The sequence below is a fragment of the Polypterus senegalus genome, chromosome 12 (assembly GCF_016835505.1).
Source record: "Polypterus senegalus isolate Bchr_013 chromosome 12, ASM1683550v1, whole genome shotgun sequence".
Taxonomy (NCBI): domain Eukaryota; kingdom Metazoa; phylum Chordata; class Cladistia; order Polypteriformes; family Polypteridae; genus Polypterus; species Polypterus senegalus.
Window position 1 is genome coordinate 38,999,380 of NC_053165.1, and position 144,179 is coordinate 39,143,558.

Here is a 144,179-nt window from a genome sequence, read left to right on the forward strand (position 1 = left end):
GATTTTGGAGGCAAAAGGTACAAAATTTATATATAGAAAAATAAAACCCAATTGCTGTCTATTAGGTAGGGCGGCTGATGCACTTGCCTGCCTGCTTGTATCTTTCTGAGTTGTCCTTCTGTTCTCACCTCCTCCTTTTACCTCCTTCATCCGGTCTGTCTTCCTCCCACCATTCAAGCCCTTGTCAACTGCAACTTTTACTCCAAGCACATTTAATGACTGAACAGAAGGAGCTTTTAAGCCATAGCAAGGAAGTATTTTGATTTATATCCTAATACTAATTTGTGGAGTCTGTAATGGCCTTAGAAATCACTGCTGTGGCCACAGGTGCCTTGAAAAGCTTGACAGATAATTTTAAGGGTCAGACAATCAGCAAGGGCCAGATTTATACAACCTGAATATGCACAAAAAGAGTCCTAAAATGTGCCTAGTCACTTTTCCACAGAAGCGTTGGAATTTATGAAAAGAAAACTTTATAGGAGAACTTACATATAATTATGACACCCTTGACCAAGTAGTGTAAAGCAGCCAATCCAACTGAATGACAACTGACATTCATAAAAATTCATATCACTGATCCATTATTATAATGTGCTTTAATGTGAGGAATACGATACACCTCAAAGTGATGAATTCGGTGTACAGACTCTGTTTTAGTTCTCTTTTAAGAGGGCCAATGCTGACTATTTGCCCTGAAGATTTTCTTTTGTTTTCTCATCAGTTTTTATAGGCTACCATTTGTAACTTCACGGGGGACTGTCTAAAAAGTCAGGAAGATCTCAGGCAAGCTTTAATTCTATCATGCCCGCTCTGCTGGAAGCCACTAACTGACCAATGAGGCACTTCATTCTTCTTGTGCATGTTGTGGGGTGTACATACATAAAACGTAACATGGTTTTGCTAGCAAAAAAATGCCTACATAAAAAGGCAATTTGCAGTAGTTTCTGGTTGCCCTAACATAATCAAATTGCAATATGTATCTAGAAAGAATGAAATTACTTTTGTTAACTGTAAACAGTCACATTCCATTAACACACAAGTCATCTGTAATACCAAGATGAGATTACCCTTGATGAATATATTTTTATGCAAATAAGTACTGGAAGATGAGTACATGATGACGGTCTTGCTGGTAAGGTAACTGTCTGAGCCAGTAGTTCTCAACTTGTGCGGCGGGCCCCCCAGGAGGGCGCAAAGTAACAAAAAGGGGGGCACGAAGATGTGAAAAAAGAAAACAAGAATCAAAAATATGAAAAAAAAACCTGTTGAAACCAAAAAAAAAATTAACATAAACTACATTCTGATACTAGAACAATAAATATAGAGTTAGATAAATGTTGATAAAAGTTAAGTAGGTACAATAAAATATGCATCTACATTTCAAACAAATGTTAGGGGGGGTGCGATTAAAACTGTTATGAAAACTCGGGTAGCAAAGGTTGAGAAACGCTGGTCTGAACCTTCAGAGTTTCAAATGGCTGGTTCTATTCTTTGTGACAGAAATCATATCAGTACATTATGTAGAAATGTGCATGCGCCAGTTTTTGTAAAGCAATTTTTTTTGGCTTATGGATTTTCATGTTTTTAGGATACACATGATTTAAAGCTTAAATCCACGCAAAGTTTAATAAATGAGATCCCAGATATTTTATTCACTCTAGAATGTGACAGAATGCAATATATAATATACTAGCAAAATACCCGCGCTTCGCAGCGGAGAAGTAGTGTGTTAAAGAAGTAATGAAAAAGAAAAGGAAACATTTTGAAAATAACATAACATGATTGTCAATGTAATTGTTTTGTCACTGTTATGAGTGTTTCTGTCATATATATATATACACGCACACACACACACATAAACATATACACATATATATACACACACACATATATACATATATATATATATACATACAAATATATACACATACATCTACATATATATATACATATATACATATACACACACACACACATATATATATATATATATATATATACACACATATATATACAGTCTTTGGGGTGCGAGCAGCTGTTGCTGGGGGTGCCAGAATCCATGAAGGAATAAAAATGAAAAACATTATTTGTACAAAATCTTAATTTATTTATCCATTCCTAAATAATTAAATGGGCAGGCTATTTCGTATCAGTGCAATACGCTGCTTGTTAAAACGGATGACTCCCGCTCTTACGTGCAAGTCTGCGTGGATATTATGAACTATCGTTTCTGTTCAAGTTCTATTTAAATTTTAAATAGAAGGAATTTTTATTTAGTCGACAGAATATTATTCCGGAATAAATCAACTCAAACCTTAAATAACTTATATTTTGCTCTCCATAAAAATATATCCTGTTTAAATTATACAAGTTAGAAATAAAGTAAACGTTAAAAGAACAAAGATTCAAATTTCTTTACTCTTATGTAATTTTATATAAAAAATAAACTTAGATTTTAAATATCCCAAAAGATTTTGCTCTCCATAAAAATATATCCTGTCAAAATTATACAAATTCAAATATGAACATGCTGCATAACAAAACCTGGAAATATAAATAAAATGTGTTCTTTTCAGCAATAACAAATCAAATCATTCAGTTGTCTTTGCTCATATGTCATTTTAGAGCTGGACGCCTGGCATCTTTTTTTGGCAACAAGTTCGTTTCTGTTTGCTGTGAGGTTCTGTGTTGTGGAGATTCTCAGGATGGACAGCAGGTGCTCATCAGTGAGGCGACTCCTGTGTGCTGTTTTGTTAGTCGTCATCACTGAGAAGAGCTTCTCACACAGCTGAAGTGCTGCATTATGGGATCTGTAGTTTATTGTGTTACCAGCGCTTCATATCTCTGGGCCATTAATAACAATAATATACAACTCTCGTTTATATCCTGTGTCCTCTCATTAAACTTGTATCCCGCATTACCCGTGGGCATGCATGCTAGCGGCAGCCTGTCTATGAACTTAATTTAAATTTTATGTTTACACCGTGCTTTGTTTCCGAAGTAGCAGCACTCATAAATATGGTAGTATATGTCATTCGCTCGCTTCTTATTGTTTCGCTGCCTTCTCAATTATATAATGCATGTTTTCTTCAGCGCGTTTTGGAGCTCTTCCTGGTTTTGTACGTACTGCTTTAAAAGTCAGTTCACGTGATTATGTGGGAGGCGTGATGATGTCACACGAAACTCCGCCCCCACGGCTTTCGCGCTCAACTCCATTGCAGTAAATGGAGAAATATCGCTTCCAGTTATGACCATTACACGTAGAATTTCGAAATGAAACCTGCCCAACTTTTGTAAGGAAGCTATAAGGAATGAGCCTGCCAAATTTCAGCCTTCTACCCACACGGGAAGTTGGAGAATTAGTGATGAGTCAGTGAGTGAGTCAGTGAGTGAGTGAGTCACTCAGTCAGTCAGTCAGTCAGTGAGGGCTTTGCCTTTTATTAGTATAGATAGAAACTGTCTACTGTCATCTATCTGACTGGAGAACACCTCACACACATTTTACTTTTCTCCTGTTTTTCATGATCCCCTATATCCCTAGGAGTGCCTAACTATGGTATTTCTAAATCTGCTTTCCACTGGAATCCTGAAGAAACATGTCACTTTTCCTCTAATTCACAGTCCCTCTGTAGTGGATGCAGCAGTAAGGAGCTGTGGTCATGTTGGCAACCACAAGACTTGTTAATGGGACTGAAAAGACTTTTCATTGAACTTTACCAGCAAGGTTTCCAGTTGTCATTGCAACAACACCATAAGAAGATAAGATATGGTGAGGGTGGGAGTGTTGGTTAGGTGAAGCCATAGTAATCAAACTTTGGGAAGCCATAAATATTTGACATAACAGGAATGATAAGTCTTCTAAAATTACTTTTACAGAAAATTTTGTTGACACTTGGAATGAACAACAATGAGAATTCCTGAACTTACGAGATGCACTGTTCTCTGGAAATACATCAGCAGAAGCATCAGGTGGAAATTGGTCAGTTTCTGAGCCTAAGTTTATTGCAGCTGTTGAGGTGCTCTGAAGTATCAAACTGGTAGAGTGGATGCTAAAAGCATATACATGTTCTTGGGGTGCATTAATCACTGTACTTCTTTAATGTGTGAAAAGTAAACACCGTACCTCTGTATTGGCATAGTGGATTTATTGTCCTGTTTTTCCATTTATGAGGCATCACACTTCCCTATTTCCCATGAAATGCCTATGTTATCGTTCTTTGTGCTTATATGAATACTCAAAGGGGTTTGTGCAGTTTGCTGTTCCTAAATAAATGTGCTTTGTAAACCTTGAGAAGGTTTGCTGTGCACTTTGAAAAAGGTGCTGTCAGAATGCAAGCATAAGTGGATGCTTTTGCATGCCATTGGGTGCTTGTGGAACCAGAAATGTCCCCTCATCTGTGGGATTAAGTTGAACCCATTTAAAGTGGACATAAGAGTCTGCCAAGAATGCATCTTATTTGCATTGCTATTGGTAATCCTGAAAATAGTGAGCCTGAAGTACAGATTATCATAATGATGGTATTTTAAAGATCCTTAAGATGGTGTTTGTTGTGAAAATCTACTATATAAAATCAGTTACTGTATTTTTCAGAATGAAAAGTGTGTACAACCCATTAGATATTTTCAAAAATGTCTTAAATGTTGTAAGTTGTTTTGGTAAAATAGGCTTCATGTTCAGTAAATTAGAACTATGTGTAAAATTAAGTTTGTTTGAATTTATTTTCTAATACTTTGTGTTTTTGGTCGCTTCAGTGCTCTAAGCCTTACAGTAATATGAAGAGTATAATACATCAGAACAGTTCTCCATGATGAAACACTAAGAAAAGCAAATCCTAGAAATTAATTTAAATTAAAAATAAAACGAGAATTAAAAATGTTTCACAAGGAATGAGTGAGTGATACAGTGTTACACTGTTTTGCGGAGCTTGTGTGTCATACTGTCAATCTAGCCTTTACTTGCACATCCTAAAGATAGGCAGACCTAATGGCTAATGACTCTAAATTGGCACAGTTTTATTATGAACACGCTTATGTAAGTATGAAATGGCCTTCCATACTGGACTGGTTCCCAGTACAACGGTATTGAGCTCTAGATCTCTGTTTAGTAATAAGTGGATCTGGAAAGTGGATTCATAGATGAATGAACCTAAGGCTTAGAAGAATCCAATGAAAATTTCAGATTAAACTACAAAAATAGAGACTGAAATGTAGGAGATACAGAAAAGAGTATACAGTATATGAGTGCAAAGGTAGAAGAAGTATATTAGCAGCAGTCAAGGTGTTGGGTAAGACAAGGTCACTTTGGTTCATGTGCATTCATATCTGTACGTTATGCATCTTTATTAGATTACCATATGAAAAGAAGATGTGGCTCTCATTATGTTTCAAAAATTCTTTATTGACATTTCCATAAAATGTGTGGCAAAGTGGAGGGAGGGCTGGAGGGAAGGAGAAACAGAGCAAGTTACTTTTTATTTATCTTTTTCACCTCAACAACTGTAAATGCCAATATAACATTAGGCTCGTTAGCCATAATACCTCACAATAAAATGAAACCAAGGTTACTGCTATGTTATGAAACAACACACTACTTTTACTTAAGATTACAAAATATAAACAAAAATTCAGAAGCAGTGTCTTTTTGACCAAACAATGATCTTTGTAAGCTGGAATGTCAAAGGTCTCAATCATAATCTAAAGAGAAAAAAGTATTATCTCACATAACAGGCCTAAATGCCAAAATAGTATGTTCACAGGAGACTCACTTAATAAGTAAGAACAAGTTTTGATTGCAAAGATAGTGGATTGACCAAACTTTCACTCCAGCTGTACAAACAAAACTAGAGATTTGGGAACCTTAATACATAAAACAGTATCACTTGTAGTATCAGAAGTAGTATCTGGTCCTGAGGGGCAACATATCACAGTGATGGGGAATTTATTTAAATCTAAAGTAATTTTGATAAATATCTATGCACCTAATCTGGTTGATTGAGATTTCATCCACAATGTATTTGCATCCATTTTCAATATGAACACTGATAAAATTATAATGGCAGGAGACTTTTATTGTGTTTTAAATCCAGACATGGAAAGATCATCACCTACAATGGCAATAACATCTAATCCTGCAAAAACAATCACACAGTTTGTAATGGATCATAAGTTGTCAGGTCCATTGAGATTTTTAAACCCAAAGTCAATAGTATTCCCTTCTTCCCACCAGTACATCATGGCTACTCAAGATTTGATTATCTCATTACTGATAATTATTTACTGCCCACTATTAAATCTTGTAAAAACAACACTATTGTAATCATTGATCATACCCCTCTGATCTTGGAGCTTGAATCACTATGCCCTACATACTCATTTCGTAGCTGGTGTGTCAACCCCCTATCATTAGCAGGTGAGGACTTTACAGAATTCACCTCCAAACAAATTGATTATTTTTTTAGAGATAATTGTTTCCTCAGAGGTATCTGTTGCAATATTCTGGGCAACTCTGAAGGTGTTTTTAAGAGGACAGATTATTTCATAGCTTTCCCATAAAAATAAATTGGAGACGGTGAAAGAAGGTGTCACACTTAATCAGTGAAATTACCAGAATAGATTAAGAATAGGTATCCAAATGAGGTACTTTATAAGAAAAGACAGGTTCTGCAATTAGAATTGAACCTCTTTACAACAAAAGAAACAGAATGGCTCATCTTCAAATTGTGACATCATTACTATAAACATGGAAAGAAGGCTAATTAACATCTTAGCTCAACAAATTCACAAGCAGGAAGTTCACAACACAATTACAAAAATTATCAAAACAGATGGAGACAAAATTATTGACCATAAAATTATAACACACATATTTAGAGAGTACTATAAGTCCTCATATTCTACTCAGTTTAAAGAAGATAAGACACAATCTGTTGTGTTTTTTGATGCACTACAAATACCACAGCTAGATACTCTGCAAAGGAACTGGAAAAAAAAACTATGACACTCTCAGAATTACTGGATGCTATGCACTCACTCTAAAGTAGGAAAGCAGCAGGCTCTGATACCTATCCAATAGAATTTTATAAAAAAAAAAATTCCAAAAACGGTTCCACTATTATTAGCAATGCTTTATAGAAGCTAGAGACTACAAAATTTTACCTCAAACTTTTCACCAAGTAGTAATTAACCCCTCTTCAAAGAAAAATAAGAACTTATTGCAATGTGCATCACACTGCATCTGAATAATGATGTTAAGATACTCTCCAAAGCTCTAGCTATAAGGATTAAGAAAGTGCTTCCTTCTGTGATATCACAGGACTAAACTCGATTTATTAAAGGCAATCACTTACTGTAGATTCTAACCTTCTGCATCTGTTTAATGTAATATATTTACCTATAAAGACTAATACACCAGAGATTTTATTTTCGTTAGACACAGAAAAAACATTTGACATGGTTGAATGGGAGTTCCTATTCACCACATTAATTTGGGTTTGGCCTAAACATATGTGAATGGAACCAAGATAAAGGGGATTACCAGAAAAGGACTTGACAAGAAAATATCACTATATGCAGATGATATAGTACCGTATATATCAGACCCAGAAGATTCCTCACCAATAGTCCTTAATGCACTAGCAGAAAGACATATGGACTCAAAATTAATATGAATAAAAGTGAACGATCTAGCACACAATACTTGACTTGACATCGACCTATGTGTTTTATCAAATCAGTTTAAATACATAGGGATAAACATTCCAAGCAAATATAAAGATTTTTTTCAACAACATTTTGGTATCAACATGGAAAAAAGTAAACAAGATGTGAATACATCCCCCATTAGCTGAGAAAATCAATACTGTCAAAGTTGAACATCCTTCCCAAGCTTCTTTTTTATTTCAGTGGGGAAAGGATGTTTCACTTACTATTAGTAAGTTAGTAATTAGTACAAGTCAGCCATGCATAGAATACACTTTAGCTCCATATGTATAAAATATTCAAGCATTCAGCATAAAATCTTTTATCTATCATATTCATCTCATTTAAAACTGTCCAAAATGTACCCAGGACAAGATTCAATCTGTGAATGTTGCAATCTAGGTCCAGCCTCACTGGGCCATATGTTTTGAAAATGCACTAAATTAACATAATTATGGACAAAAACCTTTGAATGCCTAATGGACAGCCTTGGTGTCACAATAACTCCTAATCCATTTAAAGTTGTGTTTAGTGTACTCCCAAATGGGCTTGAAGTGGAGAAGGACAAATTGATTGTAATTGCCTATACCACACTACTAGCATGTAGACTTATCTTGAATCCAAGCCTACCAGATATAAGTCAGTGGGTAAATGATGTTTTACACTATCTGAAATTGGAAGAAAATAAACTCTCACTTACAGGATCTGTTCAAAACTTTCTAAAAATATGGCAAGTTCTAATTAATAACATTTTAGAATAAGGCTTTCTATCAGGGAAAAGGACATTCTCCCTTCTTGGTTGTTTTTAAGGATTTGTTCTTACTGTTGACTCATCTGTCTTTCTTTCAGTTGGAGTTTGAAATTTTGTTTTGTTATGTTCAACTTGAGTATACGTAATGTTATCTTCTTCATTGTATAAATTAGACTTGATCAAATGGATTATTACTTTCTTCAAGTAAAATAAAATGATAAAAAAAGAAAAGAAAAAAACTGAAAAATAAGCCAAAATCGATAAATAACAGTATTATTAAAAAAATTGTGATGGACATGGGGCACCAGTTAACCCCAAACCCCAAAAATGACCACACGAACACAGTTCCAGGTTCAAATAAATGGGTGTTTATTACTAAAATACCTCAGTATAAGCACAAAAGCACAAGTTTTCTTTCGTCAATACCTCTCCTTTCACCACAGCACTGCCCTCCTCTAGTCGAGTGTTGCCTTCCTTCCTCGCATCTCCTCCGATGAACGGCGTTGTCTGGCATCTTGAGATTTTCCTGTTTTTTTTCTGGATTTTCTCCCCATCGCAATAGGTAAAATAGTCACGGGAAAAGATACCCACAATCGTGTAGGTGTTTCCTTTCACAATAAATTTATAAAAACAGGTTTTCTGCCACCCAGACAGCCAGAAAATTCTGCCAAATAGGCAAATTGTGATGGAGCTGGAGACCAGTGAGCCCCAAACCCCAAACCCCAAACATGATGACACAAAACAGTCCCGGGTTCAAATCTAAAGGTGTTTATTTAACACAATACCTCTCCAAAGTTACAAAGCATCAAGCACAAGGCACATGTGTTCTCTCTCTCTCTTCCCAATACTCTGTCCTGACACCACCGCACTACCTTCCTCCAGTCAAGTGTTTTCTTCCTTCCTCCCAGCTCTGACTCACCAGCACAAGGGAGTGCGGTTCCTTTTATTGAGGAACCAGGAGTACTTCCAGTGCCAGGGCTGTTCCCCATTGGAAATGCTTCAGGGTCATATGGAAGTCCAATATATTCGGGAGTGCATCTCCATGCAGCACCCACAGACCCAGCAGGGCTGCACTGTCAGACTACAACTCTCAGCAACCCTACTGGTTCCTTAATGGGCACTGATATGTAGGGCTGTTGCCATCTAGTACCTGGGGGAATAAACATCTGGAGTATTGTGGACAGTTCTGGGTACCATAGTACAAGAAAGGCATAGCAGCACTTGATGCAGTGCAGAGGAGAGCAATCAGAAGCATCCCAGGACTTAAAGCCCTGCCCTACTCTGACAGTCTCAGAGAATTAAACATGTTTAATCTTGAGCAGAAGAGAATATGTGAGGACCTAATCCAGGTATTTAAAATTCTCAAAGGTACTGACAAAATTGGTCCAGTAGAATTCTTTCAGCTTCAGGGTCAATCAAATACTCAAGGACATCTGTGGAAATTAAGGAGAGGTGCATTTAAAACTGAAGCCAAGAAGCACTTCTTTACTCAAGGAGTTGTGGGACTCTGGAACAAACTACAGAGGTATGGAGTTGAAACAGAAATCTTGACAACCTTCAAGAAAAATCAGAATGAGATACTGGGACAGCTTAGCTATTAGCTAAACAAATTAACTGAATGGTCTCCTTTCATTCATCAAATTTATTATGTTCTAGCCAACTGACTCCGTACAGAAACCTAAAGTACATCTAGAAAATTGTCAAATGGATTAGCCAACAACTGCAACTTCACACCAGTATAACCATATATACATCACTGTATTCCTCCTGGGGAGATGTCTTTTTTTATGGTAACCCATAACATGAGGCAGCATATACAAATATATGTCCTGTCTCTACAGTACTCATCTTCTGCTGGACAAAGTGACTACAACTGTTGTCATGGATTGGAGGGCTCCCTGTTAGCCTATATAAATTCAATTCTGCATTAATTTATTTTAAGTTAAATTCTGTACATTCATTTTCTAATCCCCATTCCCAATAGTAAAAAGCATACTCTTAAATCATTGTATGCATTATGGGAGCTCATTTGTATGCTTTAGATTGATGGCAGATGTTTGGATGGCAGCTTATTCACAAGAGCTTGTTTCAAATGTGACTCATTCAAATTGTGCATTACTGCTGCTAAGATATCCTGTCATTTCCCAGTCCCTGGAGTTCACTGAATCGTGCATGTAGGAGTAAATTACACATAGTGTTGAAGACCAATTTTGGTTAATAAGAGGTTAACAGCTTTAAGTACAGCCCCAGAGGTCGGTGATGCTGAGGCCTGCATCATTAATGAGTGCGTGGATCCATATTTGTGCTCCCCTTGCTTTCTCCCACTCGTTAAGAAAACAGGGCTGAAAGGGGGAGAAGCCAGCTGCTCCTGTTCACGGGAAAACCCTTTTGCAGGCTGTGAAATGGGAGGGTTGGGCAGAGGGAGGAGGTACGCATGCGTGTGTAAGAGGCAGACCAAGGCAGGGAGAGAGAGAGAGAGAGAGAGAGAGAGAGAGAGAGAGAGAGAGAGGCACTTGCAGGCATTAGGGCTCTCACAGCAGTGGTGAATGGCAGATTGCCTGCTGAGGCTGTGAAGAAGCGCAATTTCTGGTAAGGGGAGGAAAACAGACAAGAAGAAAAACAAGTAACAAATAGCATCCCTGTACTCAAGGCAGCACTGGCCTGTATTTTCACCGGAGACTGCATGGAGACCTAAAGATTTGGGAGTTGCCTTCATACCAGTTCCAACATCCTTGCAATTGGCTCAGCATCTCTTCCTCTTCCCACAGGTACTGTCTGCTTCTCTGTTTCAATTCCGTGCACGATAAATAATGAACTTTCTGCGGCGAAGGCTGTCTGACAGCAGTTTTATTGCTAACCTGCCTAACGGATACATGACAGACCTTCAGCGCCCAGAACCTCAGCAGCCCCCTCCCCCCGTGGCCTCTCCTGCACAGGAGAGGAAGCAGGCTGCACCGGCAACTGGAACAAGCTTCTTCAGCTCCATCTCAAATGCTGTAAAGCAGACAGCTGCCTCAGCTGGATTAGTAGAACAGACCCCAGCCACCACAAGCAAGAAGTTCAAAGTGCTTCTTGTCATCGATGATCCACAGACTGAATGGTAAGTACCCAATGTCTGTCTCCATATTAGTAATGTTCATATGGACGCTGTCCAAAAGAATTGGATGCAGTGTATGAAACAAGGATTAAAATTAAAACATGCAAGTGAAAGGCTGATTATAACTAGACTGCAGGTTTCTGGTAAATAGGAAGCTATAAGGTACATTAGAGAGAATTAACTGTGATGATTATCATCGTGCACTGCCGAGTATGCTGTACAGTGATGTCTAGAGTTGAGTGTAGCTATCAGCATTCTAGGGAACCAAATATGTCTATTAGCACATGAGGGCAAACTAGGGAATTGTGCTTGGTGTCCAGAATCCTGGAGAGTTTGGAAGGGTGTTTTGGACAGTTGGTTGCTACAATCAGTAGTATACAACCCTAAATAATGTACTCAGCATCCTGACAAGAAAGGATAAATTCTGTAAATCACAGGGTCTGAGAGAAGAACTGAAAATGATGAGGAACCTCCTGGAGAGTTTTGCATCATGTCAAAACATTTCCTAGGCTGGGTATGGCCTTTAGCTTCCTAGGGAGCTGATTATGAAATGCAGTGTTCTGGGCAGTTAGGTATGCCTTTCAGTACTCAGAAGAGAAAGCTGCTTATGCATTCAGCACCCTATGGTGTTTGTCACAGCTGGTATGCACTACGAAATTGCCACACTTGGGAAAGTATATGCATGACACACATAAACGCACTTTTAAATGTGAATTTAGCAGTATCAAGGTTAATTTAAAGCTAGTGAATTTACTGTTATCTGGAGTGCTGCGTTTTCTGGATTGAGGAGATCAGCAGATATCGTTTCCACATGCTGCAGCACTGGAAAAGGTACTCATCACCGTAGGGAGCTTGGTATCACATTCATTGTGTTTAAGAGTTATGCATCTCATTTATCACTATGAAGAATAGCAATGGTGGTTATCAATATAAGTGAGCTGAAAATGGCATTCAGCATAGTGTATGGCTGAGCATGGCCCTAAGCATTCAGAAGATTGGGCTTAACGTTTAACATTCCTGAAACATTGTTTTTCAAAATGGGTAGGGCATAACACATCCTGCACATCTTATTCTGACAATCATTGTTCTGGACAATATGGCACACACTTAGCAATCTGAAATGTGCTTGTTATCCATTTTACACTGTGGAGGGTTAGGTTTGGTGATCAGCAACCTGTAGAGCCTAGGTAAGGCAAATTTGGATACTTCACATCTGATTTTAAATGTTAATAATTATATGTTTGCTGACTGAAATCTATTGCAAAATTATCTAGGCTTTTGTAGTTAGTTTCTTTTCAGCAGCAGATTTCAGAAGAGATTGCTTCACTCCCCACATTCTGAAAAATAAAATGTATTATATTTCACAGCTCTAATGCTCGTTGTTGTTCTGAACGTGGCTCACCAGAAACCTCTTTAGAACTATCTGGTAAGCTATAATGAACCAGATGAAATCTACAGCATTTAGGTTTGTTCCTTCCCCTCTGGCTTCATGCAGTCATTAGGTCATTATCCTTTAATGATGAATCAATGTCCCCAGATTCTGTGACTTCAGGGGTCTCACAAAATTCTGTTCATGGACCTCTTCAATATGAGCTTCATTGTCTGCTATGACAGTCTTATTGGCCACTAATTCCCTGATGACATTCAACTGTATATGAAATTTAGCATATGTTCTGGGCAGGTTCTCTCCAGCAACAGTGACATCAGAGCCATGGCAAGCATAAGCATATATTATTTTATTGCTAATTTTTACAAGATGAAAAAGCTTCTTGTGAGATCTTACGCACAAATCAAGATACTTGATGTTGTCTTGTTGGACACTGGATCCTCTCCAGCAATTTTGTCATTATCTGTGAAAAGTCTCAATGATGTTCTTGACAGTAAACTAACCATTGAGTCACGCATCTTTGCTGATGTTGATTCAATTTTACTACTTACATTTTATCCCTAGCAGGAAGTCTATCTGTACTACTCCTTGTCTAACAATAAAAGCCTTTGTCAAGCCTTTGTCACATCATGTCTGGATTACTGCAGTTCTCTCCTCAACTGTCTTCCATTCACATAGTAACCAACAACAAGTAAAAATGCAGCTGCTAGAGTCCTGACAAATAAACACAGTGACCACATTTCACCACAGCTGGCTCAGCTACACTGGCTTCCTGTCACATACAGAGTAATCTATAAAGTTCAGCAAGCTAATTTACAAAACTGTTAATAACAACACCCAAGAATAGCTATGTGCAATGCTTGCCCTGCAAAATTCTATGAGACTACCAAGATATTTGACAAAATTTTTCTGCAAAACTAATGCTAAATGTTCTTTTATTTTTCTTAGTCCCACACTATAAAACATACATCAGTTTACAAGACTGTCAACCATAACATTTAAATCAAGATGAAAGACCCTCCTTTTCACTTTTTTCTAGAATTGTTCTTCAAACACTAACTCTTTAAAACCAACTCTTCCAAATCTGACTCTTTGCTACGCTACTGCTTCTGTTGGTCCTCTGATTACTCTTTTTCGATAGTTCAATATTCTCAATTATCACTGTCAGATTCTTTCCAAGGGCTTCCTCATATCTGTTGATGCTTAATCCATGTTTTGTCTAGTAGCTTTAATTGTTTTATTCCATTTGTGAGTTTTTTAAATTTGACACTGTATTGTAATCATACTCATTATATTATGTGTTTGAAATGACAAATGGAGAAATTTACAGTTTTGACTGATTGATTGACTTACTATAAATTGATATGGAATTTAGACTTCTCTATACAGGCGACATGAATCTTTTCAAAATTTTGATAATGAACCCTTTGTTTTAAAATTTTAATCTGACACCTCACAAGTTGCATATGTTAAGTTGTAGACCCACTTCTCCCTGGTTGCAACATGTGTGCAATGCTGTAGATTAGAACCTGATTACTAACTACAGATTTGTGAGTCATGTTACATGTCATCTCACCACAAGCCCATGCTGGTGAACAGTCTGTATTGTGTATCACTTTGTCTTCTTATAGGTTATTGCCTGAGAATACTGTTTTTTGTGTTACAAATTAACTTATGCCTAGACACCAGAATTTAGCCTCATATTTTGTGTCACATTTGAAATTAACAGAGTTTCTGGTATTGAATTAAAACATGAATATACTGTTTTAAAATGCTACACTGTTGTACAAATTTAACCAGTACCTGAATACAGCTGTCACACTTTGCCCAGAAATTATATATAATTGATGTGTGTTAACATTTGTCAACTATAGAACAGGTTTTACATTTTTTACATATAATGCAGGACAGGTAAATACCTAAATTTGGATTAGTAAGAATTTTTTTTAAAATCTACATTGGGTTAATAAAGCATTTCGAAAGATAATGCACAAAGAAAACAAAACAGCTGTATAAAGCATATAAGACTAATAGCTCCAATATGAATTTTAGGGCATATGAGAGCATGACGGTAACCACTAAGAAGGATATTAGGGAAGCTAAAAGGCAGTTAGAGAGGAATATAGCAGAGAAGGTGAAGGATGGCCCAATGAGATCCTTTAAGTATTTTAATAGTAGAAGAACCATCAAGGAAGAGGAATTGTAAAGGGGAATTAAAAAATACAAACAATGAAATAGCAGATGCTCTAAACTTGCATTTTTCTGGAGTCTTAACATATGAGGAAGCAGATAACCACCCAAAAGTAACAGGGGCTACTAAGGAAGTACTGAGCGTTTTGGAAATTGTTGATAAAGTCTGACTGTTCAGATTAAATAGGCTGAAATCAAACAAATCGCTAGGACCAGTTATTATTTATCCTTGAGCGCTTAAGCAGGTTAGTAGATACATATACAAATCCTTGCCATATTTGTTTAGGAAATCACTGTGCACTGGGGAAATTCCGAAGGACTGCAAAACGGCAAATATTATCCCATTATATAAAAAGGGTGATTGAGCAGATCTAAGTAACTATAGTACTGTAGTTAAAGCAGAGTTGGAACAGACTGTGTTTCTACACACTCTACACCCTAGAAAGTCGAACATTTAAATGATAATGGCAAGAAAACGACAAATGAAATTAGAGAGGGCATTATTAACCTTAGAAGTGTAGTCAAAGTCAAAGTCAACTTTATTGTCATCTCTGCTATACACTGTACAGGTACATAGAGAGACGAGACGACATGGCTCCAGGTTTTTTTTCAGTGCAGACAAACACAGAACAGCATAACAGAGAATATAGAATAAATAGGCATATGAAATAGACAATAAATAAGTGACACATTTTAAACTAGAGAATGTGCAATATGCATTTAAACTAGACAGAGTTTTAAATAAAGTTAGAAATAGAAAAAGACAAAGAGGTAGAGTGTAGGCCTTTAATTTAAAGAAATTGCTAAAAAAAATCAAAGTGTCAGTGAGTGTCAGTCTGCTTTAAGACAGACAGAAGGTTTTTTAAGTAATCAACAAAAGTTGGGGCACCTGTGCAAATTGTTTGCTTCGACATGCAAGGCTGGATTTACTTTAATTGCTGCTGAAAATCTGTATGTTGTAACCTACTAGTTGTTTGCTGAAGAAGGCCCATTTGTAATATTTTGATATTTCTTTTTTTCAGTTTTTGCTAACCTAAAGTTAAACCTCTGGCAGCTTATTGCTTATGTTTTCACCATTTTAGGTCAATAATTGCATTTCAACTGCTTTAATTTGAAGAAAAACTGGAGCAGCTGAGGTGTTCTAAAATGTTTGACCAGTAGAGCATATCCATTTTTTCATTTAATTAATCAACATTTAATAATACTTTCAGCATATCACCTATTACTCCATTCTGTAACTGATTAATGGCTTCATGGACAGAACCATAAAATATCTGAAGGTGGTTTGCCACTCCGTCATCAATTACTGCCCTGCTGAAGAGAATCAGCACAGGAACATATTGAACATTTCCATCATTGTGGATAAGTCTCCAAATGCTCTTTGACAGTGACATTTACAAGGCTGTTTTCAAACCATTCTCTGTCCACGGTGTTGTTTCAAAACATTGCCACTGTAGTGTACTGATAAGTCTTTGATAAATTTCTTTACCTCTTACCACACTGTAAATGGAAGCACACTATTCCTCTCTGATGAGTGCAGTAAATCTGTGTTGCCCTATGTGGAAGAAATGATGAGAGAATACCAAGCATTCCTATTAAAAATAATAATAGTGAAATGCTATGAAGACATGAACTTCAATTTTGCAAACATAGCCCCTGGTTTTCATGCCTCAGCTAAAGTCATTCAACAACAGGGTCTTCACATAGATCCATCAGGTAAAATAGAAATATTACACTTTGATCAATTTAACTATAAAATATGTCCTGCATTAGTAAAAGGTGAGCTTGCTTACAATGGTACAGGGTGTGTCTTAAAAAGGACAGTTAAATGATTTCATAAATAAAAACTGGTAATATTAAAGCTTGCCGATGTCAACATAGTTACAGAATCCAATAAAGCTTGCTTCTCAGACTGTGGATAGACTACCTGCCTCAAGTTTCATAACATTTTCTTCCAAACCTACAGCTCGTTAAAGACATCTAAACTAACACAACCATACAGTATGGGAAGGATTTGAGCTTACAGCCCTGTGAGTTCAGCAGCTTATTCATTCACATATATTGATATGCAAAAGTCATATTCCTCCAAGAAAATTATTTTACCCGTTAGCCATCTGAGTATTAAGTTTTTATTTGCTCTTGAAAACAGCATAATAAACACAAACAAACACTGATTCAATAAAATGTAACAGAAATGCCTTGTAATTTTTAAAACAAGTCGTATTTGGCATGGCGTCCCTAAGTTGTTCACTTTAACACACTGGTTTAATTTTTTTTTTCTCCTCAAAGTAGTCCTGCGATAAATTCCTCCATGAACTTCCATCTACAGTCATCCTCTCCAAGTGCATTTCAAGTAGGCTTTGACTGTATTTGCAGTGTATTCACGTTTATTATTGTACTGAAAGTTAACATTTTTGCCAGATGCATTTCTGTACCCGAGTCGTCTGCATCTTGTTGTATTTCGTCACGTTCTACTTCATGTCCTGCCGAGTCCAAACATGCACACAGTGGCCAGTGTCGAATTTCTACTGGCACGTGTTGAGTAGGCTGCAGCACCACTTACTGGATGGCATAGTACTTGACATTGTTAATGAAGCAAAATCTATGAAAAGAGGATTTTAAAAGATTGATAAGCAGCAGAATAAGAAGTTGCTTGTTATCTTATTAGATAACTCGTCGAAATTACAATTTTTTTTTTAAATAACAGTTTATCGAAACCCAGTGGCATTTATCAGACAACAAAAGCAGGGCTGCAAGACTTGCAGTAACAGTATTATTATCACAACCCTGTCCTAACCATCTGAGCTGTCTATGAGGTTGATTTGTACATTCTGACATATAACTCTATTTTTTTTATTCTTTTATTGATGTGTATAGTTTTCTGCATTTCTTATTTTTTTAAATTACTGTTTTTTATTCAAAGAAATATTGCATAATGGAAATCAATATTTTATCTTTCTCTTAATCATAAATCATAAAAGATTTCATTTTTTAAAATACATCAAGCACATTTTTCTGCTTGTACTTTATTTTTTATTTTACTTCCGCTACATCATAAAATTCTATTTCTTTTATTTCTAAAATGGCAGTCGTCGATTATCTTGTTTGTGCACTGTGTGTATTCAAACTATTCTAACGATGACCATCTATATATATATAATTCACTAAGGCAAGACAACCATGGAAAGCACGCTGGAAGGGGAGTGGATTCACTAAGCCGCCGACAAGTGAGACAGCTATGGCGCACGCAGGAAAGAGCCACGCCCACCAACTCCAAGACCACTGGATACGACAACAACTCACAGGGCCACGCCCACCAACTCGGACGCGACGACACAGAAAAAATGGCGTCATTTATATTTGTCTGTCGTAGAGGCCACATGCAGTGCAGGTCAGGTTAATGTCATGCACCTCCGAGCTACGTTGACTGTTCATAGAGTCATGTTTCTCGCGGAGGTGAATCACCATATGCAGCGTGTGAAACGGTTTGCGAGGAGTATCCCATGGGATCCTTAAAACAATCCTTTACAACTGAGGTTAAAACACACTGAATTAGGCAGTCTTTAAAAACCGAGTTTTCAGTTACGACGCACGCCCGCCCGCATGCACCATAGCAAACTGTTTTACATGCTACATGCAGCAATTCGCAAACATGCGTCTTCTTAGATGCCCCTGCACTTTGTTCACACCCCCCTTGCTACTACCGTGATCGGGTGTCTTGGTTGGATTATATATATATATATATATAAAGGCAGCCAAAACCGCACAGAGCAATGAAAAGTCTACACTTCCATCTTTTCATTCTCTTTCTGTTGTATCCTCAAACCCTCCCTTTTTAGACATTTGTGTCTTTCCAGAAGTGTTCAACCATCAATAAATAATTATGCAGCGTTTGTTATGCCGCGGGTTCACTAGTGTGTTGTATTTTGCTCTCTCCAGAGTTCCATCTTTTCATTCACTTACTGTTGTATTCTCACAGCAACCCGTTTTAGACAACCGTGTCTTTCCAGAAGTGTTTAGCATTCAATAAATAGTTATGCATGACATTGAGCGTGTGTCTACCCGGCATGGGTTTGCAGTTGAACCCCATTCGTCGGGCTGCAAACCGTGGAATTCCCACTAAGTGCGACTCATACGCTCCCACTGGTTGTGTCCCAAACCTTTGTACACACCCCCCTCCCACCTCGCTACTACCATGATCAGGTGTCTTGGTGGATTATACTGTATATAGAATAGCTGCCAAAACCGCACAGAGCAATGAAAAGTCTACGTCACTCACAGGTACATCTGGACTGTGCAAAGACGACGACTCAAGTGACGAGTTGGCGGTGGACACATGAGCGGGCAGTGCATACTGAACGAGAAATCAGCAGACTAGCATGACGGACGGAGCTGAATGGACGTCATTCTCCTTTCCTCCTGTTCCACACTCCGTGCCGTGCACCCCCATCCCTCCGTCTGGCAGGAGAAGGTGCGAGGACGGTGCGCCAGTTTTCAGTCACGGACGATTGTGTGTTGGTTCGTTCCGTGCATTGTTACAATGTTGCTTTTCTTGCTGATTTATTACATTACCGATTTTTCAAATGTTAATTTTATCCCTCTGCTTAAAAATCATTAAAAAACGGGCCTGATTATGCGGCGTATTGTACGCCGTGGGTTGGCTAATTCACAATATTCTAACACCCGCTCGATTCTGTTCAGGGTGGACAGGAGACCGAAGATTATCCGAAACACCGAGATGTCAAACTTGGGCAGGACCAAAGTTATCGCAAAACCCACAAGTTATATTTATTGCCAAAGGGGAAAAAATCACTCTGCAACACGGAATAAAAAAAAAAAATTTCCAGCTTCTTAGAAATTGTACTAACCAACCTTGCGTCATCAAATTTGGTAATCGGGGATAGCCCAACTCGTATCACTACTTTTGGATTGCCAACATCGCATTAAATAAGACTAGCCAACCAGCATAATCAGGCCAGTTTTTAAATATTTTTTAAGCACAGGGAGAAAATTTAACATTTGCAAAATTGGTAATGTAATAAATCAGCAAGAAAAGCAACATTATAACAATGCACGGAACGAACCAACACACATTCGTCCGTGCGGCGTAGCGAGGTGGGAGGGGGGTGTGTACAAAGTGCAGGAGCATCTAAGAAGACACATGTTTGTCACGGATGCGAATTGCTGTATGTAGCGTGTACAACACTTTGCTATGCTGCACGCGTCGCAAGGCGTCGTAACAAAACTCGTTTTTTAAAGACTGCTCACTTCATTGTGTTTTAACCTCAGTTGTAAAGGAATGTTTTAATGATCCCATGGGATACCCCTCACAAACAGTTTTACACGCTGCATACGGTGATTCACCTCCGCGAGAAACATTATTAACTATTAACAGTCAACGTGTGGGAGGGTGGTGTGTACAAAGGGTAGGGACGAAAACAGTGGGAGCGTATGAGTCGCACTTAGTGGCAATTCCACGGTTTGCAGCCCGAATGGGGTTCAACGGCTTACCCACACCTAGACACACGCTCAATCTCACGCATAGTTATTTATTGAATGGTAAACACTTCTGGAAAGACACGCTTGTCTAAAACAGGTTAGTGTGAGAATACAACAGTAAGTGAATAAAAAGATGGAACTCTGGAGAGAGCAAAATACAACATAATAGTGAACCCGCGGCATAACAAACGCCGCATAATTATTTATTGATGGTTGAACACTTCTGGAAAGACACAGGGACACCCCTCGCAAACTGTTCTACACGCCGCATACAGCGAATCACATCCGCGACATGATTTTTCTTAGATGGTCCTGTCGCGTCCACCCTTGCACTCGAAGCATACACACTGCCTGCTCATGTGTCCGCTCGCAAGAGAAACTCACGGAGAGCCGCCCACCAGCTGCCTGTGCGTGTGCCTCTGTCTGTCTCTGGCACGGCTTTCTCTTGCGCTGCCTCTGTGTGAACCGGTCAGGCACAGAGAAGGTCAGCTGCTGACAGAGCGTCTCGACTGTTGCAGGGCCTGCATTGGTGAAGCAGGTGAGACGGTAATGAAACAGAGGCACAGGGCTTATTGGTTTTTAAAGACTGATTCCTTCATTGTGCTTTAACCTCAGTTTTAAAGGATTGTTTTAAGGATCCCATGGGATACCCCTCGCAAACCGTTTCACACGCTGCATATGGCCATTCACCTCTGCGAGAAACATGCCTCTATGAACAGTCAACGTAACTCAGAGGTACATGACATTAACCTGACCTGCACTGTATGTGGCCTGTACGACAGACGAACATAAATGATGCCATTTTTTCTGTGTCGTCGTGTCCGAGTTGGTGGGCGTGGCCCTGCGAGTTGTCGTCGTATCCAATGGTCTTGGAGTTGGTGGCCGTGGCTCCTTCCTGTGTGCGCCATAGGTGTCTCACTTGTCGGCGACTTAGTGAATCCACGGCCCTTCCGGCGTGATTTTCATGGTTGTCTTGCCTTAGTGAATTATATATATATAGATATTGGCTTTGTTTTAAACTATCATTTAATATTATACGTCATCAGGAAAATCATGAGATAAAATCAGGAATGTGTTTTAATAATAATGAAGAGGAGTGCAAACTTTGTGAGACATTTTAAATCGTTCGTGAAATACCAGCTGCGTGCGAAATGTTTATTTAGGTACAGTCACCCGTTTAAGATGAGAAAGTATTCAGTCGCATGGAGAAATACTATGAAAATAATGCATACTGTTTGTCTGTTTATTGGGTACTTGATTTGCACAAGCTTACTACGGAGTTGCGCTATTTCGGTGAATTATCTGTCGAACATGTATGCAGAAAGATGCATGATACATAAGTAAGAAAACTCAAAAATTTTAAACCCGGTTTATCCAGTTCCTGGTCACGAAATACCGACGACTAACCTGGCAGTCCTGGTCACAAGACAAGACAGAAACAGGGCCCACTCGCGCGCGCTTACCAATTCAATATCACCTGCAAATTTTTGGGGGCGAGAAGATGAATCCGATGTAATCGAAGAACAACGCACGTAGTGGTGCTGATTTCATATGGCGCAAGATTCGAACCTAGGACACTGCATCTATAAGTCGTCCGTGCCGATTAATTTTTCTGATACAAATTACAAGTAAAAAAAAGTTATTAATTTACCGTTTGTTGCCACCACCTCCTCCTATAGCCTCCAGTATCTTTGCGTACTCCAGCAGCTCACCGCCGACGATATTAAAACCACCCCATGCTACGTTGTAGATCAACTCATCCAGGGTTCAGGTAGCTTAACATTGTATGTTAAAATGACTTAGGCATCTCAGGTTTCTGTAGAGCTGAAAACTAAGCATATAATGTTTAAGTTTTAGGCAGAGGCGGCCTTAGGGGTGTGCAGGGCCTAAGAATGACCAACCCCACGCGGGCCGGTTACGTCAAACGCTGTTACCTGTATGTGTGGACAGTATAAACTTACGCGCGAATTAAATAAAAGTAATGTTAACGTACACCAGATTTTCTCATTACTGTATTGGTACTCGTGTACTAAACGGACGGCATAGACGGCTAATACCTTTTCTACTATCATGACGCAAATCGGATTTTCGTTTTTAACATTAGGCACCCAAAGGGGACATTAGCATTAAGGACCTATAGGCAACTATGCTCCACCCCCACTAACTTTAAGGTTTGTATTTGTGGTTGGGGTAGGTCGGTCTACTAATTTAAACTCCAAAAATTAAGCAACCGGGGCGCCTCCACCACGGAGCCCAACACCAGAATGGGTACATAATTACACGAGGACTTTATAAAAATACAACTGGAGAATATAACTTGACAAATCCGCTCGAACGGAACACGCGGACCTCAAAAGCGGGGACCCTTTAGGCGCGGGGCCTGAGATGGTCGCCCTCTTGCCACCCCCAAACACCGCCCTTGGTGTTAGGTCCATGCTGAGCGACAGTTTGCGTTATAAGAGTGCTTACACACAAGAAGGATGCATACTAGAAGTGCAGCTCCGCTTCGTAGTCGAGCACAGTCGAATCCTATTTTGTGTCGTAATTCGCGTCTTGAAATGGTGTCCCTCATATCACTGGTAAGGCGCATAACTTCTGTTTTAGTTAATATACGAACAGCTACTGATAAATAAATGCTTTCCATTTGTAGAAGAATCCCCTGCAGACAAGACATCTGCTTGCAGCTGCACTGTCATTAGCGCATAGCCCTCTGCCGAGTTATTTTTAAACAATACAGGCTTAAAAACTAAATATTTACGCAGTTAAATCATTGAGAGCCATGAGCTTAGGAATTAAATTAAAGCTGTAGGATATAGCTATTTGCAGACATTACATAATAAGCTAGGCTTGTAAGGAAACTAATTAGCTGATGGGAAGAGAGCACCAAGCACAGAAGTCAATTTAATTATTTTGGAAATGTTTTTGTCCTTATTGTTATGATCTACATGTTTTTTCACAGATCACTAATGAAAGGTTAGTATTCTAACATATCATTTGTTATGGGAAGCATAAAACTGTATTTGAAAAACAACCATTTACTCAGCTGCAGTAAAATGAAGCAGACGTTCAGATTTCACAGCAATGGAGACTCAGAAAGCTGAAGTTATTGTTATCCTTTGAATTGCTTACTTGCAGAGGCTGGTGGAGATCTGTAGGCTGGTAGTTTGTGGGACCACCTACCTGGAGAATACTGTAGGTATCCTTCATTCTTAAAAATAATGGTTCTTTAATGGCACTATATGGTTCTTTATTGTGTTGTTTGGTTCCTCATAGAACCATTGCTTGAGAAATATTTATTTAATTCTGGAATTGGTTCTTTGTATTAGAAGTTGGTTCTTTCAGCTTGGTAAAACCTCATAGTATGTAGGAAAAAATGGAAATCTTTAATGTATGTGAGATTATAGAACACTAACTTAATAAGAAAACCTGATTTAGCTTGTAGCAAGAGTCCTTTTAAAACCATAAATCATTAGTATTTTACAAATCTGTTATCATCTAGTCATGGTTTTTCACTATGTGGAGCATGTTACAGATCTAAATAAGTAAACAATTCTTTCTGGAACCTTAATATGTGGGGTTTTTTTGGGAACCAAAAGTGGTTCCCCTATGGCATTACTTGGATGATCCACTCTGGCATAATTAATTTTAAGAGTGTAAGTACAGAAAATGTTTTTTCTGTGGCTACCAGGAAGGCAGCACAATGTGGTGACTGTGATATGGTGGGGTAACTGTTGACCCCAAGTCAAGCCTCACTATCTTGCCTAAAGGGACGGTGTAAAAAATGGGCTGTAGTTCAGCATTTAAATATGTGAAAGCACTGAATCAATTTGGGTCATTTGGGTACCTTAGAAATGCTTTGTCTTGATTGACTATTGTATGAAAGAAGAAGACAATGATGAAGTTCCCTTGCTGAGATCCTTAAATTAACCATTTTCTTGTGATTCAGCCACAAGCCTGCCTGTGCAGTTATCATTGTAGTACTATCTCTTCTCACCTTTCATTTCTATCCCTGCCTGTGACAACTGACCTCTCTAAAGTTAGCCCTCGCTCCATATCTCAAAATTCTATGATCAATAGGTCACTGGCTTGAGGTGTCTCACTTCCATGACAAGCCACAGAATTACTTCCTGCTTTAGCTACCAGGACGCAATACTAGAATGCCTGCCAAGATACCCCTGGTATACTTGCCAACCAGAGTCCTTATTAGACATCAAAGGGCTGGGTGTTCCAGGTACTTTCTTGATACAGAAATGTGCTGACATCTACTGGCCTGTAAGAGTAAAACAAGCCGCCTTCTAGTCCTTACAGACCTCATTCATAAAAGGGTAATATGGTGCCAACTTGGATTACATGCTGCCCTCTATCAGCTAGGTACCTTTCCTTCCTTTTCATCAACACAAGTATTGAGTCAGGCTTCCCTAGTCAACTCTGGTCACCTGTACTCAACTGTTCTACTCTCTCTTATTATGGTTCTTTCCTGCTATATAATGTCTGTGCTTGCAGAAACAACTATCCCTAGGGGGTTTCATATTTTCCATAATGGCATGCAGAGATGTACCCTCATTGCCAATGTAAATGTTTCTCACCTCTAGGGTTTAAGCCTGATTCTTCCAATGAAGGATGTAAAACTGCTGACACTTGAAATCTTCACCATCTGAGCAACACTTAACAACACATAGTAGGGGAATAGATGCTCCATTGTAGTTATCATGAAGTTCTACTCAATTGAGCTATAAAATATGATAGGGAACATCGTTAGGGTAATATCATTCTCAAAGATTTTTTGCAGACTCCAGCTCAACTAAATTTAGGAATGACCCTTGTCTGATAATTCCTGGATTTATCTTGGCTCCTGTTCACAGTTAGCTGGTAGACATGGGAACACTTGTTACAAATTCTAGTTTAAAATAAGAGAAAGAGACAGCATAAAAGATCACTTCTGAATGTTGCTTGACTGCCACAACCCAGTTATCATTTTGTTAACTGTTTGAGAAATCATCAAAAAGGAAAGCATTTGCCTTTTATGGGTGACTTCTGTAATTGCCAACCCCATCTTAGATGAAGTGCCAGTATGGTTTACCTTCACACCTTCCCTTGTCCTAGTAGTGGATGGGGCACAAGACACCAATTAGTGTTAGATCTAATTCACCAGCCTCACGTCCATACACACCACTGACTTTGCATTAACATTGATAGATGTCTGCAGAACGTATGACATCAATACCTGCTGGGGGGTACCTCCTACTCTGCATCATTTCAGAGGTAGACACCAACAAAGAATTAGAGGCATGATGGGGGGCCAGGGCATTACATCAGAATTAGACAGATATGTGGCATATAAAGCTAACTGTAAATAATAGCAAAAGCCTGCACAATGGATGGAGAGCATTAGAGATGACGCATTAGTGTCTGTCAGAGAGGGCTACTCACTGCTACAGTAAATAAATGTGTCCAATCACCCTCATTAGCATGCAAACTTGCATCTACTAATGGTGTGTTAGGATTAAAGGTTAATCAGGGTCTGACTTGGCTGGAAGATCTGCAAAAGGGGCGGAGAGGTGGCTTTGAGGCTAAGGATCTGCTGGTATCCAGAAGGTTGCCAGTTCGAATCCCCATAGCTGCCAAAAAGAGATCCTACTCTGCTGGGACCTTGAGTAAGACCCTTAACCTGTAATTGCTCCAGGGGCACTGTACAATGGTTTACCCTGTGCTCTGACCCCAAGGGGTATGCGAAAACTAACAAATTTCTAATACAAGAAAATTGCATAAGGTGAAATAAAGAAAAAGAAAAAAAAAAGAAAGAAGAAGTTAGTTTCACAGGAAAGGGTGGCTATAATTAGTGGTCTTCCTAGAGAGGCAAACCACACCACTAATATACTGTAGCCTATTTGTGTTCTATTTGTGGAAATATGTAAGGAATTGTTTTGTAAATCAACTTGGGAGAGAGAGTGGACTACTGTATATATGAGATAGGGTTTGTTTGGTCAAGCAGGTGACCCAATCATTAGATCAGGACTTTTTGCCCAGCTTAGACCCTGTATGTGTGACGTTAATACTTTCTCCTATGTTATGTGACTTTTCTCTCATATTTTGAAGGTGTGCCTATCTGGCTGATTGGTGACTCCAACTTAGCACTGAATGAGTGAATGTGGCCTGCAATTTACTGACAGCTGGGTTCTAAACTTTGGCTGATGTTTCTGTGATAACATCACTTTCTCCATGACAATGTAATGCAGTAAGTGGGTTCAGAAATTAAATGAATGAATAGAATGTAGTCACTAAAGGGTTATTAAAGGGCTTATGAGAGACAAAACATTTTTTGTGGTTTGATTGAAGACAAAAAATTAAGGATGTTGCCATTTCTTTATGCCCTTATCTCCTTTTTGATATGAAGTAGAAGAAACCCTGGCTCACCACCATCATAAAGTTAAAGAGATCTAAAGTACAGGTGATTCCCCGCCTATCGCGGAAGTTACGTTCCAGACCCATCAGCGATAGGTGAAAATCCATGATATAGAAGGACGCTTGGGAGCCATAGTAGGGCTTAAAATAAAACGAAAAGTTCACAAAAAGTTTGTTCGCAACAAGGTACACAATACACAGAGAACTGAGATGCGTCGGGGACCCATGCTCGCTGTTCTTGTGAGATTACACCACGTTAGCAGCAGCCAATCAGAGCCCAAGAGAATGAAAATCATGCTCTGATTGGTTGAGTCTCCTCTTTCAGCCAATAACAGGCCTTGTAAGAAATCATCTGGGTACTGTAGCGTGAAGCTCTTTGTCTACTGTAGTGTAAAAAGTACGTATATTTAATGATTTACTGTATTGCTTAAATGTTCATTATTTTATATATATACTGTATATATTGACTTTTTACTGCATTTTAGTCAATATTTAGTTATGGTATAGTTATTATAAATTATAATACGTATTGTTCTAACAAACTGTTGTCAGCCCACGTAGTGACAAATGAAAAGCGTATGTACATTTCGTTATGAATTGCGACTCTGTCTACATATTCCTGTACGTAGCAGTATGTTTTATGATTTGCTAGTGTATTGCTTAAATGTTACGTATACGTTAGTTATCATAAGTTATAATATTGTTCTAACGAGCTTTTGTCTAGCACATGTAGTGACTGCTGAAAACCATATGCTTTGTTATGAATTGGCTGCAAAGTACACTACAGGTAGGATATACTTATTGAATTTTTACTCCATTTTCATGTATATACAGTACATGTATATATATTTTATAATTACAGTAATATATTGTTGTTATTAATAGTTTAGCATAGAAAAATGCTTATTTCAACATAAAAAGTTGTCAAAAACCCATAAAAAACAATCACTATAAAAGCTCAGATTTCTGGAATAGAAAATTACATATGTTCCACAGAAAAATCTGCGATATACCGGGGGCGTGATAGCTGAGCTGCGATATAGCAGGGGATCACTGTACACCATTTGGAAAAAAACAGTGAATCTAATTGAACTCATCACTGTCTGCAAAGAGACAGATGATATTATTGGTTTATTCCATCATCAATCATAAGCTATCCCCCTTCAAAGTACAAAGTACAGCACACAGTCCTGGGGCCTCATACATAACGCCGTGCGTAGAACTCGCACTATAACATGACGTAAGCACAAAAGCCGAAATGTGCTTACACACATAAATATCCAGATGCCTAAATCTGTGCGTTCGGCAACTTCCGCGTTCTTCCGCTACATAAATCCCGGTCAGCAAGAAAAGTAACGCTCGTGCACGCGCCTGCTGTCCCGTCCCAACTCCTTCCAGAATTACGCCTCTTTGAATATGCAAATCAATATAAATAGCCCTTAAGCTCAGTGTTCTGTGAAAAGACAATGGGAAAATCAAGAGGGAAAATGGAAGAATTTAAGCGAATACCAAGTGGAGGCAAGGAAAAATGTACTATTTGTTGGTTTAAACAGTGGTATAAACAACAAAAGGAAGTTGATCGAGTGATATAGCTTGTCGGAGAAACTCGAAAGCTCAAGCTCACAAAGTCGCACAGTGCCCGAAATAAAAAAGAAGTTGTCACATATCAAAGTCACCGTGAAAAGGCGAGTCGTAGCCCACCATCTGAGCGTCATATGAAAGCTTATTAGGGTAAAAAAAAAATAGGCACACCGTGGGGAAAAACCATGAAATGTCAACTTCAATCTTGAAATTTCCACTTTAATCATGTAGTTTATTATTAAGTAGAACATCATAAACTTAATCTTAAAATCGTTTAATTAACCAGTTTCTCAAATCACATCGTAATTAAAGTAGCACGTTAAATGCTTCTTTATGTTCTTTTATGTGCTCTATGTGTGTGAATCACTACATGCTTCTCAAACTGGCTTTCTCTGAATAACTAAAATACTGAGATGTATACATGATATGATTTTCATGATGATATGAGTTAAAGCACATTATTAAACATGGGAACACGGTGGCGCAGTGATTGTGCGTGACCGATGAAATAATTTATTGCAGCAGTACTCGGGGCGACTGTAGGCTTGGTGTCCCCTTCGTCCGTCGATGTCAATATGGTATGTTATGCATGGCAGATGGCCACATCCGTTGCGGACACTGCATAGCCACCTCGTGCTCATGACACAAGAATTTAACTTTTGCTGAAATTTGCTGCTGCGTTTTTAGCTGTGTCATTATTTTCTCTTTCTGTTTTATATTCAATATATATTGGCTTGGCGGCCCTGTGCAGGTGCACAGTTTGCACATGCCTAATGCTGCCCCTGCTGTTCTGTCTCTTTTAAACGTACTAACCTCCAATTCCTGTCCTTCCTTTTCTTTCTCCAAGTAACCTATCGCCACACAATCAGCTCGGTAATTGACGTTAAGCCATCTGTAAGCTTATAACGCTGATTCTTCAAAACTTTTAAGAAACATTGAAATATCTTCGTAGTACATGTTTAATTATTCTGTCCTTCACGCCAGTCCCAGTGAAGCATACAGTGCGAGGCAGGAACAACCCGTGAGCGGAGCGCCAGATCCTTGCTAGCGTGGCAACACTGTGTCCTTTAATTATTAATAATATAGATTATTTAAATGAAGTTAAAGTTTTATCTGTATAATATAATAAATATATTTTGCTGCATTTCATCTTAAAAATGATATCGTCATCATATGTAAATACAGGCTTTATGAAGTGGCTCAGGTTGTGCAATATTATAACTGTAGTGCCAGTTTACAGTGAGGTGATTGTACTTATAAGTACAAACAGTTCTACAAGGAGCAGTTGATGGACTGATTGAGTGCATTTAGAGCTCTTGGGGTGGAACTTTTTCTGAACTGCAAGGTCTGTACAGGAAAGATTTGAAGCATTTGCCATGTGAGAAGCAGTTCAAATAGGAAGCATGGCTGAGGCAGAGTGTGCTTAATGCTGTATACTGATAATTCTCTTTCCGATCAACTGCTCTGAGTGGTGCAGTGAGAGTAATATGGAAAAAGATGATCTGCTGTGGCAACCCCTAACAGGAGCAGCTGAAAGAAGAAGAAGGTGCAGTGAGAGTAACAACGTTAAAGCAGTTATGGTATTTAGAATAGTTTGACCATTCCGTGGACCATTATATTGTTACTGGTTAATTACAATCAGATGCATTAAACTAATAAACAATATGCGGTTAATTTCAGTGTATTTATAAAGCCGCATCAGGGATGTGGATCTGAAAAAGAAAGATAAACCACACAGGAACAGTAGCACTGCTTTGACGGTGGGTGCCGCCAGTCTGCAAAACCCGAGCGGAGAACTTGCGTACGACAGGGTATGAGGTACCTTGGAAATGTGCGTGGCTTTACGCCAAGTTTAGGTTTTATACATCGTGATTTGAATGTGGAAACGTTCTTACGCAACATTTCTGTGCATACACAGACATGTGTTATACATGAGGCCCCTGGAGAGCAAAAGAAGCATCAAAATTGCTGAATATTCCTTGAATATTCATTTTTCTATATTATTTTGAGCCCAGTTGCACATACAGATAGGGTACTAGATTAAAAATCACAATAAGTGGGATTTACATAATCTGCTTACCCCGCTTGTTAAGGCCACATCGGAAATATTGTGTGTGATTTTAGTTTCTTCATATCAGGATGATCATAAGAATGACCAGACCCATTTGGGGACTATAGGGTTTGAGATATATGTAATAGAAGAAGAACGTCACAGGTACACTTTCATTGAATTCTGTCTTGTAAGAACACATAACTGGCAGCGGTTTGATTAAATGTAACATCTTGATGACTTTCATTTTTTTGCTTGACATTGTTTTACATAGACTTGGTCAACAGCAGATGACAAGCTCTGTTTAGTAGTGTTCTTATGTTGTAATGAAGACAGCTAACTGCTGATCTGGTTACACAATTAGTCCAGCAGTCTAAATTAAATAGATTTGCTCAATCAATCAATCAATCAACATTTATTTATATAGCACATATTCATACAAAAAAATGTAGCTCAAAGTGCTTTACAAAATGAATAGAGAAATAGAAGACACAATGAAAGATAAACATAAGTCAACATTAATTAACATAGAATAAGAGTAAGGTCCGATGGCCAGGGTGGACAGAAAAAACAAAAAAAACCTCCAAAGGCTGGAGAAAAAAATAAAATCTGTAGGGGTTCCAGACCAAGAGACCGCCCAGTCCCCTCTGTCAAAGTCTAAGATTCATCTCACTTTACTCATCTACTAATCTGTCTATGAGCTGAACCCTGAAAAGCCTTAGGATTTTTCACAAGGAATACCCTGCAACAATACATCTGTGAGAGAAAATAGTCTTAGGCCTGTTTTGAATTTAATGATGTACACCTTTATTACATCTATTAGCCTCCGTCTGTGTGTATGAAGATCTCGGGCCGTCACTTCGTTAAATTTTGTACAACTGCAATGTCAGAGGAAAGCTGATATGTCGTCCCACGCTATGTAGTATGTGGTGGTCTTACTGTAGTACCTTTAATGAAATCAGTATTTCAAAGCATTCTAAGTGTAAAAAGTGTGTAGAGGATCTAAGAAGACTAAAGGTTTATTTAATGTAGACTGGCAATTGCCCTTATAAAAATATCTGCAGCTAAGCCCAAAAAGTTAACATGTCTCATCTTGACTGTTACAGGTGGTAGGGCAGCTGAAGAACATTCACATGGACCAGTTTGTGTACGTCTGATACTGCTCACCAAATGAACCAACACTTGTCACCTTGTAGTTATACTTCTGCTTTACTTACTGTCATATTTATGTGTTTCCTTTGAAGGATTGCTCCCTGCAGGGAGTGCTAGCAGTATACATGCTCAGCATGCATAATTGTGTCCCCATCAGACTTTCTCTATGTCATTCTTATTTTAGCCTTTTGTCCAGTGTTGAGCCTCTTCTGTGGGGTGAATATAGAAGTGTTGAGGGGCATATCACAATGCTTGAGGAGAAACAGAAGGCACTCTTGACACATCTGTCAGATGGAGAAAGAAGACAGGAAAGCAGTAAGCTTCTACAAGTTGCAACATCATGTAACATTAGACAATACATTAGACAATGCATTCCAGCTCTGTATAATCTGAAAGAATGTTCTTTTTACTGTATGAAGGCTACTGCATTGTTTTGGTACTTCATACTTAGTCCTGCCCACTTGCACTACACATCTGGGAAATATTCTATGATTCCAGCAACTTGTGGTAGTTATAAGCTTCTTTGTTGACAGGCCAAACTAGTGCGAGTTTACTTTTACTCAGTGTTTGTCTTTGAGCCACACTCATGACTGAAGACAGATCAACTGTTTAGCAACTGTTGTTTTTAACCCCTCTTCTGTGCTTAATATATTCTTAAAATTTACATAGTGAAGAGACAAGACACAATGTGGAAGATGCCTTATATTCTAATGTTTGGTTGAGTGACTTGATCAGGGATTTTTCTGCCTTAAAGCATAAAGGGAAATTTGACACTGGAGTGTATGGAACTGGAGAGCATTGTGTCTTCTTGTAGTCCTTTCCATTGACCACCCACCCATCTCTGTAGTACTTTCTCTTCTGTTTGCAGATGTGTGCTTGCCTGTACTACTTGTTCAATGGCATTTTTTACTTGCAGACTGTAATTTATTCCTCCATCTGCCTGCCTACCATTGGTGCTGATACTCAAGTGCTCTGAATTGCTTTAAATGTCGGCAGATTCACAACAGTGTAATACTTGTCTTCAAATTTTAAATTTTTTATCTGACCAAGGAGCCCCATCAGACACTTTCACTTCCGTCTTTATTGTCTAATAGTTTCCAGGGCATTGATTTCTTTTTTATCTAGCTTCACTGCCTTATCCATTTATTCTGGCTCTTTCATCCAGAAGCCTGATAATAGAAACTGCCAAGAAGAAATCAGCCTGTGGCCTGCCTGCAAAAGAAAAACTCCCAGCTTGTCTTGTATCATTCCCCTGGAGAATTGCAGTTACACTATCATTTGTGACGGTTCTACCACCACTAATTACTACGGGTTAGTGAGAAAACGTCCAAGCAGTCACTGACTGATGTTGCCTTTAACTTGTTTTTCATTCAGGATTGGTTCAGTTGGCACACAGTGCATGAATTCTGCTCTCCTTGCTCATTTCTTGATGAGGGGTTTTAATCTGCTACATTCTGATGGTGTCATTTAGTTTTCACTTTGTCAGCTAAAATAAAGCATGTGTGTATGCAACCCTCTCCATGGTGGTCATAGAAAAAAACTATGGTGTGTGTTTACTCTTACTCCAAAGTAACTGCAAGAAGAAAACCATGCGTGTCAATGATAAAATAACTTCTTTATACTCAGCTTCCTACTGGTTATTTGTATCTTTGTGGACCAAAGGGAATTTATGAAGCACCTCATGCCCAGAATGAATGCTAAGAAGACCAAACATCTGTGCACAAAGTTTTTATTATCACAAAGAGAAAGGTGAAAATAGGAAATGCCCACAAATACATACAAATCCACCTCCCATCTCCATATTTTACAGTTTTGTCCTTTCACTTTGTGCCATTCAACTTCTCATCATGGATTATCCTCCTGAGGCTATGTCTTTATAATCCCTCCTGGTATTACTTCTAGTCCTGCCTGAAACTACTTTAACCTAAAAGCTCTACCTAGGGATCTCTGATGTCTATGCACTCTTAGTTGACTAAAGGGTTTTAAGGGATAGGAATACAAATCTACATGGCTGCCTGAACAATTAGTGCATGGTCCCCTATCACTTTGAAAACCGCATGCCCTCTGGAGGCCGTGTGACATAGCCGTTTCTGTTATTTCCTGCTGGGCTTCTTTCTCTCACTAGGAACAGGAACAGGCTACCAAGCTTTCTGTGGAAATTTTACATATCTCCACTCATATTGCTCTGTCCTTTTGACCAACATCATTATCATCTAGATTCTTTGGATACCATACCTTGATTCCAGATATACCACCCTCAACAAGTTATTACTCATTGCCCTAACATGATAAATGATGCATCTAATTTGTCCCTGTCTTGCATGTCAATAACTTCTCTGCCATCCTATGTCTTGCTGGGTCACATACCAAACTTTCCTTTAATATTTGTCCTTCTTCTAGAGCATTCTTTCCCCCAGATATATAAATTCCCTCACCTGGATAAGTATTTAAACATAGAAATACAATTACAACGTATTCCATTAAGTATAAGCATTAAGAAGTCAAAGTTGTCCTCAAATTAAGATTCAAGACGAAAAAGTGCGTACAAAATTTCACTATTCATATCCCTTTGTATTTCTCTGCATATTTACTTCCATCCATCCATTGTCCAACCCGCTATATCCTATCTATAGGGGTCTGCCGGAGCCAATCCCAGCCAACACAGGGCGCAAGGCAGGAAACAAACCCCGGGCAGGGCGCCAGCCCACCGCAGGGTGCACACACACACACACACCCACACACCAAGCACACACTAGGGACAGTTTAGGATCGCCACTGCACCTAACCTGCATGTCTTTGGACTGTGGGGGGAAACAGGAGTGCCCGGAGGAAACCCACACAACATGGGGCATATTTACTTTAATTCTATTAATTTCCAATTTGTGGTATATTCATGCTATATCATGTGAGGGTAAGCATTGGCTCATATTAATTTAAACAAGAATATTTTAAAATAAGCCTTATGTTTTTATGCTGTATGAACAAGTGTAATATTTACACTAAGACATAAATGTCTAACCCTTTTACATACTTAGATAGACAGATAATCCCTGGGGTGAACTTGGGGCTCAAACTGTTTGGTGACCTTAAAGCCAAACTTGTCAACGTTATGAAAACCATTTAGCACCATTAAACATTCTGCATTGGTCATTTACAGTTTTTCATCTTGCAGCTTAGCTGAGTGCAATAGTCTTGGTCACTGAGGCTGTAAACTTAATGACGGCAATGCCAGCAGGTTATATTTTCGTTTTGAAATCCCTTTTGTGCCTCAGTAACATCTTAATATTAACATCTTCCTGCAATAGTTCAAACTTCACCAGGAACGCCAATCCTTTCTTCCTCAAATTCATCAGTTTTGTGTATTCAGGATTCTTGTAAGTAGCCAGACCTTTCAGTTTCATTTTGAGGTTGTTCATGATTTTAGTATGTTATTAATGAGGAAATGTCATGTCTATCTTTTTCTTCATAGGAAGGTCTTTCTAACTGAAGTAAGAAGAGCAAAAATATGGTTAGTCCATCACTGCACAGTTGACAACACTAGCATGATTGAGATGAAAGCAGTGGCTTGTATATACTCACAGTAATTGATCAGTTATGAACTTTTTGTCTCTCTGTCCTATCTTGGACTACTTAAATTCTTGCCAAACCCTTCATTCTAACTTACCATTCAAATCCCCTCACACAAAGCCACATTGTCACTTACAGACAGTTCCTGGAATCATGTCTAGAGTCAGGAGATCCTCTATGCTTGCCCTGGGATAACAACCTTAAGTCCTAGAGAGTTCACCAGCTGCTCCTTCTGTCTTTAGTACACCTCTGTCTTATACAGCCCTTCCAGGTTTGGTGTGCCCTCAATATACTTTACTCGCTTTCAGACTGCAACTGTATATTATGGCTCCTGGCCAAGGTCTTTCTACGGGATCACAGTACATCTGATTTTTTTTTCTAGTAGAGAAACCAAGCATTGTTCCAGGTATTCATTTAATTAAAACAAGGCTTAACACAGAGTGCAGCATGATACCGGAAAACAAGAGAAAATAAAAATAAAATCCTTTACACACGTTTTACAACCCCAGTGCACATTTCTGAGCCATGACCCTATCTTATAAAACCATTTCCAGCCTATAGTTCCTTTGCTTAATGGACCACCTTTTTTACATAGAACTACATTAAAGCCTTAAGAGACATTAACTTTCTGGGAAATGCTGTACATTTATTTAAACACATCAGTGCAGAGGTCTGCACCAGAGGTTATCTGACTGTTTTGCTATTACATGGAGTTGGCAACACAGTAAAACAACTGTCACTTTAGGCCCTCAAATAAAATGCAGTACTGCACATACATTTCGATTAATTTGCTCTTTTAGGTAATCAAAACTGATCATATAGCCTCTAATTGAAAGAAAGAAACAAAAATGCTGGATTGCATTTGGAAGCCCATTTCTGGTTAAGCTTCTCTAAATTTATGCATGGCCAGTTCAGTGACTGTAAAGTGATGAAGGCCTCCTATTATTGTAACAAAACTGCTGTTTCAGTAATCTTTAAAAAGAAAATACTTTTACAAGGTGTTTACAGTCATAATTGTGGAAGAAATTAAAATTGGCCAGCAGGTCTTATTTGATTATGAAAAATGAATGAAATCGGGAACAAGATTTAAAGGCTAATGTGACTTAAATGTACTGGTGACATCTATTTCTTGACAAGATGATATCAAATCACCATTGCAGAGTCCTGATGTGGACTGTTGCTTCACAAAGGGCTGTCTCCTGCTTTACAATAAATTCAGCCTGGCTAGGCTGCAGTCCCCATGACCCAGAATTTGATTAAGCCAGTCTGAGAATGTTAGGTTGTAATATATACAAATACTTTCCATTCACCACTAGCAGTGTGTCACTGCCCCGATGGCATTGTGCGCCATTCTGTACTACCTTGTAAATAAGGTAGTATGTTGACTACACTTCTACATCTTTTCAAAATACAAGCAACAGATTCAATTGATTGGCCTGAGGCTGGAAAGGCTCATCTGCTCTAAATTACCAGAGAGGCACATACGCTGTCCAGTGCAAGTCAACAAATCATTCCGTTTGAATTTTAAATGTGAAATTTCACAGAAAATACAATGTCTGTTGCAGGAGAATAATAGTAACGCAGGAAACACAAGAGTCTGTGGTCATCATAAGTAGGTACAGAAAGTGAAAAAAGTAGAACATTACATATGAAAAGAAGGTACAAAAATGAGCACTTATGGCCAATTCAAGGGCATGTGGTATTAGTAATAGTAGTATAGTAACATGTGCAGAGCACAGTGGGATATCCATGTCATGGGTTAGAGGATTGTTGTAAAGGTGCTTCTGAAACATACCTGGTGCCAATTCAGTGAATTTAGATTGAGAAGAAAATACTTTGCACTATTACTTATTGTGTAGAGCTCTATATAACAACAACAACAACAACATTTATTTATATAGCACATTTTCATACAAACAGTAGCTCAAAGTGCTTTACATAATAAAGAATGGAAAAATAAAAGACACAATAAGAAAACAAAATAAGTCAACATTAATTAACATCGAATAAGAGTAAGGTCCAATGGCCAGGGGGGACAGAAAAAACAAAAAAAAACTCCAGACGGCTGGAGAAAAAAATAAAATCTGTAGGGATTCCAGACCATGAGACCACCCAGTCTCCTCTGGGCATTCTACCTAACATAAATGAAATAGTCCTCTTTGGATTTAGGGTTCTCACGGAAGGACTTGATGATGATGAAGATGGTCACGTAGACTTATGGCTTTTAATCCATCCATCATTGTTGGAGCATCATGAAGCTTTCAGTAGGTGGAGGTGGCGCAGGCCACCACCACAAAGAAACCGGAAAAAAGAAACAGAAGAGAGAGTAGAGGTCAGTATGGATTTTAGAGCCACCATGAATAGTTATTATGATGACTTGAACATACAGAGTATCAGGATTAAGTTAAATTGAAGTTATAAAAAGGCCATGTTAAAGTAATATGTTTTCAGCAGTGTTTTAAAGTGCTCTACTGTATTAGCCTGGCAAATTCCTATTGGTAGGCTATTCCAGATTTTAGCTGCATATAAACAATGACTGGTTAAGCAAAATAATGTTCAGCTTAACTATTCATTGCTAAATGATAAAATATCCTTGTTTTTATCTGGCCTGTGTGCCTGAGAGAATGCAGGTTAAAATAGAGTAAATACTGTATATGCAATGAACTACCTTTACTTAGTGAGTTTACATTTAGCATCCATTGACTTTCTCAATCTCAGTGGAATGAGAGTGCAATATGAATAAATTCATTAAAGCTGTGTATTAAAAACTGTATCCACTATGTAGTCACTGGTTTTGTATCTGTGTGTTTAATTCTGTCAGCTAAAGACTGAACATTATTCCTCTCAAAATCCCAATCCATGAAGTCTCTAAGATATGTGACGGAATTAATTATCTTATTAGTCACATTTACAGTTCTGGAGCCTGTAGAGAACACTGCAATCATCCTGTCTGTACCAACGCTGTGTCAAACTGGACAGATAATTACATAACAGGCCTAAATTATAACCAAATCCATAAGATCCGGAAACCATTTATGTTCCTGTCAAATATAAAACTCACATGGGGTTTTTTGAGAAAGAGAATGTCTTGACTTCAACTAAAGCTGTTCTCACTGAGGAAACGGGAATTGAGTTTGTAATTTTTAAATCATCAGAACAGCTCCTGTTTAGTTTTACACTAGATGGCAGCAGAGGTAGACTCACAGCAACACATTATGAAGAAAAAAACGTATATGTTTTGGTGCAATTTGTATTCAAATATATATATTTTGCAAAACTGACCCATGGAAAATAAAAAAATGTTTCAAACATAGTGTCATATATATATATATAAGATCAGTACTTTAAATTTAGTTGAATTATATAATTTATTCACCAGAATATGCTGGGTGTAATTTTGAATCATGGTGAGACTTATCTGCTTGCTTAAAATACGTATTTACATTTTCCATCTTCTTTGTGTTTCAACTGAGATGACAAAATGTACTTCACAACTTTTAAAATTTTATTGCAACAGAATTAAAAAAATGGAACTTGTTTTGTATACATAACCTTTACAAATAACTCAATTGTCTTTTGTTATTAAAATACAAATGCAATGAATATTCTACTTAGTTTTTTATTGTTTCTGGAGTAACATGTTGCTGTTAGCTTATAAACATTGTAAAAGAACAAGTCTTGACACTTTCATTTGTTTGAGAGTTTAATTAAACCTCTCGACTAGACCATCTGTTTGAGGATGATATACAGAGGTCTTTAAATGTTTTATTTTTAGTAACTTAGCTGTCTCCCTGAACGTTTCCGAGGTAAATGGAGTCCCTTGATCCGTCAGGATTTCTTTAGAGATTCCGACTCGTGCAAATACTCCTACTAACTCCCGTGCAATATTTTTGGAAGTGGCTGAACGTAATGGAACAGCTTTAGGATATCGAGTAGCATAATCCACCAGGACCATTATATATTTATTGTCCTCTGGCTGAATGTTCTAGGGGTCCCACCAGGTCAACCCCGACACGTTCAAATGGGACATCAATTAGGGGTAAAGGGATTAAAGGAGCACGGTCCTTCCTAGGAATCTGCCGTAATTGACATTCCGGCAGGACATGCAAAAACGGCGGACCTCCTCATTAATCCCAGGCCAAAAAAATCGGAGCTTAATTCGCTCTAAAGTTTTCTTGGGGCACAGATGGGCTCCCAGGAGGTGGGTATGAGCTAGTTCACTGACTTGTCGCCAGTAAGTCCGTGGAACTAAGAGCAGTGACCTTACCTCTCCTTCATGATCTGCCACCCGATATAAAAGGTCATTATTTAATACAAAGTGGGGACCTTGTGGCATGGGATGGGTTGTGCGCTGGCCATCTACTACGACAACTGCATTTTTTGCAAATTTAAGGGAGTCATCGTTCCATTGCTCCGTTTTAAATGAAGCCGGTGTCTGTCTAAACTGAAATTGCAGACGACTGAGGGGATCAGACTCGACCTCAGGGGGAGTGGTTTCAGACCTAGCCGGCGCAGCGCTTGGAGATGACGTATCGCTCTGCGACAGTTCGGCCATTTCCACGTCCTTCTGTAAGGCCGCATTCTGCTCCCCTACCGGCTGTGTACACGGTGTGGAGGTAGCTAAGGACGCAGAATCAGCATCCATAACAAGACCTAGTGTTTTTGTAGGGGTAGCGATTGTTTTGCCGCATTTTTTATCAGACCAATCTCTACCTAGTATCAAGGGGAACGGAGGATTATCGTGCACCGCCACTACTATTTTTTTAACCACTCCGTTTTGGCAAATGTAGCAGCGGGCGGACTCGTATGATCAGACCTCCCCATGAATACAGGTTAAACGGGTCTTTATTTTTAACTTTTGTCTCGGCAAAACCAAATGGCGAGCAACAATGGTAACGTTACTGAGTCAAATAAAGATGGTACTTTAACGCCATTGACTAACGCTTCTCCCGTATGAGCAAAGGCCAAAGGATTAGCAGAAGCACTCTGCCCCTCACTCTGTGTCTCTCCGCAGACCCTCGTATCACCTCGTGAAGCCCTCCGCCGTGCATCAGAGTTTTCCAAAGCATGCTCCGCAATGTAAGAAAAAGACCCTAATTTAGTGGCACAAATCCCTCTGGGTTCACAGGGATTCCGTTCTGGTTCTCCCAAGTAGGTTTCCTCACTCATGGTGTTAATGATCCCTAGGAGGGTGATCATGTTATTATATGATTGTCCCCAGGTCAGCTGGGCGAGTTTAGTGGGTAGGCCATTTATTATGATTGCACAGGCCACCTTTTCTACAATATTACGGGCATTTTTATTGTATGGTCGTAGGCAACACCCGACTTTTGCCCATAGATTCATGGCCTGTTCTCTGAGAGAATCCTCTGGGTTATACTCCCAGTTCATGATATCCCTCACCTGCCGACCTAGGGCACCCCCACCTTTTCCACAGACATTTTTCTGTGTGGGTTTCTTTGGGTCAGTCCCCATCCTTGAAAGCCCATAATAGGTCTCCACTGTGTTCCTTTCAGGACCTGGCCCTTGTCTGTAGGTTTTCTGCCTACGCTCCCATGTTCTCTTTAAGGAGAACTGGGTCGGAACATACTCCAGATCCCCCCAACACACACTGTCAGACCCCAGCTCGGCAACACAAGAACGGTACTCTCCTACCTGATAGGTCTTTGGTGGTCCATTACGATGATGTGTTGAGACATTTTGTTGGTTCGGCTTCCTATTCCACCTGGAGGCCATCCTGCCGGCTACGTCACTGTAAAAGAACGAGTCTTAACACTTTCAAAAGGTCTGGGGCAGCCACCTGTATATTGTTCCTAGCTGCAAAGGATTATTTTGGTTACAGCGATGCTGTTTATTCGAGTTCCACATTGAACTGTTTAAGTTAGCCAAGATGGAGGTTTTTATGTCTTGTAACCCGGAAGTGACGTCAGTCTGGGTGCTGGGACAGGAAGTGATGTCATTCTGGGTGCTGGGACAGAAAGTGACGTTAGTCTGGGTGCCGGGACAGGAAGTGACGTCAGGTCAGGTAGGTTTTCCCGTATTTGATATGCAGAAATAACAGAGAAAGGTTTAGAGCACCCCGCCACCCCCTGGCCTGGCGGGTAATTACCTTCACTTGGTCCCTTCAGCTCGCTCCTAGTCACACATGTGTGACAACATGTTTAATAAGAATAATATAGAAAATGGTTCACTTCACATTTTTTAAATTTATTGTTAGAACTAATGTATTAACACCTTATCTACAAAAACAGAGACATAAGCTGTTAGTGAATGATGGCAAGTCAAACTGGCAGCATGTGAAGTTAAAACAGCTTTGATGACACTAGAGTGTAGGATGAGCAATGCTAAGAGAATCATTGTGTTCATGCCTAAACCAAGTATTAATTGCAACAGTGGCATTCCTTATTAATATTACATTTCCCAATATATTTTGTTTTAGAACCTACTCATATATATATAACTGCTTTGTTTCAGAACCACCTCATATATATATATTATATATATATATATATATATATATATATATATATAGTCACAAAAAGTACAATGAGACATGAAAAGGTTTGGGGCAGCCACCTGTACATTATATCCTGGCTGCAAAGCAGTATATTTTTCAAGGGTTCTAAACAGAACTGAATAGCTGCTTTAAGATGGCGGCTTTTAAAGACAAGTGGAGGAATTGATGTCATCAAGGCGGGAACCAGAAGTGGCGTCATTGGCATTGCCTGGACCAGAAGTGATGTCATTGGTGTGGCTGGAACCAGGTGTGATTTCCTGAGAATGGTCTATAAGGGATTGAGAGAGACAATTAGTGCACCTCGCCACCCCCTAGTCAGATATGGAATTATATTATTCAGGTCCTTTAGTTGTCTCCTAATCGCACATGTGTGACAATATATTGTGGTGAGCGGCTGGGGCGGTACCCAGCCGGGATGCCCGGAGGGACCGGAAGAGGGATTATGCCTCCTCTGGACCACGACGGAGCAGCTGCCCTGGTTGGTATGGGGACCATGGGAACAGAGCATGGAAACTCAACCCTATAGGGGCCTGTGGTCACCGCCAGCGGGCACCCGGATACCTGAAGAACCCTGGATGTCAGCACTTCCACCACACTCGGAGGTGGTGGCGGAAGGAAAACCAGGGACACCTGGAGTGCTTCCAGGTGCTCAGCTGACACTTCCACCACACCAGGAAGTGCCAGCGGAAGTTCATCGGGAGGCACCTGGAGCACATCTGGGTGAACATAAAAGGGGCAGCCTCCCTCCATTTGGCAGCTGGAGTCGGGTGGAAGAGGATATAGCTTGGAGGAGAGGACTGGAGGTGGTCAGAGACAGAGGCATTGTTAGAAAAGGCCTGGACTTAAGGGTGCTTGGTGCAGGGGCACTGGGTTGTGTGTGGTACAGTTTAAATAGAAGAAATGAATAAACGTGTGCTTGGGTGTAAACCATCGGTGTCTGCCTGTCTGTGTCCAGGCTGCTTTCCACAATATATATATATATATATATATATATATATATATATATATATATATATATATATATATATATATATATATATATATATATATATATCAAAGTGAAAAATCAAAATTAAATCAAAAATCAAAGTGAAAAAATGATGCAGCAGGCTAGTCTCAAAATCTCAACTCAAAATCATACTCAGTAGTTTGTATGGCCCCCAGATGCTTGTATGCATGCCTGACAACGCTGGGACATGCTCCTAATGAGACGACAGATGGTGTCCTTGGGGATCTCCTCCCAGATCTGGACCAGGGCATCAATGAGCTCCTGGGCCGTCTGAGGTGCAACCTGGCATTGGATGGACCAAAGCATAATGTCCCAGAGGTGTTCTATTGGATTCAGGTCAGGCGAGCATGGGGGCCAGTCAATGGTATCAATTCCTTCATCTTCCAGGAACTGCTTGCATACTCTCACCACATGAGGCCGGGCATTGTCGTTGCTCCAGGAGGAACCCAGGACCCACTGCACCAGCATAGAGTCTGACAATGGGTCCAAGGATTTCATCCAAAAACCTAATGGCAGTCAAGGTTTAGGTCTGTGGATCCCTCCATGGATATGCCTCCCCAGACCATCACTGACCCACCACCAAACCGGTCATGCTGAACAATGTTACAGGCAGCATAACGTTCTCCATGATTTCTCCAGGCCTTTTCACGTCTGTCATATGTACTTAGGGTGAACATGTTCTCATCTGTGAAAAGCACAGGGCATCACTGGTGGACCTGCCAATTCTGGCATTCTATGGCAGTGAGCCCAGCTCCCACTAGAGGACGTTGGGCCCTCAGGCCACCCTTATGAAGTCTGTTTCTGATTGTTTGTTCAGTGGCCTGCTGGAGGCAATTTTGTAGGGATATGGCAGTGCTCATCCTGTTCCTCCTTGCCCAAAGGAGCAGCAGATACCAGTCCTACTAATGGGTTAAGGGCCTTCTATGGCCCTGTCTAGCTCTCCTAGAGTAACTGCCTACCTCATGGGATCTCCTCCATGCCCTTGAGACTGTGCTGGGAGACACAGCAAACCTTCTGGCAACGGCACGTATTGATGTGCCATTCTGGAGAAGATGAACTACCTGTGCAACCTCTGTATGGTACAGGTATCGCCTCATACTACCAGTAGTTACAATGACCATATCCAAATGCAAAACTAGTGAAAAAACAGTCAGAATAGATGAGGAGGGAAAAACGTCAGGGCCTCCACCTGTTAAACCATTCCTGTTTTGGGGGTTGTCTCATTGTTGTCCATCTGGTGCACCTGTTGTTACTTTCATTAACACCAAAGCAGCTAAAACTGATTACAAACCTCCTCTGCTGATGGACAAGATCAATATCTCAGAAGTTTCATTGACTTGATGCTATACTCTGATTAAAAAGTATTCCATTATATATATATATATATATTGTAATAAAAGGCGCTGCATAGATACCTGACCCGACACAGATGGACACAGAGGCACGTATAAAATGAAAGACTTTTTATTTTTCTTCAGCTGGAGGGCACGTCTTCTCTGTAATCCCTCCAGCCACAACACAGTTTCAAGCACTGAAACCACACCATAAAACATTTTCTTTTTCCACCACCACTCCTCCACAGCTTTGTCCTCCTTCCACCCGACTCTGGCCGCTGAGTGGTTGATTGCTGACATCCGGCTGCACTTTCTGGTAAGGCGAAATCAGTGACAAAAAAGGGGCCAGTCGCTCCTGTTGCAGCACTCCCTGGCAGCGCCTGCGGAACCCCACAGAGCTGCACAAAACTCCAACCGCCATGAAGCCCTGGGGGAGTCCAAGGAACCACTGCAACCCAGGGATGCTGCCATCTAGCGTCCAGGGGTAGATAGGTAGATACTGGGTTTCCCACCCTTGTCCCCCTGGCAGTTGTGGTGAAGGGGCGTCCCAGCCAGGCATGGACCCCGGCCATCTGTCACTATATATATATATATATATATATATATATATACACTCACCTAAAGGATTATTAGGAACACCATACTAATACGGTGTTTGACCCCCTTTCGCCTTCAGAACTGCCTTAATTCTACGTGGCATTGATTCAACAAGGTGCTGAAAGCATTCTTTAGAAATGTTGGCCCATATTGATAGGATAGCATCTTGCAGTTGATGGAGATTTGTGGGATGCACATCCAGGGCACGAAGCTCCGTTCCACCACATCCCAAAGATGCTCTATTGGGTTGAGATCTGGTGACTGTGGGGCCATTTTAGTACAGTGAACTCATTGTCATGTTCAAGAAACCAATTTGAAATGATTCAAGCTTTGTGACATGGTGCATTATCCTGCTGGAAGTAGCCATCAGAGGATGGGTACATGGTGGTCATGAAAGGATGGACATGGTCAGAAACAATGCTCAGGTAGCCCGTGGCATTTAAACAATGCCCAATTGGCAATAAGGGGCCTAAAGTGTGCCAAGAAAACATCCCCCACACCATTACACCACCACCACCAGCCTGCACAGTGGTAACAAGGCATGATGGATCCATGTTCTCATTCTGTTTACGCCAAATTCTGACTCTACCATTTGAATGTCTCAACAGAAATCGAGACTCATCAGACCAGGCAACATTTTTCCAGTCTTCAACTGTGCAATTTTGGTGAGCTCGTGCAAATTGTAGGCTCTTTTCCTATTTGTAGAGGAGATGAGTGGTACCCGGTGGGGTCTTCTGCTGTTGTAGCCCATCCGCCTCAAGGTTGTGCGTGTTGTGGCTTCACAAATGCATTGCTGCATACCTCAGTTGTAACAAGTGGTTATTTCAGTCAAAGTTGCTCTTCTATCAGCTTGAATCAGTCGGCCCATTCTCTTCTGACCTCTAGCATCAACAAGGCATTTTCGCCCACAGGACTGCCGCATACTGGATGTTTTTCCTTTTCACACCATTCTTTGTAAACCCTAGAAATGGTTGTGCGTGAAAATCCCAGTAAGTGAGCAGATTGTGAAATACTCAGACCGGCCTGTCTGGCACTAACAACCATGCCACTCTCAAATTTGCTTAAATCACTTTTCTTTCCCATTCTGACATTCAGTTTGGAGTTCAGGAGATTGTCTTGACCAGGACCACACCCCTAAATGCATTGAAGCAACTGCCATGTGATTGGTTGATTAGATAATTGCATTAATGAGAAATTGAACAGGTGCTCCTAATAATTCTTTAGGTGAGTGTATATATATATATAATTAGGGGGTCCCCACCCCCCCGCTCGCCAACCCCCCCGCATTGTGAAAAGGGGGACCAAACACACCCCAAGGGGAAACGGTCGCTCCTCTGAAACCCCCGCTTAAACAGTGATACAATGGGTAACAAATACAGTTTTTTTTTACCTCCTCTTTGTTTGATCAGCTGCTGGCTTGCTGCTGCTGCTGTGCTGCATGATCTGCATCTTGCATGGTGCTTCGAACATTTAATAGCCTGTACAGCAGCTGTCCTACTCTTTGTCTTTTATTTCTGATCCTGGGTGTGGTTAAATCTTCTGGCACAAAATTTTATCTCACGGGACCAGAGTTTTTGATATTTTTTAGTTTATAATTTAAGAACGGAATAAGAATCTGAAAATCTAACAACATCACATTAAAGTTTGATAAATTCTGAAGAATTTGAAAGAATGATACCAAACATATATATGTAGGATTTAAAATAAGCCAGACAAAAAAGTCACATAAAATCGTTGCACTTTTAGGCTTAGGATTTTATTTTATATATATATATATATATATATATATATATATATATATATATATATATATATATATATATATATAGTAGATGTAAATCCATGTCACAGCACCTATACTGTACCTGAAATGGTCTAGACATTCATCTTTCCATTTCCTAATTTGCTAATATGAAATGATAGGTCCTGTGTGCATGCATATATGCATATAATGTGCAATCCACTGCAATGGACTGGCACCCTCTCCAGAACTATTCTCTGCCTTACTGTATGTCCAGGCCCATGCAATTACAACTATAAATCTGATTAAGTGGGTTTAAGAATGAATGAAATAATGTATACAACATAACATTTTAAATCTTTTATGAACCATATAAACTATATTCTTTACAATATATGTAATGAATACTAGAAAATATCAATACAAGGAAAACACTAACATGTTTCTGACATTGGAAATTTACTTCTGTCCATTTCCACATGTTTTGTAATTGCCACCTTTAGGAAAAGTCAATATAAATGTATATAGAACTTAACATGCATTGCCTTATTTAAACTGACGTGTTCTTACTTTGTGCATGTTGTATGGTTTTCACATCTTCCTGGTAGTGTTAAAATTTGTAAGTCTGCACAAGTGCTCTCAGTCCATTTTCTGAGAACAGTACTGTATGAAAATAAATTGAAATTTCACCAAGGAGTAGAAAATGCAAAAATACAAATTATGATTTGTGAACCATATCAATGGATATATTGAACAGTTGTAATATTTCAGATAGGCATGAGAAAATGTGTTATGGGCTGAACATATTTCACATTATAGCTAACTTGTATTCAATAAAATTTCCAATGTTTTGAATTCAAATAAACATTTAGCATCATCCTTAATTATTCGCGCATAAAAATGTTTGAAATAGTCTGTTGAAAATCCGTCTTTATTTATCAATGTGACAAAATTTGGCAGAGGGTTGCAGAAATGCATTCTGAAGACCACTGGTCACATAAAACGACTCCAAAATCTCTGTAGCTTCAAGAATTTAGAAAACCACGAGACACAAATGACTGTTTTTCCCCCTGTTGAACTTCAGCTCCATGTGCATGTATATAAAGACACAAGTCACTGTGTCATTTCTTTTATTGCATTTAGTTTAAGGAAATAATTCCCTCTTTGATCCGGACAGCTACCAGTATCAATATTTCACATGGGATAGTATTTTAAAATCCCCAGGTTTAATGCCTTGTATTGTGCATATTCTAGCTCCTCATTGTGTCAATAATACTTTTGTGCTATTACTAAGTACAAGGACACTGTGATTGCATTGAGATATGTTACCATAATGAGTGGCTTTGAACAATTTCCAACTAATGACTTTCATAAAGAAGTATTAACTTAATCCAAACTGAATGGACAATAAAGTTTATTAGCATCCTTACTGTTAATTCTTCTACACAAGTATTAGGTTTTACCTCATTCACACTGATACTCCAAATAAATAGGTCTCCTTCTTGTAGACATTATTATTGAATGTTGGGGTCACTTGCCAACTAATGCACCCTACAAAAATATGTCATAAAACTATCACCATGAAAAAATGTGAACATTTTCCATGTAGATAACATGACACAAAGCTGTGAGTAGCCTCTTGCATGGTATCCCTATGGTGGTGGCCATTTTCCAAATGCTGAGCAGTATTAACCTCATTCACATGCATGCTCTCCATCCCTTGCCATGTAAAAGAATTATCCTTTTCACACCTGATAAGTGAAGTGAAATGTTGAAACCATCTGTCAACTGATGTCACTTCTCAAGAAGTAGAATCATGCCAGACTACTTGTATTATGAACAGCTCAATGGATCACTTGTTTCCCTTTTTGCCAGCACACTTTTTCAAATAAATCCAACACATACTCTTCAGTCACCAGGAACGTACATTTTGAGATACAGTTGTTTTTGACAGCAACAATCATCCATGGACCCACTCTACTGTTGTCCTCACCACTATTGTTAAGTATAGCTGTTTTGCTGACTTGTAGTCTTTTTGATTTTTAGGGCCAAAGTTTTGCGTGGGAGGAAGGTTCTGGGAGATTATGACATCAAGGTAGAACAGGTGAGTGATATTGTCCTATCCCTAGTGTCACATGGCCAGACCTATATATTATACAAATGAAGACAACACTTGAAACACATTAAGTGTTAAAAATAAACACCCTATCCCAAGTTTAAAAAAATCATACTGTAAAACCAGATTATGCTTTGGCATTCAAATTCATCATTAAAATGGTGGTACAAGTAAACAATGCATTCCTCTACAGTTACAACTATAAAGTCAGAGTAAATATGAGCTGCCTCTGAGGTTGAAAGAATTGGCAGCTATGACAAGGAAAAAAAAGAACTCTAGAAAATGCATTCAAACTAGACAGTGTACAGTAAAAAAGGAGGTGAAAATAAGCCCTATTAAATAAGGTATTTTTGCTGTTGATAATAAAGGGCCACATGAGATGCAGATTTATGTAATCAATTCACTTAAAACAGTAAATGTACTTAATGACTCTCACACTAGCAGAACCACAAACACAGTTACAGAGTATCCAAGTTCTGTCTGCACATCTAAATTAAGTTAAAAGTACTGTCTAAATGTAAATGTTAAACATGCCATACCAGAATATATATAGAAAACAATACTCAATCAAATGTATTTTCTGGACATCCATTTTCAAGCATTATCATTAATGTTGTCTTAGCAAATTCAATAAATATTGCTAGCCAGGATGTTATTTCACTTGTGTTGTCAGTTGTATGGGGAACATTTACATAGCATGGACTTGAGCAGGGGTAAGCAATGTCGGTCCTGGAGAGCTGCAGTGGCTGTTGGTTTTTGTTCCAGCCCAGTTTTCTTAATGAGAAGTCAATTATTGCTGATGAAGCACTTATTGCTTAAGTGACATTTTGATGCTTCATTTTAGTGGTCTCGCTTGTTAAGGTTCTCCTCCCTTAATTGCCTATTTCAATGTTAAACTGCTGCATTCAGTGTTTTAATGGCTCCTTATTAGCAATAAGATGTAAAAGACAAAGCAGCCAGCAGATCTCCAGCTAGCTTTTTCCCAATTACATCTGTGTGTGTTCATCATGCACCGTTTGATTTAATAAAACACTCAATAGAAGAATGTGTCAGACTGAAAATGATCCGTTTTAGGCTTCAAATCATTTGGATGATATCCTTGGAACGCAAAAAATCTACGATATAAGAGCCTTATATTGTCCAGACTTACAAGCCATAAAATTAAATAAGGCCTGAGATTGGCAATAATTGGTTTCTAATTAAGCAATTGGGTTGGAATGAAAACCTGTAGCCACTGCGGCTCTCCAGGACCGACATTGCCCACCCCTGGACTTAAGAACCGGAGGGCAGGTTTTTTTGAAAGAACCCCTGTAGGTACAGTCGTTATAGCTGCAGATTTTATCCACTAAGTAGATTTTTGAAAGATGCCTCCAGAAGTATATTCTCATTACAAGAGTCACGTCGGGCCCCATGAGACTACCCTATCCTGATCACCTCTAACCTACTAGTTGGGAAATCAAACTGTGCTTAACAAGTGTGTTAATAGATGCCTGCATCCAGCTGAAAATAACATTTTGTATCGTTTTGAATTCTTTTGTAGGCAGAATTCTTTGAACTGAACTTGGTATCACATGCAGATGGCACTTGCAATGTGGACATGCATGTCATTAGAAATGGCACAAAGGTGGTCAGGTAAACCATTATCTACATCTACTTCTCCTCTCATCTTAATGTGGGTGCTGTTTACATCCTTAACATAACATTTCACCCATTGTCTTGCTACTTCATCTAAACTAAGTACAGTAAGAATGGAATCAGCTCCAGATAGCAAGTCACCTCTTTGCATCAGTGCCTTGAAGGGACTTCTTTCTGACTCCATTTGAATTACATCATAAGTTGCTATAGTTTACACAAAAAAAATTCCCAAAATTATGGGTTAGGTGTGGTGTAGTGCATGAGTGAAGCTGACAGTATCACCTGCTAATGTAACATCTAGTTTATTCTCCTTTTAGCTGGTAACGCCTTTAGAAAGCCTTGGTGTGAAGTATGTAAATTAGCATAATTATTGTGACTGTGACAGCTGACAGTTGTGATGGCTGGCTGGAACTCTTGCCCAGCCGGAATGCCCCTGTAGCAGAAGGACTAGAGGAGAGACAGTGTTCTGGGCACTACCGGCTCTGGGACACTGGAGGGCAGCTGCCCTGGCTTGCTGTATGGCCATGGGTTTGGAGCTTAGAAGCGTCACCCTGTTGGGGCCTATCGCCACCGCCAGAGGGCCCCTGGAGAGCTACGAAGCCTTTGATTGCAGCATCTCTGCCAACACCCAGAAGTGCTGCCAGAACTGGGTCAACAAGCACCTGGACCACTTCTGGGTGCCTTATAAAAAAGGAGTCAGCAGCCACTACTCCAGAGGCCAGAGTCACGTGGAAGAGGACCAAGCCTGCTGGAGGAGTGGTGTCGAGAAGGAACTGTGAGGAAGAAAGAAAGAAAGAAGTGCTGCAAGGGTGGGAACCTGTTCCCACTTAAAAAATAAATGTGTGTTGCACCAGCACTGTGACACTGTGTGTCCATGCTAGTCTGTATGGGATAGGGTGGCTAGTACACCCCCTGGTGGTCCACACAGTGAATCTTAGACTATCTCAATCTTCACTGACTAATAATTCAAAGTAACCTTAAACTAAACAAGTACTACTAAAGAAACACAGCTATCACTGAACCTCAGAACTGGGTTAGGATTGGCTTTCATGGGCTCCAATTTCCTGCTACTGCAGGCACTTGCTTTAAATTTCCATAGTTATTATCTTCATTATTTCTATAATAGAAATGAAAGATGAGATAGCTGGTATTAGGGATGACTCATTTTCATGTAGCTGTACTGGCCAAGCTGCAACTGGGGAAGAAATCTTCAGTCTGTCAAAAATCTTTCTCATCTGTTCAGCCACCCCCCAGTTCTCTCTGAATACAAGTAGTGATGGGAAGGGGTAAAGAGAGGAAGGAATGCTTTACATAAACATTGGGGATGTCAGGCTGCCAGCAAGCCAGTGAAGGAAACAACTTTGCATTGGAGTGAAAGTCCTGTCCAGAAATGGTAACTATAGCAACAAGGCAGGACAAATATGGGAGCTAAGCTGCCTTTGGGGCCTCTACACACTAGGGGATAAAGTAGTCACTAGTAATAGCAATGGTTCCAGTAAATAAAACTCTTTATATTTTACTCACCAGGTCCTTCAAGCCTGACTTTGTGCTCATTCGGCAGCATGCCTTTAGCATGGCTGAGAACGAGGATTTTCGCAACCTCGTCATTGGCCTGCAATATGCCGGAGTCCCCAGTATCAACTCCTTAGAGTCCATATACAACTTTTGTGACAAACCTTGGGTGGTAAGTAGCCATTTCTGACACTAGGCCTACAGTGTAGAGCAACATGTGGATGTCAGATTGCAGCACTCACTTCTTTGCCATCTGTGTGCTACAATCTGTGTCTAAACTAAACAGTATTGAACAACAAAATAGATTTTTTTTCTAATGAAATGTAACTTTTTATACAGTATAAAAACAACAAGTGCATATAGCCAATAAATTGCAAAAGAGTAATATCTCTACACATTACTGAACTGAACACTTATCTTTCTATTTTAATGCAGTTCCTTTATTGGAAAGTCCAGGAGGCTTTGTTTTCCTCTGAACTTTAAAAAAAATTTATCACTTGTGGCTTTCCATGTTTCTCCTACACTATCCCACTGTGATGATATTTGCAATCTGAACCAGACCATCAAAATGCTGATAATTTTTCCACCCGTTTTTTTTTTTCTCTCACACATTACTTCTCCGACAGTTCTCTCAGCTGATTAACATCTACAAGCACTTGGGACCAGAGAAGTTCCCCTTAATTGAGCAAACCTTCTACCCTAATCACAAGGAAATGGTGAGTACAGTGACCCACGGCCGAATAAGAATGTAAGCAGGTCTCTTTAAATTGCTATTAATCACAATTAAAATACACACATTCTCCTACTGTACTAAACATAAAAACTCTTGTTAAACACACTAGCAAAATGTGGTAATTTCTAGGGAGGTCAGGACAACAAAACCATGTATGCTGGGGCACACATCCATTTAGAGAGGATGACAGTGCTGAACTTCACTGGACACAGAAGCAGCAACCATATCAACGTACAGGAGGGGAACATAAATGATTTCTGGCTAGGTAGATAAACAACTGACACTAAACAGCAGGGGACACTCTTTCTTTTATCTGTATAAACCATTCCTGTCCTGGAGGCTGGACAAGATCAATGCATTTTTATTGTGAATCAGCTCACAGTTCAGCAACTCTTCACCCATAATACCTGCGGCATTCCTCCTGGGGGGAATGCAAGCTGAACAGTCTGTGCACATCTGTTCTCAAGTTCTTTATCTTCAGTTCTTCCTGTCCATGTATAAGGCATTGCTGCTTCTCAGGCCACCCTACACAGACCTATAGCTCTGTGACCAGTCTACAGATATTTGTTTGAATGAATTAAGAACAAAAATCATCTGCTGAACCACAAAAGATCTAGCAGCTTCACCGACATCCAGCTATAATTTATCTTGGCCAGTTCTTCTCCACATGTTTTTATGGGTCTGAAATGTCCAGAAATTCTTTTTCAGGGGGCGGACCTCCTCTGTACCAGCTACAGGACCCATCACTGCGCATGATGCAGGCATAATGCTTGGCCTGATGTCCATTCAAGCTGTTATCTGTAAGCCAGTCTGTCCAAAGGCATTCGTTTTCAGATACAGTAGAACAAGGAAAAGTGTAGCATCTGAAAATCTGCCAAAAGAGTGTGCAATTAGTCCTGGAGGTAACTAAATTAGTAGGCTGAATCAAAACATAAGACATTTCAAGAGTCATCTTTCAGTTTTCTCCCCGTTAAGCACACTTACTCTGCACTCACAGCCCATATGATATCGGTGATTAAGGCTCTTCTTCTGCGACAGTGAAAGGTTGTCCCATTGCTCAATGAAATCACACAGCCCAATAATAAGATTTCCATCACTTCCTATTCTCCCTGTGAGTTAAAATCCAGCAAACAGTGACACAGCCAATAAAAAGGAGTAAAAGTGAAATAAGCAGTAGGAGGAACAGCAGACTTGTGAGTCAGAGACGTAGAAGTGTTCACTTACCCGATAGAAGGTACTGAATCTTGTTATTAGCTTCAAGCTTCACACCACACAATGACGAGAAGAGAGGTGTGTACACATACTGAACATCCTTGAGCTTTTCAAAGCCTTTAAACATCTGTAAAAAAGCAGAAAAATAAAAAGAGCATAGTAGTACGTTTAAGTGCCTCCACTTAGATGTGCAAGATGGCAAAGACCTCTGTTGAACATTGTGGGCACACTGTGCCATAAGAAGCAGGTTAGCCTTCACCACTGTCAGTGACTGGAATCTAAAAAGCAAATGTTCTTACCTTTACTAGTTTAATTTCATACTGAATAAACTTAAAGTGTGGAGAAGAGGTGTTGCCATGATTCACAATCTTCTCACCAGAGACTTTGGCACGAATCACTGAGAAGACATTAAAAGGTGAGGCAAGTGGTCAGAGTGCTGAAAACTGGAAGATCCATCACTGAAGCAATTCAAGGAACTATCCCCTGGTTTATAAAGTGCTTACAGAAGCATTCGTTTCACTCATGACCATAGAGCTAACTTTGACATGACCAAGGCTGTTGAAACAAATCCCATACCTGTGTCTGGGTGTTCTGTACATGTATTTGAATTAAACTCTTAAAAGCTTAAAAAAAAATCAATATTCTGAAGCACAGCCCACCTTCTTGTCATGTTCACAAAGATTTCCTGTGTGAGCTTTCATCAGTATGCACACCACCACCTCCTTTCCTTACACATGCTAATGCAGTGACACTTTCGAGACTTGTCTTGTACGATGCTGCTGGAGCAGCTTGGAGACTGCCCAGCGCTGCCCTGGCTTGCTCAGCCAGGAAAGGCTTTGAAATGTCACGTTTCTTTTGTGTTGGTTAAGTTACAAGACGGGCGTGCAACAAAACGTGTGTTTTCCCCTTGTTTTATCGGCTCAATGTAAAGCGAATCGAAGCCTGCGGTCTGAGAGTTGTTCAGAGAAGCGTGAATGCCCCGTGCTGGCCGGGGCTCTGTGAAGAGTCGAGGAGCTGACTGCATCCAGGTGGCAAAGAGAAAATGCAGCGGCCTAAATATCTAATTAGCACATTAGCATACCGTTATATAACCACGCCTTCTATAACACAGTTTGTGTTTCTGTATAAAGCAAGGGTCATTTTTGCTAATAAAACACTAAAAGTACTCAATCTCTGACAATAACTCTCAACAAAGCAATGGGGAGAACTGCGTCTACGTTTGTATTGCCCACTACGAAGTGCAGCGCTGGTCACGCTATTTGGGCGGGTTTTCAAAATGTTTTGGCAAAATCTGGCAACGCTGCAACAATCGCTCAAGACGTTACGAATAGCTGGCATCTTTTACCTTGGGGCACTCATAGCGATGGCGTCGAAACAGAGACAGCAGACTTTAAAAAAACTCAAAGTGACTGTTTTTTTTTTTTTAAGTGTACGACTGGTTCGCTGTTTTCAACCACATAATAATCCGTTATAAAGTCGGCGCCTCATTCCGCCTAATCCGCGGCCGTCAATTGCAACCTCCAGCTCTATTTACCTATTTCTGATGTGCAGAAAGCCTGCTGTGGGTGAGCGGGCGCACAACTGCACGCTTCCGTAAGCTTCAAAGACAGGAACAGCAGTCCGCCGAACAGCAGAGAGAATCCCATCGTCCTGCGCCCTTCTTAGGCACTGCGCTCCAACCCTACTCCTCCCAGCCGACCTGGCAGGACCGTGAATATGGATGTGCCCGAGCGCCGCTCTTATGGCCGCATTTCTCTTCCCGCCCCCACCTCGGCGCACCAATCCGAAGGACGACACTGACGCTGAGTCTCGCCCTAGTACTCTGGGTGAACTGTTGTCATTGCTTTTCTCATGTTAACTAGTTATTACTCTTTACCTAACATTCCCAGGAGACGCAAAAAAGCATGTCATATCTTTTAGTATCTTAGTACACCGCAGTTTTTTTTCACTAAATGTAGTCTTCATTTTAATTTGACACGCATTGTGTGCTTTCTGCCTACCTCTTCTATTCAGTATTGTAAACACGCGAACACAAAAAACTCCCATCCATTTTAAACACTCATTTTATGAGGTGCATGTTACTTTAATGGTTTGTCTATGAAGTGTGCTTCTGGGGGCTAGAATTTGGCCTGCAGAAGAGAGCAAGGCAGGAACCAGGCCTGGATGGGGCGTCAGTCCCACAGTCCGCAGAATCACTTCTCTGGGTGTATTGCTCTTTAGGATATGGGAGGCAAAAGAATCACAAGTTCAGGAGAGTTTATCTACTCCAATTTAATACTTGTTAAAAAATGAGCAAAGATTGGAGATTTTAACTAGACCCCAAATATGATCTATAAAGAGTCTGAAAATTAAACATTATAAAGTCGAGTTAGATTAAAATATATCTATGAGGTTTTTTTCCTATTTACAGAAATCTGTAGAACTTAATTACATCCATCCATCCATTATCCAACCCGCTATATCCTAACTACAAGGTCATGGGGGTCTGCTGGAGCCAACCCCAGCCAACACAGGGTGCAAGGCAGGAATCAAACCCCGGACAGGGCGCCAGCCCACCGCAGACTTAATTACATACCTTGTATATTTTACATACAGTGATGTACACAACTGGCAAATCTAACAATGTGTGAATGTGCCCTGGATCTTTCCATATGTATCATATATTATACTGCAACTTTGTATGACCCGGGCGGCACGGTGGCGCAGTGGTAGCGCTGCTGCCTCGCAGTTAGGAGACCCGGGTTTGCTTCCCGGGTCCTCCCTGCGTGGAGTTTGCATGTTCTCCCCGTGTCTGCGTGGGTTTCCTCCGGGCGCTCTGGTTTCCTCCCACAATCCAAAGACATGCAGGTTAGGTGGATTGGCGATTCTAAATTGGCCCTAGTGTGTGCTTGGTGTGTGGGTGTGTTTGTGTGTGTCCTGCGGTGGGTTGGCACCCTGTCCAGGATTGGTTCCTGCCTTGTGCCCTGTGTTGGCTGGGATTGGCTCCGGCAGACCCCCGTGACCCTGTATTCGGATTCAGCGGGTTAGAAAATGGATGGATGGATGGATGTATGACCCGTTAATTGAAAAATGGTTGAGTTTAGATAAAAGTGGATGGACAAAGGAATTTCTTTACTTAGTTCACTTAGCTTACTTTAGGCAACAAAGACCACAACAAGTAATGAACAAGCATTGGTAAAAATTACTTTAACATTTACACTGATGTCTCTACTTAAGTAATTCACTGGTGTATGCCATCATTTTCAAGATAATTGCTCATTTATAATTAAAGCAAATACTTCATTTTAACAAGTTACTGAATATTTCTTAGAACATTAAACAAAATTCCATTATAAAAAGAGTCTAAGTGTGGATCAGATTTTTCTTAGACAGTGCCTGTAAAACAGAAAACAGTAGAGGATAGAATTAACATGTCGTTCTGCAGGTTGAACTCAGCAGAAGATGTAAGGAGAAGAGGCAGTCATACTTTTTTTCAATTTTTAGGCTTTCACAAGTAATTTAAAATCACCAGTCCCTGTCTTTGTTGCTATTGTCTTTTTTCTGCCTTTTCTGTTGTTTGGTTCTTTTTGAGTTGTAATATTTTTTATTTGCTGTATCAACAATGCCTTGTGGTGTTCACAATTCATTTTAATGGCCCATTGGCACTCTATGGTGACCTCACATTGCTCTTTTTTACCAACAGCAGTAAGTCTATCTATCTATCTATCTATCTATCTATCTATCTATCTATCTATCTATCTATCTATCTATCTATCTATCTATCTAGAAACAGTCTTATACTGTTTTGCACCTTTCCCTCTTTTACCTGATCAAGATGAATATGACCAGTACCTACTCCACTGCTCATTTCAATTGTTTTTTGTTTTGCATTGTTGTGTGCATTTTAAACAGTTTGAGTTTTTTTTCACTGTGTCAGACCCTTTTAGACCCTTCACATCAATAATGCAGAAGTTAGGGCCACCCTTCACAATCATCCAATCAAACTCTTTTCTGTTTCTCTGACTAGGCAGTGTTTCACTCTGCGTTGAAATGCCTCTTTTTCAGATTATAATGCCAACATTTCCAGTAGTGGTCAAAATTGGACACGCACACTCTGGCATGGGAAAGGTAACTTTCTTTGTTTTTAGTATTTCTTACTTTCACCAAGAGATTAACATGCAGAGGTAGCAGGTGGAGACTCTAGCATCTGAGTGACTGCATTGGGAACATTGCAGTTAAGAACACAAAAGCCTTTAGCACAAGGCATGGTAAGTCATTCGCTCAGCAATTTGTCAATGTAAGAGTTGTGGTTTTCTACATTTTTGTAAATGTTTCAATATTGGCAGAATCAATGTATAAGGTATGTCTGCTGTTTTCACATGTTCACTGATAGACTCCACTCTGCAGTTTCTGAAATCTGATCTGTGTTACAGGTGAAGGTAGACAACCATTATGACTTTCAGGATATCGCCAGTGTGGTGGCACTTACTCAGACATACACAACGACAGAGCCCTATATTGATTCAAAGTATGATATTCGCATTCAGAAGATTGGAAACAACTACAAAGCCTATATGTAAGTGTGTGTAGCACAATTAATTCATGAGTGTTAGACCTACTGACAAGGATCTTTTAAAATAAAAACATAATGATTACCCTGGACTGACAATGGCAAGTCTCAGAGAATATCTTGTGTTCTATAGACTGGTCATTGTATTAACTGTGGGGTGTCATGGGTATTTGAAATAAATCTTGCCATGATATACTAGGCATGATGGGTAACCTGTGGAGACTACATCCATTTGTACAGAGTGTGATGATCACCCTATAGGTGGCAAACCATACTCAGCAGGGTAGTTATAAATCCTTTAGATTGTGGATGCAAACTTTTGCAGGGCATTTTAAGTATCTTGGTCACAATTAGCCGCATGGGCTTCTGCAAAGCACTGTAAGAAAGATAAAAATACATGTTTTTTTTGTGTCTATTCACTATTTGAGCAGAATTGTGCTTGCTTTTAAACTACTGTGTCCTTTCAACAGGCGGACCTCCATTTCTGGCAATTGGAAGACAAACACTGGCTCAGCAATGCTGGAGCAAGTAGCCATGACAGATAGGTGAGCTTCATGCCTATATGCCTGTTGACCCTTTGTTCAGTTAATAATGGTGGCCCCAAACTTCAAGTGGTCGAGCCTTAAGACAGGTGGTAGCATAACAAGATGGCCTACACAAAATCAAACATGTGGCAGGATTAAGAAGTGATGTCTTCAAACGTATTAGGGGGGTGGGTAGAAAAAAGCTGAAATCAGATTTGGTAGTGGTGTTGAGACATTCCAAAGAGAAAAATAAAAGCAATTTATCTCAAAAGCCATATATGTTCATAGGAGTGGATCAACTGTTAAAACGTTCTGGGTATACACCCACGAGCCCCTAATAACAAGGGTCCTTTTCAACAATCTACTCCTCATTGGCACCGGCACAGTTAAAAAATCATGGCCAAGACACACACAACCCCCATCCCACCTGACGCCAAGTCTCTGCATGATGAAATGACAAAGAAGAACTCCCCCGCTTGATGAAAAGATGTAACAACAACAACATTTATTTATATAGCACATTTTTATACAACAATGTAGGTCAAAGTGCTTTTACAAGATGACAAACAGAAAGTTACAAGAAAAGAAAAATAATTAAGATAAGGCTATAATATTAAAGAACAAGTAACAACAAAACAAGATAAGGTCAAATGACTGGGAGGACAGAAAAAAATCCAGTTTGGCTGGAGCATATAACAAAATCTTCAGGGTTTCCAGGGCCAAAAGACTGCCCAGCCCCCAGTGGACATTCTACGTGGCATAAATGTTCCTAAATCAAACCTCTTAGTTTTCATACTTCACGTAATAGGATTTTATGAAGTTGATCTTGTAAACAGCTGAGACATCCACCTTCATTCCATTATCTCAGGGGGCTACATGGTGCCTTGATCAGGTGTTGGTGGTGCAGATCACCACCACAGAAGAATCGGAAAAGACTCCAGAAAATAGTGGGGATTAGTACAGATTGCAGATTCCTGAAGAATGTGATAATTAAATACCCATATGGTCTATTAGGAATACATCTGAAATGTAGCTATAAAAAAGTCATATTAAAATAATGGGTGAATCTCTATAGGTAAAATATTCCAAGTTTTAGGTGCATAACAGCAAAATGCCGCCTCACCACTTCTTTTAGGCTTGGCTCTTGGAATTATAAGTACATCTCAAATCGATGATCTAAGATTACAACTTGAACAGTAGAGGGACAGGCATTCCAAAATACAGGATGAAGCAAGATTATTTAATACTGTATAAACCATTAGTCAATTCTGAATAACACAGGTAACCAATGTTATAATGCTAAAACTGGTGAGATTTGCTCAAATCTTCTTTTTCTAGTTAAGATTCTAGCTGCTGTGTTCTGCACTAATTGCAGCCTATTTATGTCTTTAATAAGTAGTCCTGTTAGCAGTCCTGTTACAGTCATCTAGTCAACTGAAAACAAAAGTATGAATTAGTTTTTCAGTGTTTTGTAAAGTTATAAGAGGTCTAACTTTTGCTCTATTCCTTAAGTGAAAAAATGAAGTCCTCATAATCTGGTTAATATGTGACTTAAAGTTTAGTTCCGAGTCATTAAATAAACCTAAATTCTTTAACTCTGCCTTGATTTATAATCCTAAGAGATCAAGTTTATTTCTAATACCCTCACCATATCCATGTTTGCCAATCACTAGGATTTCTGTTTATTCCTTATTTAGTTTGAGAAAGATACCACTCATTTATTCAGAAATACTGCTAAAACATTGGACTTTGGATCATTGTAAACTCCAAGGGTCAAAATGACCAAGGGGGAAATCTTTCCCCTACTCAATGAAACAATTGAGTTTTTGAACATAAAAGTGTGAAATATCATGCAACATTGAAGTACATGCAACACTGTTAAAAGTATGATTAACCCTGTGTTAGGGAGTTAAGTCACCCAGGGGCCTTTGGGGGTCTAAACCCAGAGCTTGTATGTTCACATTCTTTTTGTATTTGTTACAGAAATCTCAAGCATAGTAACATATTTTATGAATAAGAATGAAACATTAGATGCCAAAAGAGTAGGGGTACCACAAGGTAACCCTGTTTAATAATGGGTGTAGGACAAACTAGAAAAAGAAAACACTCTCATGTGCAAAACTGACATACAAGCAAAATAAACATTGAGGGATTGTTCTTTCCTAAAGTGGTTGTCCTCTAATGTACACCCACTTTTGGTGACTTCAGGTCTTTTATATCACCATTATGGGAGGGGCAGGGACTTATGGCTGAAGTAGAAGATGGGTCACTCCGGTTAGTGAACCTCTGAAACACAGATGGAAGGAAATGAAGTTCATGACAGCACCTCCTTTTTGCTCAGAGTGGTATTGCTTACCTTATCGGAGTCCTGAAGATGTCCCCTAAGCCCATGTGCTTGACATGCACCTCCCACCACCAACCATTTTCCAGACAGACCTAACAGAGAAGTTGTGGATATGGGAAAGGGCATCAGTATTAACATGAAGAAGCCCTCAGCAATGGAGTGCATTGACCTTATAAGGCTGTAAGTCCAAGAATTATCAAGTGACTCCAGGGTTGGTCTCCTTATGAGTCACAAGCCACTGAAGTGGGGCATGATCAATCACCAAAGTAAATTCCCGACCCAGGAGATAATACTTCAGCTATGTGATTGTCCGCTTAATGACTAGGGTTTCATGCTCGATTGCAGAATACCTTCTTTTCTGGTTCAATGATTTCTGGCTACGGTAAATCATGACATGTTTTTGCATTGTTGACCCTCTACTAAGCATGGCTTTAGGCCAGTTTCAGACTTGTTGGTCTAGAAAAAAAAAAGAAGTGAAAATTTAAGAGCAATCACAATAGCTACAGACAAAAGGGCCATCTTTAGGTTAACGAAGGCTGTTTTAGCATTTCAGTTCCATACCACCCAACTTTGGGGCTTGTATCTAAGTTCATTTTATTAAAGACATACAGTAGCTCTTTTAAAGAACTAAGGCATGAAGTGTTGTTTATATTCGGCAAGACAGAGGAAAGTCTGAACCTGCCATTTTGCTTCCAGCCAGGGACAGTTACAAATGGTTATAGCCCTTGAGCATTGTGGTTTGACTTTGCCCAATCCCACCATGTAGCCTAAGGCCTCAGTCAATCTAAACCAGCATTTTGAAGGATTAACACTGGGGCTTGTGAATGGCTTTGAGCACTGTCAAAATGTGTCTCATGTCATCCTCCCAGGTGCTGGAATTAATGACATCATCGTTGAATTAAGCAGCACCATAGCTGCTTCTGTATGGGGCCAAAGAATTTTATTCACCAGATACTGGAATGTCATCCATGCCCCATATTCCAAATGGGCATCCACTGGGGTGCTAAATGCAATCTTTTCTTTGTTGGATTCCTTTAAAGGAATTTGCCAATAGCCCTTAGTCAATTCAAGAGTGGTTAAGTATTGAGTCTTACTGAGTAATGTGAGGAGGTCATCCACATGTGCCTTAAATATTCATCAAAATGAGACTTGGTTAAGGCAAAAGAAATTATTCCAAAGTGACAACTACCATTGGGTTTTGGCACTAAAACAATTGGACTAGATTGGGGACTGGGGCTATCTTAAATAACCTCTAATTCTAGTTCATTTGATTTCTAGCTCAACCTCTACTTTCTTTGTCTGCAGGTGACGGCACAGTCATTCTTAAACCATGATCCCTGGTTCATTCACAATGTGATCAGCAATCAGGGAATTCAGACTTGGTTTGACATTAATAACATCCTTTTACAGCTGGTTCTGTGAAAGGGTTTTATTTCATTACCAACATTAAGAGATACTGTGTTAATGAAGAGTAATCTAACTGTGCCAGAGTTTGGCAGAGCCTCCTCTAGTTCCTTCCATCTCTATAGCAAATTATTGTGGTAGACTCAGTCTTGGTTAGCAGTGGTTAATCAGGCAATCCCCATCATTCTTTAATTCTCTATAGCCCTTGCCAATGAACCACAAGTTGAGAATGTGTAGTTAGAATTAATATTAGACCTCTTTTCCTGGCTGAAATTCATGCTGGGTGACCACTTGTTTTTTTGTATTCCCCTGTCTTATAGGAATGGCCTCTGGATATTTGTTTGCTAGACAATCACCTTTTTTATAATGGCATAATCATCTGCATCTCTTTCTTCATAATACACCCATTGCTCCTTCTCAGTAAGGAATGAGGCCAGTATCTATGCCCCGTTTTATGATAACCAGTTACACCTGCTGGCAGGTCTTTCAAAAATGAACATAAATTTCAATATCATTGCAAGGTGGGCAATGGGATTAGTACCTGTGATGGTCCCATAGCCCTTAATTCTGCCCTTAATGGCTCCATCATAATGTGATGTGCCTCTGCAAAGTCAGTCCACTGTGTCATGTCTTTACTCGATATTGCAGATTACTTCTCAGGGGACCGGTTGGGCTTGCTGCTGCTCCATGCCGTACGCTGATGTCTACTGAGTAAGAGTAAGAAGGAACTTTTAGATGCAAAAAGGGTTGGGGTATCATCCAGTAACCCTGTTTAGTAACAGATGATAGGAAAATGGCAAAAGAAAATGTACTTGCAGGTACAAAACTGGCTTGTAGACAATTGAACAAAATAAACTTTGAGAGATCTTTCTGTCATTCCCAAGTAGTGGCCCTCTAATGAACAACCATTTCTGGTGATTTTGAGTCTTTTATATTGTTAGCCTGGAAGAGATGCGGCTTTGTGGCAAAAGCAGAAGCTGTATTACTTGTCATTCAGTCAGTAAGCATGTGAACAGCAGATGGAAATGGAGGTGGTGTTAATCACAGTACCCCCTTTTGGCTTGGGGTGGTATTGCTTAGCTTATTAGAGGCCTGAAAAAGTCCCTCAAATATATGAGGTTGCCACACATGCAATGTATAAGAACTATAAAATGTTTATCTAAACATTTAAAATAAACAAGAGTTAGGTTAACTTTTCTTGCCTATGCATGCCAGTAATTTCAGCTTCCACTCACATCTCCACCTTATCAGCATTCTTCTTTTCTATTTATTTACACCTGCCTTTGGAATCATAGTTAATACTAAGAGGTAACAAAAACAGAAACAACCTGACAATCTTCAAATGTTTGTAAAGTGATTTGAGTATCAGCAAGTGGAAAGTGTTACATGTGGGCAAACATGATATTAATTATAAACACAAGATGGGCAACATTGACCCACAGCAAACAAACTCTGAAAATAATTTAGGGTCTTATATTGACAATATATTCTCATCCTCCAGGCAGCTCAGAAAAGCAATTGCAAAACAAATAAAATGTTAAAGACTTCAGAATAAAAAAAAAGCTTGTTAGTCTTAAATTCTGTATTTCGCAAGTTACCCCCAATGTGAAAAATAATGTTCACTCCTGGTCACCACACTAACAAAAGATCTATATCCACACTAGAAGCTGTGCAGAGGCAAGCAGCTATGTAAGTGCCTCCCTGAGCTAAAATACTACCAAAAGAAAAAGTCCCCAGATACAACTATATGGGAGCTCATTCTAGCTCTTCAAAAGTATGAAACAGCAGTGATAAAGTTGATCTAGTAAACTTCATCCAAGTATAAAGTAAAGCAGAAACAAGTCTTCAGTCTTCCTTTTAGTCAGTGCATTCATTGTGAAAAACAGAAGGCCCTTACTACTGTACAATGGGAATCCACTAACAAATATTTTATTATAACAGAGGCACTGAATACTTGAAAAAGTCTGAATAGGATGCTGGGACTACTTAATAATTAACTGAAAAAACAAGCTTGATGAACTTAAAGACCTCCTCCCATTTGTATTTTTTATGTTTTTATTTCATGAAAAGATTTATTTTGATTTAATTATTTCAGTATTACTATAGAAATTAGAATCTTTTAGGACACTGTATAATTTTAAGAGGGATGTTTCAGCATCTAGAAGGCCACTTCCTTACTGTTGTAGAAGAAAGATTTTAAAAAATAACACTGCTGTTCTGCTTTTCCTGGTGAAGGTCATCCATTCTCTGGCAACTTTTTTGAGTTTGTCCTGGGGTATTTCCAGATGCTCCCAAGCCAGTCAAGATATAATGTCTCCAGTGTGTTGTGGGACTGCCGCTGGGTCTTTTCCCAGTTAACTGTGCTAGGTCTGCCCAAACCACCTTAACTGCCTCCTCTTCATCTGGAGAAGCATTAGCTCTACTCTAAGATCTTCAGCTATTGTTGAGTTTCATATTGTATCATTATGAATGAGCCCAACAGCCCTAAACAGGAATCTAATTCAGCCAATCCAATTGCATTCCCATACTTTCCCAACCAAGAGCTCATAACAATAGACAACCATGTAAACTGATCAGTTAACGGAAAAGTATATCCAAAAACATAACTCCTGCTTCTTCACCATAGACTGGTGCAACATCTGCAAAGAAACCACTTACATGTGGGGAAGCTGCTCAATTCTTAAACAGACCTGTCACAACTATCTCCACTCAATAGGTACAAGCTGTGGACTGATGCCTGCTCCCAGATGTTTGGAGGTCTGGATATTTGCGCAGTCAAAGCCCTTCATGGCAAAGATGGCAAAGACTATATTACAGAGGTACGTAACAGCAGTTGCATAAATCTCCCAGGTATGTGCCGTTATTAAAACACTATCACAAAGCCAAGTTCCAATGATGCATGAGACAGTCTGTATTTTAACTAACAGAAATAATGTTCTGGTTGTGTATATTGTGAGCATGTGCAGATCTACATATGTGTGCATGTATTGTAACCATGCCACCACTTGGTACTGTCTGGGGTTTTGAAATAAAACTTCTTTTAATGTAAGGTGGTTACAAAAAAAAGACCCATAGACTCATAAAAGTGGTAACTGCTTCATGCTGATTAGGGTAGGAGTGTGGGTTAATGTGTCCCGATTTCACATAAGGTCCAAGATCTTACTTCTCCCCTGTATCTTAACAGGATCTCTACTTGCTCCAAACAAGTAGCTGGTGTTGTCACACCCTCTCCAAGCCATGCAAGTGGCAGTCACCAATATCTTTGTGTAGTGCTTACAAAAGGGCTTGAGGCATCAAGAAACACTGCCTGCCAATGACATGTGGACACATTGTACCCTTGTACTTTTCTGTGTGTACATGACTAAGCCGTACACATTCATGTGCGTATATGAGAATGTACAGACATGTACATAGGAGTAAGTGTGCATATATTATACTATTTGTGAGTGACATTGACAATCTGAGAGTGTTCAGGGCAAAAAAGAAACTTCCACAAAACGCAGGGATATTTGTGAGGCATACTAGTATAGAGATACACTGCGCATTGCCGCACCCACCACACGACAAACCAACTCAGGATCCAGATTAGAACCCGAGTGCAGCCATGCAACGGGTGATACCTCAGCACCACACTAATTCAGATGGAGTGGACCAGTGTGAGGTTTTTTTATGGTGGCTGGAATGCCAATTCTGCCACCAACCCCCAAGTTTTTCCCTGCAGGTTGGAGAGCCTACATGCAGGGACGAATGCAGATTAATTTTATATCCAGTACGGAGCAATTGCAGGTTAAGGGCCTTGCACAAGGGCCCAACAGAGCAGAGACCCTTTTGGCATTTTAAGGGATTCGAACCGGCAACTTTCTGATTGCCAGTACAGATCCCTAGCCTCAGAGCCACCACTCTGCCATACTAGTATAAGCTAAGATATAAATCAGCCTAACCTGTCTTGAAGTTGTGTTATCAGATATAAAAGCAGTAGATAGATAGATAGATAGATAGATAGATAGATAGATACTTTATTAATCCCTAGGGGAAATTCACATAATCCAGCAGCAGCATACTGATACAAAAAACAATATTAAATTAAAGAGTAATAAAAATGCAGGTAAAAACAGACAATAACTTTGAATAATGTAAGCGTTTACCCCTCCGGGTAGAATTGAAGAGTCGCATAGTGTGGTGGAGGAACGATCTCCTCAGTCTGTCAGTGGAGCAGGACAGTGACAGCAGTCTGTTGCTGAAGCTGCTCCTCTGTCTGGAGATGATCCTGTTCAGTGCATGCAGTGGATTCTCCATGATTGACAGGAGCCTGCTCAGCGCCCGTCTCTCTGCCGCAGATGTTAAACTGTCCAGCTTCATTTCTACAATAGAGCCTGCCTTCCTAACAAGTTTGTCCAGGTGTGAGGCGTCCTTCTTTATGCTGCCTCCCCAGCACACCACCGCGTAGAAGAGGGCACTCGTCAGAACCGTCTGGTAGAACATCTGCAGCATCTTATTGCAGATGTTGAAAGCTTCTAAGGAAGTATAGTCGGCTCTGACCTTTCTTATACAGAGCATCAGTATTGGCAGTCCAGTCCAATTTATCATCCAGCTGCACTCCCAGGTATTTATAGGTCTATACCCTCTGCACACAGTCTCCTCTGATAATCACGGGGTCCAGGAGGGGCCTGGGCCTCCTAAAATCCACCACCAGCTCCTTGGTTTTGCTGATGTTCAGGTGTAAGTGGTTTGAGTCGCACCATTTAACAAAGTCCTTGATTAGCTTCCTATACTCCTCCTCCTGCCCACTCCTGATGCAGCCCACAAAAGCAGTGTTGTCAGCGAACGTTTTTACGTGGCAGGACTCCGAATCGTATTGGATGTCTGATGTATATAGGCTGAACAGGACCAGTACAGTCCCCTGCGGTGCTCCTGTGTTGCTGTTGCAGTATGACAAGCTCACAAATTCTGCCATTTATGTCATAAATATTGTACATACATTAGGGAGAATTATTTACTTCAGCATTAGTGTGCACACTTATTGCTTCATAATGTTACTTTTTAAAGAAAGGAAAAAGTGAGAAGGCATGCATATAGATAATTGTACAACTGGCTTTTACAGTTAAAATGTTCTGTAAGCAGCAGAGTAATCCTAGTCACTACATGCAATGGCTGTTTATTGCACACATCCATAGACTTGTAGGTATGCCCAGTAGGTTCTAGTGTCCCTGTTTTAGCTTGGCCCATTAATACATTTTATTGTGCGTCTAAATACAAGCATAGTTCATCAAGATGACAGACACTGAAAACGTGACATCCAGGCTGCCCTCATCCTATAATTCTTCTCATTAGCTAACCTATGGACTGTTTCATATTTTGTGTATGGCAAAGCAGGACCGTAATGAATAAGGCAAATCTGCCAGTGCTTGGTCATTATCACTCCAAGAAACTGGGATCACAGTTCCTTATTGTGGAAGCATTGATGGTCTTTGTTGCAGCTTTGCAACATTTCAAGATCAAGTTTATGAATGAAGAATTAAAATGCAGTATCTAGTGTCCAGATTTGTCTCAATGACCAGCGGATCCACTATAAACAGAACTGCAAATGGACTCACTCTGGAATAAAGATTTTGATTTTTCCTCTTATTTCAGTCATTTACAGCCAGTGTATCCTGACTGATATCAGCATTCCCCCAACCGACTCACCAGGAACTCAGTTGGGTGAAGAGAACCACAATTTCTACTGTTCACTTGTCACTTTCTCTTTCTTAGGTAATTGGCTCTTCCATGCAGCTCATTGGAGAACACCAGGCTGAAGACAGACAGCTGATTGCAGATATGGTCGTAGCCAAAATGAACCAGGTGCTGTCCAGAACAGCAAATGCTTCTCCGCAGAGAAGTATCAGCACCCAACAGCCCCAGGTAGTATTATCATACAATAATCTAGCATATCTGCACAGTCCAGACAATGTCCCGGGGTGATCAGAGCTCATTGACAGTAGTACTGAATATTTACATTGGCAGCAGTGGTCCCCCGGTCAAGAGCACATGCAGTAAGCACAGTATTTAACATATATATGCATTTCTTCTGCTTTCTCACTGTTTCAGAGTGGTTTGCTCCAAGATGGTCAGACAGAGTCCAGCAAGACCCAAGCCCAGCGACCAGCCCCTCAAGGTTGTTTACAGTACATTCTCGACTGTAATGGCATTGCAGTCGGACCAAAACAAGTCCAGGCCACCTAAAATGCCGACCACAAAAGCAATTCTTACCAAAAAAGAAGATGAGACAAAATTAACGTGCAGTTTTTGCAGTGTTTCAGTGCTCACCTGGACTGTGTTTTTCTATGCAGTGTCAAGACGTAGCGTCCACCTGTGTTCATGTGCGTGTTTTAATGGCTGCCTGCTCCTCTGTATCATTGTGATTTTCAGGGCTCTTGGTGGTGGTGTACGAAACAGAGTTGTGTGTTGTTCACTAGTCTTTTCTTTTTCTCTATTCCTCTACCAGTCCACACATGAGGTGCCTGTATATTTTTCACCACACTTGTCCTGCTAAGCGTCTTCCTTCATTTAACACGGAGGCTGCAAATGGCAACCTTGAACTTAAGCAGGAAATGACCAGCCACTTGGCACTGAGATTAGCAAACTGGATTCCCTCTCAGCTTGTCAATGATCACAAGTGGTGCAGACAACTGCCCAGGGACTACCAGTTTAATGAAATGTCCTAATTGCCTGCCCACCTGCCTCATGTTATTAGTCTATTTACTTACACGATTACTCTTCTCCCTTTTTTAGAAATATACTTTATCTCTCTTCCTTGTTTGTGTCCAGTTCTGTTCAATTCATTTATATATTCTGTATTTCAGTTTCATATTCACATCTTTCCTTGATTCTTTGTTTACTAGTTTCCTGTTTTTATTTATTACGTCCTTGTCTTCATTTCAATTTTTATTCACTTACAGATTTTTTATCATTTATTCCCTTTTCATTCTTCTTTCATTGTCTGTTTCATTCGTTCTCTTTGTAGACATAATTCCTGAGCCCCGATGTCAGAGATGGCCACCTGCTTCATGTCTATGTAACAGATTGTTTCAGAAATGCAGCCTTGCTCAGTGAGCTCTCATCAACATGCTGTGGCTTTGCCCTCATCCATGCAGCTCCTAGCAAGATAAATGCCCCTACACTAGCCACCGACCGCTATAAGTCACTCAAGATCAAGTTCTTTAGGTCCAAACAGCTACATACTCCAAGGAATTGTGGGTTGCTCATAGGATATTAGTGATGTTTCATGCCAGCAGTCAGGGAACAAATAAGAGTTTGAGCCTATGAGAAGGCATGTGAGTTTTTTTATTTATTTGTTTAGAAGTTTATTCTTTTATATTGGTCATTTGCTGCTGGAGTCTGTTCCCTGGGAGACCAATTTTTGGGTTACCTACCCAAATGTTATACATGAAAAATAAAAAGAAGAAGCAGCTGCAGTCAGAATAACAGACTTGGACACCCAGTAGTTGCAGCCTGCCACCTCTGAGTCTTCCTTGGCTGGGAGTCCATGAAGAATCAAGGCCACAGCTTCTTTATTCATTAAAATACTTTGAATTTGGAGAGGAGCCATTAGGGTAGCAGTGTCTTGCCTCCTGTCTGGCTCAGCAGATAACATGAAGCCACCCAGGGCACATGCAGTCAAAATGAAGGAGCTTGCTCTGTCGGGAACTTTGCTTCGGATGGTTGGCCTGTTTTGGAAGTGCCTGCAATCTCTCTCTCTGCCTCTCTCTGACTTCTGAAAAAAGCTCATTAACAAGCAGCTGCAACCACAACAAGCAATTATCTGTGCACACACCATTCTCTTAGTTCCACTTCCATGAATATGCAGAGCTGTAGGCCATATCATTGATGTATCAGCCCTTCATTTGAACGCTAATTGTCAAGATGAGTCATGGAGTTAGGGAAACATTAAAGTTTGCAAAAGCAGTGACCTAAGTATTAGCAGTGGGCTGCTTGGCATTATCCATCCAGTGCCTGGTAGGTGCCAGCAGTCAATTACCCTCAGTTCTTTAGGTGCACATTTCAGGCACAGGAATGTCTGGGCATACTGCAGAAACCTCCTAGGCTTGTGCAGACTTTTGACTGGTATTAGTGGGCTGTGTGTGGCCAGCATGTTGGCATTTTCACAAAATCATGTTGGATTGGTAGCTCTGCTTCTTTTGTGACACATTTTGCTCAAACTAACCCCAAGTACCCTCTGACAAGCTATAGCTCTCTTTCACTTTTTGTCTGATTCCCAGTGTGAGCCAAGATTTGGCTCCTTGTTTGCGCCCTGGTGCTTGTGGGCGTGAGTGTGACGAGTGACAAAAAGAAACTCTTTGATGGCTATGCATGCCCCCCTCCTGAAAATGATGTATGAAGTGTTGAAATCCTTTTTATGTTTTTATTAGAGAAATAAAAGATTGTATAAACAATGTGTGTGTGTTGCTTCTTTTGTGGGAGCCGGTGAGCTGATGAAAACTGGGCACCTCCACTCTCCGGCGCCCCAAGCAGACCCAGTCCCCCAGTGCTCCCCAGTTGCGCATGCCTCCTTTACTGCATTGCATGATTCTAGAGTATTGTACTTGTTCCAGTCTGCCCCTGCTGTTTCCCATGTGGCATTCTTTGCAATCCTTAAACCCTTATAGTCTTTTCATATCCAAAGAAGTGGAGCAGTATTCCAAGACCTACTGCAATTTTGCTGCCTTTCCTTGGATATTTTTTGCATTTCTATTTGATTGTCTTGTCTTAAATTTTTTTTAAAAGGTTTAGTGTCATTTATAAGTCCGCGCAGGAGAACAGGCCTTTTGCTGCATGTAACAATATCAAGTGTTTCTTGTGCTGAAATTAGGGGGCCCATGGCAACCCCAAAGTCAAGAGGTGGTGCAAGAGCAAGCCCAGGGTCCGTCTGCAGAGGGAGTGAACCCCCAGCTGGCATCTCCTCCCACCAGCCAGCAAGGACAAGGGGTGCCCCCCGCAGGACAGATACTGCAACAACAGCCACCACCCCGGCCTCAGCCTCCAGCAATCTCACAGCAGAGAACCCTGCCGCATCCACAGCTCAAGTAAGAAAAACGTCTTGATTTTTCTGACCAAGGGAGAGGGAAAATATGAAAGTCAGAGGCTCTCTGAGTACACCCACTCAGTCTATCAGGTTCGGCTGTGGCCAGTGAAAATGTTTTAGGTGCATTCCTGCTCCAAGATTCCTCATGTCACTTCAGGATCTTTTTATTTCTAATACTGACAAAACCTGTAAAGAGAAAGCTGAAGCTGCGTTTTAGTGGCCAGCATGCTCAGCAGTGCTCACTAGGGTGAGTGGGGCTCAGTAGCAGTTATCATGACTGACTCTGATATTCTAGCACGTTCTCTTAACACCCCAACATGTCTGGAGTAGCATCTTACAAATGTAGGTGAAGGCAGAGTAGAAAGTGCTGCCAATTGCCAAGGCAAAAAGAGTAAAGCTTATGTAAAAGCAGCTGGGAGAACCAAACATAAGGTGCATGTTTCAGCATGATCTCCTCCATATCTCCTACCTGGCCAGGTGTCCACTTTGCAGTCATCGCATTCAAACAACATTCTCTTCTCTGCACTTGAATCACTAAGCCTATGTCTCTATGTTTTACAGCAAGTCGCAGTCACTGACCAACGCCTTCAGCTTCAGTGAGTCGCCCTTCTTTCGCTCCAGTGTCAACGAGGATGAAGCAAAAGCAGAGACCATCCGCAGCCTGAGGAAATCCTTTGCCAGTTTGTTTTCAGATTGAACTGTGCGATTCCCAATGTTTTTGTAGAGAGGCAGACAGAGGAGGGCCTCCTCTGTGATCATGTGCACCCAAACCTGAATCTCCCTTTTCAGCTCTCTGTGAATCCTTAAATCAGCTAAGTATTTTTCCTCTCTGTAGCTCATAACAGGCCCTTACTTTATCCCTGTATCCTACATAGGTCTGAGGCCTACTGTTTTGTCAATCTGCACTCGCCTTGCTTTATCTGTGTGCAATAAGCAAAGGCTTATTAGAGATTGGCTTTGTAGCATTCTTCTCCTCTAACTCTCCTTCTTATGTTCTCATCTTCTTATGTTGCTCTCTGACCCTTTTGTTAGTATTGTAAAATCTAATTTGTCACTCTGTGCCCTATGTTTTAGTTGTGGACTCTCCTAAGAATACCTACTTTATAGGACTATAGCTCTCAATTTGTTCTGTGTTTTATGGCTTTGTTTTTTGGCCCTCACCCAATATTAGATCAGTTTCTCTTATTATTGAACTCCTTTTGGCTCACTTTAGCCCCATTTTATTTCTGTACCTTTCAGACCAGCTCCGTAGCTGTGTTTTGTAGCACTGCACAAAGAAACCACTATGAACATGTCTCCAGCTTTGCGCCCGTGACCCTCACTCTGTGCAACTAGACAGTTCAGACCATAACCCCAGTTTGACCCTGTGACCCACTTCCTTAAAATCTGCAGGCCAGCTTTATATACTCTTTAAACTTGGCAGTACAACAGTGGCTTTACCAGCTATACCATACATATCAGAGGCGACACTCCTGCAGCCTCCTGTTAAAGAGCAGTTCGAGTTTATCAAAGCAGAGCTCTACACCTGATGGCCTTGCTGTGTGCCATGTAGCATGTGCCGTTCAGCTCCCCACTTCTCTAGCCACTCATGTTCCAGGGGAGCCATTTTCCTGTTTATTAGTTGTACATTTGCTAAAGAATAAACGTGTGACCAAAATAAATTATGTTTGCAAATCCAGAATTTGTGAGTCAGCAAATTCACCGAAAGGCAGTGTGTCTTCCAGCTATCAGCTCTTCTTTAATATTGTTTTCCTGCACCAATTATTTTCACAGATGAATAGACTCTTCTTTATTGCATGCAGTACATTACATTGCCTTCGTTATAACATTTCCTTTGGTGGTATAAGCAGCGAGGGTTCTCAGCCACAAGGGGTCAGCCAAACACTGTAAGAATGCTGTCAAAAACCCTGCAGCATTTAATACGGGTATATTATACCAATGAGCTTTTTGTTTTCTTAGTTTCTAGTACATAAGGTTTAGTAGGGCTCTCGGCATCTGCTCCAATTGGTCTCCTGAACCTTTAAGTGATCTAATGAACATTGAGAGTTCTGTCATCTATCTGGGGATCCTCAGGACCCCAAACACTTGTTCTTCTCTACAAAACACTACCAGTATTTTCTGAGCCACTGGACTTGGTACCTCTACACCCCAGGAGTACAGGACCTGTCAACATCTCTGATAGTGCAAAGTACTGCAAGAGCTTGTCAACATTATACTTTGGTCTGTCAGCCTAGTACTGTCACTTGTCTGCAAGCATGGATCATCTTTTTACAATAAACAGCACGACACATAAAAGAAACAAAGACATGCTGTGTAGCCGGGCAACACACTAAACTTATTAGAGCAATTAACAGCTACAAGTGTGCCAACTGTCACGGACAGGACCTGCTGTGCTCAAAGGGGCCCCAAAGGGAAATGCTTCACCAGTCCATATTGAGAAGAGCTCTTACCAGCACCACAACACTGACTGAAAAGTGGCCACTCACCAGTTACCACTGGACTGGCCTTGATTGCGCTAGGCTGTCAGCTTGAGACAACTGCAGTGGCTGCAATGGAGTACAGCTTATAAGAGGTAGTGACCGCTCATAGCAAAGCTGTACAGCACAAGTATTTGTAGAGCACAGCTGGAAAATACACAAACCTGAACTGGGGCTGAGCTGCCAACCTGGGACAGCAAGATTGATATCAACAGATGCAGGCTTTCAGGAATGACAGCTAGAAAGATCAGAATGGAACTGGGCTGTCAAACCATAATAAGAAGACTAGTAAAAGTAGAGACAGGCTGGCTATTATGAGACCAGAGCAAATGAGCCATTTAGTTAACTCCAGGATTAATAAAAAACAGAGCAGAAATGCCAAACGGTTAATAACAGGCTGGTGACCGTATAGCTGGGCTAGCAGCCAGTGACTAGCGGACTGGTCACAGCAGCAGAGAGCTGCTAACAGATCACAGTTGGACTAGACCAGCAGAGTTGATTTATGAAAAGAGTGGCAAGTGGACTGGTCATAGCAGAGCTGGGCAGCCAAAAGGTGACAAGAAGACTGGTTACAGAAACGTTGGACTGGTACTGGCAAAATCGAACTGAGAACGGAGGACGTAAGTAGTAAAGCAAGGACAACTTCGCCAATCAGTCTGACTGCTGATCAGTAATACCTAAGATTATGCACAGTCTGCGGTTTGGGTATGGGGGGCTGTAGTTTTGTTCATCTGCAAAAAGTAGGCTAAAATCCACTAACAGAATCTTGTTGCTATGAACTTCAGGGGAAACTGTACGTTGTCTTGTGAGGGTTTTCTTCAAGAAGGCAACTCGAGAGTTCTGGCGTGCGCTATGGTAATGTAGCTGGTACCCAAGATCCTGCTTAACTTCTGGTCTGTTAGACACAACTGAGATACTCAAGCTCGAGGTCAGGCCGACACAAAGGGAGGGAAGCCAAAACATCAAGCTGCTTGGCCTTGTTTCCTCCGGAGCTCTGATACTGAGCTGTGCTGCACCAGGTCACTGTAAGTACTGCCCACCACCAGCACCATGCCCTCTTCACACACATGTACTTGTATGCTCTGTCAATGATTTTTTACATTAAACATGTGGGCAATGGTGGAAAAACAATACCTAAGCTGGCATGAGGAGTGACCCTCATCTAAACCAAATTCACTATACAACAGATGGATCAAACACAGCAGGCTACGAAGTCTTCACAATACCCTCTTTATTGTGTGACTTATTTTTTATGTTTGCCTAATTAACTACCAAGCAAATATTTTCGGAATCATCATTTCAAACTGTTAAAAGAAAGTACAAGAGGGATCACACACACTGATTCCCGGTTGTATCCCCTGTTTAACTTTTCTCATCTGGATCCTGTCATGGATCAGAAGACCTGTACCAACGATAGGTGTCATGGACATCTAAGTAATGCGAAGGTCTGACCAGTTTGTGAGTGTGACCAGAGTGCCCAGCCTAACAATGAATTAACTACTCCGCCAGCCCTAGGTTAACTTTGCCGACAGTCTTTTCTTAATGCCTACCATGTGCTATTCGTTTGAGATGCTACCCTCCTTCAAATACGTTGAGAATGAAATACAATACAGTTAGCCAAATCCTACTGAATCTCTTAGGTTCTATCTTCTTCTTTCGGCTGCTCCCGTTAGGGGCTGCCACAGCGGATCATCATCTCCCATATCTTTCTGTCCTCTGCATCTTGTTCTGTTAGCCCAATTTCCGCCAGCACCCTGTTGGCTAACTAACAGTGCTGGTGGCAGTCGTTGTTAACCCGGGGCTCGACCGATCCGGTATGGAAATTTGTATTGTTGTCCGCATATTGATTTGGCAAAATTTTACACCGGATGCCCTTCCTGACATAACCCTCCCCATTTATCCGGGCTTGGGACCGGCACGAAGAAACACACTGGTTTGTGCATCCCCTGTGGCTGGTGGCTCAATTTAGAAAACTAACTGAGGAATTAGAATCGACAACACAGAGATCACTAAATGCAGCAGGAAACTCGTAGTACGTGTGGAGTGTGTGGTCAGTGGACAGGTGAGTATTTCACTCTAACGTGGCACCTGGTCGCTGTGAGAAAAAGGGGCGTGCTGCACTTTTACAAGAACAACTCGGCTCTCCGATATCGACGAAATATTGTTTACCCATTTAGGCGGGTGTCGCGCACTCTCAGTTTCCACAGACAATCTGTCCATTCTGTCCGCTGTTGCAAGTGACGGTGGAACACAGCGCATCGGCGTCTCCGTAACGCGCGGGACTGTGAGCTTCCGCAACCAGCTGTTTCCATGTGATCCACTCCTCCATGTGACCCCGGCAGAGGGGGTGGAGGAGGAGGAGGAGGAAGAGGAGGCGGGGATCCCGTTTTAGGACTTTGACATGTCCAGCAACCGATCTTCTTAAAGTTGCGCGAAGTAATCTTGTCTGTCTCTGCAAAAGAAGATGAGCGGACGCTCGCAGTGAAGGACAGCAACAAAGATTAACCCTAGACAGGTCAGTGTCCGCCGGTCACAGTAGTTTTAAAGAGGGGTAGTGAGTTGGATTAAGAAAGGGACTTCAGACAAATGTCGCACCTCTAGCCATACTTAGACACAACGCTACCGCCAGGTAGCGAGCGACAGTCGTGTAGTCAGTCATTCACTCACAGCCAGCCACAGATAGAGATGTGCGATCAAATCTGGATACACAGCTAGACACGCATCTACTGGCAATAAGTCCAACAGCAGAACGCCGCCGGACTGAAACAGGCTGTCTAGTGCGAGAGCCCAGTCCACCTGATAAAAAGAGTAAATTGCCACCACTAGGGAGAAATTGACCGGTCCGCCCCTTGTCTGTACACTTTTAATTGCCGATTGCTAAAATATTTTTGTGAAGTATTAATTACTCAGTCTTAAGACTTCATGCATTTCAGACCACTCCGTGCGTGGATGACAGGTTTAACAGTGGACGCGTACACTTTCAGTGGGTATAGCAGCTATGCACACCTTGGCATTGTTGGGCAATACTTAACTGCAGTGACTAAGCACTTTATTCTTGTGGGGGAGTTTCTCTGGCGTTAAGGGTGGCGTTTTTTGAGTCTTGATTTTACTCCTGAAATTGAAGGAGATCTAGTATCACAATAAAGCATTCGTTAGATAAGCTTCCAGGCTTTATTGAGACAAAAGCTGGGGCTCTCCAAGCAACACGCTCCTTTTGAAAATATGATAAAAGGCATTTTTACCGCGGTGACACTTTGCTGCGGCCACGAGTGTTAATGAAAGTCACACAACAAATACTCGCCTAAGGCTTGTATAAAAAGCATAAAGGGCTTTAAATTTCAAGCCTGAATGCGCGAAGCATGTGTGAGAGGTGGTCCACAGCTCAAACGACTCAAAGTTGAATATTCATGGTACTCTCTTTCATTCAATATATAACTGTTGCTTAACCCTAAACAAAATTGACGTCGTTTTTGTTTTTTTTTAATTTCACCAGAAAGACAAAAGGCAAAAATACGATTCAGCGAGTTTAACACGGATATGATTAATCTGTATGAAACAGAAGGGAACGTATTCATCTGAGCACAGCAAAGCTCAGAGTGAGTAATTCCCTTTCACATGATCGAGGCTTACATGGAAACCCATGTTGTGCGCTGGTTCAGAAGGTGAAATCCTACGCCTTACTTTACAGTAGGCGCTACAGTGCCATTGTGCGGGACGTCAGTGCGACTGACACACTTGTTTCGCTCAAGAAAAAGTCACCTGGGAGTCGCAGCATTTCAAATCCAAATAGAAAGGCTTCAAGCGAGCTTGGTAACATTTATTTATTTATTTATTTATTTATGAAATGTTTACGGGAAGAAATTGTACTGTTAAAGGTAATAATTAGTTCCAGTTAATGTCAGTCGATAACATCAGGGTCCATTGTGTGTCAATCAGTGTTATTAAGAAAGAAAGAAAGAAAGAAAGAAAGAAAGAAAGAAAGAAAGAAAGAAAGAAAGAAAGAAAGAAAGAGTAATGTTAAAGATCTAAGTAATAAATGAACACCGACCAAGGGTATAAGGGAAAAAGAAAAGCAGGTAATTACACTCGATGTACAATAGGGAATTGTATTCAAGGAGTATTAATGTAAGATGTAAGAACTGATGTAAGAACTGAACGACAAATACGTAGTCAACAGCAGAACTTTGATCTCAAACATTAAAAGTAACAGCAGGAAATAAAACCCATGTTAATATACAGTATTTGTGATTGTAAATGTCAGCGTGAGTGCACAATTTAAAGCATATTTAAAATTAGTCAAAGAATAAGAAATCAAATGCATCGTTCTATGTAATATTAGTGAGAGCTTTGCTTGGGGAAAATCTAACTAGCTAACGGCAAAATTCTTCTATAGTTTTATGATAGTAGTTTTACAGAAAAGCATAGGAAGGCAATTTTAACATCCTGTAAATTTAGTAATATAAATGGGAAATGTGATTAGTAGTGTAATTCATAATATAAGGGAGATTAAAGGATTTAACTCATACCTTTTCTCATGCTTAAATATAAAAGTACAATCGATAACTAAATCGGTTTTGTTAATATGAATAAAAGTTAGAGAGTTAACATCGCAAACCTGTCATGAGCTCACATAAAAATCAAGCGAGGCGTAGGAAATTATTAGGTTCGTCTGTTGTTTAACTAATAGTAACCAACGTAATGAAACTGTAAATAGTATGTTCTGATGTAAACATTGCGAATTTACACCAAAATGAATACCTATTTAGGAACAGCAAACAAATCTTCTGTTTTATATGTATGTATGTATGTATGTACGCATATATACGTGTGTGTATACACACACACGCATGCATTATTTTGTGAAAGGCATAAGTAAAGAAAAAAGAATGACAGTTGATTAATACAGAATAAGTGCCTTTGTCGCTAGTGTGAGTGGTTGCAGCGTATATACTGTAACTTACATATCCATACTATAATATCTGATTAAAAGAAGCGAGTCTCGCGATTCTGAACTGAATAAATGAATTAGAAAACGGACTGATGAATGAACAAGCAGAACTGCCGTTGATAACGTGCTGTTTACACAATGCGGGGTGGCAGATCGGAGGTTATCGGTGAAACAGCCCTCCTTAAGAGTAGCGGTGCTAATCAAATCATATACCTGCTAGTCACCTTCTGTACAATAAATATATGAACGTGTATATGTTACAAATAACTAAATACTTACTAGAGCCACTTAGCCGTTTGATAAACTGGTAAGTGATGGCCACGTAGAGGCAGGTGGCAGCCCCAACCCAGCCGTCCGTGGAGTGTGCCAAGACCCGGTCTTGTTATTTGTGGTGCCCCGTTAAGTGACGACTGCCGGCCGTTCAGGTAAGTTGCCCTGTCCCATCAATAACTTCGGTTATTTTTGACGCCCTTTTGTGCTTTGCCATGGCGCGCAGTGTTTTCTGTTCGTATCTATCTTCCTTTCCATGCATTTGTGCAAAACAATTTAATGAACAGCCGAGCCGCGCACAAAACGAAGTTAAACGGCTGTCGCGCTGGCACAGGACTCACAAGGCGTAAAGGTCTGTTTGCTTGGCTAATCGTTGGCCTGAAGTGGACTTAGGCTGGCAGTTAGCTGATCTACGCAGTCCGGCTCCAGGCTGAGGATGGACAGGGTGAAGGACGAGTCGCCTGGGCGGCACACCGTTGACCTAAGCGCCCACACCTTTTAATTTAAAAGAATAATCCGTTTTCATTGGGACATTTTTTCTATCAGGTGCCACACACATATATCTTTATCCAACTGGGCTCCCTACCCTAAAGTCGTCACAGTAAGAGCCCCTCTCAAATTGAAGAAAGGTGTTCCAACAGTGTTACAGCTTCCCTTTTTCCCATTAATTTTACTGGTTGGGTTTTACAATATTAGTTTTCATTTTTAAGATTTGCTTTCTTTATAGTAGTGACTTCACCCAAGTAAGTCTGTGAGGGCTACATTGGCCAGAGATGCACCGGTTTATCACTATATGTGATGTTTCTGTTCCAAGCCTGGCTCTACATATGATAACTTCAGTCCATACCCTTCAACATATGAAAGCCCAGCTCACGTGAGAAACTACACATGGTAGCTCTGCATCTTGCTCTGCACTATAGGAGGTAGTTTCCACATCCATCCATCCATTATCCAACCCGCTCTATCCTAACATAGGGTCACGGGGGTCTGCTTTAACACTATAATGATCTCAGTTGTGTGCTCTGTACAAATTGTTATAGCTCCACTCTATGCCTGGTACTGCATATAAAGACTCCTACTCGATGCCTAATACTATATAAGGCCCTGTTCCTATCATAAGCCTGTTCCCTATATTGACTCTGTTTTACACCCATCACTAAATATAGTGCTCCCTACTCCATGACCATTGCTATATATGATAACGCTGAATCCAGCCCAGCACTACATATTATGTGCTGTCATGCCCAGCTGCACTACAGGCACCATAACACCACAAAACAGTTATATGCGCTCCATCTTAAATCTGTGAGAATAAAGCACATTGACTTGAGAGCTAAAGTAAACCATGACGCTGACATTTCATCTGCCAATCAGAGTCTTACCCACCGTGAACGGATTGTGTTCTGGGCTGTTCCTAAGCAGTATGCCCCATAGGAGAGTATCAGCATATCACTTATCAGTTGAGTCAGTTTCAGCTCTGCCTTACATGACTGGAACTTACAACTTCTCAAACAACAGCTTCACACCAATTGAGTACAAGCATGAGGGGGTCAAATAAAAGTGGTCTTAAATGAAGTGAGCCAGCCACAAAATGAGCACTCACAAAAAATCAAAAAGTCACTTGAAGAAAAGGCCTCATCTTTTGGCTCATCAGGTTAAGCGTGTATTCTCTGCATCCATGTGGGTAAGTGACTTATGTCAAGGGCATCAAACACTTATATATATATATATACAGTAACGCATTGACTATTTGTTAAACTGTTCCACAAGTATAAGAGTGTATCCTTCCTGATTAGACGTTGTTGCAACACTTACATTAATGGTTTGACAAAAAAAGAACTTGACGCATTTGTGGTCAAATTTCCATTTTAGTTGGCTAAATTCTGAAAGTTTTCCTCATCTTGTGATGATTCACTCTTCAGATGACAGTCGCCATGCTTTTCCTGCCCTTTCTCTTTCTTTGCTGACATTTACCAGTGACTACAGGTCACACGCCAGACAAATCATAAAATGCAGTGTGTGCATGATGATTAGATGCATGTGTGTATGAGAAGTGATCAAATAGTTGTGAGCCTGATCTACAGAGAGAAGCACCAGAAAAAAAACAAAGAAGTTCTGTCTGTCAACATGAACTCTAATATACTTCTGATTATGTCCATAAAATGTTTCTGTGCCACTCACATACAGAGTTTTGCCTTGCTTGTGCAACCACTCTTCTGTAGCTGACTTAATCATTGGCACATTTCACGAGGGTAGTCATTCAGATTGAAGATGAAGTGGTAATCACCTGTGGTCAGATCTGGAGAAGAGAGTGGGTTTGGACACCGTCTGAATCCACAGTTTAACAGAGAAGCATTGCCTTGAGGCAACGTTATGAGGCAAAATGCAGAGGCTGTGACAGATTTCAATGGCTTTATCTGACTGACAGCTGCAAACAGAAGAAATCAGTATAAAATCGACAGTTATGTAGGCCATTTAAGATATGTAATTAATATGGACTACACCTTCAACATCATACAAATTGTGCAAATTGTTTTGCTGGTAATGTTTTGAACCTTGAATTACTTTGGTGTTAAAAAATTACCACATGCTGTCCCAGAGATGGAAGTATATGGCAGGCCAAGGACTGGAAGATGGAATTAAGTTATAAGACTATTTTCCCTTGGGGATTAATAAAGTATTTCAAATAAAAAATAAAATCAAAAAATAGTTAAAAGTTCAAAACCAAGAAGACCATTTACGAACAGAGCCAAAAACCCTAAACCAAATTCTAGTCAAAAGGTTGTTAATGGATCATACAAGCAAAATGAAACTCATAGTTGATACTTTCAAAGCAAAATGGCAAAATACATAAGTAAAAAATAAAAATCTAAAGCCTTTAAGCACAATATCCACAAGCTTGGACAACATGAAAGTTCACAACTCCTATCTTTTTACTGTCATAACAATGACATCATCCACTCCTAACTGTCCCACCATGTCAACTAGCACAGTAACAGTAACAGATTATTACATTTCTCCCCATTCAAATTTATTGGCTTGAGAATCTCGTTAGAACATTAAATACTGAGAATGCCTTAATTTAGAAGTTAAAATCTTAGATGTTCAATGTGCACATACCTGGACCTGTTACACTATTTATGATGAATGGATTCAAACCCCATTAATAATCTCTAAGATGTCTGCTATTTCTCAGACTACTGCTCTTTAATTTTTCTTGAAGATTTGCTCCACAGGGTCAATACTGTGTCAAAGGCTGGCTAGACCCCGAGTCAACTTTGATCACTGCAATGCCATGGCAGAATTGATGTGTCCATTGCTTGACTGTTGCATTTTAAAGGGACTGATCCACGTACATGTTGTCTAGGTTAAAAGCAACCTTCAAATATATTGCTGTCCTGCTATGAAATTCAATGAGAGTAACTGACTTGGTGATATTCACCACCCATTTTGTGTTGGTTCAGAAACAAGAATTGTTTGTTGTAAACCACATCTGTTAAACACTTGTAATTCACATGTCTTAGTAATCAGAGTTAACTTTTGGCCAGTTTAAAAATCATTATCATGGAATATCCCTCTCAGGCAAAGACTCAACACTTAGTGATCACTTTTTGTATAATATCATGTATGCTTCTTACTTCACTGACAGTTTTTTGCAACAATGCTGTAACTTTTCTAAATATAATTTCTTGTCAAGGGTTCCTAAAAGTTGTCATCTTCTTCACCAGTTCTATATAAGTAGGTCTTTTCTCCACCATTAGCACATATACAATCCTCAGTATGTCCCTAACAATCTAGATCTTCTTTTTTAGACTATAGTATAAAAGGTGGTCTTGACTGTGCTGGGTTAGCCTTAATTGGCTAGGTCTGCTGAGCAGGGCATTGTTGCACTGGCCTCAACCGGACTGAATACTTCTGCAGATGGGTTTACTGAGTATGACCTTGGTAATGTCTAACAATATGATGATATAATAATAATATAATAATATGACGTTTGGGCAATATGTCAGATAAAGAAGCGCTGGAATCATCAGGTAGAAGGGTCCTTTCATCAGACTGGCCAGCCCAGCACTGACTCAGCTGTCAAGTAGTCAGTAAAGGGAGGCGGCTAATTGGCAGAGGTCTCCACGACTCTGACTGTGTCTGGCTTGTCTGACTTTGTTTTTCACAATCTGGCCAAATTTCTACAATTAGATGGTGGATAGCTATTGTTGTTTTTCATTTATGTTAATTAGTTTCTACTTTGGTTTTGATGGATTTGAACAAATGTGCACCTTTATATGTGATAGTTCTTCATTTGGTCAGTGGTATAATCTGTTCTTGAATTTTATATTGCGAGTTGGCACAGCGCTCTGCGCCTGCACTTAGTGAGAAGTGCTATACACGGATAAAGCAGTTTGTACTACTGTATTGTATTTCTGAGGTGGTAATGATAGAGTGAACATCTAGCTCGGTAAAGAGGATTATTTGTGTTCTGTTTTGTGTATTGTATTTACCCCATTTTTTTGACACCCGTTGCACTCCCATCCTACCTGGAAGAGAGTCTTGCCCGGAATTGCCTTTCCCAAGATTGCTTCCATTTTTTTCTCCTGCAAGGTTTTTTTGGAATTTTTTGTTGTCTTCCTAGGGAGTCAAGGCCGAGGGCTGTCAAAAACAGGGCAATCCTTGAGTAATATTGGGTTATGCAAGAAATAAATTGCTTTTGTTGTAATCTGGGCTCTACTGCACTTGGCTTTTATGGGTTGAGCTATGTTCACTTGAGTATCAGCTTTGCTTTGATGAGCTGGAGAATGATTAATAAAACTGTGGTGATTGTGTTTTAGTATATTTTTAGGCGAAGATGTTCTGGCCTAGATTCTACTGAGCTAAACTCTGTGGACATGAGCACTGCCTTGCTATGGTGTAATGACGTAGGCTTGATTAAGATTTATTAGCCTCGTCTAAGCTGGTCTTTGTAAGGACTGACTTGTCTTGCCTAGGCCTTCTGAAATGAAATCTAAAAGGTGAACCTTGGATGAGCTCTTCTTGAAGGAACTGAAATTTGGTAGGCAAAAGATGAGTTTTCTTGGCTATGAACTGTGACAAACATTTTGTTGTGGCTTTGCTAGGCTGAGTTGGACTGCTAAAAAATTCTAGACTTTTCTGAGCTGAGGAAGATGTCATTGTTCTTGTTCTAAATGTTGTGGATGAGTTACTACTAAGCTGTATTTTGATGGACCATCATTTTCTGAGCTGAATATTGCTCAGATGATTTTGTTGGACTTCAGTATGATAACAGTAAACTGTGAGAATTTATCCTATCCTTGTTTTGCAGAACCAAGTTACTCTGACTTGACTTCTAATGGAAATGAACTGTGCTGGGCTTAAGTCTAATGAGACGCTACTAAACAGTTTTTGGCCCTTTTGGCATGAACTTTGCACTGATTGGCTTGCTAGGCTGGAGTGAGCTTAGCTGAACTGTATAGTAAGTGAATAGCTGCCTCAGCATGCGTCTGCACAGGAAAAAAAAATGTACAGTAGTTATTTTCTCAATGAAAGGAACAGAAGGTAAGACACACATCATTTCGGCAATATAGCCTATCATCAGGGCTACCGTCTTCTTTTTTTGGTGCGAAAATTATCTTGAACTTTTTTTGTTTATTCTTAAAATGAACTATGCTTGATTTGTTCTGTTCTTTGAACTGAGTTTAGCTCAGATTGATTTATATACTGTAAACAGTTTCTCTTCTGAGTTGAACATTGTGGAGGATAGTCTGTTTAGCTTTATGCTGATACATTATGATTCTCTGTGCTGACATCTGTGCAGATGAGTTTCCAAGGCTTGTGTGTAAACCAAACTTTTATATATATATATATATATATAGAGAGAGACCTGTTTGTATGTCTGTTCGCTTTTCATGAGAGAACTACTTAACGGATTTAGATCAGGTTTTCTTCTATAATTTGCTTGAACATTCTGTTGATTTGCAACTTTCTCATCACGCTAAGTATCATAGTTTGCTTGCAGTACCAATTTATAAGTGCGAATCCGAGAGAGACTCATCGGGCTGTGGGGAGGGGGGCGGAGCCCTCCTCACTCACGCCTCTGCCTCGGAGCGTAACCTTAACTCTGCCTAGTTAGCGAACGAGAGAACTACTTAACGGATTTAGATCTTTTTTTGTATAATTTGTTTGAACATTCCGGTTGATTTTTTGCGACCTCTCTCATTACGCTAAGAATCATACTTTGCTTGCAGGAGCGATATCTTTGTGCTAATTTGAGATAGAGGCTGCGGGCCGAGGGGAGGAGGAAGAGTGACGTCAGGAGTAGAGAGCTGGGTGGGGCCCTCCTCACTGTCCAGTTTCACTGATACACAGGTGAAGCCGCGGGGGATGGCTAGTATATATATATATATATATATATATATATATATATATATATATATATATATATATACAGTGAACCCTCGTTTTCGTTAATCCGTTCCAGACTCTACCGTGATAAATGAATTTTCAAGTAGGATTCTTTATTTATAAATCGAATATTTTCGCAGTTAGAGTATAGAAAACCTGTTTACGACCTTCTAAATACGTTTTTTAACATTATTAGAGCCCTCTAGACATGAAATAACACCATTTAGTCACCATTATACTCGTATCACCCAATATATTAGACAAAATAAGAGAAAATAAGACATATTAGACGTTACAAATATCATATTATTACTAGTCTCACCCGCCTTTTAAGGCAACCGACTTTTATCCTCAATTTGTGTGCGCTCCATGTGTACATCAGGCATGTAAGTGTAGGGAATTAGAACATCAAAGTGCCTATCCATAACATCTCCCGAAAACCTATGTTTTTTTTATCCCCTCGAGTGCCTGTCCAAAGTCGTACAATGTCAGCCCGAATCTGTACCACTAAAGACGGAGTTTCATGCACTAAATAAGCTATAAAGAAGAGAATAAGAGAATAAGCAAGCACCATCTCTCCTGATATTTACTACGCGGTGAGGCATTTGTACTCCATCAACATTAATTATTTCCAGAGACATAATTCTGTCTATTTTTCCAGCGCATCGCGCACAAAAGCAAGGGAACTATGGGAGCACCAGAACTCTGCTCACATTGCGTCGCTTCGTATCGCAAGCCGCAAGTAGTAAGTCTGTGATAAGCGGACTACCGCTACGCTTTCCACTCACGGGACGGAAGGACAATCCCGACCGCTTTTATATAGTAGATTATTGTACTGTACATTTAATTACACACACACAGTTCTTACACACAACCACTAACCTATGAAGGCACGACCTCAGTAGGAGAGTCTTCAGAGGTGGTGCAGTATCTTCAGCAGGTGCGTTGTTGTCTTCAGTGAAGAAGTACTAGGAGTAGGCAGTGGGTGTCTGGGTGCGCGGCTGAAGAACATCTTGATAGGCAGTTGCTGGCGCTGTCTTTTCATATGCGTGAGGAGGCTTTTGTAGGATATTGCCACCTCCTCCTGGATAGTAAGCATCTTCCTCTGGCGCTTAGTTTTATTGTCAGAAGGCTTAGAAAAAGCAGCACGTTTAGGAGCCATCGTGGGGCTTAGATAAATGTTCTTAGAAAGCGCACGCGTAGTGACGTAAGCGTGTATGAGAAAAAAATCGCGATAGAGTGAAGCCGCGAAAGTTGAAGCGTGATATAGCGAGGGATCACAGTGTATATATATATATATATATATATATATATATATATATATATTGTACTCTGTTTGCCTGACTGGCAAATTTAGTTGATCTGGGATAAACTAAATTCTGAATCTGATGATCTAGACTCTGATGTACTGTTCTTGGTCAGGGTAGACTGAGACCATCCTGTTTGGGCTGAGCCTTTCCAGCCTGGTATCGTCAGAGATGTTTGTTATAAATAAGCATCTTCTGAGGTTTTCTCTGCTGGATGTTGCTTAGCACAGCTTGCTTGGCTGAAGTGTGTTAAATTGGACTGTGTTGGGGTTGTCTTAACTTTGCTTTGCTGCCTTTATCCAGGTTATTGAGTCTGGATTTTATTATGATCTACGTAGTAGGACTGACTAGGTAGAGAAGGGCTCAGGTGGGTTGGATTCAACTGACTACATGTTGTTTCAAATTAGGGTTCAGTATCAGTCTACTTATTTAAAAAGAAGCTTCCACTCAAGATAGATTTTATCTATGTGGTGCTCCAGAAAATATCTTGTTTCTAAAAGCTGAAAAAACAACATGTGCATTCATTTTTAATGGGTTTATCCACAGTGAAAATTGAATTAGAAGTGCAGTCTATACAGCTGTATGAGCTCTTTTCAAGGCCTCATGGGAGCAGATGATGCACACACCTCTTGTAATGGCAGCCCCGCCCAGCCACACTTAAGTGTCAGGCTATAGCACAGTGGGTGCAGGTGTGTAGATAGGGATCGGCAAAAAGAACTTTGAACTGTAATTGTAAGGTGTGTCAGGAACACCAAATCGCAACACAAATTCCTCCACTCACACGCTACTTTGTGAAAATACCTTGATGCTACAGAAGAGCTGTGGAACATTGAACAGCACAGTCAGAAGGCTATATGGCTTAATCAGCCTGATTTTGAACACAGTTACACAGGCACTTTTTTTTTTTTTGCTCCATGTTGTCAGTTGTGTATTCACAATCTTCTGGCTGGAACCTCTGGGCATAGATTAACTTAAAAGAAGAAAAAGGAATAGAGATCCTTAAATAAAGAGAAGCAAAGTATGGGAATAGTCTAGACCCATGGCATGGAGTCATACACAGTAGCATTACTGTCAGGGGTCCACACCAGTGCACTTGAGAAGCTGCCAACCAATATTGCACTCGCTGTTTCTGTAGACATCGAGGAATGCAGGGATGGGCGGCCATTGCACCACTCAGGCACTTTGTATGCTAGCATGTTTTCCTCCTCTATCAAGGAAGCCCAAAGGATCCCTAAAGAGCAATCAGGCCCTTAACTCATTTCTAAAAAAAGAAATTAGGCAAAAGGTTGCTTTTCCAAATATTGTGTAAACCGAAATTCCCATGAAGCCACACAATAAAGATATTGGGATATCAGAGTAGCTGCCAAAAATGTGTTATTGAATTATTTCCAGTGGAGTTTTTCTATTCCCAGGAGAGCCTGTTGATGAAGAACATCTATTAGATACTAGAGGAGTTGAGCTTATTCATGCCAGCCAATCGCTAGGCACAAGGCCAGCTATGTAGCATCTTGAGACAACATTCTGTACACGCTGTCAGTGGAATACAAAGCAACCAGAACCTTCTGAAATGCTTCATTTGGTTTGTATTTCTATTCTATGCCAGCGTTGCATAGAGAATTCAGATCTTGGGCAATGGGGGAATTTTTTGTTTAACTATACCAGCTATAGTTTAGCTATAGTGTTGGGCCTTGTCAGTCTCACGCATGTTTTGTTGTGCACTTTCTGTGACCAGTCCCATTAGTATCACTGCCAGTTGGGCTGAGGTCTCACTCTGTGTGTCAGATCATATGTCTCTGCCAGTTTTATTAAATGCTATTCAGTCTTTGGTCAATGTCAAAACCCATGCCACTTGATGCCATTCTCTCTGTCAGGTTCTGTTAGTGTCACTGAGGTTTTGGTTTGGTGCCATTCTTTGGTTCATTTCAAATTTTCTGTAGTTGTGTTCAGTGCCATTATGTGCTTTCAGTCTAAATAATGTCAATGCCACTCTGGCAACAATCTTTGTAATGAGTCCTGTGCTTCTATCAGTTTAATCTAATGCATGTGGCATCATTTCAGTGTTTCTGCTAGTTGTGCACTGTACCTCTTTAAGTGTTATTTCTTTTTAGTCTCATCAGGTAGTTCAGTTTAATTCTATTCAAGATTTTCTTCTATAATCAGCTTTGAGTATATACAAAGATGTTTAAGTCTACAGTAGTAATAAAGAAAAGCACTATGTATTGTATATACAATATGAATACACATAACCATATTTAGACATGTACTGCAAATACAGATTAATGAACTGTAAAAGTAATACATTGGAAAGTCAGATGACATGAAGTAAAGTAAGGTAAGTTAAGATAAACTTAAGACAATAATACAGTCAAGAGATCTTGGAAAAAATAAACCTGTTGTTAATTTAGGAAAGGTAAAACCAATCATGGTCTCAATGCCAAACCTGCTGCTTCTACAGTGTTGGCTAGTATCCCATAACTCTGATTGAATTGTATGAAGGCCATTGTCTCCAGGGCCAGGAGGAGTAACTTGGTCATAACAGCAGTGATGCAAACCACCACAGAAATAACGCCAAGAAAAAAAGAGAACGGGAAAAGGGGTCAGTGAGAGTTTGTCATCATGGCTACGGGTTTAGTAAGTGAAATTTGGTTTGGGACCACAATTTTTCCCCTATTATTATTATTCCCCTATATTTCATGCCTGCATTTTTTTCCAACCCTAGCAGAGTTGGATACTTCTGTTAGTTTGTTGTGTCTAGTCTGAAGTAAACAGATTTTAAATATGACAACTAATTCTTAGATAAAAGAGAAATGTGAATAATAGCCAAATACATTCGACATATCTAAAATGTACACCCTTTGACTTCAGAGTTGACTATTTTATTATAATAATTCTTTGCATTTATATAGCACTTTTCTCGCTACTCAAAGTGCTCAGCAATTGCAGGTTAAGGGCCCTGCTCAAGGGCCCAATAGAGCGGAGTCCCTATTGGCATTTACGGGATTCGAACCAGCAACCTTCCGATTGCCGGTGCAGATCCCTAGCCTCAGAGCCACCACTCTGCCCATTGCTGCAAAGTTGATATAATTAGTTTTTTCCTTACCATGTACAGGGATGACAGTGTAAGATGGTGATTAGGGCTATAACCACTTCTAGTCAGGTCACTGCTCTTGTAAAGTCTGCGTGCTCTCCAGGGACTTTAGTCTAGTTTAGACTGACAGGTGACTCCAACTTAGGGCCACTTTGCCCTTTGATGTACTGGCACATCTTTCCTGGTTGGTTCCTGCCTAGGACACAATATTAGCAGGATAATACCTACTTGCTGATGGCCAGATATTGGAAAAAGTGACCTCAGAAAATCTACAAGTCATACATGTGGCTTGGTGTATTTGGCTTGTAAGTCAATTGGACATTATTTTTCCAAGTTATTTTTCCTAATAGCAGGATGTTCTATTCACAAAAAATAATATTGGTCTGGGAACAGGACTTCTCTAACTGCACAGGCTGTTAACATTAACAGGAATGAAGGAGGTCTGCCAATAGAGTTTAGCACATGTTAAAAGGATTGAATTAATAAGACGCTAACCATGTAAGAACCAATGGCAGCAGTTCAGCTAAGCAGATGTAAAAGGTTGGTGTGGTCAGCTATGACAAAAGCGGAACTTACTTCTAAAAACGTAAAGGTGGTAATACTTCCTGCATTACAGGATATCAGAATAACGTTAACTTTGTGGGTTAAGACAGTTTCTTTGCTGTGATAGGACTGAAAGCCAAACTGAAACATTTAAAAAAACCTGTAGTGTTTAAGATTAAGACGGGAGTAAGGGTACAGCCTTTCTAAAACTTTGGAAAGAGGTTAATTTTAAAACTGGTATGTAACTTTTAAGAATTGTATGGTTTAATTTTCCTAAGAAGCATCTAATAGTGACCATAGTTTTTAAACGACTGCACTGAATTGGAGGGATAGGTTGAATTAAAACTACTAAGGCAGGGGTCTGTGTTGTGCGATGTGAATGTCTCTACCAGTCATTTGGTGATCGCATTCTCTGTGTCAAGTGATGTTTTTGGTGCTATTTTCTATGGCACATCCTATCTGTGCTACTGCCTTTTAGGTTATGTGTTTGATTATGTGAGTCTGTCTGTCACTTCTACTCAGTATCACTCTTTTGTGTTCTGCCATTCTTACTGTCAATTATTTGCAATGAAAGTCTACATGTCAGATCCTATTAGTGACAGTGAAAGTTGTTTATTTGTGCCTATGCGCCAGGTCATTATGGTGTTTCTAATATTTCTTTATAGCACCATTTTGTCATGCTAGTGTCACTGCCAGTTATTTCCAGAGTAAGTCCTTGTATTGTCTTGTGGTAGTATCACTGCTAGTTGTGTCTAGAGAAACTCTCTGCCATGTTGTCATTGTGTCCATTCTGAATGAGTACTTCAGCTCCACAAAGTAAGGTGATGCCACACTGTAAATCCTGTGTTAAGTGGTGATGTGACATTAAAGTGATGAGTGATGTTGTCTTGTTAATGGCTGCAATTGATGTTTTTCACTGAAAATCAGGAGGAGCTTTACTTTGTCTGCTGCTCTCCTTTGCCCCCACTGGATAAAACTTGGTATGGCTCACTTATGGCATAAAACCACAAAGAGAACTGTAACTGAAGGGCTGCAGGAAGTCATGTGGTCATAGTGGAACCTCATGACCCTAAAGTCTCAGACAAGTGGCATTGCACTTCCCTTCATGAGGGCAAAGTTTAGAGCTGGCATGACAGAAGGTTCAAGTCTTGTTGGTAGTATTCCATGCAGGATCCAAGAGCTTAGGAAACAGCAGATGACTTATGAATGTCATAAGACTGGTGAGATGGGAGAAGAAGGGGGCAATGGACGTAGCCATTCTTTCAATGTACCCAAGGATACCTTTTTGGCTGAAATCTTGGCAACTTATTTTTTCACATTTGAAATCTGATTTACTAATAATCATTAATGAATTCTCCATCCATCCATCTTCCTAACCCCTTTATCCAGGGCAGCGTCACAATGTAGCTGGGGACTATCCATTCTTAAAAATTATTAGTATTATTTTGCTTCTTTTTTTTTTTTTTTTTGCAGTGGCAACATCTGTCCAAAGTGTCCTTTTCACCAGCTGACTTAAAGGCTGGTGAGTCAACACAAACCAGTTCTATCTTGCTGATGTATCTTCTTCCTCACAAGTAGGTGCTTCAGGCGGCTGGTTGGAACATTCACTTTGGCACACTGCATTCAGAGTCTGAATTGTTCATTTGCACTGAATCCACCCTCAGGGTCAAGAGTTTATAGTTTCGTTTATTTTAAGCCTTAAAAGCCTTGATTTCCGGTCTGTGGTTTCTTGCGTCTGCACTACCTGTCACTTCAGAGAAGAAACAAAAGAAGTCAGCATGACATACAGTGTGTTGCAGTGCCAGGAAATCATAAAACGTCAGCCTTGGTGACAAGACTGTGTAGAAGATATGCCAGTGAAGAGATTTCTGTAGCCCACAGTAGGAGAACTTAGTGGGGGGGGCACTATGGCACACATATTCATTCCAGCAATACTACTAATTTTATACAGAGCTGTGTATAGCATAGTAATATAGCTCGGCCTCCTATTGTAGGGCATCTTTTAAAAATTTTAACATTTCTGTCATTCTCTTGTCTTTCTGTGGGTGCCCACTGCTCAAGACCTGCTCTATAGAATGCTTAAAATGTCTCATCAGTCATTTGCTGGAGTATAAGTCTCTGTTCCTCTCTGTAGATTTTTCAAAACCTGTCCTCAAGTTTCATGTGGTAAGGCCATAAACAAGAATGAATGCTTTCTGAAGAATGTCACACTACTAAAATCCAAGAGTGTCAATAAACCATTTTCAGTAAACATTTAACCGAAGAAGAGAAATTCAAACGTTAGTGTTTGCATACGTATTCAAGCCCTACACATTGATACTTTGTCAAAAAAACCTTTTTCTGTAATAACAGCTTTAATCCTTTTGGGGTATTTACCAGTTTTACACATTGTTCAGGAGTGATTCTGAACAATTTCTCATTGTAATGATGCTCTAGGTTGGTGGGATGGTTACTCTGGACAGCAGTTTTCAGATACTGATTCTCAGTAGGGTTGAGATCAGGGCTTTGACCTGGCCATTACAAAGTATTCATTTTCTGTTTTTGAGCCATTCCCGTGTCGCTTTAACCTTAGGCTTAGGGTCATTGCCATGTCAAAGATTAATCTTCACCCAAGCTATAGGATCATAGCAGATTGGAACATGTTCTCATGCAATATTGTGAAGTGTTTGAGTCTAACCATTGCCCTTTCAACTCTGACAAGATTCCCAGTCCCAGTGCATGAAAAGCATCCCCATAGCATGATGCTACCACCACCATATTTCACTGTAGGTATGATGTTTCTTGAGGCATGGGCAGTTTTAGTTTTATGCCACACACACCTCTTTGACATCTAGCAAAAAGTTCTCTTTTGGTCTAACCTGATCATTAAACCTTCTCCCACATCTTAACTGGGCCTTTTTCATGTTTTGTAGCAAATGCCATACGTGCTTTTATGTGGACCTACTAAAGGAATGGTTTCTTTCTGGTTACCCTCCCATAAAGTCCTGTTTTATGAAGAGCTCTTGAAATTGTGGACCCATGCACCTTCACAGCCAAAGATCATTGCAGACTTCTGAGAATGATGGTTGTGTTTTTAGTAGTCTCTCTCACCAGTTGACTTCTTCCTCTGATGTTTAGTTTTGAAGGACAGCATGTCCTAGTAAGAATCAGGATGCTGTGATGAACCTTCCACTTTCTGATGATTGATTAGCAGTGGTTAACAGGACATTAAAACTCTTCAATATTTTTTGTAGCCATTTCTACCTTGTATAGTATATTTCAATGACTGAAATTGCAATGCTCCTTTGTCTTCATTTCTGCAGTGATTGTCCAATAAAGTCTTTGGCCTTACAAAGCATGCTATTTATATCCAGATATATGTGATGAACTTACAAGTAGTACCTAATTATGTTTAATTATGGTCAAACGACTGTCACCTCTTCACTGTATGGACCGGGGGAGCAAGCCTGGTCAGAACAGTACCTCCCCTGGGACGGTAGATGGCAGCCCCCCAGGGTGGCAATGGTGCCTTGGATTCTCGCAGGGCTCCATGGGAGATGGAGTTCTCTACGACCCTGTTGGGATCCGGGGGTGCCGCCAGGGTGTGCTGCAGTTGTTCCTGAGCCCGTTTGGGTGGTTCTTCTGCCACACCTTGAAGTGCAGGCAGAAATAGGTCATCAAACACTGGAGGAAAATAAAAGCACTTTGTTTTAGTAGTGTGCCTCCCGTGTCTGTCTGTATCGGGTTAAGCGCTGGTATAGCGCCATCTACAGTAACAACAGTTTATGATTAATTTGTCATTTGTGTAAACCTGGAGCTTCCAAAGCACAGAGGTTTAAATACTTATGCAAGCACTAACTTTTAAGTTTTTCTTCTTCAGTTAAATATCTACAGAAAATTGTTTATTTTGATTTTGTAAATGCATTATAACAGCCTAAGAGTTCACATTAAAATATTAAATGGACAAATATGTGTACAAATCTTTGCATGCAGAAAATGATGATGCCTTTCAAGGGAATTGACTACTTTTGCTCACCACTGTAAATGATCTTGATAAGAGTATAAAAAAAGCTACCAAAGTAGGTGGGAATGCAGATAATCTAGAATCATCCAAATTGTGACTGGTGTACCAGGACAGAATTCAGATTTGGGCCTTAATATACAGTAAGTAATGAAAGGTATAACACTTGCTTACTTAGTTCCTCTTCTCCCATTATAACTTACTCTGTTGTGGTCTTGAGCCATTGATTATATTTTATTTTGTCCTTTGTCAGGATCTTCATTTATTCAATGGTCATATCTCTGTTTCTGGTTGCTTCTTTGATGTTTTCTTCCCATCCCCTTCTAGATCTTCTTCTTGGTCTTTTTCACACTTCATTCTGAACACCTTTTGGGATACTTTGTTTCATTCTTCCTTATTATGTAGCTGTTTTATTTCTGTGATCTTCACGAGTGTTTGCATTACATTACATTATTTCAGCTGCTGTTATTTTAAATCTTTGTTTATCCAGTATTAACTGAAAGTCTGCAGAATACATTATTGGTATATACTGTATATGGTTTTATATACAGTAGATACATGTTCATTTTTATACTTAATTTATCCTTAATTCTTCCTTATTAGGGTATTATTAATTCGATAGTATACTTTATTTACCTTGTTTATTTTGTTTCTATTTTCTTTATCAATCTTTACATCTTCACTTGTTAATTCTTCCAGGTACTCAAATGCTAATACATTTTGTACTTGTTTTCCTTCTATATGTATCCACATTTGCAGTTTCTCCTCTTGTTTTTCCCTTGTTATTGTCAATACTTTACTTTTCCCTACATTTATTAAAATATCTTTTCTAACTTGCTCTTCCATGTAATTATGTTGCATTCCATTTACCTTTGAAGTCATATGTTGGAGCTGGGAATGATATCACACCTGAATTGTCTGTGTTCCAATTAAATATTTGGAAAATCAATATGACGCCTCCAGGAAAGCCTTTGTTGTGCTTACTCTTTAGGTATAAGGACAACTATTGAACAACACGTGGTGCTGTATTTTGCACATTGAAACACTGTAACACATGTTCACAGATAGAAATTGGACAGTACTGTCTACAACTAATTTACTCAAATAGACAGAAGCACTACTAAACAGTATACAACTATAGCTTTCATTTCTGTTCATGTGCAGGGTAGCCATCTTGGAATTTGATGCTGAAGTTGGTGAGGCTGTCCCAACTTTCCGAGTAGCAAATCCAGATTGTTGGGGTGTTCCAGTTGATACTTCCAACAGGAATCCTGGAAATTCTGAATTCCCAGTTCAAACAGGATTCAGCATTAGTTTTGTTTTCCTCACTTTTTGCAATTAATATTATATCATCCAGTGTTATACACAGGAATTAAAGATATTAGACAGGAATACATAATAGGAGGTTTGAAGCTTAAAAGTGAACCTTATGAGAAATACCCAAGAATCATAGTGGACTCATCACTATATACAAAAACAAGTTAAGGGTAGTTTCTGTGTACACAAATGTTAGAGTATTTTTTTCCAGAACCACAGACACTTGAAATGATTTACCAAGTATTATGGTAGATAATAGTATTTTAAATGTCCTTCAGATCTCAGCTTGATGTTTTTCTGGACAAATTAGGTGTATAGGACTGGCCAGCTTGTAACGTTAGATGGCCTGTTCTTGCCAGTACTGTTTGAATGTAGAAGTGCTATTCACATTAAGACTGGGAGCATTTCCTCATAGCAGATACAAGACTTCCTTAAAGCCAGCCTGCCTCTTGAATATCTGCAAATGGCAAAAGTGTGGCAGCCAGGGGAGGAAAAGTAGTCTGCGGCCCGATTCTGGAGAAATATTACTTGTTGTGCTAGAAAGCAGAGTGAAGGGATAAAAATAAGAGGACTCTAGAGACCACTTTGGACATTCTTGTGGATTATTGCTCTTGCCGGCATTTGCAAAATGTTGCATTGTGATTGCATCATGATGGAAAGTGTGCCTTATTAAACCCCTGCTGACAAGAAATAAAACTTATGAAAATATCCTTTTTTAACCTCATAGTCATTTGTGTAAATGAATGAGTTTTTATTGGAACAGACTGTTAGTCTGTGAGTGTTAATGTGTCAGCTGCTGTTGTTCATAACCATGTATCATCACACCCATAGCATTACCACATCACTAGTATGTGAAACCGGGACTTTAGACGGAGTACCCCGAGGAGGTGACAGCACAGGCTGTGGTCCCTTTATCCCTGCCTGTGCCAAGTCTCTACTCAAATGACTTTACCCCTGGGTACGCAGTCATAGCCCAAGTGATCCATTCTGTGCTTTTAGAATTCTAGCGTAAATAGTATGTGTGAATCCCACAGCGGTATAAGTAATGAACATATTAATACAGGTGATGAAAAGAATGCATCTGCTCAGCTGCACCGCTGCTCCCAGAGTAAAGAGAGCTTTCCTGCCTTGCATCTCTTTATTAATTTTTTTTTTTTTACCATTAATAATCAACATTTAATTAAGTTTAAAAAAAACTACACTCCTAGCACATCTGACTAATGTGACATTGTTTCACAAAACTAATGTGTTGTTTTTTGTTACTTTTGCCAATAAAGGCACAAGGAAAAAATTAAAAAGTTCATATTTTCAAAATGAAGAGCATTTTCTAATTTGTAGTTCACGAGTTATTAAATATTCTTTCTTGCCATCAAATCCACCCTCATTCTAAAGAGAATCTAGGGAAAAAAAGTGTGAATACAAGGTCCAGCATAAGGGTTTTTAAAACTCATTGACATTTCACTCGACTAATTTCAAGGGCTGAGTTCACATGCGAGTGTGTGAGGCCCCTGCAATGGACTAGTGTGCCATCCTGCCTTCTGACCAATATTGCCAGGTTAGGCCCCAGCCTCCCACGACTCTGAGTTGGATCAAACGGGTTTGAGAGTGTTACCTTACCCTATAATCATCATCACACAATTGTTTTTTTACATAAACACTGCACTACCCTCTGATAGCCTGGTGCCCCATCCAGTAGTGGTTCCTTTCATCATAAAATGTATATTAAGGTTTAGACAAATGATACATGAATGGGAGGATTATTGAATCTTATACCCTTTTATGTGACATACACCAACCTTAGTTTCTAATGTCTTCAAGAACTATGAGAAGTCAATTTGCCTTCTTCTCTAATTTTCCAGGGCAGTACAAGTGAATCTTTTCGATTGTGTAAGTCAGGGAACCTAACTTTTGAAGATTGCTTGTTTGAACCTGAGACATTAGTTGTGGAATGATCATAGGCCAGCATGTAGGTCTGAGGAGGAACCTGAGCTACATGGTGTTTCAAGCAGAATTATGCCTCAGGCAGGAGACCTGCAAGGTTGCCACTTACTGGCAAACAAAATAACTGACTTTTTATATTTTGGACATGTCTTTAGCTTGACAGGGTTTGTTATTCTGCACTCATATGGCAAACAAGAGCAGTCCGCAGTGAGTCCGGTGTAAAATAGTCAATGAGTGCTGTGTACCTGGTGTTAATCAATTTTAAAGTGTTAAACTCTGTACTTCGCATTTTGCTACACATTTTGCTTTTATAGCAAGCACATTGGGAAACTGTGAACCGTAACTTGAAATTGTTTTGAAATATCAAAGTGAAAAGGACTTTTCAAGCTATTTTGGTCAAAACATGTTTTCAGCCAAAATATTTTCTTATATTGATTACAAAGGATAAACCAGCCAAAAGTTTCCTGGTGTAATCTGGTCACCTTCTTTGAGGGGTGCGGTTGCTGACAGGGTTGTAGAATCCAGCTGGAAGAGACTGACCCATAATATGGGATGTGCCCCATTATCAGTCAAAAACAAGTTAGCCACCAAGTAAATGTATGAATCCAAAGAATGCCACATAGGGCCCTGGAAGTGACCACTCACCCAGTGTCCATCTTCAGGACACTACTACAGAAGAGATCTTATTTACATCTATCCTGGCAAGCTCTGTATCAAGAATCATGAGAAATGGGATGTTCCAGTAGTGTAAACTACATTCAAAAGTGGCGAGTTTGCTGCCTTGTAAAAGCTAAACGATTTTCAAAGTGTTAAAAGCTACCTGGAAACTGATGTGTGCCACCACTCATCTTGCCCTGCGTTACTGAGCTTGTCCAGTAGTGGTAGATGACTCCATAGTGTTGTCCAACTGACTCAGTCCCCAGGCCTGATGAACTGGGACTACCGCATCTTAAAGGTTTCAGACTGGACCTCCGCCCTAGCACGGTGATTGCTTCTTAATAATCACTTCATAATGAATGGATCTGGTTGTGGATTTTAACACGAATGAATGTGCGATGAATTAATTAGACACCAAGAGAATGTTTTAAGTACACTTAGACTCAGACACGTATATAGTTTCTTGTAGCTGTGATGTAGCAGCATTACCCCCTGTTTTGCCATAAGCAAACAGTAAAACGTATAATACAAATAACAACCCCGACAACCCCACCCTACCCCAGCCCCTTAAGCTGTTTCCATGCTAAAAACATTCTATCCTCACTGTAGTCTGTCAAGATAATTTAGTTATCTTTGTTGAGTTGTTATACTGTCCAGGTTTGGCTACTGCCTCCATTAAATAGTATGTGTTGAGGCTGCATCTATAAAACATATGTTTTAGGAATAAGTGGACAGATCGAGAGATTGATATCTATCTATCTATCTATCTATCTATCTATCTATCTATCTATCTATCTATCTATCTATCTATCTATCTATCTATCTAATATAGAGCCATTCATTATCTATCTATCTATCTATCTATCTATCTATCTATCTATCTATCTATCTATCTATCTATATCTAGTTAATTGCAGTTTTGTTGTAAAAGGCAATTTGTGTAGAATACCTCCTAAATTATAAAGACTGATTATCTTAAACACTCAACAATTTACTATGTGTACTGTTTCCAAAGACAAAGCTGCTAATGTGACTTCTTAGGTTATTATATAGAATCAAATAGTTCTGCCTGTAAAGATTTCTTCTTCTTCTTCTTTAACAAAAATGTTGTCATTGCGGACAAACTGGTAGAGGAATTTCGGGTTAGTAGAGTTCATAAGTGTAGTGGGGGAGGATGCAGCTCGCATTGATTTCTGCCTTTTTGAGTTTACGCTCCAGTCTGGTGTTGTGATCAGTAAAAATGACCTGCTGAATTTACTAAGAGCGCCGCGTGCGATCACGGACTGCGATTTTATGGATCTGGTAGTGATTTCTGGGCAGTGCATTGGACTTCTCGTCGCCCTTTAAAGGTATGAAGCGCAGGTCATTTTAAAAGCAAGTTTGTTAACTAGATAAACGAGGACATTGTAGGGCCCTTTTTAAGTTATGTTTCGAAATGCTATACTCACTGTTTCTCAGATCAAGCTAGCTGTGGTGGCACGCTTGACGATCACCTAGCGAGCCTTTCTGTCACTTGACATGTTTTCGTTTCTTTTTTCAAACCACTGAAACAAGATGAGCATTCGTTTGACCTTAAGGGTGTTCTTTTTGGGAATTTATGTGAGAAGTGGGGTGGGTGGCTTCATTCTTCCTTTTCCACTCGAGACGCTTGTGGTCGATTTCTGACAGGGACCTGGAAGTGATACTAACTCCGGCGGCTTGCTTCATAAAGGGAAGGCACGCGGCTGCTTGCGTGTGCCTGTCTGGAGATGTGCCAGGCGTTTGCAGCGATTACGTGCAGGCGTGAGGGACTCTCTGTGACTTTCGCTTGTACTCCAAGGTACACCTGAAGGTGGCTCAACAGGTTACACTTAAAATCGCTGCCTCTTCCTGTGCGACATTTTAGAGAACATAAGTAACAGGGCAACATCACTAAAGTACCTACAGGGCACGTCAACGGCTGGCATCTTAAAGGGTTGTCTCTATTTAGATTCCCCCTTTTAGCGATATGAAGCACTCTAGTGCCTCGATGTGCCCAGTCCGATTAAGTGTTTAATCAGCTATGCCGGCTAGAAGGAACACTTCGACGCTTTGATAGTTCACTGCAGCAACTTGAAGAAAATCGCCAGTCTGGTGTACAAGCGGATGAAACAATAGCTAAAAAATAAAGACATTCAGGAGTAGCATTACAAGTTCATCAAAAGCAATAGAAAAATATGAAACTCAGCTTAAGCAAAGCAGTACTCGACTGGTAAATGGGCTATCTATCTATCTATCTATCTATCTATCTATCTATCTATCTATCTATCTATCTATCTATCTATCTATCTATCTATCTATCTATCTATCTATACTAAGATGAATATCTATCTATCTATCTATCTATCTATCTATCTATCTATCTATCTATCTATCTATCTATGACCCGTGGCTGTTTTTCCCAGTTACTTCAGTTATTACAGTTGTTATACGTTAAAACACCAATGACTAAAGAGTGGATAAGACTAGTATAGTATTAGAATAGTATTTTTCATCGTTGAACCTTTGCTTGAGATAAATCTACTCCATTCTGGAAAAGGGTCTTTGCGTATGAAATTGGTTCTTTGGGCTTTGAAAATGTCCCTAATATGTAGATAAAACAAAACTCTTTAATATATGGTATTATCTTGTAAAAAATGGCACTGTATATTTTACATTAAATTACTGGCAACAAGGTTGCTAGTAATAATGTAGATATTACAGCAAGAAACTGTACATGAAAATAACAGTATGTACTTCATAGTGATTTACTTAAAGATAAACACGTGAGGGCGGCACGGTGGCGCAGTGGTAGCACTGCTGCCTCGCAATTAGGAGACCCGAATTCGCTTCCTGGGTCCTCCCTTCGTGGAGTTTGCATGTTCTCCCCGTGTGTGTGTGCGTGGGTTTACTCCAGGTGCTCCGGTTTCCTCCCACGGGGGTGAAATGGCGATTCTACATTGTCCCTGGTGTGTGTGTGCGCCCTGCCCGGGGTGTGTTTCCTGCCTTGTGCTGCGATTGGCTCCAGCAGACCCCCGTGACGCTGTAGTTAGGATATAGCGGGTTGGATAATGGATGGATGGATGGATAAACACGTGAAGGTCACTCACTTTCATTAAAAATGTTGCCATAATTTAACGGTTTTTTTTTTCCACAAAAGGTGAGTTGTCGTTTCCTCCTACAGGACGCACTGTGGGCATTGTCTATATCTGCACAGTCCCCTGGCGTTCATAAAGGAATGGAGCAGCAGGCCTCCCGAGTGGTCTTCATGTCGTCTGGTGAGTTGAGGCCATGCTTTCTCAGACCACATGCCTGCGGTGGCGGAGAGTGCGCATTCACCTTCCAAACGGACCTTGGCATTGACAAGCTTACAGGTCTTTGGCTTCCATAGGTCATATGGGAGCAGAACTGCAGACACTCAAAACATTATTTTTTACTGTGAAAACACCTGTCAAATTACAGCAGTTTTTTTTTTTTTTACAATGCTGCAGCGGGATACGAACAGAAAAAGAAATTCTGAACTTACCCTGTTTACATAGTGAGAGTTCTTTTAGAATCACGAGTTCATAAGTATTTCACAAATTCTCTTATCATTTATTCCTGTTTATGGAACCTGCTGCGCATCTAAATAAATCTGGAACCGTTATATGGGTGATCTTTTTGGGAGCCAAAACAGATTCCCTTGAGTATTGTTGTCAGAAACACGGACCTTTATTTTTAAGGGTTTTCAAAGTGCAAACACAATTATTATACATGATCATTTAAACGATAACGTGTAAATAACATATGCACATAAATTAGCTGGCCCAAATACCGAAAGGTGTTTTAAAAATTTGACACATTTTAACACCAACTCTTCTATCCGAGCAAAGGCAGCAGAGCCGGAGGCTGTCCTGACGGCACGGGGCTCAAGGCAAAAATCTCTGAATGAGAAGCCAGTCCACGCACACACCCACAAATAACTTTTCCCAATTCAATGTAAATGTTATATGTTTTCTTCTCCTCTCGGAATTTAAAGATGTTTTCAACTTCACTGTCTAAATGAAAAAAAAAAAACTGTCCAGAAATTTGCCGTCCTGTTACTCCGTCACCTGGTGACGAAAAGCTTAATTCAGAAAAATAAATATATGAGTCGCTTAAATCGTATTAATGTATGCCAAAATAGTTTGTATCTTTGCCGTTGATGGATAAACTGATAGGTGTTTCTATCAGCATAAACAGTTGAGATATGCTGATGTAAAATCCAAAGGATCCCATAATAACTTGGATACATCTCTGTGCGTCGTCAGTAATACTTACAGGTCCTGTAGTTTTATGATTAGGGGATTCTTGCGTATATATATTCTCGCTGTTAAACGCCTTGAAACAAAGAGTACATTGTCAGGACTTGGGATTTAACAATAAATAAATTATAAGTTAAACAAGAATAATTCAAAAATGATTCCTTTTAGCAATTGTATTCATTAAAAATCTTAACAGAAATAATTCCACGTGGGTGAGCTGGAATAAGCCGACCGTTACGTGGGCGATCACCAAAAAGACTCCTGCAGGGCAAAGCGCTTACTGTGGTTGGACGCATAGCAATAGCTTTCATTCATTAAACGTACACGTACAAATTTATGTTCGTCTCTGTATAACAGCGTTCTCAAACTGATATGCTGTAGTTGACTGATTTGTCTATATTTACTTTCTTATGGCACTGGCGATGTGTGGCACACTGGCACATATTTAAGACGTTGATGAAAAAGAACAAATGAACCTTCTTGTTTATTTTAAGTCACTGGCACTGGGTACAACAATAAATTTAAAGGTGTAATAAAATTAAGCCAAACTAAAGAAATAATACAGTTTGTAGTTAATCAAAAGGTGTTGCGTAGGTCCAGAATCCACAGTGTGAAACCTCTCGTAAGGTAATGCATGAATTCCCACAAATTTACGATTACTCTGCATGGGTCAAGCGCTAGTTATCACCCAAAAAAAAAAAAAAAAAAAAAAAAAAACAGTCAGGCTTGTTTTATGTTGTATCCAATGAGAAGATTAATACTTTTTACTCTGTATCCGAAAAAAATGGCATAGTTGGCTGCGGATAGTTTTTCAACAAAGAAGATGCAATCAGCCTCCTTTGGGTCAGGTACCGACATCACAGCACCGCTTATGTGACGGTTCCCTTTTTTGCTGTACTGTATATAAATCAAATAACATCAAATCAAGACAGATTGATCGCGCACCAGCTTTACGCATATATCCACCACTCACTACTTGCAATTTGGAGCTGCGATATTATTATTAATAATAATAATAATAATAATAATAATAATATTATTATTATTATTATTATTAATAATAATAATAATTATTATTATTATTATTATTATTAGTAGTAGTAGTAGTAGTATTATTAGTATTATTATTATTATAGCTACTCATTTGAACCTCGAACTAAAAATGAGTTTCAATTTGAAATGTAAATCGATCGTTCTTTCCTTCCATACATTCATCCATCATCTCAAATCGCTTATTCCAGCAGCGAATGCCAAACTCAGCCATCGAGTACCATTGTAGTTAATCGTTTTCAATTCAACAATATCTGTAATCAGTCACGTTTAAGTAACTGCTCCATTTTTTCTCCCACACCATAGAGGACAATGCCAGATAAGCAAGTATAGCTTTAAAGAGGGATGAAAGTACTGTTCACATCCCTATACAATGGATCAGGATATGCTTATTGATTTATTTTAATCTTCAGCATTCATTTTCTTAACAAATCGTACCTTCGATTGTTTTTAAATGCATTCCCTTAGAAGTAAGTGCTTCTGAACAACGTGACCTTCACAGACAGAAATTAATAAAATGACAGGAGTGAAAACCAGAAAGTACATGTAACACTTAGCAGTTTAATTTAGGAAAGACTGTTTTACCAGCCTATGCAGAACCAGATCCTCCTTAGGAACAAGAAGCACTATATACAGTATATATATATATATATATATATATATATATATATATATATATATATATATATATATATATATATATATATATATATATATATATATATATATATATGAGAGAGATAGATAGAGAGAGAGAGAGAGAGTCAAGGATGACACAGGTTGGTTGGCATTCCAGCTGGGATCAATAGTTCCTTACCTGGCTGGAATGCCTTTAAAATAGACGGACATGGATTGACAGGCATCCCAGTCAGTTTGGTTGTTAGGACCTTTCTCAGCCAGGAGGTCATAATAATGGAAGGACAGAAGAAGACTGCCTCCCAGGGCCATGTATTCACTTGATACACTGTGTGCCAAAATCCCTATGGTGTAGCTTTCACTTGTACACCTTTAGGGGCACATGGGAGCTTTAGTCCTGATTGGCAGACCTGCTGGGGTACCTGGGTGCTGCCTGAGGGAGCTGCTGTGAGGTAACTTCACCCAATTAAGGAGATTGCATCTGACACAGAAGCGCTTCCTGGTTGTAATTGCTGTCACACTGGAAATACTCCTGGATCCAACATGAAAGAAGCCATTTTGCCACACCAAGGCAATTCAGAGATGGTAAAGGAGTGGATGATTCTTGCCTGGGGAGGAGTAGAGGAGAAAAGAAAAAAAAATGACAAAAGAACTGTATATGTGTTGTGGATACTGAAGAAATTGTGAAAATAAAAAAAATATATATTATATATATGTGTGTGTGTTTGCATAAAGTTAGAAAAATGAACCCATAATATTTTAGAAATATTTTTACTTATCAAAACTCATTAGATTTGAAAGGAAAACACAATGTAGAAATGGAGCAGGCACAAAAGCCAAAGCATATTGTACTGTGCCATTGTGTCTTACTGCTCAGGCTGCTTCCTCACCTTTTCCAGCTCTTCGCCATCTGCATTCTCACTTCCCATCTCTCTCTTTCTCTGTCTCCTCCATCTCTTCTTCCTACCTGTAACCCGCTGCCCTGTTCCCCTCCTGACTGTAGACTTCATAGCATCCATTAGCACCTCTCTCTGTTAGAGAGTTAGGTATTCTGAGTCTCTTTTAGCTGCTCCTGTGGGCTTTCCTTATGCCCACTAGAAGCCTGGGCACTTGCTTATAGGCACAAAGATTTCTCTTCCCGTTCTCATGGCTGCTGGAGGACACCATTCAATTAGTCAGTCAATTAGTTGTTATCAGTCTTTATTTGTTTTTGCATTCCTTCACAGTGCAAACAAAACTGCAATGAAAAGTATCAGAATATATTTTCAAACCTTTAAAAGTCAGATGAAAGCAAAAAGTACAATGACCACACAGCACAGGGAGTAGATTGATGATATGATGTGACATTATCATCAAATTGGCATTGAGCATTGTCCCAGCACTTAAGAGTAGGTACAGCTAATTCGAATGTGATGAAAAAGTGAATACCTTTGGCTAATCTAAATAAGATCACTGATCATTGATGGAGTGTCACAGATAATGTGTAAATATTCCATTATTAAGAACTTCCACCCGCTGTTGGCTCCATCTGCCCACACTGGCATGTACTCCTGTTTTATAACTGCCATCATGGGTTTTTCCCCCACCTTTTCAGTCCTTCCTCTGCTAAACCAGACAGCCATTTCCACCACAGTATCTAGGACATCGTAGACTGTCAAAGAAGGGCATTGGAGACAACTGGGCCACACCAATCTGACTAACTTTGAAAGAGATCACATGGCACATGGTCCCAATTAAAACAAAATGTTCAGATTGTACAAAGGGTTAAATGCATGCTGAGCCCCCTGCGTTTGGACCTCCTCATTACCTTTGTCTGCCCTCTGTCACCCAGCATGTGGCAAGGAAGGAGTTAAGAAATATGGGAGTGTGATGAGAGCAGTAAGTTGCTAGCATCGGATGCTCCCACATGAGCGCTTTGGCACCACCGCGTCCTGCTGCTCGCCAGCCAGAGCAAAGGTCTTGAGCTTTTCTCATTGTCCACAAGCAGCTCCTGCTATTTTTAGTGGGCTGCCCACTATTTTTCCCTAAGAATGTCCTTCGGAATTTACTTATTTTTTAATTAATCGGCTCCAGAGGAAGTTTGCAACTGGATGGAGACTTGAAATAATTGTTAGAAGAGGAAAAAATAGCAATTTAAAATAGAAATGCATGGAAGCTGTAGGTGAAGCACACTGCAAAGGTGAATTGGCAGGACTTCTAACATTTGTTGTTCTTCTCGCTTTCTTGGCCTCTGAAGGACAGTGGAAATATCAGGCAGAATGCTGAGTCGAGTTCTCTCAACAGTATTCAAACACAGGGTAAGGATTACCATTCTGATAGAGGGAGCTGCTGGGTAGGGTGGTCACAATGAAAGGCGCTATATGGTTTGGTTCAGTTTTTTATTGTTTTGCCTGCCATCCCACTTGTTCTTCATTTCTGTCGTTTCACTTGGTTTACTGTCCACTATCTTGATCTTTTTTGAATCAGTAGCTGTCAGGTGGTCATTTTCTCTGTCACTTGTATTTAAAGTATAGTTGAAGTAAAAAGGCAGAAGAGGATTGGCTGATAAGGTGCACCAAGTTCAAGGTGGAGGGGATGAGAACATTGGGGAAGGTCAAAGAAGACAGGGTTAGAGGTAGTATCACAGGGTATAAGAAGAATGGAAGAATGGATGTCCTGGAGCACAAAGACAGAGAGGAGAAACATCTAGGGGGCAACTAGGTAACCCTGGACAAAACAGTGATGATGATGATGATGACAACAATGGTGATGATGATGATGGACGTCTCCCATTTCTGAATCACAGAGTTGTAGCCAACCCCATGGCCCAAGAGCCTCATGTCTTATTGTTATTGGCTGCCATGTTTAGTCTTGTAAATAAAATACAAACAAGCAAATTGTTTGTATTTTATTTCAAAAAGTTTATTCTGATTTAGCTGACTGAGGTGACATAACCACGAGGACAAAAAAAAAAAAACAGAAAAAAAGCCAGTAGTTAACCAATGGCAGGGAACAAATCCTTTAGTATCAGCCCCTTTCCAAGCTGGACACGGCCTAGAAGTCAAGGCTGTTCCAGTGTGCTTATTTCACAACCTGGCCTGCTTCTGTCCTGTTTCCCCCTTTCTGACCGGTGTATCTTCATAGGTGTCTGCGTCCACATTTTCCCTGCTCACAGTGAGTTTCAAAGCCCGTCTTACACGTCTGTAAGCAGCCCTCTTCCAAGTAAGATGTGCCTAGTATGGCTTCCTCCTTTACAGGGGGAACTCTTCTCAATCGTCTCACTCCAGGGTGCCCTAAGTCCAATTCATATGGACTGTGTCTCCAGCCACCACATGGAGAGGTAGATGTGGTTGGGCATCTTACACTGACTACTCCCTTATACTCCTTACCTCACTTGAGACATTTCCCAAGCAAGAATTCAGAATTCACTAAATTTCCCAGATTTTCCAGCTCAGCCAGTGGCATTTCAACCCAAAGGTTTGTTCAGTACCCCATGACATTCAATATGGCAGGAGGAACTTTTCATAAAACCTTGTGGTTCTTTTGTATTAGTCTAAGCCCATCTTGATTGAACTCTCATTTATCTGCTGTACAGTGGAACTGCATGTCAGGTACAAGCAATGTCACCCTTAACCAGTCTGCGCTTGATGTATCATCCTCATGTTATGAAGTAAAAGTAGGGATGGATGTCACCCTAAGTGACCTTCAGATTAAAAAGCACTTTAGACTATGCCCTGACCAGTGTGACATGCCTGGGGTTGGAACTCTACGTGTAAAAAGCATTGCATGTGGCGTTTTTTCAAGGAAATGTGCCATCCATTCATCCATCCATTATCAAACCAACTTACATCTAGAATTGTGCTATACAAATGAAAGGTAATATACTTGTTTTACTGTCCTTAAACGTCATCTTTTGAATATCATGGTCTGAGGAGCAAAAGGTGGTCATCTGATGTCTTTTGGAATAATTGTTTGATAGCATGATATGTGGCTCCCCCTTGTGTGCAGTTGGTGGGCCTGACTGCTCCATCTCTTTGACTTTTCTGGCCATCTCTTCTATTACTCAGTTTGTCTCCATTGGGCCCCTCATAATGAATGTTTATTGTTTCTGTCCTTGTCATTGTCATTTGCACATGCTGCAAGTCCATTTGACAGCCAAGTGATAAGAATGGAACTATATAAGCTGCAGTTTCTGCAGTTCCCTTGCAGTTTTTCCTATACATCACCTCTTTAAAAGTGTGACTCATCATGATTAACTCACCTCTCTTTGCATTCCTCTCAGCCTTTGCACTTTAAAATCTTAAATGATGCTTCTTCAGGTAGGTCAAGATGAAAAACATGTGCATTGTCATAAGCTGAAATGACTCTTTCCAGAAAAGTGATTTTTGAAAAGCTTTCCTTCCTCCCTGTAACGAGCTCAGCGTGTAAACACTTCCTCTCCGAAATCTGGTGGCGCTCCTCCAAAGCTGTTAGGGGCCTTGAAAAGCTGCACACGTCCAGGAAGTAGCACAATGAGCACTGTGTGTCTTGCACACTTTCAGTCACACTCCTCACAGTCTCTCACCCTGCACACACTCGGCCTGACATTCTTACTCACCTTCCTCATTGTCTCAGTTTACATGGAGCCATTTCAATTAAACTCACATGGTGTCTCACTATGCATATGTACCCACTAACTTGAACCAGTCTCTAACACTCTTTTTACACTCCTTGATATCTTTGTTCACATCAGTGTGCACAGTTTGAAAGAACCGAACAGATAGGTCACAAAGGTTGCAGATCCACTTGTACAGTCTAATTTGGACCAACTTCTGCCTCACTTGGCACACTCATCTCAACACTCGCAGTCCCTTACCCAGTTCTAATCTGCACACTCACAGTCACTCCTTAGTCTCTCACCCTGTGCACATTCAGCCTCACCTTCTTACAGTTTACGTGCTCTTGTCTTGGTCACACTCTACAGTGTCACAGTGGACACTTGCACACTTTCTCTCTCACTTTACACACTGACTCCTCAGTGTCTCCTTTTGTATATAGTGTACTTAGCAACTGTCTAGAATATCTAACTATGCACATGCACACTCTAATATTGACCACTTTCTGTAACACTTTTCACACTCATCACACTTACATACATATACGTTATGTCCAATGTAAAGGAACTGAATCGAAAATTGAGAAACACTGTCACACTAATCACCCTCCTCTGTTTCTTATGTTTACCTTCAGTACCTCCAGCCCCATTGTGCACGTTCACACTCTGCACCTGGACAGTTTCATTTGGATTAATTCCTGCCTCATTTAGCACACTCATTTCAATCCTCCAGTCTCTCAATCAGCCACAATCATTCACACTTTACTTGTTCAGCTACATTCATTCCTCAGTCTTTCACTCTCCAAACCCTCTAGTCTTAGACACTTTATTCTTATAACACATTTCAGACCCTCGATCTCATAATAAACACTCATACTATATTCTGACTCTGCACACTCAGTCACTCTCATTATTACAATTACCATCTACAAATTCTCCTGCACTCTGTCTCTCACTTAACGTTTCATACCATTCCAAAGTCTCCAAGTATACAGACTCACAAAGTAGTTCACACTTTGTCCCGCATCTCAGTGTCACATACTATGTTCTCAGTCGCACTCCCCTGTCTCACAAATGCATCCTCAGACACACTCTTCATTCTCTCATTTTCTCTTGCATAATCATGTCACACTTGTTGTAATACTTCTTATTCTATACAGTCACTCCTTCCCTGTGTTTCATTCTGTACACGCTCATTCCCATTCAAGACTCCCAGTTACACTCGCTAGTCTCATTATTTTAATTCTCCATCACACTTTCCAGACTCATACTGCACATTCTCATTCTCTGCCTCTTACGTTTAACACTCCATAGTCCCTTAGTTGACAGTCCCTCCACATGCTCTTCCACAGTCTCCACACACCTCTTCAGTCCTTCATGTCGCACTTTGCATGGTCATACACCCTTGTCAGCTGCTGATTTTCACTTGCATACGCGGTCACATTATGTTTTTTTTCCCTGTCTACCCTCACTGACATTCTTAACATTTGAATAAATTCCAATATCATACTTTTCTCACCATGTCACACTATTTCTCCAGTCATAGTTTGGGTACTCATACACACTCTTCACTAGATAATGTTCAGTCTGGATTTGCTTAGTCTTAATTGTCACAGCCTGAAACTCTGCTCACTATTGCTTTGTGCTTGTGCTGTCTCTCCCATTGTGTACTCCTCCATTTCACTTGGCACACTGCGCTCACATTGTCAGTCTCACTCAGACATTTCTCAATCTTGATGCACACACCTCTGCTCTTGCACTTTTTCTTTTCATTTATGCATACAGCCCAGGCTTGCTCCCTCACACACATGCCTATGTTTACACTTCATCCACAAATACCATACGCACATGCATCAACACTCCTTTAGGCGAGGTTTATTTGGTGAAGTGGTTATCACACACGCTTCAGTTCCCACTCTGGTTAACAGCTACCTTATCTGGTTGGCCACTTTGAGGAGCCCAGGCGCATCTGTGGAGAGGGGCTCACTCTTATTTTTAAGGTCCTGGTTACACAATGGCAGCACACATAATAAGAGTGTTGCTGCTCGCCACTTGATCCTTATCTCCGAATAAAACTGTCAAAGGTGATTGGGCCAGCGCTCCTCTCAAGCCAGGGCACTTTTGGTGCTATTTGTGCCCCTTGCCACCTACCCTGAACAAGAAAGTGCCAAATCCAAAAATAATACCAGCAGCAGATTTCCTTAAATATACCCGAGGAGTGGTGAGCTTAAGATACTTCATGTTTTGACCACTGCACTTTGTGCCCAGTCTGCACCCTCCTGCCCTAGGTGCGTGCCATTCTCTTCGATTGTGGCCTTTGCATTGGTAGGACAGCCTGTGAGACACTCCCACAAAGGTTCATTCTGACTTCTCAGGTAATCTCATATACAGTAGAAAAAGTTGCACAATCTTCATATCACCGCTTCTTGAGTCTGAAATCGGATGTGACGGAGCCTTGCATATGATACAGCCATCCCTTAGCTACTGATATCACCTGGGGCAGTCTGGAAAGCCCAGGGCCATCTTGAGCATTGTGCTTCAGCCACACTTGCATCTGCCAGTGACACCTAAGTCAAAGACACATGCCACATGCAAGAAGTAAACTCTTCTCTACACTGCTGCTTTGTTGTAACCTGCATTGGGTCAGCATGGGTTCCAATTTAGTGTCAAGAAGTTTTTTGTCATGTGTACATACCATAGTATAATGAAATTTTGACTTGCATGTCTCCTCAGAACAGTTCACAAAAATACAATATAAAAATTGCTAAGATGTAATTCTTGTATTCCAGGTTAATAGCCATAAAATAACATTTGCCTTGTTGACTTTTTGGTAATTAATTTCACAAGGTCATCAGGCAGTGCCAGCGCCCACAAACTGTTAGATGAAACAGCAGAAGCGCTGTTGCCACTCTAATACTGAACCTCTCTTTGACCATGGGCTTTGCCAGCAGCCTCAGATTATCTGATGGCATGTGAGTAGTACCGGTGCCTGTTTAGTTTTGAAAGCTTCATTTGGCTGTGGCCACTGTCAGGGTTCCAAAATTATCTGGAGTTTGAGAGGTGCACTTTGTGCCCAATCTGCATCTTCATACCATATGTTCATGCCTTCTACTCACAATGCTGTAGCAAATCAAATAAAATCTTGTGAGCACTGAGCCATGCTCCAGCTGGTTAGTCAAGACAGACTTGAATGCCACCATGCTGACTGCTGCTTTCTTATTTTCTTCTCCAGGTGCAGCCATGGTAGACATGCAGATGCCAATTTGGCCTGTGAGCTTTGGGCTTAATCCTATGGATTTGGCAGAACTGGATGAGCACTCCCACCAATTTGACTTCAAGCCCTACACAACCGTGGATTATGCCAGCATTTCCAGCCCACCATATGATGGAAGTCCCCCCCAGAGGATTGAACTGACAACTCTGGACTGCAAATATGACTGCAAAGTGCAGGACTACCAAAGTGTGTGAAGCCATTTTCTAACCAGGGGACAGCGGGGAAGGCAGTACGAGGACTCGTATGTCTTCCTGGCATCCTATAATTTAGGTGGGGAGGGAGGGGCTGTGACAGACCACTCTTTAAAAGCTAACTTGCCCTACATGTCTCTCTTTCTCCTCTAAAGACACAATAAAGCTTGAACCCCCATCTCCACCGCAATACTCCGAGAAGGGATTTCTCTACCCCAAGCTGCTCGATGATCCCACCAGCTCCACGTTGTCCATTGAGTGCAGGGTGTGTGGCGACAAGGCCTCAGGTTTCCATTATGGTGTCCATGCCTGTGAAGGATGCAAGGTGAGAATTTATGCTGCTCTCCAAAGGGGTCATTTTTGGCTTAGCTTGAACTTAAGAGATCATCAGGGTATTCTTTTGCATGGGTTAAAAAAGTCTCTAATGAAATTTCTGCAAGGGGTGATTTTGCACCCTTTTGTTGTGTTCCTTTCCGTAAACTGCACTTCCTACGCTATGAACGGAATGAGCACCGTGAACTTCATGTGCTGTCTGTCACCTCTAACCACATCCTCCATCTTTCTGAATTTCTGAGACAACTGGTAGCGGCTGAGACTGGGAGTGCTGGGATTGCTAGTGCAGGTCATTTGTTCAAGAGGCTGTCAAAATGAGCTGCTGACTTTTCTGTCTGTATAAAATTTAGGAAGGAAATGGTCTCAGACCAACAGGCAGTCGGCAGATTGGTAGCCTAGTCAACGCTGCCAGTCTGACACCTACTGTATTTGTGCGGTTTCGTAGCGCAGCGGACTTCGGGGGCTGATGCAATAGACAAGAATAATTTGATCAGCTTCAAGCGCTGGATTGAAGTCATTGCCTGTCAGGTCATTTCCAATAACAGAGACTTAGAAAAAAAAATATCAAATTCAATTTCACTTATATATAGCATTATTGGTTATTTACCATGAATATCTACAAAAGAAACCAGCACTCTTCATTTTGAAGGTCTCTCTCTGTTGCGTTTGTCTTCACACAATTCAGTTACCCAGTATATCAGTATCAGTACAGGGGTCTCCATCTGTGCAGACTCCACTGAACAGTTCACATTGGCTCATGGGGAGCTTTTCAATTCAGCTCCCAGTCACCAGCCAGTGTTTTCCAATTTCCAGAGTCTCTTTCTGGTTTGTTGAAAAATAGCCTGTTTCACAGACCCCAGATGGTTTCTGCTGTTTTCCTCACAGGGCTTCTTCCGCCGAACAATCCGCTTGAAGTTGGTTTATGACAGGTGTGATCTGCACTGCCGCATTCACAAGAAGAGTCGCAACAAGTGTCAGTACTGCAGGTTCCAGAAATGTCTTATGGTCGGCATGTCACATAATGGTAAGATATTTTAAGTTTGAGTGCACTGAAGATTGTAGGTACATCATCAACCCAGGTCTAGTCAAAACTTGTAAGGGTGAATGTCCAGGAATTGACCACAGAAAATCTGTTGTAATGGGTGTAGTAAGTACCTATGGAAGAAGCTTTGAATTAGCCACCTTGGTGGTTTGGGCAGTGCTGAAGTGACATGTATCTTCCTCTTCACCAGCTATTCGATTTGGTCGAATGCCCCAAGCTGAGAAAGAGAAGCTGTTAGCGGAGATCTCCAGTGACATTGAGCAGATGAATCCAGAGTGTGCAGACCTCAGGGCTTTGGCCAAGCACTTGTACGACTCATACCTCAAGTCCTTCTCTCTAACTAAAGCTAAGGCGAGAGCCATACTGACTGGAAAGACTGGAGAGAAAGCCGTGAGTAACCGTTAGTGGTGCATCAAGTCTCAAGTATGACATGACTGCTTTCAGCACTCTGCTAACTCTTCTTCAGTTTGGTTATGCAACATCCGGTCTTTCCTTCAACCTGCCCCAAACTGTTTCTCCACTCTGCTGTTCATTCTAACACTCCATCTAGTCTTTAGACCATCTCCACAAAATGCGCTCTGTCTTGTGTTCACCCCTTAGATATTGCTGCATCACGTTTTCCTGCATGTTTGCTAAAATCCTTTGGGTTTCATTTGCTGAAAGGTTATGCTGATACAAGGCCCACAGAAATGGACTTGCTTCTATAAACATGAAGTGAATATTCATTTCTTTAACATTAATTATAAAATGAGGGCTCCTTAGCTTGATGGTGGTCACGGGAGGAAGCATCTAAGACTGAATTTTCACAAACATTAGGCAGCTCTTCTTCACACAGATGTATGATATAAGTTAATAAGTATAATGGTAGATAGTAGTACTAAAGCAATCTTTAAATATCCACTTGAATATGTTTTGCAGATGTTAACAACTGACAACCTAGTTTGGGCAAAATTGCTTGTCCTCCTCGATCCTGTTAAGTTCTGATAACATGCAAATGTATTGATTCAATCATGTGGCACATCTCATTGTTACTCCTGGTGTTAACTTCCAAAATGTTTTTAAAAATCTAAGTTAAGATTTGCCTTTTTCAGTAAATCCACAAGCAAAGTCAACCTAACACTATCAGCGCTTGTAAATTGATTAGCATTTAGAAATGAAACCACCATTTTTTGTATCTTCTTACGAAAAACTACCAAACAGGTTTTAGACAAAGGAACTTCACTTAAACCAGAAATAAATATAGTTAACAGGTTACCCATAGTGGTTTACCCATATTTCACATTCTCTTAAAATAAGAACACTGAAAACATGACTGCAGATTGAAAGGAACAAAATGGCAAGTCTACGTGTGCTGATAGCATTCACTGGTACTTAAAAGCCTGTTGACTTTGTTTATATTGTTGATTCAGACTAATAAAATAAAGTAACATAAAATAGAATAAAATAAAAACAATCTTTACATTTTTAGTTAACGATAAATGGATGCATTAACCTGATTTACCCGGGATAGGTCCAACTACCATCAAATGGTAAAGAAAAGTCGTCCGTTTTGTTTGCACTGATTATTGATCTAAGTTAATTAAATAATATAAAACAACCCTTGCTTTATTTGAAGAAGTTAATTAAAATCAATTAATCTGATTTCTCAAAGACAGAGCCTACTACCATTTTGGTATCAGTGAATTAAACAAGTAGAAAATGAACAGGTCTTTTACTAATGAGGTTCATCAAATTATTCACCCCACATAAATCATGTTGGTAACAGTAAATTTCAACTATCTGTTAGGCAAAACCTAATGCTTGTCCCTAAGATTCCATTTCAAATATTCTACTAAAAATCCCCTTGCTGTTGTTTAATACTTGTTTGACACCTTTATCCAAGGTAACTTACAACATCTGAGATGTACTTCGTTATATTTACTTTGTTTTTTGATTTAAACCACAGGCAGGTGAAGTGACTCGCTCACAGTCACAGTGTCAGCAGCAGGATTTAAACCCACAACCTCAGGGTTGAAGGACCAAACCTGTAACTGCTGTGCACCACCATCCTCATTTATGTGTTCTTATAAAGCAACAAAGCTCTTCTTGATTACTCAAAAAATAAAATCTAAATTATACAGCACACTCCAGCCTCTAAGTGCTGCTTCTGATATAATCAATTACACTATTTTATTGCAGACATTTGAGAATTGTATTGGATGTCAAACATGTTTATGTGTTCTTTCATTCATATTCTGGACCCAGTTACTACAGTTCATGGTAATGGATAGTCAGAACTCTTATTTTCACATTGAGAAGATTAATAGTTTCAACTAAGCGGGACTCTGTCCTTCTGTCTGTCCGTCAGTTCTTGCACATTCCAGTTACAGTGCTGCAGGGAGACAAAGCCATTCCAGGCATTAATGAACCCTGGCTAACCAGGGCTAACCCCAGTACACAGCACAGTGTACTCTCAGCCCACACTCATCCCTACTACGCTAATTCAGTCACCTGTCAGCCTAAAATTCTTCTAGTCTTTAGGATACAAGAACAAAATCCAAATACATAAAATGCCAATTCATGTTCATTCACTTGAGGGTTAAATATATAGTCTAATGATAGTTCACCCTATTGTGTCCCTAGCAAGTAGATTCAGCGAGATTAGATATTACTGCATATTGGTTAACACTTCTTAGTGCATTTAACAACGTCACTGTATTCTGTATGTGTGACAGCAGTGACTCTATAAACCTATAAAATTAGAGAAAACAGCGGCTCTTCTAGCAGGGGTCACTTCCACACCTAATGGTGCAGTTCTGTCATCTGTTAGTTCAGAGGACTTAGTCTGGTAGGTGTTTAGGTTTGTATTTTTGTCTTTCCTTTAATATATCAACTCACTTTAAACCATTTGATGTACCATTATTCATAACAGCTATTCAATGAATTTTTATGTAGCACACTGCCAATTTTAAGCCCAGGGTGCTGTACACTCTTACAGCTATTTAATTGCTAAAATAATGTACCCACTGACGTACAAAACAACATAGTTCTGAGCACAAAGCACCACAACTACATAGATGTCTCACAGCTAAGTTGACTTTGGGATGGCTGCTGGTACCGTTGGTTCACCGCTCCAGAGTGACCTTCACTTTCCAGACACTCTCAGTGTGGAGTTTGTCCACTCTTAACATGTTTTTCTCCCACATCCCAAGGACATGCAATTCAGGTCACTTGAACACAATGTGTGAATAACAATAATAATAAATCTTTGCATTTATATAGCGCCTTTCTCACTACTCAAAGCGCTCAGCAATTGCAGGTTAAGGGCCTTGCTCAAGGGCCCAACAGAGCGGGGTCCCTTTTGGCATTTACGGGATTCGAACCGGCAACCTTCCGATTGCCAGGGCAGATCCCTGGCCTCAGAGACACCACTCCGTCTGAATGATTGTGAGTGAACCATTTAATGAACTGGCAACCTGTCCAGGTGGCTCCTACTTTGAACCCAGTGCTGCCAGGATCGACTCTGGCCCAGGCCCTTGAAATGAATCAAGCAGGTATGAATGATGGATGGATAAATAAAATGATTGTTTTTACCATGAAGTGCATTTGCTTCATACAGAACTGCTTGCATTCATATTTGTTTTGAGAATGTCCCAATCCTTCTTCTACAAGGGTGAATAAATGCAACAGCAGTGATCCTACCGCGAATACCAAGTTTGAAACTATAACTCCTTTCCTTTTGGTTTCCACTTCTCAGTTAAAAATATATAGTGTTGAGAATGTCTTAGACACCCTTTGCATTACTGAAATCGACATACGCAAGCTCAAGTCATCATACAATTCCAAAGATAAACAAAATAATACATAGCGATAAGGTATTTTGATGAGGGGCCCTGTCCTCTCAGTGCGCCGATACCCATGATTAATGTCTCTTCCACCTCTGTGCTTTAAATGAGGCAGCAAACCCATTTCATTGAGTAGGGGCATCATCTGATCCTGAATTGCATTTTCTCTGATATTTTCCACGTCACAAACATCCCCCTGACAATGGGTTATCCATGAATTGTTAGAGCATTGTAAGAAACATGGCTTACGTCAGTCATTCTTTATATATGATGCAACTACTGTGGCTGCACAACGATTGAACTTCCACTAAAATTTGTCCCATGCTTAAGTTTGGTTTTCCATATTTCTATCACCACTAAACTTTTGGGCTGTAAATCTGTAGCCTTTTGTCTTAGCTGTACGTTATATTGGCTTGAGAGTGATTTCAGTTGTGTGTTGCTTGATAGGTTTCGTGTTTAGTGTTCTGTTCAGTGATGTAGCCCACATAAAAATATGAAGAGTACTATAGACAAAGGAAATGTTCATTACTGTTTCACTCACCTCTGCCCTAGCTAACCAATGAACACTTCATGGCTTTGAGGAGGCACATTTAGGTGCAGGGCACTGTTTCCTGCCTTACCGCTGCCAAGGGCCCCTTCAAATACATTAAACAGGTTTAAACATTTGATGTGATGTTACATCTAACTGCACATCATATGTACATCCTATGTAATCTAACATTTTGATTCTAAATCTCACGCCTCGTCTTTATGGGGTTTGTTTGTTCTTCCCATGTCTGTGTGGGGTTTTCTCAGTTTTTTGTCCTACATCCCCAAAGACCTGCATTAGTTTAGTTCTCAATTCTAACCTATGGGGCGTGGGTGTATTAATGGACCCTACAAAGAGATAGGCTTGGCCTTCTGCAACCTGCATCTGGATTTGGGAATCTTACATTAATTTAACTGCACAGTGGCCTTGTAGGCTGCATGTTTTGCCAAGTCTTGTCATGCCACACGTGCCTGTGCCTGCTCATTTAGCATCATAATGAAGCTGGCAACGGTCCTCACAACTCATGCTTGTACTCTCCCCTTCTTTTTCAGCCTTTTGTCATCTATGATATGAACTCACTGATGACTGGTCAACAGTTTGTCAGTTCCAAGCAAAATTCAGTCCCAGGTCAGGGGCAGGAACAAAACAAGGAAGTGGAGATCCAACTATTCCAGCGCTGTCAGTTTCGTTCTGTAGAGGCAGTCAGAGAAATCACAGAGTTTGCCAAAAGCATTCCGGGTTTCATCGGCTTGGACCTCAATGACCAGGTGACTCTGCTGAAGTATGGCGTGCACGAAGTCATTTTCAGCATGTTGGCGTCACTGATGAATAAGGATGGGGTCCTCATCTCTGACGGTCAGGGTTTCATGACTCGCGAGTTCCTCAAAAGCCTACGCAAGCCATTCTGTGAGCTCATGGAGCCCAAGTTTGAATTTTCTGTCAAGTTCAACTCCTTGGAGCTGGATGACAGTGACCTGGCTGTCTTTATAGCTGTGATTATTCTCAGTGGAGGTAAGGGTCTGCAGCAAGCATACTGAAATGCTGTATTTTTTAACTGGGAGTGGAATGTACATCTGGTGTATGGCTAGGAGAAAATCAGAAGTGTCTTCATTGTGTCTGTCATCTACATGCTTTGTGTGAAAGATGGCATGGGTGTGCCTTAGATGAGTTGTCATAATGGGTGCTACTAATGCAGAACATTCCCTCTTGTTCCTAGCAGATGAAACAGATGCATGTGTACAGAGAAATGAAATTCATAAAGTGGGCATTGCTAGTTCAGAACTCTCTCTGCTGGTCTTGGTAGATTACCCAGGTCTTGTGAAGCAGGAGGGTGGCATTGGCATGAGAAATATCCCAACCACTTATGTGTCCACTCTGTTCCTAGCACACCACGATGTAAGGAAGGGTAGGGCTGTGAGTGTTGACATACTGGACCCTACTAATTCACAGCTCTTTGGCTGTTCTTGGCAGATCAGCCGGGTCTGGGGACATGAGGCTGTCATTGGCATAGCGAGCATTGCTAACACTCAACTTTCCTTGCTGCTCTTGGCAGATCGCCCAGGTCTTGTAAATGTGAAGCCCATTGAGGACCTACAAGACAACATGCTGCAAGCCCTGGAACTGCAGTTGAAGATGAACCACCCCGATGCACCCCACCTCTTCGCCAAACTGCTGCAGAAAATGACGGACCTGCGGCAGATTGTGACTGAGCATGTGCAGCTTCTGCAGCTGCTCAAGAAAACTGAACTGGAAATGAACATTCACCCACTGCTCCAGGAGATCATGAAGGACCTGTACTAGGCAAACGCATCAAGACCACCCACCAACCCACTAATTCAGCTGCCTTGGCTTCTTTTTTTACACATTGCACTGTTATCATGTGGGAAACTGTGAAAGCTGAACAACTTTTTTTATACTCGAGCAGAACCTTCTTTTACTCTATGCATCCCACTTGAATTAGAACTTGAACAAAACGTGAAATGGCGCAAATCACAAAATAATTTATCTTTCCTGTGGTTTTTATACATATTTTATGTGCAAATTAAATGAGCTCACCTGATGACTTTGCATCCGTGTCTTTATTTATTCTCACAACTCCATCGACGTCATGTGCTGCTGGATTAGGCTTCAGCCCCTGTGACTCTGAATGGGACTGGACGTGTTTACGAGTGCTATGTTATGTTATTTCTGGACACATTCAGAGTGCAATATAGTTAAAATAAACCACTAAACACTGGGCATTTATGCAGATAATGTATTATTATTACTGTTGATGTTACTTTGTATTTGGTAGATGCTTTTATACAAATTGGCTTACAAAAATTGGATACATAACTTTTGACTCCACATATGCAATGTAAGTAGTGGTTCAAATCAATTATTCAGGGTCATTCAGTGAGTGGGAGGCAAGAAATGACCTGGACTTCTTATGATTTACAGTCCAGTATCCTGACCACTGCTTTAAGATGTCTTTCAGGTTCTGCTTCAAACGTAAATGGTAATGTAACAGAAAAAAAAAAACACACTAGGGCAATCCCTAAATATTCACAAAATTCACATAAATACACACATATGTACTTATGCAAGCAAAATACACATTCAGACCAATCGGGATTCAGTTTCTCAATTTTGTCAAAACATATATAAACCAACGTAGCAAACATTTACTCTCAAATATGCACACTGATACAAGAAACAAAAACACTAATGCAAATGAACACAAAAGACACTTATTTACAAAGACACAAATCAAAAGACTGCAACATCCTTGTGCAAATGTCCACACCCAAATGTACAATCCGTGCATTCATTGCCTAATCCACATGACCTACTTCAGTGTCAGAGGGGCCAAATCAACTTTGAGCACAAGGATGGACGGGACTCACACAGTCTGGCACAGGGCACACAAGTCTGCAGTCACCCTGCAAGTGTTTGGGGATGAGGGAGGAAATTTGGAAAACCTGTCCAAGAATCATGGAGACAACATGCAAACTCCACAGAGGCAGCAGAGCTGTGAGGCTTAATGCTTACACACACATACAATACATGAACAGTGGAAAATATCAGAAATGGCCACTTTCATACAAACACATGGATATCGATGTACTCCATCCAATTCAAGGTTGCTGGCCCAGAGTCTGTCCCACGAACATTTTTCAGATCACACCTGTACAAAAATATGCATCTAATGACCACAGAGATTAACACATGTGCATTAATATATACAAATAAACACACACAGGAAAACAGAAAATAATTCAGTTCATGCAAAAAATAAATGCAAACACAAACATTTTCAAGCATGCATTCTCATAAATATATACAGTTATATGCACTGTTAAAAAATGCATAAAGAGGGGGCCTCCACTCAACAATGGCTGCATTTTCAAAATGTCTGTGAATGTATGCAGGTTTGTAAAAGAGGAACTAAAAATTAAACTCAAAGGAGAGCCATTTCTTTAACAAGTACCCAAACATGCTGAAACAAACACAAGAGCAGTTGCACAGTAACAAAATACACCTTTGTGTAAAGTAGTAGTACAAAGTTGAACAAACAGAGAAATAAGCAGACTTGTAAACACACAAACCTTATGAGCAGTGCGGCTACACGCAGTAAAATACAAAACGTAACTGCCATGCACATGGATAAACATGAAAACACACCAACAAATATACACACAGACAGACACAAAAAACACGTTGCCGTGTGGATGTATACAGTACTCATAAATGGAAAAATGTTCACTTTAGGACAGTGAAATGGCACACGCGGATACAGAAAACCTTAAAGGTGCGTTCCAATGTACACATTCAAAACAATGGCGTGTGCAGTCACAAAGGCAAATGAAGAGAAGGTGACTGTGATCATCCGCTGTCATAATAGATGAGCTACCTCTACACACAATGATGTCAAGGAGGCCAAGATATGCAAAAGTATAGAATATATGAAATACAAAATTACAAAGGGAAACACCAAATAAATGAATTAAGATTATTAAACTACCAATCATGCAGCTCCTCCTAGCCTACCTATGCAGGTGTTGAACTCGCCCCTTTTCTGATATTTAAATACTCAAAAGAAGTTCCATATCTTACCTCCTACCATCATAGTCCTCGCCTATGGACTCATTAGATTTGTGCTTTACGCCTTGTCTCAGGGTCAGGGGCTGTGATCATCTTTAATAAGGATTATTTTTAGCAGTCCCTAGTGAGCCAACCGTTTTTTAAAGACAGCCATGTTTTCTCACTGCCTGACCTCCTGAACTGTGTTCTCCTGAGTGAAACAAATTCTGCTCTGTTGGCCTAGGTGCCCTTAAACCAGTGGTTCTCAACCTGTGGGGCGCGAAGTAACAAAAAAGGGTGAAAAAAAGAAAACAAGAATCAAAAATATGAAAAAAAAACATCTGTCAAAACCAAAACAACGTAACTTAAACTACATTCTGATACTAGAACAATAAATATAGAGTTAGATAAATGTCGATAAAGGTTAAGTAGGTATAATAAAATATGCATCTACGTTTCAAAAAAATGTTGGGGGGGGGCGCGATTAAAACAGTAATGAAAACTCGGGTCGCAAATACTTAAAGATTGAGAAACGCTGCCTTAAACTTTAGTTCAGAGTGCTCCACGGCTTTACTTTCTCAGCAGAAAGCTTTATGTACCCATGACACCTACTGGATGGCCTTTTCTTTAGTGTCCTAGAGAAGCAGTTCTTGTTTCCTGCCAAGTCACACTCCTTTCTTTCTTCATCAAGGTGGAATATTCAGAAGATGCATGCATAATACTAAGCATATCATTTCTGGCAGTGCCCAATCTTCCCCATTGTTATGACAAAATGCATTTCAGTCTAAATGTGTACTATACTTTTTGCACCATTGACACCTTTTCTTATCCACCATTGCTCTGAACGCCCAAAATTCACCGAAAACATATTGTGGGGGTCTAAAGCCAGGCAACAAGGCAGTTAGTAATATGGACGCTGTGCTATGCATCAGGTGACAAGCAGCCAAACTGACTTTCTGCAAACACCCCAAAGAACTGGCACGACCTGTTTGGCTGCAGTAGCATGGCGTCTGGCGGCAGCACTTCCCCCACCTTGCCTCTCCTGTTGTAATGTGCGTGTACGTGTTGCAGAGGAACAGATAAGCTGCATTACAAAAGCCAGTGCAGGTTTGTCAATGACAGCTGTCCCAATCCAGCCATTGTGGTCATTATCGGCAGTCACAGAGGGCAGGTGAGGCTAGAGCAGTCATAATCTCAAGTACCGGGGTGGGGGTGGGCTTGAGAGGAGGCTGAACAAGTCCTTGGCACCTTTGTTTTATTCTGAAGATCGTTGTTGTGCAAGCCTTAAGGGCGCTGGGGATCCTAAAGAACTCGACTTGACCAGCATATCTGCATGTGCCGTTCTAACTCACACTCTGGCAGGGGTGGGAAAAGGAAAGTCATCATGCGATTGGCTGATGTCAAGATTGCCTCCAGTTGGCAGATGACCATGCTGGATGCAGGCCTGCTGTTGCAGATTTCTGCCGTCTCAGCAGAAGTGAGTTGCGAGTGCAAATCCTCCGGTGGCTACCTTGTGCCAGAATGTAAAACAAAAGCAGCTGGAGAGGTGAAGCTGGCAAAAATGGGCACTTTCTGAGGTGACACTTACCAAGAGCTCATGCCCGAGCCCAATCCTGCAGTCACTGTGACTGGGCCCGATTCTAGATTTTGCAGCAAAGTGTGGAGACTCAACAGGGAGCACTTGCCTTTATGTCAGAGCTGAATTGTGCATCAAACTACTCACAAAAAGCATGGGCATCCAAGGTGGCATCAGTTCCCCAGGGAATGGTGATGTGTCAGTTAACTAACACCTAATCTCCACTCTGAGGAGAAACATTATATAGTACCATTCATAGAAGCTCTTTACATTTATTATGTCCAAGGTGCTGAAATGACTTGGGTTCAAGGTGGCGCAGTGCCCACTGAAAAGTTTGTACTCTCACTTACCAGACTGCCATGGAACTCAGACCCAAAGACACTTTTCTCACTCATCTGTAAAGCATGTCCGAGACAAACACACATGTGACATGTTTGGAACCCATCTACACATACTCTGAGCCCGCTCATATCTCATTGACTTGGATTTGGGGGCTCCTCTTTCTGCTGAGACCCTTTTTGTCAAAGGCAGGGGTACTCTTCTGGGCAGGTCAATTGAGAGGAGATGCCAGTTGGACAAGGGCACATGCCCACAGTTCAGAGCTTTAGCAGTCACTGCGTCCATTTCATACATGACAATCCCAGCACCATCCTGCACTTTCCTGGACAGTCAAAGCAATGGGACTAGCATGCTCTTCGGCACTCTGGAATACCTCACCACCAAAACATAAGTACACGTGACCAGTGGTGGCCAAAATGGGAACAGGCTAGCAGTGATGTGTTATCTGTTTTGATGGAAAAAAATATTGTTACTGCCTCACCACCAAATGTGTCTAACAAAGCATCACCTTGCACTCACATTTTCCTTCCTTTCTCTAAGCAGAGATCACACCTGGCGGACAGGATTAAACCATTGACATGTGTTTGTCAAAACTAATTACAAAGGTGGCATGTTTAATCACACAATGATGTAGCTGACTCTTGCCACACTCCCACTGTGCCATCATAGCCAGTGATTTTATAGGTACATAACCATGCAGCTGACTTTATGAAGAACAACCCACCAGCTAGAAAGGCTGCATCTCAACTAGCCTAAATGTCAAAGGCCTGTCCCATCTTCAACACAGTTGATGTAGGTTTCCCAAACCAGTTAAACTATGAGCTTCCAGCTAGAAATGTTACACGGTTCAGAAGAAGGCTATTTGGGTTAAGGAGCTCGTATTTCTGAAACATTCCACAGCTAGGAAGGTTGTGCAGCAATGGATGTCCTGTTTAGCTGAAACTTTAACGCTGCATTCTGCTTCAGGGTCACACCAATACACAGTAAACGTTAGTAGGTTTATTGTCACCAGGGTCACCATACTGTCTAGGTCAGGGGTCCTCAATCCCAGTCCTGGAGAGCCGCAGTGGCTGCAGGTTTTTGTTCTGACCTGGTTGCTTAATTAGAAAGCAATTCTTGCCAATAAAGCACTAACAAGCTATGAAATTAAATTAACTCTGCTATGTCAGGTCATTCTCATATCCTAGATTTTCTTTCCCTTTCTATCATGCAAATGATTTGAAGGCTAAAATGGACGAGTAATTCTCAGTCCTTCACTTTTATTATTTAATTAAACCCAATAGTGCAGATAAATACACACAGGTGTAAATGTAAATAAGCTAAATGGAGAAATGCTGCTCTCTCTTGTCATTTGCATGTTATTGATAATAAGGAGCAATTAAAATAGTTGTTTAAGACAAAATTAAGCAATAAGGGCTCAAAATCACTAAAGTGAAGCAGAAGTGTTACTTTAGCAATAAGTGCTTTTTATTAAGCAACTGGGTTGGAGCAAAAACCTGCAGCTACTGCGGCTCTCCAGGACCGTGATTGAGGACCCCTGGTCTAGGTGCAATGCAGGGTGAGCTGCATTTGTGCTTCAGTCAAGGCCCGTGGCTAAAATGTTGATTTTTTTAATATTAAAACTAAATTGAAAATACAATTTATTGCTGTTAGGCAAATAGCTTCACATGGTCGCCACTTAGCGGAACTAAAGATGCACGTCCGCCGCTTCATTTGTATAGCATGGTATACGTTTAGAAGACATATCTGCAGAAAGGGATAGAGTTGGGTCGAAGCGATTTCCAAGAAGAAAAATGAAAATGAAGTTAGAAATACAACGTCACCACAGTCCACACCTTATATTTATATTTTCCTTTTCGCTTCAGAAATAATTTTTTCCTCATTTACCACATGACTTTTTTTCGCTTTCAAACTGAAAACGAAGTTACGTCTCCTTATGAAAGAGCAAAAAAAAAAAAAATAAAATGAAGGAAATTGTGGGTAAGCAAGAAAAATATACAGAACATTTTTGGTAAGAAAAGACGTTAAAACTATTAGTGTTTATCGCCGATTTTCATATCACAGTAACAGGTAGTCTGCACTTTGCGTTTTCCCCGAGTCTTCGTGAGTTCTCCTCCAGGTCTTCCCCAAAGTTCATGTTAACAAACGCGCGGACCGGACTAGCGTCCTGTCCAAGATGTTTCTTACTTTGCTCCCAGTGAATCCTGACATGTGACATGTGGTTATTGCACTAGCAATGGACTAGCATCCCATGCAGGGTTGGTTCCGTGGACATGGTTTCTGGCCCCTACGCCAAGTGAGACATCCAAGTGATGATAATTGTCTGGAAGTCACATGAACTTCAACAAAGTGAAATCTCAACATGATTCGCGACTAAAGCTTGCCACCTAGTGGCCTAGACAATGTAAACGTTAATTTATTCCATCCGCTCGTCTTATTCGTTCCATATACGAACTTAACCTGGCGGCATCAGGCACAAGTATACGTTTACAGGTTTACACGGCCAATACTGTTACGTCTACTGACTACAGTTAAATTCTTCATTTCAGGTTCTGATCAAAATGCGACACGTCACCAAGTGAGTATATCACGGCGCGGATCCAAAGGGGCTCACCGCGCACCAACTCCAAGCCATGTGTGCTACGTTATTATAGCCAGCAACCGTACCCACGGAGAGGCAAGTCTCAAGGTGCCGCACCACCATCCTGCCCTCCACTAAATGAGTGTTGCCAAGACTCACTCCTTGGTGTCTACAGCTTTTCTATTAGTTGTCTATTGTCTGCTAGTTTTCATTTCAAATAATGTATGGATTCTCTGCTCTTTACACGGTTATTTTTGGTGGCTTTCTATCCTTAAAATGACTTCTTACTATGGAATGCTTTTTAAGAATGTCCCTACATATTAAATTGTATGTATAACTTGTATCCATCCATCCATTTTCCATCCCGCTGAATCCGAACACAGGGTCATGGGGGTCTGCTGGAGCCAATCCCAGCCAACACAGGGCACAAGGCAGGAACCAATCCTGGGCAGGGTGCCAGCCCACCACAGTGTAACTTTTATGTAACAAATAAAATATGATTTGCTTTGATTTGTTTACAGCTTTGCAAGTTTTCTGGTTTTATACACACCCCTGCCACTGGCTCTAAAGCTGCTCATCTGTATGATGGGATGCCGGCTCATACTATGGGTGACGTAACTTATTAGTGCCATTACAGTATTAACTAGGGGCCAATTTCACTCTTTAATTTCTGCCAAATTTCCTTTGGTTTCTCCAAAACTATCTGAGGTGCTGTAAACATGATCATTTATTGTGTGGTACTTACCTTTTGCTCATCACCTGCAGTCTGGTAACGCCTGTTTATTTCTTTCATGAGTACTGTACCTGCACACAATACTTAACACAATATGTCTGCCCAGCTGCCCTCCAGTGCTTTGTAGGGCAGCTGTAGAAGCATGGTGTCTGCCTTGCACCAATACTGTCCAGATTAATTCTAACCCTGACACATTCAGTTAAATAAAGTTGGATATTTCATAGAATTAGTACTCCTTTGTTGCTTCCCTAATTTTCTATGATGTGGTGTGCTGGGCTGGTTACATTATGTCAAGAGAGGCTCCCCAAACCAATAAGCTAAGTTATGGTGAGATGCTCTCAGCCCCCTGCAAGTAGTAGTGGAGGATAAAATTAAAACAAAACTGATTATGAAATATGCCGTATGTCCTCTCTCTGACACACTAACATTTATTCATTTTAGCCAACAAATATTTCATCAGTAGTGTGTCAAGTAATGCTATTAGGGCTCCTTTATACCAACAGCGATACACCTTTATAATGCCTCACTGGGACTGCTTACTTACCATTACCCAAGTCAGAGGTTTTCGTCCTTTTTGTAATTCTTGTGTGTGTTTGAGGGGGTTGTTGTTGCTGTTTGTTATAATATTTCTTGAGCTTCTGTAAAAGCTTGATGCCCCACTTGGGACAAACAAAGAACTACCTACCTATTTATCTGTCTCTTTTATTGTGTAAACATGTTCATGAAAGTTATTTTAACACCTAAGATGTTTTAATATTGGTGGACAATTTCATACTGGAAATGCCTAATTTATTAGTCTTGATGTACATGTACATCCTTATTTAACATTCACTTAATTCTCATCACAGACAACAAGAACTGAGGTTGGCTACCTCAGTTTCAAATTTTGAGCAATAGTCTAAGCTAGCTACCTCAGTTTCAATACATTAGCAATAGCAAGAAGTCACTCTGCACACCTCTTGGCATGCCAATATCCTTCAATACCTCAATCGCTACCCCTGAATGTGCTACATTTTCAAACTACCATAGCAAAGACAGAAGGCGCCTTAAGGGCTAGGCTTCTGCCAGGGATTCACAGATAATTTACCTTTGAAAGGGCTGCACAGATTAAACAGAACAAGCACAGCTCACACCTGACCAAACATGTAAGACCAGGAGAACCTCATGCCAGGTCATGTTTATCCTTTAGTTTCCAGGTTGTTTCCTTTGAAAAAGTTGAACAAATAGCAGATAATATTCACAACTAGGGGGCTCTGCCCCCTGCTCTCTTCACTCGCCCACCACCGGGCTTGGTTAACCGGATATACAATTTTAAGAGATTGTTGTTACATATGCATTATTTTCACTTTTACTTTAAAACTTTAGTCAAAACAATATTTGGAATTAACTTTTCTTCAAGATCGCATTGAATTTTGATTCCGTGTTTAGACTAACATCGTGATACCGCAACAACTGCCTGTGAGTGAATATCATTTCTTTCTCTCTAATAAATAAAATGACTTTTTCGAATGCTTGTCCATGCTCTTTCTTTTTCGCTTAGACATTGATGTGTCATCCAGAGCGTATAAAATTATTGTCCTGATAAAATTTATAAGAGCTGAGAGTGCAGGAAGTGTGTCTGGCAAAAGCATTCACACGACTGAGGTCTTGTTTGAAAATAGTTGTAAGTAGAGCGTGACTTGAAAGAATCTAATGTTAAAAGTCTCTGTCTCACGGGACTTCATGCTGCGCCAACTTTTTTGGAATCTTTTAATTCTCGCTGGCAACCCTGAATTAGACAATCTACAAGTCTCCGACTTAAACTTTAAATCAGAACAATATATTCAATCTCTTTTTGCTTTTCCTTTATTTCACTGAGTAATAATTTCCGTTTCTTTGTGCTAATGCGATCTTTACTATCCTTTTTTTGAGACTTTCAAATTTTTGCACTTCCATTATCTCTAACCTGCTCTGCATGTGTACCGCGCCAACATTTTTGGAATCTTTTAATTCTCGCGGATACGCCTCTTCATTGGGAAGAAACACTACTTTTTTTTTCTCTGATGGCAACACGAATTAGACGATCTACAAGTCTCCGACTTAAACTTTAAATCTGAACAATATATTCGATCTCTTTTCGCTGTTCCGTTATTTCACCGAGTAATAATATCTGTTTGTTTGCATTAATGCGATCTTTCCTATCCTTTTTTTAAGACTTTCAAATTTTCATACTTCCATTATCTCTAACCTGCTGTGTATGTGTACCACACCAACATTTTTGAATTCTTTACGACGTTCTACTTTGTCATCTACTCTTTGTCCTTTATTTCCAGCACCAGGCATTGTTTAATCTCTTGGCTCAAAGACTCGTCTCACAGGACGTGTAAGTGTCTCTTCGAGAAAATCACGTCTCATCTCCTTCCAAGATTTTTTTTATAATAGAGAGATTTGGGCATGTGATATCAATAAAGAAGGCAAGTTCCAGCAAAATAATATTCAAACTTTAATTTCATCATTAATTATGTTTATTTGCAGAGAAAACAGGCAGAAATGTTAGAAATCATAAGTAAAACAAACATACAACCTGAATGATTCAAAATAGCCAGGTGAGGGATATCTGTGTAAATTAAAGAGTCCTTCTTTTAATTCCAACTAAGGCATTCTTTAAACGTAAGTGACATTGTCAAAACTTTCTCTTCTTTTCTATTGGGGAGCATTTTTATTTTGTTGGTGGCTCTGTATGTTCAATCTCTGACAGCATGATGTTTTGGTGAATCCTTCAGAAATACTTATGCCTTTTCCCTATCTCATACGAAACACTGTGTTTCACATTTCTCATATCAAAAGCCATATGTCATTTGCCTCTCTCACAATCTGTATAGCATCTGCATCAAGTCAATAGAGGTGCTTTAGTTATGATGTGGCTTAATGGCTATTTTTAATAAGTGTTTTCAGTCAAAAGTCAGAAGACTGAGAATTCCCTTTGGTTTTTCTACTTGTCAACTTGAAGTTATTTTAAATTAATTATGAGATACAAGTTAAAAAACAAAATTCACATGAGCCCCTATTACACATCTTCTTAAAAGCATGTACACATTAGTTAGTTTATCTGAGCTTTCTCTGAGCTAAGCATTCTAATAAATAATAACACTTGTTGTTGACATTTGTTTATATTTATATTTTAGGCAGCACTCTTATCTATTTGTATGCCTTCCAGAAATGTTATCCCCATCAGTTTGTTTAGCAGATGATTCAAATGAAGAACATATCTAAACTGGCACCCTCTTATAAAGGGGTCTCAAACTTGTCCCTAATTTGTTTACATCTAAACCTTTGCAAGGCCATCCTTTCCATCTTGTGTAGGAAGTCAGCTTCTTCAGTAGCTCTCCTCCCCTGACAGCACGATGTCATGGCCTGTCTGTAAAGTCTAACTGTCCTACGTTTGCTTTGAGCAGACTTGTGTACAAGAGACTTAAGTAGTTGCAGCCTTTCAGCATTGGGTGACGTTTTCCACTGATATCTATTCTGCTAGTTGTTAATGTTCATTATTAGGATGCAATTTATTAAGCAGACTCTACAGGTGCAAGGCGAATGAATAGAACAAAATCACAACTGAGTTTAATTTTGAATCTATGGCAAACTTAACAATATTTGTACGTTTTGTGAAAATGTCACCATCACGCTACTGTACTTTCCCAAACGTTGACTAGAGAAAAAGACCACAGTGAGATCAGCTAGTGGCTAAATGTCTGACTGACTGTGGAACTGATTGGAAACAAAAACATGTAGCCACTCGGCTCTTCCAAGACTGAACTTAGAAGACACGGGAGTAGAAAGAAGACGCCAACACACTGGGCATGCGCCTTTTCACTGTGACGTCCCTACATATGTGCCTCTCTTAGTGGTTAAAAACTACATTTCCCGGTTGCCATTGATAGTCTTTCCTTTTTAAAATACGTATTTTTGTCATGTCATTGTTTTGATGTTGTTTACAACTGCTTTGATAATAAAAAATATTTTTAAATCAGACATGTTTACCCTCATTTAATAAAATGCTTCTACTTTTCTATAATTACTTTCTAGTATTTTTTCATTCAAGAATGCCGACTTGTCAAAGAAACTTATTCACAGCATTCAAAACGGATGAAAATGTTCTTTTACAACCTAATTTTTTTACAAAACCTTTGCTCTTGTTTTGCGCAAATATTTTTTTATCTGAAACGTTTTGTCATTCGGACAAAAGACAAACGCGGAACTGTTCTCTTGTAGCTCGTTGCCACTCTGTTTTTTTTTCCGGGCGGACCCCATAAGAGTGGCTAGAATAATTGTAGTTGAGATTAATAGAACTGCACGAGCTGGAGAACCGTATGGTAGTATCTATCACTAGTGGATGTCCTTCAAGGTGTGGGGACACAAAGCGGATCTTGTGCTTCGTTTTGTATTTTTGCGTATGTTAATGTAAATTAAGCGTCAGAAAACTGTCTTCAGCACCATTATAGAATGCACACTGTTGGTCATTAAACCGCTGTAAAGTAGAACGCAATGATGAGGCGGCTTGTACACTTTTCATTTCCCGTGAAGGAAGTGTACCGTGTTTTCCTTTGAGCGTTAAACAGAACAAGTTCAGTAGTTTAATTTACTTTGATTTTTGACACACCTTCAAGGAAAAGAACAGGACCGAGTTGAGATTCATTTGATGTCGAAAGCATTTGTATGCTCAAGAATGACAAACCACTTGGTTTTCTTTTAGAGAAAGCGTTTGAAACTCGCCGGTCAATGGCAGAAGCTGTTTTCCAGGCTCCGAAGAGGCGCCTGAAGGTCTATGAGTCCTACCTGGCCCCCTTCCCTATTCACACATCCGATGAAGGAAAGCCGAAAGTGCACAAGGTATACAGAGCGGAACTCTTCAATCAGCACGTCATCGTGACCGATCCAGAAGATCTTGAGGCTCTTTATGCGAGGGTATGTCCCTGGTCTCAAAGATATTTATGTTTTTTGTGGTTTCTGTTTAATGGTGTGTAATTCATTTTTACCAAATATTTTAAAGGGCTTTTTTGGAAAGGGTATCCTGTCACGAAGTAGACCAGACTACAGCATCTCTGACAGATGGCACAGTAGGTAGTTTTTATTTCTTTTAAAGTTAGTGTTGTTTTAATATTGATTGCATTTTTAGCTGAATACTACAGTTTATGAATTTGTACTTTTGTACATTTTTTTATTATAGATGATGGCCTTACTCATATGCCTGTCATTTCATCAGCTAAGTAAGTATACTTTAAAATAAACTGCTCAAAAAAATTAAAGGAACACTTTGAAAACACATCAGATCTCAATGGGAAAAAGAAATCCTCCTGGATATCTATACTGATATAGACTGGGTAATGTGTTAGGAACGAAAGGATGCCACATCATTTGATGGAAATGAAGATGATCAACCTACAGAGCCCTGAATTCAAAGACGCCCCAAAAATCAGAGTGAAAAAATTATGTGGCAGGCTAGTCCATTTTGCCAAAATTTAATTGCAGCAACTCAAAATTGTATGCAGCACTTTGTATGGCCCCTGTGTTCTTGTATACATGTCTGACAACATCGGTGCATGCTTCTAATGAGATGACAGATGGTGTTGTGGGGGATCTCCTCCCAGATCTGGACCAGGGCATCATTGAGCTCCTGGACAGTCTGAGGTGCAACCTGGTGGCATTAGATGGACCAAAACATAATGTCCCAGAGGTGTTCTATTGGATTTAGGTCAGGAAAGTGTGGTGGCCAGTCAATGGTATCAATTCCTTCATCCTCCAGGAACTGCCTGCATACTCTCACCACATGAGGCCAGGAATTGTCGTGCACCAGGAGCCACTGTACCAGCATAGGGTCTGACAATGGGTCCAAGGATTTCATCCTGATACCTAATGGCAGCCAAGGTGCCTTTGTCAAGCCTGTAGCGTTCTGTGTGACCCTCCATGGATATGCCTCCCCAGACAATCATTAACCCACCACCAAACTGCTCATGCTGAATGATGTTACAGGCTGCATAATGTTCTCCATGGCTTCTCCAGACCCTTTCACTTCTGTCACGTGCTCAGGGTGAACCTGCTCTCATCTGTAAAAAGCACAGGGCACCAGTGGTGCATCTGCCAATTCTGGTATTCTATGGCGAATGCCAATCGAGCTGCATGCTGCTGGGCAGTGAGCTCAGGGCCCATTAGAGGACATGGGGCCCTTGGGTCACCCTCATGAAGTCTTTCTGGTTGTTTGGTCAGAGACATTCACACCAGTGGCCTGCTGGAGGTTATTTTGTAGGGCTCTGGCAGTGCTCATCCTGTTCCTCCTTGCCCAAAGGAGCAGATACTGGTCCTGCTGATGGGTTATGGACCTTCTATGGCCCTCTCCAGCTCTCCTAGAGTAACTGCTTGTCTCCTAGAATCTCCTCCATGCCCTTGAGACTGTGCAGGGAGACACAGCAAACCTTCTAGCAATGACACGTATTGATGTGCCATCCTGGAGAAGTTGGACTACCTGTGCAACCTCTGTAGGGTCCAGGTATCGCCTCATGCTACCAGTAGTGACACTGACTGTAGCCAAATGCAAAACTAGTGAAGAAACAGTCAGAAAAGATGAGGAGGGAAAAATGTCAGTGGCCTCCACCTGTTAAACCATTCCTGTTTTGGGGGTCATCTCATTGTTGCCCCTCTAGTGCATCTGTTGTTAATTTCATTAACACCACAGCAGCTGAAACTGATTAACAACCCCCTCTGCTACTTAACTGACCAGATTAATATCCCATGTTTCATTGACTTTATGCTATACTCTGATTAAAAAGTGTTCCTTTAATTCTTTTGAGCAGTATATATATGAGGTCTTCTGATACTGATTTTAGTTTACACCGGATGTGTATCGTTTCTTTTAATTGAACATAATAATCAGAAAAACACTTGATGCAATATTAAATAGCATTTATCAAAGTATCTTTGTAATCTAATTCTCAATCACTTAGCCTTATGTACACCATGCTTCATTTGCACATTCCAACAGTAAAAGCAGTTTCTAAGTCTTCAAATGAGTAAAGGCAGTATGTTATGTTGAAAAAGACCTGACCAGGTTATACACAGTGCCTTGAAAAAGCATCCAGACCCCTTTTTCACATCTTGTTATGCTGCAGCCTTGTGCTAAAATCATTTGAATTCATTTTTTCTTAATCAAGGAACACATAATACCTCGGCATTCAAGGCTAAAAGAAGAGTATAGACATGTTTGCAATTTAATTAAAAGTAAAAGCTGAAATATCACATTGACACAGACATTGAGACTGTTTACTCCATACTTTGTTTAAAGCAGGTTTGGCAGCAATTACAGCGTGGAGTCATTTTGGGTATGGTGTAACAAGCTTCACACACCTGGATCTTGGGATCTTTTGCCATTCTTCTCTACAGGTCCTCTCAAGCTTTTGTCAGGTTGAATAGAGACTTTCCGTGGTCAGTTGTTTTCAGGTCTCTCCAGAAATGTTTCTATGGGTTCAAGTTTAGTCTCTGGCTGGGACACTCAAGAACATTCACAGAGTTGTCCCTAGGCCACTCCTGTGTTGTATTTACTTTGTGCTTAGTGTCATTCTCCTGTTGGAATGGGAATTTGTGGTCCATTTTAAGGGCCAGAGCACTCTGAAGCCTGCTTTCATTAAGGATACCTCTGTACTTTGCTCTTTTCAGCCTTCCCTCCACCATGACTAATGTCCCATTACTTGCTACTGTAAAAAAAAAATAAAATGAAATAAAAACAAACACACAGCATGATGCTGCCACCACCAGGTTTCACCATTGGAATGATATTGTGTGACAATTAGAAGTAAGACCAAACAGTTCAATCTTGGTTTTATCAAACCAGAGAGTCTTGTTTGCCATAATCTGACTCCTTTAGGTGCCTCTTGCAGTCTCCAAGCAAGCTTTCATGTGTTGTCTGCCCACTCCGCCATAAAGGCCAGATTAGAGGAGTGTTGCAAAAGTTTCTACAATCTTAACACAAGTTCTCTGGAACTCGGCGGTGCTCAGGCACGGAGGTTGGAATGGGAGGAGAGGAGAAGGGTGTCCACTCCGCTCCTTCCGTCATGCTAGTCTGCTGATTTCTCGTCCAGTATGCTCTGCCTGCTCATGTGCCCACCTCTAACTCATCATTCGAGTCGTTGTCGTCTTTGTACAGTCCAGATGCACCTGTGACTCACGTAGACTTTTCATTGCTCTGTGCGGTTTTTGCTGCCTTTCTATATATAATCAGCCAAGACACCCGACCACGGTAGTAGCGAGGTGGGACGGGGTTGTGTACAAAGTGCAGGAGCATCTATGAAGACGCATGTTTGTCGCGGATGCGAATTGCTGTATGTAGCGTGTAAAACAGTTTGCTATGGTGCACGCGGTCGTGCATTGTAACCGAAAACTCGGTAAAGACTGCTCACTTCATTGTGTATACGACTGTAGGTGAATGAAAAGATGTAATTCTGGAGAGGGCAACATACAATACAGCGTTTTACACGCTGCATACAGCGATTTACATCCGCAACAAATATGAATCATCTTAGATGGTGCTGTCGCGTCCACCCACGCTCTCGAAGTACACACACTGCCTGGTCATGTGCCCGCTCGCAAGAGCAACTAACAGAGACCCGCCCACCAACTGTAAGACTATGGGATACCCCTCGCAAACTGCTCTACATGCCGCATACAGCAATTCACATCTGCGACAAACAGTTTTACACACTGCATACAGCGATTCACAGCCACGACATGATTGTTCTTGGATGGTCCTGTCGCGTCCACCCTCGTACTCGAAGCATACACACTGCCTGGTCATGTGCCCGGTCGCAAGAGCAACTGACAGAGACCCGACCACTGAGTCTAAGACCATGGGAAACCCCTCGGAAACTGTTTTACACGCCGCATACAGCGATTTACATCCGTGACAAACATGCCTCTTCTTAGATAGTCCTGCCACGTCGTGTGGTGCCTCTGTGTGAACCGGTCAGGCACAGAGAAGGTCAGCCGCTGAGAGAGTGTCTCGACTGTTGCAGGGCCTGCATTGGTGAAGTAGGTGAGACGGTAATGAAACAGAGGCACAGGGCTTATTGGTGTTTAAAGACTGCTTCCTTCATTGTGTTGTAACCTCAGTTTTAAAGGATTGATTTAAGGATCCCATGGGATACCCCTCGCAAACTGTTTTACACGCTGCATATGGCGATTCACTTCCGCGAGAAACATGCCTATATGAACAGTCAACGTGGCTTAGAGCTGCATGTGGACTCTACGACAGACGAACATAAATGACGCCATTTTTCCTGTGTGGGCGTGGTTCTGCGAGTTGTCGTCATATCCAATGGTCTTAGAGTTGGTGGGAGGTCCTGCGTGCGCCATGGGCATCTTTCTTGTCGGCGGCTTAGTGAATCCACGCCCCTTCCGGCGTGCTTTCCATGGGTGTCTTGCCTTAGTGAATTATATATATAGATGGTGGTCCCTGTGCTCTTAGGAACCTTCAATGTTGCAGCTTTTTTTTTTTCTTTTAAGCTTTCCCCAAAATATCTGTGTCTCTGCACAATCTTGTGTATAAGATCTGTAGAGAATATTTTTGATCTCTTGGCTTAGTTTTTGCTCTGATTTAAGCTGTAAACTAGGGCTGCATATGAGCACTGATGTCCTGATTTGATTCAATATCGATTTTATCTTGACTGATTGAATTAGTGTGTACTAATATATTTGCAGTGGTGGCTTTTTTTTATTTAGAAATTACTTAATCATGCTTAGAGAACATTAATGTGACAAATTTCAGTAACACTTTATTTGACTTCATAGATCATAACATATGGAAAAGCATGGAATGACATTCAAGAAGCAATACCTGATACCTAATGAACAGTTAACATCAGTATTTACAAGATGTGGAACAAAATATCATTGCTCTTTAAACAAACAAAAAATAATTCACAACACCACACTCATTCAACATTTGCTATAATTTAAGTAATAAATGTATCGGCACATCAGTGTCTACAAATATTATGGGGGCTCCTTGTTTTAATACAGTGCACTAGCATCTACTTTATAAAACATCTGTATTAAATTATGAATAATATTATAAAATAATCAAATTCTGCTTCCTAAATAAGTAACCTATTCATGTGTTAGGAATCTCCATGTAGACACCCTTCAACTGAACTGTTACCCAAATTTATTCCACTACTGGACATTTAAAATAATCTTAAATGAGTTAAAATTAAAGATACTGCAGGAAGACTTGTGTCTTTGTATAATTCTACAAGTTAGACATATCTTCAGTTTCTCACGTGTAGCAGTCACATTAATGTGTCCTCACAGTTACACCACAGATAGAAAGGAAGCTTTTTAAAACAGGCATCTAGAGCTAATGCTTGTTGGCAATGGTGCTGGATGAATGAAACATAACAGGCCAAGAACCAGTCATCGTAACTGTCAGCACTTCAGCACAGCTTATGGAGCTACTTCACAACACACAGACTTGTGATTGATGTGGTTGATGGAACAGCACATTGGAGATGTTAGGTTTTTGGAACACCAGGAGCTCTGCTTATAGACAGTGAGGTTGTTCCTGGTGTGACTGACATGAAACATCTCCACCACAGCTGCCCATTCGGGTTTAATGTAGTAATATGTGATTGTCTTGTAGGAATCTGCAGCCCTGGATGTCCAGCTGTCACAAGTTAGGGCCACTCTCTCCGCTGACCCGAGAGATATAACAATGGTTTACTTAAGATCTTCATAAAACTTAGGTACAATAACTTAACTCATTTGATTTCTGGTTGGTATTGCATACAACAGCTCACAAACCTGTATCACTTTTCAAAAGCCCTCATTTTCAACAACAGTGCAAGGTCTGCTACCTTTGCAGATAAAAACTGCTATAGAGTCTGTTATATTTTGGGGCATGAGGCATATTAAATGGAAGCTTGGAGCTAAGCGCCATCTCCAGTGCAGATTTAGGCTCTACTCGTTTGAATGTTGACCGAGATTGTTTATGGGTAATGTTGGGATAAATGATTTCTCAAATGTGTTACAACAATACTTTATTTCTGAGCTTTTATCCAGTTGATCTTTACCAACACACTGTTTGAATCCTTAGTTAAGTCCACAATAAATTTAAGTGTAGAAGGCGATGATTTCAGTTGAAGATGACACACCATTATATGCAGAGTAGTAAAGAGCTTTTTCCGTTGAAAGTCTCAACATGCACATTAGCAACATCAACTGGATCAGATGCCAAAAACGAAGAAAAGCAAAAATCTACATATAATAATTGAGCAGGATAGAGAGTCACAAGATCAAACTTGAGACTTTTAATCAATATTGTATTTTCTAAATGAAAAATATCTAATAATCGGAAAATTGATATTTTTACCCAGGCCTATTGTCAGCTGTGTGACCTTCTGTAAATAGGTGTGTGGCTTTTCTAATTATGTATCTGCCAATCCACCTATCTTGGTATCATCTGTAAAGTTAACCAGCTTGTTACTTATATTCCTATCCAAATCGTGTGTATATACATATATTACAAAAAGGAGCAGCTCTAGCACTGACCCCGTGGGACACCACTCTTAACGTCAACCAATTCTTAGAGGATTCCTTGCACCATAACCCTCTGCTTCCTGTATCTCAACCAATTCTGCACCCATCTACAAACAACACCTTGAACTCCCACTTCTGTTAGTTTGATGCCCAAGCTCTCCTATGGCTCCTTATCCAATTCTTTATGAAAGTCAAGATATATAATCTCTTATATATATTTCTCTTCTGGTTTGTCGTGCTTCCACTTCAAAACCGGTCCCGCCCACACGCAACCAACACGGCATTTCTCGATTTCTATTCGTCCTCTTCCAAACCCTTCCCCACGCTGCCTGCGGCCTCCCATACACCTTGCTATTCACGTTATACTGCGACGGTTGTTTCCTAAGCCTTTGTTATAAAATGAATAACAGTATCTTCTCTGTCGACGGGTTTTTGTACAATGTCATCTCTATTCCAGGATCCGGCAACTGCCTGTTCCTATCAGTAGGTTATTTCTTGACACAAACGGTTGACGAAGGCAATGCACCGTTTTCCGTTCCTTTTCCTATTGCGTATGCTACGGCGGGTGTCAGCTATCTAGTATATAATACCTTGTTGCTTCCTCATAGAATTCCCTTTTATAAAGGGTGATAATATTTATCATTTTCCAGTCCTTTGGAATTTCTCCAGTACACACTGAGTTCCTAAAAATATGCATTGACAGTTTATATATGTACTCGCTTATTTCCTTAAGAACTAGAGGATACATTTCATCAGGTTCCGACCATTTGTTTGATTTCAGCCTATTTAATCTAAGTAGTACTTCACATTCTACGATTTCCAAATCACTTAGTATCTCCTCAGTAGTCCGTTTTACTGGTGGGAGGTTATCCACTTCCTCACTTGTGAAGACCTCAGAAAAATGTGAGTTTAGAGTATCTGCTATTTAAATCTCTGTGTTTTGTAATTCCCCTTTACTATTCCTGATGCACTTCACTTCTTCCTTTAATCCATTATTGGGTATCTAATCCTTGATGGACCTCTATCTTAGGTTGACAAATTTCTATTACAATCGAGAATGTTTAGACTTTAAACATTTAAATTAAAGAAGACATTTTAATATTTTAAAGTATTTAATGCACCTATTCTTGTTTATTATATACTTTTACCTTATAAAGTAAACCATTACGTTTCTTGTGAACACCCCAAATTAGGGTGTCTTACACTACTTCAGGCTTTCTTCATTTTCTTTGTCAAAACAAAGGTAGCTTTTTATGTTTGCAGTAAAATGTTTTTCCATTCTTTCTGTCTTTAGTACTTTGATGCCATTTAAGAGCAGAAATGTCCTCCTGTAAACTTTCTTTAAAGTTATTGTTATTGTACATTGTTCTTTTTGCCCATTCAGATACCAGCTGCACTTGAGTTGGGTGAGACAAATCCTGTACTCGCAGGGAATGGATGAAGAAGCTGTAGGAAAAATTCTTGAAAGGTATACAGAGATTGGCCCTCTGACAAGTGCTGAGGGGGTTTTAACCCTTAATGATCAGTCTGAGGAACTAAACTCCTTAACAGCAATGGATGAATATAATATGGATGGCACGGTCTCAAAAAATTACAAACATTCACCTTCAGAATTAGAGCAACAGCCATCAGAATTAGAGCAACAGCCAAGCAGTCCACATCGAAAGAAGCCACGACGTCAAGGAGATCCTAAATATGACCCTCTGGCTGAAATGTATGCTCAAGAGCCAGAGCAAATAGACCAAGATGCTTTATCTAAAGTAAAATGTGAAAGGCATGATGATTTTTTGGTGCACTGTGGCTGCCATCTGCAGGAACGAGTCCTTACAGAGTTGACAACCATATCTGAACCAAGTGTGAGGCCAGCCTTCTCAAATAAATATGAATATGTGCTAGTGAAGCAAGGTGAAGATGTTGGCAAGCAGGTAGACCTCTCACAAAATGTAAGTGCAGATATTTTATTTGTTTACATCACAGCCAGATTTAATTGCTAAAAGTGTAGCAGAGTAAAGCAGCTTAACTTCCTTAGGGAAAATTCATTTTTGACGAAAATATCGGAAATAAGAATATATATTTTTTTTAAGATTTTTTTTTTTTTATCCTTTTAAGTAATCTGGTAATTTAGGAGAATTTGTGACACCTCCCCAGCTCAATTAACTAGGTAGTAGTTACCACAAGATAACTGAAACAAACCCTTCAAGTGGTAATGTATATTTAGAAAAGTTTAAAAAAAATATGCTAGTAAGAAGAAACAAATATTGCTTCCTTAGGTATTTAATTAAGAACCATATTTACACGATTCTCCATTAGGGGTATAAGGGACAATTGTGATAGTGCCCTCTGTTGGGCGTCACAGCATTCAAAATATGTGACCAGTAATGTATATAGGTAATTAAACATTTTTTTAAAACTACCGGCAATTAGTATCAGTTATGATAGCAGGTGAGAGTGATCTTTTTTGATCATTGAAACAAATGTATACTTTTGGAAGAAAACCAATAACAACCTTCAGTTTGTGTCACATCACAAAGATAAATATGCGTTATCACATTCTTGACCTGCACAGATGGCTACTGGCCATAAACATTTTATGTTGTTTTACAGATAATGTAAATGAAAATCTATCCAATGCAGTGTCAAGGCAGAAGCCTATCCTTAACAGCATTTAGCACAAGGCATAAATCAACACTGTTAACAAATCTTAGCTGACCAGGAAAAAAAAAAAAACCAAAAACAGTATATGAAGACTGGTAAAAGAAACATTTAGCCATCTTTACAGAAGCTGAGGGCAAACCCTGCTTGTGCACAAAGTGTCACTTGGGGAAACCGCAGGATGTTGGGTTAGCACTTCTCTGGCTACTGTTACCGCAGTCTAGTTCAATGATTTCAAGTAAGATATCAATTCTGTTTTTATGTACCAAGCAGTATGGCCACAACAATCACATACCTGTTTAATCCAGGTCACAGTTGTGAGGGGTTGAAGACAGTCTCAAGGGCACTGGACACAAGGACAGCCTGGAGCCTGCACTGTTTTTTTTTTGGTTTTTTTTTGTAATATTTCAGATCTCTTATTATTTTGTGACTTTGCAAAAGGGTGTGCATGAGGTAGCTATCACATGTTTATTTTGCAGATATTTTTTGAGGTAAACATCTACATCAGTTCTGTAGTGTACCGATATAATAACACAAAATAACCTGTTTCCTCTGATTGCCATGTTCTTTTACATCTACTGTTTTGCCTTTAATTTTGATGATTATAGTACTTAAATTACCAGATACCTTGGTCTGAATCCAAACCCAGCCATGGTCTTTTTGGAATATGTTCATTCTTCCCATGTGTACATGGGATCCATTCCCAAACCTCCACCCCCAATAAGTGCAGGTTAAGTTAATTAGCAACTGTGAGGGTCTGCATGCTGGTTCCTGTCTTCAGCCCAGTGCTGCCAGGACTGGTACGTTTAACTGCAGCCCTAAAATGGCTAATCAGGTTATGTTAACTGCCAGCTGTGAATTGGCCCTGTTTGAGTGTGTCTGGATGTGTTCGCCATAGTCCTCTGAAATATACTGACCTTATCCCCATTTGGTTTCTGCCTTTTACATGGTTTCTCCATGTGGTTGAAACATTCTATAGTTCTATGTGACTCTGAATTTGATTAAGAAATTTTTGAAAAATTAGAAAAATCTTAGTACCCCTTCCATTTTAAGCGAACCTTTCTTCTTATAACAGAGGACAGACTGTTATTTTAAAGGTTCGGTGACATGCAAAAGTACCCAGTTCCCTTGAAAGTCATCGTACTTTCCTGCATGACAAAAGATTTGTACAAATATTTATCCATTCAGTATTTCTAATGTGAATTCATGTGCTGTAACAGTTTATTTCCAAAGTCAAATTAAACCATTTTCTGTACATATTTAACTGAAGAAGTAAAACTCAGAAGTTAGTGTTTGCATAAGTATTCAAGCCCCACACCTTGATACTTTGTTAAGAACCCTTTTGCTGCAATAACAGACTTACTTCTTTTGGAGTAAGTAGGTATCACTTTTGTGCATTTTTCTACAGTGATGCTTCCTCGTTTTTCTTGGCAGAATTTATCGAGATCCTCCAGGTTGGTGGACAGCAGTTTTCAAATAGTGCCACAGATTCTTAATAGTGTTAAGATCACGCCTTTGACTTGGCCACTCCAAAACATTCACCTTTTTGTTTTTGAGCCATTCCGGTGTTGCTTTAGCCTTATGCTTAGGGTCAGTGTCAGGTTGAAAGATGAATCTTCTCCCAAGCAGTAGGTTTATAGCAGACAGAGAGGTTCTCTTGCAATATTGTGTCCATCTATTATCCCGTCAACTCTGATAAGCTTCTCAGACCCAGTGCATGAAGAGCATCTGCATAGTATAATGCTGCCATCACCATATTTCATCATAGGTGTGATGTTTCTAAAGACATTGGCCATGTTAGTTTTACGCCACACATACCTCTTTGAAGTCTGCCCAAAAAGTTCTATTTTATTGTCATCTGACCATAAAACCTTCTCCCACATCTTAACCAGGTCTCATTTCTTGTAGCAAGTGCCATGCGAGTTTTTATGTTGACCTTCTTAAGGAATGGCTTTTTTTTTTTTTTTTTTCCTGCTACCTGTTTTATGGAGAGCTCTTGAAATTCTTGACCAATGCACCTTCACTCCATTTTCAGCCAAAGAGCATTGCAGACAGTTGGATTTGTAGTGGCCTCTCTCACCAGTCGACGTCATTCTCTGATGTTTAGTTTTGAGGGACAGTCTATTCGAGTAAGAGTCTGGGTGCTGTGACGAATCTCCCACTTTCTAATGATGGATCCAACTGTGTTTAACAGGGCATTCAAACTCTTTGGTATTTATGATATGAATCAAGTCTATACATTTTATTAGCATTTAAATTTTGTTTTTTAGTATCAAGACATGATACAAATTTCTCGTACTATTCTCAATTGAACATCATTTTCTTAATACGATCTTCCTTTTTTG

At 40.2% G+C, this 144,179-nt stretch overlaps 4 protein-coding genes across 10 annotated transcripts in view; 3 read left to right on the forward strand and 1 right to left on the reverse strand.

Annotated features, from left to right (window-relative positions):
* Nucleotides 1-10,942: 10,942 nt before the first annotated feature.
* Nucleotides 10,943-72,618, forward strand: syn2b (synapsin IIb). Its single transcript, XM_039770882.1, has 13 exons — nt 10,943-11,549; nt 48,619-48,676; nt 50,229-50,320; nt 51,851-52,007; nt 52,462-52,551; nt 57,825-57,887; nt 58,193-58,335; nt 58,800-58,874; nt 65,318-65,420; nt 68,353-68,502; nt 68,689-68,755; nt 71,450-71,663; nt 72,224-72,618. Exons 1-13 carry the CDS (start codon nt 11,260-11,262, stop codon nt 72,357-72,359), a joined length of 1,638 nt encoding a protein of 545 aa, XP_039626816.1. The 5' UTR covers nt 10,943-11,259; the 3' UTR covers nt 72,360-72,618.
* On the reverse strand, nt 52,254-55,816 carry LOC120540274 (metalloproteinase inhibitor 4-like). The gene is made up of 5 exons (XM_039770884.1): nt 55,315-55,816; nt 54,080-54,177; nt 53,793-53,907; nt 53,553-53,677; nt 52,254-53,439 (listed from the first exon to the last, which is right to left on the reverse strand). Exons 1-5 carry the CDS (start codon nt 55,424-55,426, stop codon nt 53,242-53,244), a joined length of 648 nt encoding a protein of 215 aa, XP_039626818.1. The 5' UTR covers nt 55,427-55,816; the 3' UTR covers nt 52,254-53,241.
* A 3,787-nt stretch (nt 72,619-76,405) lies between the features above and the next one.
* pparg (peroxisome proliferator-activated receptor gamma) lies at nt 76,406-120,394 on the forward strand. Of its 5 annotated transcripts, none has more exons than XM_039770885.1 (7): nt 76,434-76,654; nt 112,375-112,602; nt 112,763-112,932; nt 113,826-113,964; nt 114,173-114,372; nt 118,887-119,346; nt 119,888-120,394. In XM_039770885.1, the coding sequence occupies exons 2-7, from the start codon at nt 112,383-112,385 to the stop codon at nt 120,133-120,135; spliced, it is 1,437 nt and encodes a 478-aa protein (XP_039626819.1). In that variant the 5' UTR covers nt 76,434-76,654; nt 112,375-112,382; the 3' UTR covers nt 120,136-120,394. The 5 variants fall into 5 exon arrangements, with proteins under 5 accessions (XP_039626822.1, XP_039626819.1, XP_039626821.1 ...); XM_039770887.1 differs by lacking the exon at nt 76,434-76,654 and adding an exon at nt 77,238-77,949; XM_039770886.1 differs by lacking the exon at nt 76,434-76,654 and adding an exon at nt 99,822-99,952.
* An 11,500-nt stretch (nt 120,395-131,894) lies between these two features.
* Nucleotides 131,895-144,179, forward strand: part of tsen2 (TSEN2 tRNA splicing endonuclease subunit) — a 21,968-nt gene continuing 9,683 nt past the window's right edge. Inside the window, exons 1-5 of one of the 3 annotated variants that reach the window (XM_039771106.1) lie at nt 131,902-132,007; nt 132,356-132,567; nt 132,653-132,719; nt 132,830-132,869; nt 140,567-141,125. In XM_039771106.1, the coding sequence (XP_039627040.1) occupies nt 132,382-132,567; nt 132,653-132,719; nt 132,830-132,869; nt 140,567-141,125 (852 nt within the window). In that variant the 5' untranslated portion in view covers nt 131,902-132,007; nt 132,356-132,381. Of the gene's footprint in view, nt 132,568-132,652; nt 132,720-132,829; nt 132,870-140,566; nt 141,126-144,179 lie in introns of all 3 variants that reach the window. The other 2 variants (XM_039771108.1, XM_039771105.1) reach the window with 2 other exon arrangements.

Bases quoted from the DNA above. Each gene is read 5' to 3' on its own strand.
- syn2b (XM_039770882.1), top strand. From the start codon at position 11,260: ATGAACTTTCTGCGGCGAAGGCTGTCTGACAGCAGTTTTATTGCTAAC. The intron at 50,321-51,850 runs GTAAACCATTAT...TTTACTCACCAG, and splicing joins AATGGCACAAAGGTGGTCAG to GTCCTTCAAGCCTGACTTTG. The intron at 71,664-72,223 runs GTAAGAAAAACG...TATGTTTTACAG, and splicing joins CTGCCGCATCCACAGCTCAA to CAAGTCGCAGTCACTGACCA.
- LOC120540274 (XM_039770884.1), bottom strand. From the start codon at position 55,426: ATGGGATTCTCTCTGCTGTTCGGCGGACTGCTGTTCCTGTCTTTGAAG. The intron at 53,908-54,079 runs GTAAGAACATTT...GCTTTTTTACAG, and splicing joins ATGAAATTAAACTAGTAAAG to ATGTTTAAAGGCTTTGAAAA. The intron at 53,678-53,792 runs GTAAGTGAACAC...TTTAACTCACAG, and splicing joins GATTCAGTACCTTCTATCGG to GGAGAATAGGAAGTGATGGA.
- pparg (XM_039770885.1), top strand. From the start codon at position 112,383: ATGGTAGACATGCAGATGCCAATTTGGCCTGTGAGCTTTGGGCTTAAT. The intron at 112,603-112,762 runs GTGTGTGAAGCC...TCTCCTCTAAAG, and splicing joins CAAAGTGCAGGACTACCAAA to ACACAATAAAGCTTGAACCC. The intron at 112,933-113,825 runs GTGAGAATTTAT...TTTTCCTCACAG, and splicing joins ATGCCTGTGAAGGATGCAAG to GGCTTCTTCCGCCGAACAAT.